Raw genomic sequence first — 144,179 nt, 5'->3', positions numbered from 1 at the left:
AAAACGCACAGCACTGATCAGGTCTGAATTAGGCCTTATGTGCGGTGCCCCCTCCGCACACAGCTAGTTACAGCCCTGATTGAGACGCCAACCGGTAGCTTCACACATCCAAGAAACTGCTTACATACACGCAGCTCTGATTGCAGATCCTTCCATAGTTGACCATCTAAGTAACCAGATTGGTCACACAGAATGGCCGCAGGATCTGAGACACGTCCCGAAAATGGTTGGGCCACACCTGCGTTTTTTTCAGCCAATTTCTGTTACCTCCCCCAGATAGTCCCTGACAGTCACTTTGCAAAGAAATCCTCACTGCGAGTGGCATCACTAAGGTATCTTTGCCCGTGTGCAATGCAACCGTGACAAATGTGCAATCAGCCAATAATTCATCGAACCTGTAAATATCAGCATTGCGTACAGCTCTGTATCAGGCCCTTAAAACATATTCAGATTCCAGACGTGTTGATGGTTATTTACTAAAAAGTTCAAATGTGTAAAATGTGTAGTAACCCATTGTAACTATTCACCAATTAGTTTTCCTTGATCTAATGAAAGTTGTTTATGAACATTTACTTACATAGTGACAGCATATTCCACTGCACTTTAGCTAGAGAATTAACTCCCACTGAGTATTTTTTTAAAACAGGTGCATCTGATTTGTAGGCATGTACAAATAAAGCAAATGTTATTCTGTGAGCCCATACGCATTTGTGCACATGCATGTTTCTGCCTGCATTTACATGGTATGTAGTGGTGAGGGTTTTTTTTAACGCTGCTTGTTCCATTTCAGTGCATACTTGAAAAAATAAGAATTTACTCACCGGTAATTCTATTTCTCGTAGTCCGTAGTGGATGCTGGGTACTCCGTAAGGACCATGGGGAATAGACGGGCTCCACAGGAGACTGGGCACTCTAAAAGAAAGATTAGGTACTATCTGGTGTGCACTGGCTCCTCCCTCTATGCCCCTCCTCCAGACCTCAGTTAGGGAAACTGTGCCCGGAAGAGCTGACACTACAAGGAAAGGATTTGGAATCCAGGGTAAGACTCATACCAGCCACACCAATCACACCGTACAACTCGTGATAACTATACCCAGTTAACAGTATGAATAACAACTGAGCCTCACTGAACAGATGGCTCATAACAATAACCCTTTAGTTAAGCAATAACTATATACAAGTATTGCAGAAAATCCGCACTTGGGACGGGCTCCCAGCATCCACTACGGACTACGAGAAATAGAATTACCGGTGAGTAAATTCTTATTTTCTCTGACGTCCTAGTGGATGCTGGGTACTCCGCAAGGACCATGGGGATTATACCAAAGCTCCCAAACGGGCGGGAGAGTGCGGATGACTCTGCAGCACCGCATGAGCAAACTCAAGGTCCTCCTCAGCCATGGTATCAAACTTGTAGAATTTTTCAAACGTGTTTGACCCCGACCAAGTAGCAGCTCGGCAAAGTTGTAATGCCAAGACCCCTTGGGCAGCCGCCCAAGAAGAGCCCCCTTCCTCGTGGAATGGGCTTTTACTGATTTAGGATGCGGCAGTCCAGCCGCCGAATGTGCAAGTTGAATCGTGCTACAGATCCATCGAGCAATAGTCTGCTTAGAAGCAGGAGCACCCAGCTTGTTGGGTGCATGCAGGATAAACAGCGAGTCAGTATTTCTGACTCTAGCCGTCCTGGAAACATAGATTTTCAGGGCCCGGACTACATCCAGCAACTTGGAGTCCTCCAAGTCCCGAGTAGCCGCAGGCACCACAATAGGTTGGTTCAAATGAAACGCTGATACCACCGTAGGGAGAAATTGCGGACGAATCCTCAATTCTGCCCTGTCCCTATGGAAGATCAGATAAGGGCTTTTACATGACAAAGCCGCCAATTCTGACACACGCCTAGCCGAAGCCAAGGCCAAATATATATATGACCACTTTCCACGTGAGATACTTCAACTCCACGTTCTGAAGTGGCTCAAAGCAATGTGATTTTAGGAAATCCAACACTACGTTGAGATCCCAAGGTGCCACTGGAGGCACAAAAGGGGCTGAATATGCAGCACTCCCTTAACAACGTCTGAACTTCAGGTAGCGTCTTTCCTAGCCTTTAACAGCATAGGAATCACTTCATCTGGAACGCCCTTTTCCGTTAGGATCCGGCGTTCAACCGCCAAGCCATCAAACGCAGCCGCGGTAAGTCTTGGAACAGACAGGGCCCCTGCAGTAACAGGTCCTGTCTGAGAGACAGAGGCCATGGGTCCTCCGAGATCATTTCTTGTAGTTCTGGGTACCAAGTTCTTCTTGGCCAATCCGGAACTACGAGTATAGTTCTTACTCCTCTCTTACTTACTATCCTCAGTACCTTGGGTATGAGAGGAAGAGGAGGGAACACATAAACCGACTGGCACACCCACGGTGTCACTAGTGCGTCCACAGCTATCGCCTGAGGGTCTCTTGACCTGGCGCAATACTTTTTAGCTTTTTGTTGAGGCGGGACGCCATCATGTCCACCTGTGGTCGTTCCCAATGGTTCACAATCTGCGTGAAGACTTCTGGATGAAGTCCCCACTCTCCCGGGTGGAGGTCGTGCCTGCTGAGGAAGTCTGCTTCCTAGTTTTCAACACCCGGAATGAACACTGCTGACAGTGTTAGCACGTGATACTCCGCCCATCGGAGAATCCTTGTGGCTTCTGCCAACGCCATCCTGCTTCTTGTGCCGCCTTGTCGGTTTACATGGGCGACAGCCGTGATGTTGTCTGACTGAATCAGCACCGGCTGGTTTTGAAGCAGGGGTTCTGCTTGCCTTAGGGCATTGTAAATGGCCCTTAGGCCCAGAATATTTATGTGTAGGGAAGTCTCCTGACTCGACCATTGTCCTTGGAAGTTTCTTCCCTGAGTGACTGCTCCCCAACCTCGGAGGCTTGCATCCGTGGTCACCAGGACCCAGTCCTGAATGCCGAATCTGCGGCCCTTGAGAAGATGAGCACTCTGCAGCCACCACAGCAGAGACACCCTGGCCCTCGGGGACAGGGTGATCAGCCGATGCATCTGAAGATGCGATCCTCACTTGTCAAACAGGTCCAACTGAAAGTTCCTTGCAAGGAACCTGCCGAAGGGAATTGCTTCGTAAGAAGTTACCATCTTTTCCAGGACTCGCGTGCAATGATGCACCGACACCTGTTTTGGTTTCAGGAGGTCTCTGACCAAAGATGACAACTCCTTGGCCTTCTCCTCCGGGAGAAACACCTTCTTCTGTTCTGTGTCCAGAAACATGCCCAATATCAGCAGACGCGTCGTAGGAACCAGCTGCGACTTTGGGATATTCAGAATCCAGCCGTGCTGTTGTAGCACTTCCTGAGATAGTGCTACTCCGATCAACGACTGCTCCTTGGACCCCGCCTTTATAAGGAGATCGTCCAAGTACGGGATAATTATAACTCCCTTCTTTCGAAGGAGTATCATCATTTTGGCCATTACCTTGGAACACACCCTCGGTGCCGTGGACAGACCAAACGGCAACGTCTGGAATTGGTAATAGCAGTTCTGTACCACAACCTTGAGGTACTCCTGGTGAGGTAGGTAAATGGGGACATGTAGGTAAGCATCCTTGATGTCCAGTGATACCATGTAATCCCCCTCTTCCAGGCTTGCAATAATCGCCCTGAGCGATTCCATTTTGAACTTGAACTTCCTTATATAAGCGTTCAAGGATTTCAAATTTAGAATGGGTTTCACCGAACCGTCTGGTTTCGGTACCACAAACATAATAAAAGTTCCCCTCCTGTTGAAGGAGGGGAACTTTTATTATCACCTGCTGGAGGTACAGCTTGTGAATTGCCGCCAGTACTACCTCCCTGTCCTGGGGAGTAGCTGGCAAGGCTGATTCGAGGTAACGGCGAGGGGGAGACGTCTCGAACTCCAGCTTGTATCCCTGAGATACCACTTGTAGAACCCAGAGATCCACCTGTGAGCGAACCCACTGGTCGCTGAAGTTCCGGAGACGGGCCCCCACCGCACCTGGCTCCACATGTGGAGCCCCAGCGTCATGCGGTGGACTTAGTGGAAGCAGGGGAGGATTTTTGTTCTTGGGAACTGGCTGTATGGTGCAGCTTTTTCCCTCTACCCCTGCCTCTGGGCAGAAAGGACGCGCCTCTAACCTGCTTGGCTTTCTGAGGCCGAAAGGACTGTACTTGATAATACGGTGCTTTCTTAGGCTGTGAGGGAACCTGAGGTAAAAAAGTCGACTTCCCAGCTGTTGCTGTGGATACGAGGTCCGAAAGACCGTCCCCAAACAATTCCTCACCCTTGTAAGGCAAAATTTCCATGTGCCTTTTAGAATCAGCATCACCCGTCCACTGCCGAGTCCATAATACTCTCCTGGCAGAAATGGATATCGCATTAATTCTAGATGCCAGCCGGCAAATGTCCCTCTGTGCATCTCTCATATATAAGACTACGTCTTTAATATGCTCTATGGTTAGCAATATAGTGTCCCTGTCAAGGGAATCAATGTTATCAGACAGGGAATCAGACCACGCTGCTGCAGCACTGCACATCCATGCTGAAGCAATAGCAGGTCTCAGTATAGTACCTGAGTGTGTATACACAGACTTCAGGATAGCCTCCTGCTTTCTATCTGCAGGCTCTTTTAAGGCGGCCGTATCCTGAGACGGCAGTGCCACCTTTTTTGATAAGCATGTGAGCGCCTTGTCCACCTTAGGGGATGTCTCCCAACGTAACCTATCCGTTGGCGGGAAAGGGTACGCCAGTAGTAACCGTTTAGAAATTACTAGTTTCTTATCTGGTGAACCCCACGCTTCTTCACACAATTCGTTTAACTCATCAGATGGGGGAAAAGTCACTGGCTGCTTTTTCTCCCCAAACATAATACCCTTTTTTGTGGTAACCGGGTTAATGTCAGAAATGTGCAACACATTTTTCATTGCCGTAATCATGCATCGGATGGCCCTAGTGGATTGTATATTTGTCACATCCTCGTCGACACTGGAGTCAGACTCCGTGTCGACATCTGTGTCTGCCATCTGAGGCAGCGGGCGTTTTTGAGCCCCTGACGGCCTCTGAGATGCCTGGGCAGGTGCGGGCTGAGATGCGGCTGTCCCAAAGCTGCGTCATCGAACCTTTTATGTAAGGAGTTGACACTGTCGGTTAATACCTTCCACATATCCATCCACTCAGGTGTCGGCCCCGCAGGGGGCGACATCACACTTATCGGCACCTGCTCCGCCTCCACGTAAGCGTCCTCATCAAACATGTCGACACAGCCGTACCGACACACCGTACACACACACACAGGGAATGCTCTGACTGAGGACAGGACCCCACAAAGTCCTTTGGGGAGACAGAGAGAGAGTATGCCAGCACACACCACAGCGCTATATAAACAGGGATTTACACTAACAAAAGTGAATTTTCTCTATAGCTGCTTAATATACTCAGTTTGCGCCTAAATTTAGTGCCCCCCTCTCTTTTTTACCCTTTGAGCCTGGAAACTGCAGGGGAGAGCCTGGGGAGCTGTCTACCAGCGGAGCTGTGAAGAGAAAATGGCGCCGGTGTGCTGAGGGAGATAGCCCCGCCCCCTTCTCGGCTGACTTCTCCCGCTTTTTTATATACTTTTATGGCGGGGGATTATGCACATATACAGTTTATTAGACTGTATTATGTGCTTTTTGCCATGTAAGGTACTCTAATTGCTGCCCAGGGCGCCCCCCCCCCCCCAGCGCCCTGCACCCATCAGTGACCGGAGTGTGTGGTGTGCATAGGGAGCAATGGCGCACAGCTGCAGTGCTGTGCGCTACCTTAATGAAGACCGAAGTCTTCAGCCGCCGATTTCCTCCGGTTTCTTCCGTCTTCTGGCTCTGCAAGGGGGACGGCGGCGCGGCTCCGGGAACGGACGATCGAGGTCGGGCCCTGTGTTCGATCCCTCTGGAGCTAATGGTGTCCGGTAGCCTAGAAGCACAAGCTAGCTGCAAGCAGGTAGGTTTGCTTCTCTCCCCTAAGTCCCACGTAGCAGTGAGTCTGTTGCCAGCAGATCTCACTGAAAATAAAAAACCTAACAAATACTTTATTTTCTAGAAGCTCAGGAGAGCCCCTAGTGTGCAACCAGCTCGGGCCGGGCACAGATTCTAACTGAGGTCTGGAGGAGGGGCATAGAGGGAGGAGCCAGTTCACACCAGATAGTACCTAATCTTTCTTCAGGCCCGGCGACAGGGGGGGTCAAAGGGGACAACCCTCCCGGGCCCCGAGCTTCAGGGGGGCCCCATCACTTGCTTGGTCTGGTTGGTCTTCGCTTTGTTGCCTTCATTATGCTTGCGGCATGCCTCTCTGCCGCCCCGTCCCTGTCTGACGATCTGCTGCCGCTGAAGAGCCGGGCAGCAGAGCAGCAAACACAGGCTACACTGACTGTGTGAGTCAGGGCTCCTTATAGCAGCTGCCCGCAGCACTACCTCTGTCCAACCCTGCTCCCTACGTGCCTGGATGGCACCCTTACAGCCTGTCATACTGTATACTATGTCAAGGTACTGCCATATTATTCTATATAAATGTGTGTATATGCAAAAAATGTCCCTGGCACTCCGGACTTCCGTTCACCTTGCTCCGGTGCCCTCCCCTCAGATCTCCATCTGTGTATATGGTCCTTGTATGCCGCCCATACAAGGACCATATATATATATATATATATATATATATATATATGTGTGTATATATATATATATATGTATAAATTATAATATATATTTTATATTTTATATATATATATATATACAGTATGTGTGTGTGTGTGTGTGTGTGTGTGTGTGTGTATATAAAACAAATTTACAGCGACTTTGTGCTTTATAAGGGGGGGGGGGGTAGTCAAGGCAGGGTGGGGGCCCCCGGAGAAATTGGTGTACCGGGCCCCAAGATTTCTCTTGCCGGCCCTGTCTTTCTTTTAGAGTGCCCAGTCTCCTGCGGAGCCCGTCTACTCCCCATGGTCCTTACGGAGTACCCAGCATCCACTAGGACGTCAGAGAAAGTCTAATCTTTATGGGAGTGCATTGTGTGTATACCAGCTAGGGGATAACACGCACATCTTAATCGCTGTTGTAAACTGTTGTATATTTTCCGCCTTGATTGTTATGGATCATTCAGTCCTAAGGCCCTCATTCCGAGTTGATCGCACGTAGCAACTTTTTGCTGCTCGTGTGATCAACTTGACGCCACCTATGGGGGAGTGTATATCTGCATAGCAGGGCTGCGATCGCTTGTGCAGCCCTGCTATGCAAAAAAGGTTTCCTGCAAAACAAGACCAGGGTCAGACTTACTTACCCTGTGCGACGGATCCACCGACAAAGGTCCCGGGATTGACGACAGACATCCGCCCTCCAAATGCATGGACACGCCTGTGTTCGAATCTCCACGCCCGGAAAACGGTGAGTAGACGCCCCGGAATGCCTCCCTGCTGTCAATCTTCTTGTGATCGCGCTAGCGATCACTTTCTTCTTTCTTCTGGTTGTTGCCCGGCGACGCCCATCGCCGGGGCAACGATGAGCGTGCGCATTGTGGCCGTCGCGCATGCGCATTTCCGACCCGTTTGCACCACAGCGAAGAACCGCTGCGTGCGAACGGGTCGGAATGACCCCCTAAGACCTATTAATTAAATGAAGTTGTGTGGTATATGTGCAAACTGCATTGAAATGAATGGCCTATAGAAAGGAATGGCCCATAGACACAGTTGGAGTTTGGGTATTGGTGACGGAAGGGCAGTCAGGAGATGCCTTCAAAAAGGGAGGCAGCTGCAAGTGAGGAAGCTGCAAGTGAAAGTAATTAAAACAGATAACTGACAAGTGTTGCCAACAGCGACCCCTACCATGCAGCGTTATCTGCGGTGGCACAACTCGGACACTACTTGTTACAGCCGTGATAGCATCCGCTGGGGAAGTGTAAATTAACACCCCCCACCCACCCCCCAAGCTCCCCCTGTGTACCTGGTGGCTGTCCCCACTGTTAAAATGAAAATCACAGCAAATTTTAAAGGAAAGCTGCAAATGCGTACAACTCAGAATCAGGCCCTATGAGGAGGGATCCTGATCCCCTCGACAGAACCAACCCCCATGACAGTCCATACCCCCGTTAGGGCTTCTTCCATAAATTTTGGCTGGTTTTCCATCCTAATCCATCCCTGCATGTGCAGAACGTGTCTTGCGTCTGAGCAGCCCCATAACTATCAGTTTTGTTTGTAAACCATCGGGTCTATGTACAAATCTGAATTAGGCCCTTAGCTCCCTTAGTATATGTGGATAGATGCCATATGACCCAGGTGCTTTATTTCTCTTAAAAAAATGAAATAATTGTTAGTTCATTAATAAAATGTCACTCTTACTTATGTTAGGCATTGGTTATTTTATATTTGATCATAACTGAATACAAGCTCAGATAAACAAAGAATATTGTTTTCTAATGAACCCTTGCCCTTACTTTTCTTAAGTTACATTTCACTTGCATTGTGCATGTTTGTATTTATTAATATTTATGGTAATTGATATTCTGGTACTTGGAACAGAAATCAAATATCGTTGTAATATAGAACAGGTAAGGCCTTCTAAAATATATAAAACATTTACATTCTCATTACTCATTTATAAAAACTAGAAATAGGAACTCTGGGTAGAACAGTAGATAAAGCACTCTTTACTTGCCATGAAGTTCAACAATACGGAGGCAGAACTACCATTGGTGCGACAGGTGCATTGCACTGGGGCCCCTGAGGACTAAGGGGCCCACTGCTGCACAGACCAGCAATGAGTTATCCCCTGGCCCCCAGATGACCATTTTGAGCAATGTCGGATGAATGGCCCAGGAGAGTAGGGTGGGCCCCACTGACTGAAAGACCTGACCCTTCCCTTAGGTAGGCAGGGCTGACCTTGTGTGTGTCGGACTGATAGAGGAGTCCTGCCACTTAGCAGCACTGATGATCACAGTCACTTACTGCCTCTAATAAACAGACAGCTGTACATAATTTCTGATTCACTGCGGTCTGAATTAAAGACAGCTCACAACCGAAGTAACTGGCACTGTCAGAGTCTGCCTGACAGACGGAGCAGAGGCCACTGTGTTCCTTCCTGCCTCCATCAAAATACAGGCCCCCTGTTCTCCACACCATGTACCACTGTCACCCACTTTCTCTACATGTCACCCACTGCCTCCAGGGGCAAAAGCAGGATTTTCATGGGGGGGTTTCCACACATAGCATACACACATAGCATATACACATAAACACACACACATAGCATGCAAGCATACACATAGCATATACACAGTATACACATACAAGCACACACACAGCATACACACACAAACACACACACACAAAGCATATATACACAAACACACAGTCTATATACACACATAGAGACAAACAGCATACACAAACACACACACATAGCATACACACAAACACAGCATACACACACAAACACACACCGCATACATGCACATTATATACACACAAACACACATATCATATACACAAATATAGCATACATACACAGCATATACACACATAGTATACACACTCAGCATATACACACACAGGATATACACACATAGCATATACACACAAACACACACCTAGCATATACGCACACACACAATGCACACACAAACAACATACATAGCATATACACATAGCATGCACACACTCAGCATATACAAACACACAGCATATACACATAAACACACACATAGCATATACACAAACATAGCATACATACACAGCATATACACACAAACACACACATAGTATACACACACTCAGCATATACACACACATAGCATACACACAAACAGCATACACACACAAACACACACATAGCATATACACACAAACAGCATACACACAGCATATACACACATAAACAGCATACACACAAACACACATAGCATATACACATATTCACATAAACACACACATAGAATACATCCCCCCTAACATCAGAACAGTGAATAATACTACACCCAGATAGCATAATAACTAAGCCCAAGCACCTTGCTGCTCAGCTGCAGAGGACAGTTAAGTTACTGACTCACTCGTCCGTCGACATCCAGCACTGTCCTAAAGCACATGGGAAGTATGCCGGGGAGGAGCTGCACACTGCCTCTGCCCGTGTTTCCGAGCAGGAGGCAGCTGCCAGCAGCCGCAGAGGCCGCACTTTTTAAATTAAATAAACATCGGACAGGTGAGCCGATAAATCAGCGAGCAGGGAGGGGTTTCTAGGTACTCGGAACCCCCCCTGCGAGCGCATGTGTCCTCCACCCTGCCACCCTCTGCCTCCCCTTCTCTTCTGCCTCTGCCTCAACCTGCCCTTCTCTGTCACCAATTGCCATGTTGCATACTGTGATCTTGGGTGGGGGCAGAGGAGAGGGGCCCAAATTAGATTTTTGCACCTGGGCCTACCGCTCACAAGTTTTGCCACTGCAACAATGTATTCAGCATCTCTGGTTTGTTCATATGGGTATAGCCTGGGACGAATATCAGAATAAAAAGGGTTAATCATTCACTCTGGATCTGTGGGATATTGCTGTGCTAGGGGAATGTAAATATCTTCACTTTATATGTAAAATAGAATAAAACTTGCTTTGCACAATTAAGCTTGCATTGCCAAACAACACATTTAGCACAAAGTGCTCTCTCAGTTATACCCAAAACCTGCAAGCTTTTTTTAGACTTCAGTGATAACTATGAAGAGATTTTTTTGTTTCTAAACCGTAACAATCATTGTGTTGTAGTTTTGTTGCTACTGCTTTTTCTGCAGTTTCTTGTAATAATCGGCATTAGTTTGTGTTAGTTGCAGTAACATTTTAGCTACAAATAAAGGGGGTAATTCAGAGTTGATCACAGCAGCAAATTTGTTAGCAGTTGGGAAAAATGATGTGCACTGCAGGGGGGGAGGGGGCAGATATAACGTGCAGAGAGATAAAGGTTTGGGTGGTGGGGTGTGTTCAAACTGAAATCTAAATTGCAGTGTAAAAATAAAGCAGCCAGTATTTACCCTGCACAGAAACAAAATAACCCACCCAAATATAACTCTCTCTGCACATGTTATATCTGCCCCCCCTGCAGTGCACATGGGGGGTAATTCCAAGTTGATCGCAGCAGGAATTTTGTTAGCAGTTGGGCAAAACCATATGCACTGCAGGGGAGGCAGATTTAACATGTGCAGAGAGAGTTAGATTTGGGTTTGGTGTGTTCAATCTGCAATCTAATTTGCAGTGTAAAAATAAAGCAGCTAGTATTTACCCTGCACAGAAATAAAATAACCCACCCAAATCTAACTCTAACTGCACATGTTATATCTGCCTCCCCTGCAGTGCACATGGTTTTGCCCAACTGCTAACAAAATTCCTGCTGCGATCAACTTGGAATTACCCCCATGGTTTTGCCCAACTGCTAACAAATTTGCTGCTGCGATCAACTCTGAATTACCCCCAAAGTCAAGTATTCTGTGGCACATACTTATCACCACTGGCGTTTCTATAATGGGTGCAGTGTGTGCGGTGCACACGGGCCCCTAAGTCCAGAGAGGGCCCCCACTGCACACACTGCACCCATTTTTAAAATACTCACCCCTCCGAAGTCCAGCACCGGCATCCGCAGCGCTGTTAGAACACAGTGAAAATGGCTCAGCGGCCATTTTCACGGAGTTCTGCGCATATGCAGTAGAGAAATCTCAGGGAAAATGGCCTCAGACTCTACAGCGCTCCGGGCAGAGAGGAGGGGGCCCAAATGGAGGAGGCTGAACACAGGCCTCCTCCTCTCTTAAAACGCCCCTGCTTATCACAATCCATATTTTCACCCAAATTCACAATGTTAAAATGAAAATTTTCATGCATATTTACTAAAATGCTAGAAGACATGCTCCAATAAGATCCCGCCCGGGGAAGAGCTGGAAGCATTGTAATAGCATTACGCAATCACACAGCTTCCTGGTTTGGGTCCCCTGACAGCGAATGTGCATACGCAGACAGCACATGCATCACCACGGGCCAAAGGAGAGGTCACCGGAAAAATCTGAGAATTAGTAGTCCATAGGCCTCTATAAGGTAACGCCATCTAAGAGAGAGAACCCTATGGGGCTGACGAAAATGGAGGAACCGTGGCGGATATCTGTGATATCTGCTGCAATCACTTCAGAGTACATCAAGAAGATACTTAATGTTTGCAGGGCCCCCAGAAAATTAATATTTTTCCAGGAAATATCCTGCAAGCATTTCATTATAAATAGGCCCCTAACTATACAAATGGAGATTAACAAAATCTAAAACTCTCCTATGAAATGCTCACTATATTCTCTAAGGCGGATTTAAGGGACAGGCTGCCCTGAGGCACAACATTATTGTCATTCCCCATCCTCCCAAAAAATATGTCTCTTAAGGCCCCCCCATCCACTAGTGCTATATGGCCCTTTTCATCCTATCGTGACAAATTATTGTGACGGATCAGATGCAAAGTGTCACATTGCATGTCATATTCGTGCGATGCGAGGTGCTTTCCCGTGTGCCTCGCTTCTGAGATCTTACCGGCTGACCATAATATTTCTCGCAATCGCACGTAAATTGGTGCACATCTCAGTGCATTTGTACACCTGCGATCCGATTGCATGCGATTGCTCGGAGGAAGTCACTTGACTGGCACCTTGGACACTCCAATACACACGCCCAACAGCAGCAGCGGATCTCTCCAGCTAGTAGCAGTTGCAGTCATCTGGATTCTCTGTGCTATTTTTAACTACAAATCTGATTTCAAGTGAGTACCAGCACCCAGCATCTGCACCAATCACAAACTAGCGGCCATGTTTTGTTTGTAAACACTGTCCACCACTGTTTAAATCACTGTACACTGCCCACCTACACCCATATCCCTCAACATGTGCATCTTGTTTATGTGTCACAGCTTCTCCCAAAGTGTTTTTAAGCTGTTGGTGCCCATCCTCATTACCTACACTCAGGCCCGGCGCTACCCGCTCAGCGAAGGGATGCAGTGCAGGGAGGCGCTGGGACGAAGAGGCGCTCCCCATGCTCTGCATCCCTTCCCTGCTGCGCCGTCCTGGCCCCCCTGCTGCTGCTGTGTCTGTCACTGTATGACAGTCACTGGCAGCGGCTCTTGCAGCATGAAAAGCCTCCTCCCTCCCCTCCCCTGTGTGACAGCGGCTGTGTACGGGACGGAAGGGGGCGGAGCTACACGGGACGGAAGGGGGCGGAGCTACACGGGACGGAAGGGGGCAAAGCTACATGGACCAGGCTGCTGTACTGAGGGAGACTGGCTTAGGTAAGTAGAGGGTGAGAGAGAAGTGTGTGTTTGTATATATGGTGGGTATGTGTGTGTGTATGTATGTGTGTATATGGTGGGTGTGTATGTTTGTGTATACATGTGTGAATTGTGTGTGAGTGAGGTATGTCTGTGTATGCGCATTTTATGGATGCTAGTACTGGGGGGACATTACGTATAATGACGCTACTACTGGGGGGGGGGGCATTACATGTAAGGACGCAACTACTACAGGGGGGGGGGGCATTTTGTAAAACGACGCTACTACTGGGGGGGCCATTACGTATAAGGACGATACTACTACTAGGGGGGAATTACGTATAAGGACGCTTCTACTACTGGGGGTGCATTACGCGTAACGACGCTACTACTACTGTGGGGGCATTACATATAAGAAGGCTTCTACTACTGGGGGTGCATTATGTATAAGGACGCTACTACTACTGGGGGGGCATTATGTATAAGGACGATACTATTACTAGGAGGAAATTATGTTTAAGGACGCTTTTACTACTGGGGGTGCACTAGGTATAAGGACGCTTCTACTACTGGGGGGGCATTACGTATAAGGACGATACCACTACTGGGGGGGCATTACGTATAAGGACGATACCACTACTGGGGGGGCATTACGTATAAGGACGATACCACTACTGGGGGGGCATTACGTATAAGGACGATACCACTACTGGGGGGGCATTACGTATAAGTACGATACCACTACTGGGGGGGCATTACGTATAAGGACGATACCACTACTGGGGGGGCATTACGTATAAGGACGATACCACTACTGGGGGGGCATTGCGTATAAGGACGATACTACTACTGGGGGGGGGCATTATGTATAAAGATGCTTCTACTACTGGGGGTGCACTACGTATAAGGACACTACTACTACTGGGGGGCATTACGTATATGGACAATACTACTACTGGGGGAGAATTACGTATAAGGACGATATTACTACTGGGGGGGCATTACGTATAAGGACGATACTACTACTGGGGGGGAATTACGTACAAGGACGCTTCTACTACTGGGGGTGCACTACTTATTAGGACGCTACTACTACTGGGGGGGGCATTACGCATAAGGACGCGTCTACTACTGGGGGTGCACTACATATAAGGATGCTACTACTACTGGGGGGGCATTATGTATAAGGAGGCTACCACTACTGGGGGGGGGGCATTATGTGTAAGGATGCTACTACTACTGGGGTGCATTACATATAAGGACGCTACTACTGGGTCATTATGTATAAGATAAATAAGATTGTGCTACATTGTGGTGTAATTTTAAATGGGGGTACTATTGTGTGGCCATGCCCCTTACTTGTGAGACCACACTCCTTTTCCCGGCGCGTGCCAAAGGAATATGGGAGGGCGCAAATTTATAGTTTGCAGGGGGGCGCCAAACACCCTAGCACCGGCCCTGCCTACACTGTACCCCCATTGTGTCCCACATTGCTACTGCTGTGCCAAAGTGTTTTTAACCTGTTGGTGCATATTAAAGACATATTGCTTTCAAAACAAACTTTATTTTTAAATATTTTTCAACACTTTCAACATTTTTGAAAAACCATAAAGAACAACATTTCACCATAACCATTAAGTAAACAATAACTAAATATTTTTTTTAACCTTTGTTTTAGATATGTCTCTAGACAAAAATGTCGACTTCATAACTGGATTTATTGAACTTTTCCAGTCGAAAGAATGTCTATGGAAAGTAAAGTCAAGGACTATTCCAACAAGTCCAAACGCCTCGCGGCCAATGAGGAACTGGTTGAATTCTCTAAACCAGAAGTTCCCAATTGCAGTCCTCAAGGCACCCCAACTTCCAGGTTTTAAATGTATCCATGCTTGGCCACAGGTGACTTAATTAGCACCTCAGTCAATTTGATTTAACCATCTGTGCTGAGCCATGGATATACCTAAATTCTGGACTGTTGGGGTGCCTTGAGGACCACGTTTGGGAACCTTTGCTCCAAACCATTCTATACATCAGACGATGTGGACTGGGTTAAAAAGAAATGACAGGACCTCTGCACAGTATTCAAAAAGGAGCACAAAAAGAAGGAGTCGAAGTGGTCAAGGGCAGGCACAGATGAGATATACAAATTAACTTTATGGTATTATAATCTGATGACCTTCCTAATCGACCAAGAACCAACAAGAGGTGGATTCTTCTCCCTCCCATGGCCTGACGCAGCGGAGACTGAAACTGGTGAAGCTTCGCAGGCCACATCTGTAAGTATTTTGTCATTGTCACTTTAATTTTTACATTGCCCCACAGTCCACACAGTCCACCTCACACCACACTCCACTCCATACCACTTTACTTAATTGCCTTCTCCTGCCAGGGGACTGCACCTACGCAATTAAAATAGTCCAGGTACTCCTCACTGACCTGGTTTGCGTGTGCAGTGCCCTTGGAGAGGAGAGGAGGTGCTTGAAGGGAAGACATAGGTGTAGCCTCCTCCAGTGGCTCTGACTCTTCTGGTGCTGCTGCGCCTATTATCCTATGCTGGCTTGCTTTCCTGCACAAATAGTTATGGAGTCACCACCCAGCCTATTTTGTCCACACCGAGGTTGATTGTAGAGAGGAAGATCCAAAACTGGTTAGACAGTCAAAACAGACTGCAGCTAAGACCTTTTTTGCCCACCTGTAGGGCAAGAAAATATAGAATTTGTAAAGAATATAGAATTTGTAAAGAATTTAAGGTCTAGCGCAAACTCTTATTCTGGTTCAAATAACGCAAAAGTTCTCACGTCTCCCAGAATGATGGATGAAAATGTTCAAAATGAAGTCTATGCAGTTCCGAAATAGACAGAAAAGTAAATTTCTCCTCCCTCTGTCCAACTCTCATTCAGGAATTATATCGCAGATATGAAAAAAAAAAAGGAAACGGGGGTCCAATAGTGAAGTATAGTCTTATTAAGAGTAGGATAAAAGTCTGTCAGCGTACCTTAAGCAAAGGTGTATAATACACACCAAATCTCGTTTGTGATGTTGGTGTTTCTGTCTCCCAGAATAATTGAAGAAAAATCTTCAAAGCGAAGTATATGCAGTTTCGAAATAGCCCAATAATTCTCTCATATTCAAACTGTAAGTTTCTCCTCCCTCTGTTCAACTCTCATACGGGAATTATATCTCAAATATGAAAAAAGGAACCGGGGGGAGGGGGGAAATAGCATAATACAGTTTTATTAAAGATAAGATAAAACACAAGTCTGGCAGCGTACCTCAGGCGAAGGTGTGTAATGCACACCAGAGCCTATATTTAGTAATAATCTAAGTTTGTCCGATTTGTGTTTTTTTTTCTAAGTCCCAACACGGGAATTCACTAAGCACAAATCTCGGCAGTGTTTGGGCTATTCGTAATGGTTTTAACGGCAAAGTTCAGAAATACGAATGAATAGACCATCGGTCAAACGCGGCTGTTATTTCATACAACACCGGTATTTACTATTCATTCCTATTTGGGTGTTAGTCTCTGAGTGCTGAATTGCGGTCATATTTTTCTGCGATTCGTTAAAAAAAGCAGCAAAAAAATAGACCTGCTTTTTTCAGGCTGTTTACATGTGTTGCCACTTACAAATCATTGACACCTGAATTAGGATGCCTATAAAAGGATCTTAGGCCCATTTCAAACAACCTACACTCAGAAATGGCTGCAGGACTGTGGACCAGTGATCTTTTGTGTGCTGTGGGATTCCTCAGACTCAGACTTCAGCCTGTAAGTAACCAGGGCCAAGAAACTGAACATGGTCAGCAGGTTGTACAGGTTCCGCGGAGGCTGCGCAGGCCTCGTTTTTTTAGGGGGCGTTTAAACTTGAATGCATTGTCCGATGACAGGGTCATACAGATGTTCCGTCTAGATCGTAATAACATTTTCCGTCTGTATGACCTTGTCAAACTGGGCCTAGACCCTGAGACAGCATGCTCTCGCCCTGTCTCATGCCTGCACAAACTCCTGGCTGTGTTGCACTTTATGGCTACTGGGAGCTTTCAGGCTGTGTCTGGGGATGTCATTGGAATCTCACAGCCCTCATTTTCAAGAATACTAACACAGGTGATGTATACCTAACTACCTCCTCTGTTTTTGGTTGGTTTTAATTACTCTCAGTGGCCAGTTCTGTCCTAAAATCTCATGTTTTATTTTCTATCAAATATACACACAGGTGTTGGCTGTTTTGCAGCCCCACATCGATGCCTCAATCTGCTTCTCTACCCAGGAGTCTCAGTGGCATGCCGTCAGGGTAGATTTCTATGAGCTTGCTGGCATGCCCAACGTGCTGGGAACCATAGATTGCACACACATTCACCTGAGACCACCTAGGGGCAGGCAGCACATCTATACTAATCGTCATCTAGACCACTCCACAAATGTGCAGGTGGTTTGTGATGCAAAACTCAAAATAATGAGTGTTGTTGCTGGTTACCCTGGGGGCTGCCATGACTCCTTCATCCTCAGTCAGTCATCCCTCTTTGATAAGTTTGAGGACAGACAAATGCCAGATGGATGGCTGCTGGGTATGTAATTTGATATGTGTAGGCCTGTGTATACTTTGGCCAAATACAGTGTGTTACTTATGTGTTGCTGTATCTTAACATGAATCACGTTACTATATCTGTCTTTCAGGTGATGGAGGATATGGCTGTTTGTCTTGGCTTCTAACTCCATTGTCCCGACCTGATACCCCTGCTGAACACAATTACAATAATGCACATAAGTCCACGTGGAATGTGATAGAAAGATGTTTTGGTGTGCTGAAATCTAGGTTTCGGTGTCTGGATAAGTCTCATGCCCTTTTGTTGTATAGTCCCTTGAAGGTGACTCAAATTGTGTTCTACTGCTGCTTTCTTCATAACATGTGTTTGCAACAAGATCTGCCACATGTTGATGATGATGATGAGGATGAAGAAAGCAGCCAGCAAGCAGAGGAATTAGAGACATCTGGTGACACTTGGAGTACAGATGTAGGGAGGCAGGTTAGGCAAGACCTCATAAATAGTTATTTTTAAGGTAAGTTTTGTTTGCTTCTTTCATTTGTTGTGTAAGCCTAAATATATGTTGCCCCATTTTTCGTTTAAAAACCATTACTCAGAATGTGTCTGTCTCCTTGAGACATACAAACATACCCTCACTTTATGCAAAACAAATGTAGCATGCGTATTGTGTTTATTTAAAATCTCTAAACAACAGATTATGAGTGACATGCATGAAGTCTGGATAAGAGTTAATAAACTTGTACTGATAATTTCTTAAAAACACACATAATCTACATAGTAATTTATTTATTATTTTACTTTATGAATGTGTGTAACGTCTTAATGTAACACTTCTCCACATATAATATGTTAGCCTTGAGGAATACATGTGTCCCTATGTGTGATGCTCCATCGTATTTAAGGGACACAAACTTAGTATCATCCAAAATAATTTATTTTGTTATGTTTGCTGGAGTTAACTTGCAGATTTGTAAGTCAATACACAGTTTTCAACATATATCCATTATTAGACACATTATTTTTGTACAATCAAAAAATTTTAATTTCTTTGTTTCTGCATCATGTGTAAGAATATGATTACTCATTTTTAACACACACAAACATGGTACAACAATAATGTAATTCATTTTGGGACTGAATTATCTAAATTTTTTGCAAATATATTAGGACCTTTTTAGCCAACTCAGTTGTGTTATTCTTGTAATGTCGTCTAGAGAAGAAATGTAAAAAAGAATTAAAATTCACATTGTAAGTTGTATTGGTCATGGATGAATCTGCATGGCTGCCAATTAGTCTGTCCGCAGGATATGAGAATGATTGGAATCGAGAAAGAGTAATTATTCTAAAAAAATCAAGTGGTCTGGTTTCTGCATGCTAAAGACATTCAGCATGCCTGCCAATTAGTCTGTCTGCAGGATATGAGAATGATTGGAATCAAGAAAGAGTAATTATTCTAAAAAAAATCAAGTGGTCTGGTTTCTGCATGCTAAGATCAATGTGCAGATCAAAGAACTTTTTCCTCCTCCAAAAAAGATGTTAAAGAATAAATGTGTTGCAAAAAATCCTGTTGTTGTTTGTAACAGTTATAATTAATGATGTTGGACAAATTGACAAGGTGCTAAGTGTTATATATATTGTGACAATCCTACACTTACTAACTGTGTTTATTTTCTTCTCTATACAGAAATTGGTGTCTCTATTTGTTATTTTTTTTTTGGGTTGGCTGCTTGGACTGACCTTTGCCTTTACCACTGTCGTGTTGGCGTGCTCTGGTGGAGAGCCTTGGTGGTGAGGACACTGGCGATAGAATAGGAGTAGTCGTACCAGAACTGCTGCTTGGTTGCTGTTGGTGCTGGGATCTGAGTGTTTCATTGAGGTTAGTGAGGGTGGCATTGAGTTCACGTGTTGCAGCATTTTGATTTTCTAAAATTCTGGTGATAGACACATTGATCATTTGATTGTTTTCTAAGATGTTGATGTAGCTTTGCTGTTGTCTGTGCTGTTCTTCCATTATGCGTTGTAAGTTGCCCATGACATGTGTAATGTCTGCACGCATGATTTCCATGGTATTGGCAATTCTGGTGGTTGGTTCATTTTGGCGACTGATATTTCTGCTGATTCTTCTGAGGTGAGATGGTAGGCTTGAAAAAATTTTGGTCTGCCTACGCAGGCAATCTTGATTAGTGGCCTGCTGTGTAGCCCAACTGTCCCAAAACACTTGACCAGGGCCTTGTGCTACTGGTGTTGTTGGGCTGTGTTGTGGTGGTGGTGTGCTTTGCTGTGGTGGTGTACTCACAGGTGCTGGGTGGCTGATTCCTTCGATTACTGGCTGCATTTGTAAAATGATTGTCTCATCCATGTCACTGTGTTGCTGCTGTTACGTCGGGATGCTGGTACCAGTACTAGAATCTGGAATTAAAAACATTTTGGTGTTAGTTAGACATATGTTTGAGAAATTAAAACAAAGCAATAAACATGGAACACATGTATTTAAATGGTGCTTTCAGATATCCAGCATAGCAACATCATCACTCAGAACTTAAATACAGATATATTCCTGTTTGTGGCAAATGTGTCTGGTTACTTCATTCTTAAAGCAAGCACATGAGTTGTATGGTAGATCAGACATACTCCACCATAAAAACACACTTTAAACCATAATGTGTTGCCTTATAGTGTTTAAATCAAAAACATAGTAATGTTTTTGCATGTTGGTGCCAATGTTAGGACAAACACATAAGTGAAATTGAGGGGAAAAAAGCTTACTATTTGCCAAGCTTACACATGTGTTTATGTTGCAGCATATTTCACAAAATCTGCTGCTGTATGGCTGAAGTGGACATACATATCTTTACTGGATGTGGACAAGGCTATTTTGCTCATAATCCATTTGATGTTTTTTTGTTTTCGGTAAGTATAGCAGATTTTGGTGTATTTTGAGTTAATTAGTCTAATTAAATGGATTATTATGAGAAGAGTAATTTTAAAATTCATTACAGTTTCTTACTCACAATCAAGATGAGGGGAGTGTGGTTGGCGTCTTGGAGGTGTGTCCAAAATTTGGAGTGGTGGGACCGAAGAAACTGTAGACAATCTTCGTGGCGGGGTAGACTGCTGTGGTTGTGATTGGACATCAGACCTTGCTTTCTTTTTTGCCACATGTATTATTGTTTGGTGTGGTACAGGATTCCGCCTTCTGCTGCTCAAGACTTCTTTTGATGGACCTAGTATTTAAAGTGTACTTTTGTTATGGCCATTCCTTTACAAACATAACCTATACTACAATGGACACTTTACCTGCTTCCGCAGTGTCATCATCATCAGATGTCATGGGAGTGACTGAAGGCCGACCAGTACTGCTTTTTTTCAACACTGTAAATAATGAAACAAATAAAAGAACTTATTTATTCATGCTATTGTTGAAACATCTACCCATTATGTTTATAAACATTACATCTTTCAAAAATGGATGTTTATTTATGTGGGAATAATTTCGGACCAAAAACATAAAAATTTATAAAAAAAACACACACATTGGCCAATAGCCATATGCACTATTGAAAGTGCAACACAGGAAATAATGTACAGGACACAGACATAGGACACAATTACAAATACATACACTAACAAGCCAAAACACACACATCTTCAATTAAAAATGTTATGTAATTAATGAAAGATGCAATATAGAAAATGCTCTGTGATGTGGTACTACAAACACACATTAGCACAATATATACAGACTCAAACTGAACCAACAAATAGTGGGTTTGTCTTAAACAAGATTACATTCAGTACTAATGAAATTACACATGCCACTTTGCACTACTCCAGCCTCTAACATGTCAACCACTGTTTTTTGAAACATTGCACATGGATAACTGAAATAAAAAACATAGTCCTACTTTCAAACTGTAAAATGTGCAAAAGGAAAACATTATTGCTGGACAATTCAATGACACACCAAATCCAAACTAAACATGGAAAATGTACTGTTAAAAAACCACATGACATACAATAAAGTACTATGTTACATTGGCTTTTGTAGAAAACATTACCCAAAACAATGTCTTTGCTGACGCACACTTGAAGATGGGAGTAATATGCAACGTCACATGACACACATTTAAATAAAAAATTAAGACAGAAGTATGTAATAGAATGTTAAGACAAATACACATGCTCACCATCCTTCCTGGGCCGATCGGAATCACGGACATGAGTTGCAGACACTACTTCAGGAGGTATTAAACTCCATATGGGCTCCTCATAGTCCAGATATCTGGCAATATAGGGCTGTCCACCACCGGTTTTGCGAGCCGACTTCGCCTCCTTGGCCATTTTGGACTTGACACGTCGCTTTATGTCATAGTACCGTTTGCAGCACGTGTCCTCCGTCCGCTTGACCACCCCCTCACTATTTACAGCAGCAACAACTTTCGCCCACAACACCGTCTTCTTCCGTGTTGGCATCTTGGTGGACTCAGGCCCAAATACCTGCTGCTGATATTTCATCAGCTCCCGCACCAATGCCACATTTTCTGCATAACTAAACTTTACATTCCGCCCAGTCTTAGTAGTGGTGCGTGGCTGCGGAGCTGTCTGACTGTCACTATCACTGTCACTTGAGGCTGCTGCAGCAACCTCACCCACCTCCTCCAACTCACTAACCTCACTCTCACTCACCTCCTCCACCTGACCAACCTCCTCCCCCTCACTCACACCCTCCACCTCAGCCACCTCTGAGTCAGACATAATTGTGTGGTTGAACAATTAACACAGAAATTTTTTTTAAGACAAACAACACACTCCTCCACTACCACTGCACAACACACACACACACACACACACACACACACACACACACACACTGACAAGGGACTATAAAGCAAAAAAACTTGGACAAAAAATGAGACAAAACCAAAAAAAACAAGGACTACAAGAATGACAAGACTACTTTCAAACACAGTACTACACTCAGAAATCGCCCAAAAAACTCCTCACCAAACCAACTGCTCACCAACCTCCACAGCACAACCTCCCTCCTCACCACTAACTAAACCCACGAGGTGCGGACGGTTTGGGGCGTATTTATATGGTTGCGCACAGACACTCTTACATCTGAAACACAACCAATCACGAACAGGGATGAAAAACAAAACTAAAAGTTAAAATGCGGCCGTGGTTGGTAAATAACCCTGCCGCGTTTAACATAGAAAAAAACAAGTAAAAACAACAAAAACACGAACGCAAACGACAATGACGGCCGTAAATGGGCCCAAAAAAAACCGACTGCCATCGACATCGGAAAACGTGAAAACCAAAAACTCGACAGCTTCGTAAATTAGCGTATATAGATTCAAAAAGTTGCATGAAAATGCACCCGATAAAAAATGAGTTTAAACACTACACAAACCGACTCAAACACGAATATTAGTAAATAAACCCCCAAGTCTCGTTTGTGGTACAGTATATAGATTTCTCTGGTACCTCACGGGAACAGGAATCCACCATCAGAGTCCAAGGCTGGGTAGTCTGTCAGGTACGTGTTCCTCACCAATGTGTTTCGGCTCCTTGGAGCCTTTATCAAGGTGTACTGGGCTGTTGCATATAAAGTGATATTTATACTACTTCCTGTGACTCCATTGGTGGATCTGTTCCAGGAGGTAACGATCATTTCAAAACGTGTATAAACATTCTGATTTAAATATACATAGTATGACAATAAAACATTATTAAAAATTAGTGTTATATTTCTTCTAAAACTCACATAATGTATTAGTAAGACTACTTCCGGTGTAATCCCAGAAGTGTATTAATATGGCTGTTCGCACTATATTATAGTTTCCTTTGACATACAGGTCTCTGACTTTAGGTCCGTTTTTGCTATACTAAGAATAGAGGGTGACGTATTTCCACCGGAAGTACGTCCAGTGTACTACCGGTTGTGCGTTCCACGGTTCATTTGGAGCGTACATGAGTTTTTGATAGAAACATTGAGTGCCTCGATGGCTGGCTGTTAAATACATTTAAAATGAATATAAAAATACATATATAATGAATATAGTGATGGGTAAAATAACATTTCATTGTCACATTGTAATTATTACCAGAAGGCAGTGCCGTTTCTAGGGGCGGGCGAGCCGTGCAACTGCACGGGGCGCCCGCCGCGGCACTTAGTTACTCCTTCTTGCCTCTCCCGAGCGCTCCTGCTCGGGGGGCGGAGTTTCGCGGAATGACGCGTTGCGTCGTGACGTCACGACGCAAACGCGTCATTCCGCAAAGCCCCGCCCCCCGAGCAGGAGCGCTCGGGAGAGGCGAGAAGGAGAAGCAAGAAGGAGGAGGCGGCCGGCGCGGGACGTGAGGCGGCGGGACCGAAGAGCGGGAAGACGTAAGTATTCTCTCTCTCTCCCCCTTCCTTCTCCTCAGCTTGAAACCTGCCTGCCGCTGCCGCACTGTGTAAAATGGGGGCACCTGCCTATGGGGATACCTGCCTGCCACACTGTGTAATATGGGGGCACCTGCCTATGGGGATACCTGCCTGCCACACTGTGTAATATGGGGGCACCTGCCTATGGGGATACCTGCCTGCCACACTGTGTAATATGGGGGCACCTGCCTATGGGGATACCTGCCTGCCACATTGTGTAATATGGGGGCACCTGCCTGCGTACTGTGTAATATGGGGGAACCTGCCTGCGTACTGTGTAATATGGGGGCACCTGCCTGCGTACTGTGTAATATGGGGGCATCTGCCTGCGTACTGTGTAATATGGGGGCATCTGCCTGCGTACTGTGTAATATGGGGGCACCTACCTGCGTACTGTGTAATATGGGGGCATCTGCCTGCGTACTGTGTAATATGGGGGCATCTGCCTGCGTACTGTGTAATATGGGGGCATCTGCCTGCGTACTGTGTAATATGGGGGCACCTGCCTGCGTACTGTGTAAAATGGGGATATCTGCCTGCCGTGCTGTGTAAAATGGGGATATCTGCCTGCCGTGCTGTGTAAAATGGGGATATCTGCCTGCCGCGCTGTGTAAAATGGGGATACCTGCCTGCTGCACTTTGTAAAATGGGGATACCTGCCTGCGTACTGTGTAAAATGGGGGCACCTGCCTGCGTACTGTGTAAAATGGGGATACCAGCCTTCCGTGCTGTGTAAAATGGGGACACCTGCCTGCCGCGCTGTGTAAAATGGGGACACCTGCCTGCCGCGCTGTGTAATATGGGGACACTTGCCTGCTGTAATGTGTAAAAAGGGGACATTTTTATTTTTTCCGTACTGTGGTGGGTGTGATGATATCAGATGAGGCCATGCCCACTTTAATGAGACCACGCCCATTTTAATCAGGCCACACACCCTTGTCGGGAGCGCGCGCGCCTACGGTGCGCGCATGCTTTTCTTTATATGGCTATATGGGGGGGCACACTTTTTTTTTTTTTTTAGAGCAATAGGGGGGGGGGGGGGCGCATTTTGAAATCTCGCACTGGGAGCCAAATTGTCTAGAAACGGCCCTGCCAGAAGGTCCGGGGATTGTGTTGTGCGTTCCAAATTGCTGGGAACTTCCGGTCGTCTCTTAAGGCACAAATATGACTAAATAGGCATACTGTATAGTCGAATGGCAGGTAGTTGTTTCATTTAATAAAACAAAATTATGAAACATTATGGGCCTGTATATTGAAAACCCAATAATGGAGAAATTTACTAATTTACACATTTTATTTGCACCCAGGAAGTATATCCTATAATGTGTTCCACAATACTTGGAATGCAAAGCACGGGCTGCGCTACCTGGTTTGTGTAAATAGTAAAGTGTAAATAATAGAAATGAAAATGGGTATATATTACAACCTTATAGTTTTAAAATTAGCCTAATTATTACAAAGGGGAGGGAAGTAGAAGTAAAACTAAAACTAAAACTACATTCCTCTAATAGCTATATGAACCACTTTATTTCTAAAAGCTGTGTTTATTCCATGGGGATGGAGTGTTTTCAGATCATATATCTTCTTCATGTCCGTTACTGCCAAATTATTGTCAATAGATTTCTTCCAATGTTTTTCCTCCATTTTAATCCCTAATACATTTTTGATGCCTGTAATTGAGCTACCATGCTTTTCCTTGAAATGTAGGGATAGAGAGTGTTTATCATAATGTTCCTCAAATGCTCTGCCCACCTTTCTTTGAGGGGTCTCGAGGTGCGGCCGATATATTGTTAATTACACTTGCTTTCTATGATATAAACACAGTTGCTACTGTTGCATATAATGAACTGGTCTATTTCATACTCTTGTTCTGTTGACCTTGACTGGTATTTAAGTGTTTCACTTGTTTGCCCCTGATGGTTCTTACACATTAGACAGAGGCCGCATCTATGGAATCCTTTTGCTTTAATTCATCCTTCTCTTTTTGGTGGTATGGTACTTTTACTAACCTGTTTTTGACATTGTTTGCCTTTTTATATATAAATTTTGGTTTCTTCGGAATTATTGAACCTATTACTGGATCTTTGGTTAGCAAATACCAATGTTTGCATATTATTTTTTCAACCTGTTTATATTGACCGTTATATGTAGTTACAAAAGGTAATACAATCTCCTTATCATTTCTTTGTGTTGCTCTTGTATTTCGTGGTGTATTCAATGATGGTTCCAAATAAGATCTGTCTTTGTATACTGGTCATTTCTTCTAATGGATTTCGTAGTTCTTCTTCAGTGTATCCTTTTGCTAGAAATTTCTTTTTCAGGTCTGTTGCTTGCTCTTTGAACACATCTATTTCGGTGCAGTTTCTTCGTATCCTTCTCATTTGTCCCTTAGGAATGTTTTTCAACCACGTCAGATGGTGATTGCTGCTTTTCAAAATGTATGAGTTACTGTCAGTTGGTTTTATATAATTTTAGTTTGCACACAGTTGTTTTTAACATAGACATTAAGATCCAGGAACGTTACTACCTCCTTCCTGATGTTGTATGTCAAGTTAATGTTTGACTCATTCCTGTTTAAATCTGTGCAGAATGTTTCTATATCAACAGTATTGCCCTCCCATATGAATATTATATTGTCGATGAATCAATGCCAAGGTATGATGTTATTTTTAAATTTATTATTGTTCCAAATAGTAAACTCCTCCCAATGTCCCATGAACAGATTTGCGTATGCCGGGGCAAAACGTGTTCCCACAGCTGTCCCTCTTTTTAGAATACACTGTTGTGCCAGAAAAAAATATTTTTTAATATGAATTCGATGCTTTCCAGAATAAGTTTTATCTTGACAGGATCCATATCTGACTTGTCTAGGAAGAATTTCGTAGCTTCAATTCGTTTTGAGTGTTCTATTATCGTATATAGAGTACTGACGTCTGCTATAATTAAAGTGTAGGTATCCTTCCATTCAATCATTCTAAGTCTCTTGAGTATATCGGAGGTGTCCTTAATATATGATTTTAATTTTAATACTTCCGGTTGGAGATGATAATCCACAAAATGTGAAAAATTGGAGGTTAATGACTCTGTCCCCGCCACAATAGGTCTTCCGGGTGGGTCCTTTTGATCCTTATGGATTTTCGGTAGAACATAAAAAACTGGAAATTAAGGATTATCATGAATGATGTACTTAAATTCATTATCTGACAAAGTCCCTTGTTCTTTATATTCACTGAGCACAACCGGAAGTACACTGGATGTACTTCCGGTGGAAATACATCACCCTCTATTCTTAGTATAGTAAAAACAGAACTAAAGTCAGACCTGTATGTCAAGGGACACTATAATATAGTGCGAACGGCCATATTAATACACTTCTGCGATTACAACGAAAGTAGTTTTACTAATACTTTATGTGAGTTTTATAAGAAATGTAACACTCGTTTTTAATAATGTTTTATTGTCATACTATGTATTTTTAAATCAGAATATTTATACACGTTTTGAAATGAATATGTTTGTTATTGCGATCGTTACCTCCTGGAACAGATCCACCAATGGAGTCACAGGAAGTAGTATAAATATCACTTTATATGCAACAGCCCAGTACAACTTGGTAAAGGCTCCAAGGAGCCGAAACGCGTCGGTGAGGAACACTTACCTGACAGACTACCCAGCCTTGGACTCTGATGGTGGATTTCTGTTCCCAGGAGGTACCAGAGAAATCTATATACCACAAACGAGACTTGGTGTGCATTACACACCTTCGCCTGAGGTACGCTGCCAGACTTGTGTTTTATCTTATTTTTAATAAAACTGTATTATGCTATTGCCCCCCCCCCCCCCCTCCCCATTTCCTTTTTTCATATTTGAGATATAATTCCCGTATGAGAGTTGGACAGAGGGAGGAGAAACTTACAGTTTGAATATGAGAGAATTTTTGGGCTATTTCGAAACTGCATATACTTCGCTTTGAAGATTTTTCTTCTATTATTCTGGGAGACAGAAATATCAATATCACAAACGAGATTTGGTGTGTATTATACACCTTAGCTTAAGGTACGCTGCCAGACTTGTGTTTTATCCTACTCTTAATAAGACTGTACTACACTATTGGACCCCCGTTTCCTTTTTTTTCATATCTGAGATATAATTCCTGAATGAGAGTTGGACAGAGGGAGGAGAAATTTACTCTTCTGTCTATTTCGGAACTGCATAGACTTCATTTTGAAGATTTTTGTCCATCATTCTGGGAGACATTAGAACTTTTGCGTTATTTGAACTCCACCCTTACCACAATAAGAGTTTGCACTAGACCTTACATTCTTTACAAAGTATCCCAGAAGCGTTCTCCACAATTTGGGGTGCCCTTGATGGTCTATAATTATAGATCTTCTTCTGCTTAGAGCGCTTTCTTTGTGGATAGGGATTAATTATGTTTTCATGGAGTGCAAATGCCTCATCTGCCACGAAAACAACATTGAGCCCATGCTTTTTTTCTCCTCTAGAAGGCAAGTTCATCTTGTTTGAGATTAGTCTCTCATAAAAGGCAGTATTCTTCAGGGAGCCACCGTCTGTTGCCCGGCCATTCATCCCAACATCAGTGAACAGAAACTCGTAGTTGGCATTGACCACTGTTATCAGAACGATGCTGAAGTACCCGTTGTAATTGTAATACAATGATCCGCTGTCGACAGGTGGGTTAATGCATACGTGTTTCCCATCGATGGCTCCACCGCAATTATGGAAATCCCACCTGGTTTCAAACTCCTGTGCGATGGCTTGCCAGTCTTCAGCACCTGCCGGGAACTAGAAATAAAATTCCTCCCACCCAACTCCAGCATATTTCTATCACCGAATCTCAGCCTGTTCCTCCCACCCAAGCCCAGCCTACACCCCCACCCACCTACCCTAGATCTTTTTTTGGGGCTATGCTGGATGCTGAAGATGACGATTTTGACGAATTTTCAAACTGAGATATATTTTATATTTTTATGTTTAGAATTCTCAATAAATATGGTGCGGTATGGTGCTATATGGTGCTTTGGTTGCAGAGTTTTGGTGTAGGATACACACATGCTGCAAGTGCATAGACCAGGACCATTGATTCTGCACTTTAGAGCATGTGTATATTCTCCTGTTCAAATCTGCAACCAAAACACCATATATCGCTCCCATGTCAGGAATATATATATACTGCACCATATTTATTGGGAATTAGAGGAATTGGCTAAAAACCAGACAGGCCCTGATGCTCAAACACCAGACCATACTGAATCCCCACAGTAATCTCGGGATGCGCAATACTATATTCCAAATTTGTAGGGATTGCTGCAGGGATCCGGTCCGGTGTGGCATTTGGGGCTCCACACATTTCTGGCTTTTACCCAATCCAACAATATTAAACTTTTAAAATTTGTTTTACTGTTATGTAAAGGTGTATTTCTGCTTGTTTACAGCCGTGTTGGCTACACTATAAAGATATGCCATGTTGGCAAAAACTGCAGTGTTTGACTAAAAAATAATGTTTACATTTTTTATTTGAATACTTAAGGCACTCCTTGACTGCACTGGAAATATTTATCTCATGTTTGCCAAAAACTGCACTTTCTGGGTAGAAAAAATTATTTTAAATTTTTGATACTACTTTGGATAAAAGTTTATGCTGCAGGGTACACTGGGCTCCACAAGTCTGGACAATGGGGTGTAGAGTAGGATCTTGATCCGAGGCACCAACAGGCTCAAAGCTTTGACTGTTCCCAGAATGCACAGCGCCGCCTCCTCTATAACCCCGCCTCCCAGCACAGGAGCTCAGTTTGTCAGTTGGTGCTGCAGTAAGCAGGCACTTAACAGAGGGGCTGCTCCAAGCAGCCCTGAGAAAAGCTTTTTAGGAGGTAAAAAGTGAAGACTTCAAGGGCAGCAGCAGGGGTAAATGTCTTCTGACATTCTCTGCTGCAGCTCCAGCTCTCCCCAGCGGCGCTGTACACTCCCGAGCCCTGGTTGCCGCCGCCGGGTACCTACAGCGGAGGCTCCGGTTTACTTCACGTTAGGCACACACGGCTGGGGCTCTCCAGGATCGCGTGGCCACGCTTCGGGAGGTCTTTATCGCGATCCGGCGCGGTCAGTGGGAGGCGGGCCGCGCGCGCTGGCGGTGGACACGGTGGATACAGGCGATCCCACTAGATCACCAGGGCATGGGCGCAGGTCAGGTTTTCTCTTAAAATCGATTTTAATATTGCCCACAGTACCCGGTGGTTTTGCCAGCAAGGGGGATAAGGCTTAGACCTGAAGCCCCTCCCCCAGCCCCAGGGCGCCATTTCCAGCAAGTGTTCCCGCCCTGGAGCTGCATATCTGTCTTTTCCTCACTCCCTTTCAGTCTCTGCGGCGCCATTACTCCTCAGCTCACTGTTCCTGGGACTGCTTGGGCAAATCCTCCTATGTAAAGCCGCCTGGTTGTCAGTGCTGTGACTTTACATGACACTTAAGTATTCTACCTGCCTTTTTAGTCAGTGTTAGTAAGAAAGAGTGCATTTAGTCAGGGGTTTATAGTACAATTACCCTGTGATATACATCCAGTTTCTTACTGTGTAGTGTTATATCTATTGACTATATAGCTGTGTAAGCTAGTCCAGTGCAGTATTATTGTCTGTAATAACCTCTGCATTGTACAGACTGTGACTATTTGTGTGTGCATTGATAGCTGAGTGGTGTCCATCTCGTGTCTTTCACTCAACTTGCTATCCCTATATTCTATAACCTGAGGGGGCTTGGTGCGTCAGGTGTTATTTAATATAGGATTTTCACAAAGATATACTGTATTACGTATTTTTCTCTGTGATTTAGTCACCATATCTCTCCTTTATCTCTGCTAGTGCTGACTACACTGCGCAGGGGTTTGGGTTTAGGGATATAGTGCTGCTAATAACTGTACTGTGTTACCTCATACTGCAAGTTATATCATGTCTGCTTCTGAGGGTAACGGTTCTGGGGCGGAACACACTGCTGATGTTGCTGAAGCCACAGGCATATATGGGGAGAATATAGCAGCTGTTGGCTCTGGTTCTGGGGGCTCCTTGCCCCCCAGTGGGACTGTGGCAACGGAGGCACATACTGACCCTCCGTGGGCCGCTTTTTCCACGCTTCTGCATACGCTAGTTCATAAACTAACACCCCCTATGGGACCCCCAATGCCGGTACAGCCGTATGTGGTCCCTGCAGCTAACCCACCGTGGGCGGACAATTTATCTGCTCAATTAAAGAAGTTGAACCAGTCCCTGACTACTAAAAAGTCTGACCAACGCTCGCCTAAGTCCAAGAGGTCCTCTAAGCGAGCGCTCGTCTCCTCACAATCCACTGCTGTCACTGACACCTCGTCTGATGAAGACAGCACATACACTGACCCCACAGGTTCTGACTCAGATACGGCTGATGGGGAGGGTAGTTCACATGTGGATGTTCCTGATCTTTTGGAGGCTATTAAGTTAATTCTGCAGATTACGGATGATCCAGAGGCATCCGTTCCTCCTAAGAAACCAGATAGATTCAAGCGTCAGAAGGTGATTAAACAAGATTTACCTCACTCTGACCGCCTAGTGGATATACGTCAGGAACCCTGGCAAAGCCCGGGTACGAAGTTTGTGCCTCAAAAGAAGATGCTGGCTCGCTATCCCCTCGCGCCAGAGCTGTCTAAGAATTGGGAAACGCCTCCTCAAGTAGACTCACATGTGGCTAGGATGGTGGTTTCTTCAGCTCTACCTGTCACTACCGTCACGTCTCTAAAAGAGCCTACGGATAAACGTGTCGAGGGTTGTCTAAAAGCGATTTACACCCTCACGGGTGCTGCACAAAGGCCCACTATTGCAGCTACATGGGCGGCAGAGGCTATTGAAGCATGGGCCTTGAAGTTAGAGGCTAAAATCTCCTCTGACCATGCTAGACAATGCTTATCATATATTGTCACAGCTTCTCGCTATATTAAAGAGGCGGCTTCTGATGCCGATATCCTAGCAGCCAAGGCCTCTACTACGTCAGTCCTGGCTCACAGGATATTGTGGCTGAGATCCTGGTCTGTGGATCTGTACCCTGGAGGTACTCCCTTTCAAGGGGGATATTCTGTTTGGGGAGGACTTAAATAAGATAGTGGCTGACTTGGCTACGGCCAAAACTGCCTGTCTGCCTAATACAGCTCCTTCTGTGTCGAAGGCCAAAGGCACGTCCTTTCGCCCCTTTCGTCCTTTAGGTAAAGCAAAAGGTCAGGTGTAGCATAAGCAGGCCCGCACTTCCAAACCTGGTAAGCCGAAGCCCAAAAGAGCCTGGGCTGCCCGTCAGCCAGCAGCCAAGACCGATAAGCCTGCCGCATGACGGGGCGGGCCTCCCCCTGGGAGATCCCAGGGTGGGGGGCCGGCTTCTAGGGTATACCCAGGAATGGTTGAAGACCACTTCAGATGCCTGGGTACGGGAAGTCGTCACTCGAGGTTACCCCAAAGCCTTCAAAAACCGACCCCCTCATCGATTTTGCCAGACAGACGTCCCGTTGGACCAGACAAAGGCAAACACTCTGCATTCGGTGGTACAGACCCTCCTGGATACAGGAGTTGTAGTACAGGTGCCTCTTGCTTAGAGGGGCCGGGGGTACTATTCTCCGCTGTTTCTAGTCCCGAAACCGAATGGGTCCTCCCGGCCCATTCTCAACCTCAAGGCACTGAACAAATTTGTGAAGGTTTCCAAGTTCCGTATGGAAACCCTTCGCTCTATAGTTCTGGCCTTGGAACCTGGGGACTACATGGTCTCCCTGGACATACAGGATGCTTACCTGCATATTCCTATAGCAGTGTCATATCAACAATACCTGAGGTTCGCTATTGGCAACCTCCATTACCAGTTTCAGGCGTTACCTTTTGGTTTAACAACGGCTCCGCGAGTCTTCACCAAAGTTATGGCAGTGATGACGGTGGTACTCCGCCGTCAAGGGGTCAGGATATTGCCGTATCTGGACGACTTGTTAATCCTGGCAAATTCCCAGATCTTCTCCTGCGTCATCTGGATATGACGGTCCGGTTTCTACAAGCCCATGGGTGGCTCATCAACTGGAAGAAATCCTCCCTGGTCCCTGCTCAGAGCATGGTGCATCTGGGAGCGCTGTTGGACACTCACAACCAGAGGTTGTTCTTGTCTCAGGAGAAAGTCCTGAAACTTCAGGACAGGATTCGTTGCTTCCTTTCTCGTCTGCAAGTGTCGATACATTCGGCAATGCAGTTGCTGGGCCTCATAGTGTCAGCATTCGACATGGTGGAGTATGCTCAATTCCATTCTCGCCCCCTCCAGAAGCTGATTCTAGCCAAGTGGGACGGCCTGCCTCACCGGATCAGGTCTCACATGATCTCTTTGACTCCGGAGGTCCGTCTGTCGCTTCTCTGGTGGCTCCTGGACCGACAATTGTGCAGAGGCCGTCCCTTCTGGATATCCAACTGGGTCCTGTTGACGACAGATGCCAGTCTAAAAGGTTGGGGCGCGGTTCTGGAGCAGCACTTCTTGCAGGGTCGGTGGATCAAGGAGGAATCTCTCCTCTCGATCAACATTCTGGAATTGCGGGCGGTCTTCAATGCGTTGAACCTAGCCCAGCATTTGATTCAGAACCGTCCTGTTCAAGTACAGTCGGACAACGCCACCACAGTGGCTTACATAAATCATCAAGGCGGCACTCGAAGCCGTTTGGCAATGAAGGAATCCTCACGGATTCTACGTTGGGCAGAACGCCATCTACCAGCAATATCGGCAATATTCATTCCGGGAGTCCTGAATTGGGAAGCTGACTTTCTCAGTCGTCAGGACGTGCATGCCGGCGAGTGGGGCCTCCATCCAGAAGTGTTTCAACTCCTCTTGGAAAGGTGGGGTCTTCCAGATGTGGATCTGATGGCGTCTCGACACAATCACAAGGTTCCGGTCTTCGGAGCAAGGACAAGGGATCCTCAAGCAGCATTCGTGGATGCGCTGGCAGTGCCGTGGAGGTTACGGCTGCCGTACGTGTTCCCTCTGGTGTCACTCCTGCCCAGGGTAATTCGGAAGTTCAAGCAAGAAAAAGGAAATCTGCTTCTCATAGCTCCTGCGTGGCCCAGACGGCACTGGTTCTCAGACCTGCAAGGCCTATCGTCAGAGCGTCCACTTCTACTTTCACAAAGCCCAGACCTCCTCGTTCAGGGCCCCTGTGTCTACCAGGACCTAGCCCAGCTGTCTTTGACGGCGTGGCTCTTGAAGCTTCCGTCTTAAGAGCTAAGGGTTTTTCTGAAGAGGTCATTAAAACTATGTTGCGGGCCCGGAAACCGGCCTCTGCTCGGATTTGCCATCGGGTCTGGCATTCCTACTTTGTTTGGTGCGCATCTAACCATTATGACGCTTCCAAGTTTAGTACAGCCAAACTTTTGGCTTTTCTACAGCAGGGCCTAGATTTAGGCCTGCGTCTGGCCTCCCTCAAGGTTCCTATTTCTGCCTTGTCGGTGTGGTTTCAGAGAAAAATTGCGACTTTACCTGATGTTCATACTTTCACTCAGGGTGTGTTGCGTATCCAACCTCCCTATGTCCCGCCTGTGGCTCCTTGGGACTTGTCGGTGGTTTTGGAGGCGTTGCAGGAGCCTCCATTTGAACCTCTTGGTTCAAGCTGACCTTAAGTGGCTTTCCCTTAAGGTGGTGTTCTTGCTGGCTATTGCCTCTGCTAGAAGAGTGTCGGATTTGGGTGCCTTGTCTTGTAGTTCCCCATATCTGATTTTTCACCGTGACCGGGCGGTTCTTAGGACTCGTCCCGGATATTGACCTAAGGTGGTTTCTTCGTTCCACCTTATTCAGGAGATTGTGGTTTCAGCTTTTGTTTCTCCTGATTTGTCTCCCAAAGAGCGGTCTTTGGATGTGGTACTGGCTCTCCGTATCTATGTGAAGAGAACTGCTTCTATTCGAAAGTCTGATTCTCCCTTTGTTTTGTTTGGATTTTACAAACGTGGCAGGCCTGCTTTCAAGCAGACCCTGGCCAGGTGGATTAGAATGGTGATTGTGCATGCTTATGTGAAGGCTGGTCTGTCAGCTCCTGTTCACATTACGGCCCATTCTACTCGGTCTGTTGGACCTTCTTGGGCGGCCCAACGTGGTGCGACCCTTGACCAATTGTGCAAGGCGGCTACGTGGTCCTCCGGGAACACGTTCATAAGGTTCTATGCCTTCGATACTGCCGCTTCCCAGGATGCTTCCTTTGGACGCCGGGTTCTTGTGCCCGCTACAGTGCGTCCCCTCCCATAAGGAACTGCTTTAGGACATCCCCATTGTCCAGACTTGTGGAGCCCAGTGTACCCCGCAGCAGAAAACGAGTTTTATGGTAAGAACTTACCGTTGTTAAAACTCTGCGAGGTACACTGGGCTCCACAAGGCGCCCACCCTGACGCACTTAGCTTCTTTGGGTTGATATGGCATTAGCCGCTGACACTTCTCTTGTCGTGAGAGTGTGGTGTATGTGGCTACTAACCGTTGTCGTCTCTTTTCCTGCTACTGCATTGGGCTGGTTAACTAAACTGAGCTCCTGTGCTGGGAGGCGGGGTTATAGAGGAGGCGGCGCTGTGCATTCTGGGAACAGTCAAAGCTTTGAGCCTGTTGGTGCCTCGGATCAAGATCCTACTCTACACCCCATTGTCCAGACTTGTGGAGCCCAGTGTACCTCGCAGAAAGAGTTTTAACAAGGGTAAGTTCTTACCATAAAACTCGTTTTTACTATGTTACTCAACAGGTGTGGTGTGTGGATTCTTAACCTTAAAATACTGGTTCAGTAGCACCTTGACGATGGCCTTGCAAGTGTCAGGTATGATCCGTCCCAAAGTTTGAGCAGAGATGAGGGTCCCAAACTTGAGATCTTCCAGTGACTGGCCGGGTGCCAGATACCTCAGGGTAGCCACCAGTCTCTACTCAGGTGATATGGCTCTCCGCATCTTCATGTCCTGCCTCTGAATAAAGGGAGTCACCAGAACCAGCAACTCCTGGAATGTATCATCATCCATACTCAGGTAGTTGCGATAGTCCTCTGGATTGTTGTCCTTTATTTCAGACTGCAGAGACATGAGACAGAGTGTCCCTCTTCTTCAGCCATTCCTTTGTCCAGCAGGACACCACCCTCTTCCTACTCTGAGCCCCGTCACGTCTCCTCTTTAGAAAGCCATAGGCTACCCATAGGTTATAGTGATAGGGATCCATAGCAGATTAGAATAGAATATAGCACTTTGTTAAGACAAGCAAAACAAAGCAGTGCATGGTAGCAATGTGGAACGCTCGGAAGGTATAAAGCAGCCTCACTAGTCACAGAGCAGATTGTGCAAAGAATTGCAAATGGCTGCTGATTATATATGCTTATTTGCCCATCCCATCAGATAAATCGCATGTGTAAATCACAGGTAAAAAATGTCCTTTGAGATGTATCGCATCAGATGGATTGCAGTACGTTAGATCGTATGCGATAAATCAGATGTAAAAAATACACTCCAGTAGCAACTTGCAATCGCAGGACTCCCGGGAAGCTGCCGGCCAGATTGCAGGAAATTAGGATCCAACTAATTGGTATGATAAATCTCACTAGGGGATGGGGGCTTTTACTGTTACCTTCCTCCATATCTCCCTAATTGACCCTCCATAGCCTTCTCATTACCCCTTTCATAGCTCTCTCTTTGTCTGATACCTCCATATTTCACAGCTCACACTGCTCCTCCACCCCTCACTGCCCCCACAGCTTACACTACCCCATCACACCTTACTGATCCCTCTACCCCAGCTCACTACACCATCACACCCAACTGCCCACATCACACTTCACTGCTCCCCCAACCCTACCCCTTAATGTCCCCCTACTGCTCACGTTACACCTCACTGCTCTCCCCCGCTTACCCTCATACACACTGCCCCCCTTCTGCTCACACTGCACACACGCTTACCTCACATGCAGCAGAGTAGTTCTGTCACTCTGGCAGGTGATCTGCAGCAGCTCTACCTCTCCTTCTGACAGGTGCCCCGCTCAGTCTCGAGTAGCTCTGCCCGCCTGGTCACCCTCACTCTTCTCTCCAGATATAAAAAGAATCAGCCCAGCTGCTCAGATGTGGTGGGTGGCAACCTGCTGTGCCTCCCCCAGGATGTGGCACTCCTAGCTAGACATGTGCCTCATGTTCCTAGTGGAAAATCCATCACTGTACATTATATATTTGGTGGCAAAGTTTACACATTTCACCAGTCAGTGATGACTTTATGTGTTCCCAGTGTTACCACAACCACACCACACAACAGAATAAAGTGACCGTATCTAATCAGCTCTATTCAAAGACTATATAATGCAAAGTAGCATTCTGCAAAAGTGGCACTCAGACACTCTGTCACCAGGATTTCATACCACAACTGTGCTTATCTCTACACAAAGTATGTATAGTGACACTGCAACTGAAACAATTGCCCAGAGTTACTAAAAAAACAATCACAGCAGCAATCACCCTTATACTGTATCTAATGCTGATCACATAATACAATATACAGGTTGAGTATCCCTTATCCAAAATGCTTGGGACCAGAGGTATTTTGGATATGGGATTTTTCCGTATTTTGGAATAATTGCATACCATAATGAGATATCATGGTGATGGGACCTAAGTCTAAGCACAGAATGCATTTATGTTTCATATACACCTTATCCACACAGCCTGAAGGTAATTTTACCCAATATTTTTAATAACTTTGTGTATTAAACAAAGTGTGTCTACATTCACACAATTCATTTATGTTTCATATACACCTTATACACACAGCCTGAAGGTCATGTAATACAATATTTGTAATAATTTTGTGTATTAAACAAAGTTTGTGTACATTGAGCCATCAAAAAACAAAGGTTTCACTATCTCACTCTCACTCACAAAAGTCCGTATTTCGGAATATTCCGTATTTCGGAATATTTGGATATGGGATACTCAACCTGTAGTAGCACAGTTTGAGAGACAAAATTGGTCACATACATAAGTTGTACAGTTGGATGATTATTGCTTTTTGGATCACAATAGGGTGACTATCAAATAGGTGGCGGTTGATAGACAGACAGTTAAAAGATAGACAGTCATTAGGTTGACACCATATGTTCAACAGTCAAAAGTCCGACAACAAAAGTCTGTCAACCAAAAGATTGACAGGGCCAAAATCTCGACACATGTTTTTTAGGGATTTTTCATGCTTTTACAACTTTTTTTTAATTTACTATCCATGTCACAAAATATTACATTTTGTAACCTTGTGGCGAGCAAAGCGAGCCTGCGAGGGTTTGAATTTCAACAAATTAGGGAAAATATTTAAAACAACTTTTTTGTGTTGACCAGGGCCGTAACTAAGGGGGGGCTAGGGGGTCACGCGCCCCGGGCGCTGGAATGTGGGGGCGCTAGGGAGGCTGTTTCTGCAGCCAAAATCTCTGGTTGCCGCGGAGGTGAGGGAGAGAGGACGGAGACAGTAGTCTGGCCGGCGCGGTTGAGCAGAGCCGAGCCTGGGACTGATGAGAGCACACTGGCTGGCGGCTGCAGTCAGTCAGTGACAGTGAATGAGTCACTGTCACTGACGCTGCAGCATTCCGCACTGGACTCTGCAGGCTCCTCTGACAGGGGAGCTTTCACGGAGACAGCACGTCTCCAGCAGCCCTGAGCCCACAGCCCTCCCTCATGCCTGGGAACAGGGGGAGGGACACAACGCAGCAGCGTGGACTGTGAACGAGGGGGAGCTGTGACAGTGAGAGATTTATTATGAGGTATGTTTCTGTACCTGGCAGACAGCTCCCCCTCTATAATGTGTATGTGTTTGTGTGTGTGTCATTGTTCCTCTGGTCCCTATACAGCGTGTGTGTGTGTGTGTGTGTGTGTGTGTGTGTGTGTGTGTGTGTCAGTGTTCCTGTGGTCCCTATACAGTGTGTGTGTGTTAGTGTGTGTCTGATCCCTATACAGTGTGTGTGTGTGTGTGTGCGTGTGTCAGTGTTCCTGTGGTCCCCATACAGTGTGTGTGTGTGTGTGTGTGTGTGTGTGTTGTGTCAGTGTGTATCTGGTCCCTACACATTTTGTGTGTGTCAGTGTACATCTTGTCCCTATACAGTGTGTGTCAGTGTGCGTCTGGTCCCTATACGGTGTGTGTGTGTGTGTGTGTGTGTGTGTGTGTGTGTGTTGTGTGTGTGTGTGTGTGTGTGTGTGTGTCAGTGTGCATCTTGTCCCTATACAGTGTGTCAGTGTGCATCTGGTCCCTATACAGTGTGTGTGTGTGTGTGTGTGTGTGTGTGTGTGTGTGTGTGTGTGTGTGTGTGTGTACATCTGGTCCCTATATATTTTGTGTGTGTGTCAGTGTACATCTGGTCCCTATACTGTGTGTGTGTCAATGTGGTCATATACAATCTGTTTTTGTGTCAGGGTGCCCCTGGTCTGTGTGTGGGTGTCAGAGTTCCCCTGGGACCTGCACCATATGTGTGATAGTGTGCCCCCTATATAATCTATCTAATGTGTATACGCAGCTCCTCTGTGGTGTAACGTGCATAAGCGGCTGTAGTGTGGCAGAGGCTCCTCTGTGGTGTAACGTGTGGGATTTTATATATATATATATATAAAATCAGATGTACCTACCTCATTCTAAAGATAAGGAATATTTGTTTTTAAATACTTTTAAAATATTTTTACTGTAGTTTTTAGTTCATTTAGTGCTTTTTAGTCCAGCTGTGTATTTATTGTTGTCCCATTTTTTATGTATGTTTTTATGCATCTCTATATTAAATCAACTTTATTACTATAGGCGCCTGAAAATATTTATTGATACAGTGGTCGCTATATATCTCTCTCCCCCCGTATCTCACACAATTGTATCTCAGGGTTTACCACCCCTGGTTTAGTGAGGGACCTAGCTGACGCCCCATTACTAGCAATAGGGGAGTATCATTCAGGGCAGCCTGTTCAAATACATATCTGTTATACATCACATGTGGCGCAGTATTAATCTCTATTTTTACATATATATATATATATATATAAAATTGTATTTTAATTATACTTTTTTTTTTTTTTTTTTTACTTTGCGGGGGGGGGCGCAAATTTACTATCTTGCCCCGGGTGAGAGCAACCCTAGTTTCGGCCCTGTGTTGACATTTTGACAATATTAACCTTTTGACTGTCTGACCCTGTCAACCATATGGTGTCGACCTAATGACTGTATATGACTGTATATCTTTTGATTGTCTAAGTTGTATACTACATTCCTGTCAAACCACAAAGAAATTCTTAACCTGGGTACTAGGTTTATTGGTAACAGCAGGTAAAGGGTTAATGCAGGTAATGAATACAGTGGTATTGCAGGGGTTAAAACAATGGTGGTATTACAGTGTGGCAGCGTGGAGCATACAGGGGTTGCTGGGCATTGTAGTGCACCTAGTGCAGAATCAGGCTGCACATTTACTGAAATGGCAGCGTGGTGCTAATGCACTTAAGCGGTGGTGATATAGAGGCTTAGGGTTATATTCAATTGCGGTAGAATTCCAGCGTGAATTCAACCGTTTTTGGATTCGACACAATTCGACAGGCGAAACCCTCCCGCCGGGACCCGAATTCGACATATTCAATAAATAACGGATTCGACAGTCCCGCTGTCGAAAAACGGACCAATTGACAAATAGTGGGTGGCCTGGATTCGACTTCATGGACCTCACAAAAGCGTTCAATAAATTCTGAAAAAAACTGCGTGGGCTCCCCCCTCCTAAGCATAACCAGCCTCGGGCTCTTTGAGCCGGTCCTGGTTGTAAAAATACGGGGAAAAAATTGACTGTGGTTCACCCATATTTAAACAACCAGCACCGGGCTCTGCACCTGGTCCTAGTGCAAAAAATACGGGGGACAAAAGACGTAGGGGTCCCCCATATTTTTTCCACCAGCACCGGGCTCCACTAGTCAGAGAGATAGTGCCACAGCCGGGGGACACTTTTATATAGGTCCCTGCGGCCGTGGCATTAAATCTCCAACTAGTCACCCCTGGCCGGGGGACCCCTTAGATCAAGGGGTCCCCCCTTCCAGCCACCCAAGGGCCAGGGGTGAAGCCCGAGGCTGTCCCCCCCATCCAAGGGCAGCAGATGGAGGGCTGATAGCCTTTTGTGACAAAAAAAAGAATATTTTTTCCCAGCAGAACCACAAGTCCCAGCAAGCCTCCCACGCAAGCTTGTACTTGGAGAACCACATGTACCAGCATGCGGGGGAAGGGAACGGGCCCGCTGGTACCTGTAGTTCTACTACAAAAAAAATACCCCCCAAAAAAACACAACGCACACACCGTGACAGCACAACTTTATTACATACATGCACACCTACATACACACATACTTACCTGTGTTGACACGAAGCAGTCGGTTCTTCAAGTACCAGCTTGCGTGGAGGCTTGCTGGGACTTGTGGTTCTGCTGCAAAAAACAATATTCTTTTTTTTGTCACAAAAGGCTATCAGCCCCATTTAATGTTCTCAGCACACTCCCACCCCAAGCCCTTTCAATGTCCACAGCACTCTCCCCTGTTCCCCAGCCCTTTCAATGTCCTCGGCACTCTCCCCTCTTCCCCAGCCCTTGTAATGTCCTCAGCACTCTCCCCTCTTCCCCAGCCCTTTCAATGTCCTCAGCACACTCCCCTCTTCCCCAGCCCTTTCAATGTCCTCAGCGCTCTCCCCTCTTCTCCAGCCCTTTTAATGTCCTCATCACTCTCCCCTCTTCCCCAGCCCTTTCAATGTCCTCAGCACTTTCCCCTCTTCCCCAGCCTTTTCAATGTCCACAGCACTCTCCTCTCTTCCCCAGCCCTTTCAATGTCCACAGCACTCTCCCCTCTTCCCCAGCCCTTTCAATGTCCTCGGCACTCTCCCCTCTTCCCCAGCCCTTTCAATGTCCTCATCACTCTCCCCTCTTCCCCAGCCCTTTCAATGTCCTCAGCCCTTTCCCCTCTTCCCCAGCCCTTTCAATGTCCACAGCACTCTCCCCTCTTCCCCAGCCCTTTCAATGTCCTCGGCACTCTCCCCTCTTCCCCAGCCCTTTCAATGTCCTCGGCACTCTCCCCTCTTCCCCAGCCCTTTCAATGTCCACTGCACCCTCCTATAATGTTCACAGCACTCTCCACCCCCACCTTTTAATGTCCATGGCACAGCACTCTCCCCCTTTCCGACCCCCAATCCCTCATCTCTCACAGGCACAATATACCCTGTCGGTAGCGCATTTAAACCATACTTACCAACATTACCGGCATTGCTAGGAAGGGGGCAGTGCCACAATTATGAAGTTCAGCACAAATCGTGTTATCGGACCCCCCTGGACTGCCTCTTTTGGATAGTGGCATGGGGGGATGCTAGGAGATGTGGGGGGATGCTAGGAGATGCGGAGTCTGACTGTGGAATGTTGCTCATGCACAGTCATGTTGCCTTCTGTTAGAGACGCAGCGGGTCCTAGTGCCAGCCGTCTCTATCAAAGCAGTACTGCGGTTTGCCATTAAAAAAAAAGAAGACAGAAATAAAAGGAGGAGCAGCAGGGGCCCATGTCCCCCCCCCTTTTCCTTGGATCTGCCTATGAATGCCAGCATACACAGGAAGTCACAGTTAGCTTTCTCCTTCATGTACTAACATTACATGTCCAGACACCCAATAGATTCTGTTTTGGAATATGACAGTTCTTTGGACACACCCTGCTATATAAAACCCATTACTCATGAGCAGTTGTAATAGTGCAGCATGTGCTATCAGTTTTGCTTTATTGGCCAAACCACTGAATTGAATTCCCTACTTTATTATTATTATTATATGGTGCCACAAGGGTTCCGCAGCGCCCAATTACAGAGTACATAAATAATCAAACAGGAAAACAGCAACTTACAGTTGATGACAGTATAGGACAAGTACAGGGTAACTAAACATAGTTACATCAGCAGATGACACTGGAATAAGTATCGTGGCAGAAGACTGCTGGATGTGGTACAGTTGAAGATTATTAAAGTAAGACAAAGGATAAGCACATGAGGGAAGAGGGCCCTGCTCGTGAGAGCTTGCAATCTAAAGGGGAGGGGTAGACAGATGGGTGACACAGATGGGGTACATAGAGAGCGTGGAACAGAGGGTTAGGATGAGATTTGGCTGGGTTTGGTGAAGAAGTGGGTCTTGAGAGCCCGTTTGAAGTTTTGTAGAGAGGTGGAGAGTCTGAGGGGGAGAGGTAGGGAATTCCAGAGAAGTGGTGCAGCATGTGAAAAATCTCGGAGGTAGGAGTGGGAGGAAGTAATCCGTAGGCAAGAGAGTCGTCGTGCATTAGCAGAACGAAGAGGACGGGTGGGAGTATAAAGGGAGATAGGATCAGAGATGTAGGTGGGAGAGGAGTGGGTGAGGGCTTTGTAAGCGAGAAGCTTGAAATGGATTCTGAAAGGGAAGGGGAGCCAGTGAAGGTCTAGTAGTAGAGGAGAGGTAGACGTAGTGCGTTTGGTGAGGAAAATGAGCCAGGCAACAAATAGTTTTTTTTCAATGAAAGCTTTCCTGACATTTACAATAATTCTCCTGGTTTCATAAATTCTGAGTATGATGTGCATTTGCAGCACCATCTTTCATTGTAACTCTTCCCTTTTTGTGAAATATTTTTTACTTCCTCCAAAGCCCAAGCTGTATAGCGACTCATTCCTTCCAGAGAAGCAGTAGGCTAAAAGGCTGGCATGGGGAAAAAGAGCACGTCGCATGGGGGCAAATAGAATAGCCCCCGGTGATTGACCACTGGTAATTGGATACCCCACAGTATTATTATTATTATTAATAATAATAATAACCTTTATTTATATGGCATCGCAAGGGATCCCCAGCACCTAATTACAGAGTACATAAACAAATAAGCAAAACAAGAAAACAGTGACTTCTAGTTTTCAAGACAGTATAGGACAAGTACAGGGTTTATTAACATACAGTAGCAGAATATCGATGGATTTGGTGCCATTGAAGGAAGTATGAAGTAGAAGATGGTTTAAGTAAGAGAAGGAAAAGCACATGAGGGAAGAGGGCCCTGCTTGTGAGAGCGTACATTCTGAAGGGGAGGGGCAGACAGACAGGGGTGACACAGATGGGGTAGACTGTGAGCGTGTGACAGAGAGCTTAGGATGAAAGTTTGCTGAGTTTTGTGAAGAAGTGGGTCTTGAGAACCTGAGGGGAAGAGGTAGAGAATTCCAGAGAAAGGAAGCAGCATGTGCAAAATCTTGGCGTGGGAGGATGTAAATAGGAGAGGAGTGGATTGAGGGCTCTGTAAGTTATAGGCCCTACACACTGGGCGATTTGACTGCAAGATATGAACGATCTCGTTCATTAATGAACGAGATACCGTTCATATCGTGCAGTGTGGAGGCACCAGCAATGATGCGCGGCCCCGCGCTCGTTCATCGCTGGTGCCCCGTCGGCTGTGCATGCAGGCCATATTTGCCTGCAGTTCTATGAAGTCGTGTGACGGGGGGAGTGAAGTAACTTCACTCCCCCCGTCACTGCCCCCCCGCCGCCGGGTCGCCCGACGGCCGTATACGCCGTCGGGCAGCTCGGCGGCGGATCTTTAAATGTGTGGGGCCCATTAGTGTGAGAAGATTGAATTGTATTCTGAAGGGGGAGGGGAGCCAGTGAAGGGCTTGTAAGTGAGGATAGGTGGATGTAGTATGTTTGGTGAGGAAGATGAGCTGGGCAGGAGCATTGATGATAGAGTGGAATGGAGAGAGACGTTTGTCAATGATGTCAGATAGGAGAAGATTGCAGTAGTCAGTGCTGAAAACCTCGCAGCACAAGTGAAAAAAAAAAGGTAGTCATCCGTCTTGTGGTCTCTGCAGTGGTCACCGTCTCCCCTCCATCTTTGCACTGGGGAAGGGGCTGCTGGGAGGCTCTGAGGTTGCTGAGAGGCTCAAGGGCTGCTGGGAGATGTAGTTCTCCCAGCCATTGTCTCCAGGGAAATGCACTACACGGTCACACACACTCACTCATTCATACACACTTACACATATTCACAGACCAGAGCCAGGTCTTCTGCAGCAGCAGTAATTATGTAGGGGGTGTCAGTGTTTGCATGTGTGTATGAGTGCCTGTGAGTATGTGTAACACACACACACACAAACAAACACTCACACCCATTACATAATTACTGCTGCTGCAGGAAACCCAGCTCTGGTCACTGGATGCAGAAAACACAGCTTTGTAAGGTGAGAAATTACAGACTAATTAAGCTAATTGGAAACTTACAGTTGCTTAATTAGTCCTCAGGAAGGGGTGCCACCAGTGTGCCAGAGCAATTAACGATTTTAGGAAAAATCAGACTTGCTCTGGAGGTGCGAGAAAAAGATGCAGTGAGTTCTATAGAAAGCATTGCGTCTCATTTTAAGTCCTGTATTTGAATAGCAAATCCCTGCACCGTGGTTTTTTTATTTCCCACTGTCAATTGAATTCCCCACAAGATCCTTATTTTCAAAGTGTTTGTTGAGACGTTTGCCTATCTTGGTGAGCTATGATCATATTTACATAAGAAGCAGGTAGAGTATATCCATTTTTTTTTTAACCTTTACACTTACAGTACCATACCTCCCAGCATGACCCTCTCCAGGAGGGATGGAATGCTCTGTTTCTGGACTTCCCTCTTAATATATGATTGCCATCACCTGTGCTGAAACACCTTTATTATCCATTAACCTGTTCCAAACAGGTGCCAGTAATAATAAATTAAGAAGAAAGTCCTTAAGCAGAGCATTGTGTCCCTCCTGGAGAGGGTCATGTTGGGAGGTATGCAGTACAAGCATGTTTGTGTTATCTCTTTCTCTAACAAAACTTTGTTCATCTTATGGTTGCATGCTCTGGCTGATTGCATACAGGGATATCTGCAATTTACAATAATGATCTATTTTTCTGACAGGTTGTATCATTTAAGAAGAAAAAAAGATTTCAGCGCCTAGAGCAGGCATTCCCAACCACGGTCCTCAAGGCACACCCACAGTGCAGGTTTTAGTGATATCCAGCCTTTAGCACAGGTGAAAGCTCAGTTATTTTGATTTAACCATCTGTGCTGCAGCCTGGATATCACTAAAACCTGCACTGTTGGTGTGCCTTGAGGACCGTGGTTGAGAATGCCTGGCCTAGAGACACTGTGAACTTTAGAATAATAAAATGAAAATAATCTCTTGTTCATACAGTATTTATGTGAATTATAAAAATAGGAAAACAAGAAAATCCCTCAAGATCCAGTATACATGCCTCCTATCTGCCGCCGTCAAAAAACAGGGCGAAACTCAACCCTGAATAGAGATCCACTTAACACATAAAAATGAGAGCGCTCTGACTGGAGATAAATATAAAAATATTATTTTTACTGATTAGACAATATATTATTATTATCTTTTATTTATATGGCGCCACAAGGGATCCGCCGCGCTCATTACACAGTACATAATCAAATGAGCAAACAAGAAAACAGCACTTACAGTTCAAGACAATATAGGACAGGTATAGAAAACCCGGGGTTAGGTGCCATCAAAGGGCGTATGGAATATAAGATTGTGTAAGTAAGAAAAGGAAAGGCACATGAGGAAAGAAGGCCCTGCTCTTGCGAGCTTACAATCTAAAAGGTGAGGTGCTAACAGACTGGGGTGACAGAGAAGGGGTAGACAGTGAGCATAGACAAGAGGGTTAGGAGGAGAGTTGGCTGGGTTTGGTGAAGAAGTGGGTCTTGAGAGCCCATTTGAAGTTTTGTATAGAGGTGGAGAGTCAGATGGGGAGAGGTAGAGAATTCCAGAGATAGGGAGCGCATAAGCAAAATCTTGTAGGTAGGAGGTAATAAGTGGGCAGGAGAGACAGCGTGCCCAGATTACATTGAAATGCAATTTTTGATAAATGGGCCCCCAAATTTTTTTTATAACACCAGTGATAACCCTAGGTGGATAACCTGTTTAACAAGCACTGAGGCAGTATTGCCTTTTCTCGTAACATTTTCCTCTTGAAATAAAGCATATCATTTAATTCAGTACTGTTTAAATATGTTTTTATTTGTGCCAAGCATCAGTTCTGCTTACTCCACTTGAACTCCTATTTTGAAGTTTATAAGTTAATTATCTCTTCAACCAGGTAATTTGCTCCTAGATAGAAAGGGGTTGGCATTCACGTTCAAATCTCTAGGCCACATTTGGCATTGTCCACCAATGGTAAATAAATATAGTACTCCGTTTTTAAGTTTGTGGCGAAAGAGAACCTGTTCCAGCCTTCGTAAATTTAAAAAAGGACCCATAGTTGGCGGGCAAACACAGTTTATAATCAATAGTGTGGTACCCCAGCTATGTAGAGTGCCATTGTGCCCACACGGACCCCCGCCCAGATGGAGTTTACATGCGGTACCAGAGAGAGGCTGGCTCTTGCTGGCTAGTGTGACATTTGGAGTAGTTGGGCAGGAATCTTAGAGAAATGCCAGTGGCTGGCAGTAAGGAGAAGTGCTGCACTATTTACCCGGTCCTGACTACTATTCCCGATGACCGGAGGGGAGAGTGGCAGACAGAGAGCAGCTGTGTGTCTTGCTCCAGTGAGCAGCTTCTGACAGGCGCTGAATGGGGGCAGAGCAGCAACAAGGATACCTTTGCACTGTGGCTGGAGGGCGGTGACATACAGTAAGAAAGAAGGTTGTTCCTATCCAGACAGGGTTCCCGGAGTCTGCAGCCGGAGAGACGGAATGGGAGGTGGCCCCAGCTTGGAGTGGCAGCCAAGGGTGGGGGGGGGGAATGGGTGAGCAAGCAGCAGCACTGATCATGCTGTAAATCCCAAATTACTGCAACACTCACATCATCAGGGGAATTAGAGCAGAGCTTCTCCAAATGCTAGTTCATGACACTCCAGCAGCTTCATCACACCTTTATTTAAATCATCTGATTACTACGTATAGTAATGGGAGCATATTGATTATTGGAGATAGTGACACTTTAGCTCCCTGCGAAGTGACCCTGAGTAGCTAGTTCACCTAGAGGCAGGCAACCTCTTTTTACTGACGGAAAGTTACAAGTTCTAGTGCACTGGGGCAAGAGGAAACAGGACTAAGTAATCCAGTTTGAAAATACTACTATCTTGGAAAACAAGCGTAAGTCAGCGAAAGTAGCCAGAAACCTTCCACCGGTTATTGTCAATGATTTTACTAAGCCAACACTAATTAGGAATTACCTATAAATACATTTCATGAAAGGTTATTGCTGCTGCAAAGCCTCGTCTGGATAGACAGAACCAGCTGTATTTGATATTCTTAATTCCCCATTTATTTCATTCAGTTCACACTTCTTACCGTACACAGGAAATAGACCTAAAGATGAGCGCACTCAGTATATAACCGAGAGTAGTGATACGGGTCTCCAACTGTTGAATTACTTAAATATAATGTTTTTTTGCTTTGCAACTTAGTGTGTTACATTGTTAAATATTGAAATGTACTTTTCTGTTTTGTAGATGTGCATGCTCTGTTTATAGTTATTATCAAATGTGAAACTTTTTCTTGAGTTCACAGCTCATTGAAGTGATCCAGTTAAATAAATTCATGCAACGAAATTGTAAAGTTAATGTCTGCGAGTAGTCTACCTTGAATTGCATTGTGTTGTTAAGTGACATTGATATTTATATTCCTGTAAGGCTTCCATGATACTTAAGGCCAGTACTCACTGGCCGATGGCAGAGAGATGTGTGCTGAGCGAACCGCTCAGCACACATCTCTCCCGGCGCTCAGCACAGCGCGATCTGTGCTAAGCGTGCGGGGGGAGATGGGGGGGCCGCTCACTTCACCCAGCGGGTGAAGTGAGCGACCCGCTAGATTGGCCTGCATGCAGGCCAATCTAGCAGCAGCGATAGCGATGCGCGGGGCTGCGCATCGCTATCGCTAAGGGGGCTACACACGGAGCGATCGTGCTTAAAATCTAAGCAATCTAGTCAGATTGCTTAGATTTTAAGCAGCGATCGCTCCGTGAGTACCCCCCTTTACCCTGGTGGGTATCACAATAGATCTGCCACAGTCTTAACAAACTACCAGTCCTTTACATTCTGCACAATATCTGGACATTCCTCTGCCTTAGAAGGCACCTGTAAAAGAAAAAATAAGTTAGTTTATTTTGTTTTAAAATGGAAATATAACTAACAAATGTTTAAAAATAACTTTTCAGCTTTCTGTTTTAACAGAAGAGGAATGCTCTTTTCAAGCGATGCCCACCCCCAATTGATCCTCCAGTTCCAAGCCCCTTCATCAATCTTCCAGCTCCAATCCAGCATTAACTCTTCTCAGTGTCAAGGTGGCAGAAGTTCACACAGAAGAGTCAGAAGAAGATTCTACGAGGGAGGACAGAGTGATGATGTTACTGACCACCGCTAACCAACTTTTGATTAGATCTATGGACGAGTATGATGGACTTAAAATAAGTGTTGCAGCCAAATTCAGGAACCTGAACCTACTGTACACTTCGGGGTTGAAGCTGAGTGGCAAATTAATGAAGTGCTGTATAAGGCTAATATTGGGGTGGTTGATAGACACAATAATCTGTCATATGCCTTCAAGGCCTCAACCACAAACTTTGCACCCAACTATTTTGCAACACAGAATATCATGCCTAATGAATATGGCCATAGCTCCTAGGGCCCTCATTTTTTAATAGCCCATCACCAGTGGAAAACGTTTCTCCTTAATAATCGTTACATTATCATTACATTATCATTACATTATCAGGAATTAGAAATTGTTTGGAAATAGTTTCATTATGTTGGTTTCAAATACGCTTCATGTCATGAACCTATAAATGTTGTTGCATTCTCTGTATTTCTTTCCAAATATATATTTTATAACATTTCTCATTTGTCTGACTAGTTTACTTAATATGTACCTTTGAATATTTCCTGTTAAGCACTTGATGGCTTCAAAGGTCTCTGGTATGATGTGAACCAATGTTTCTACTGAAATGACTGTAGCCAACTTGAGTTCTTTCAAACATCTCCCGTTTGCCAAATAAATCAAAGTTGTCACCAGTCTTCTCACTGCAGGAATGGTTCTTCTTAAACGCCAAGTACTTCCTGTGTACTCCTGTTACTCAGACCACTATGTAAATATGTTTCTTACCCCTGTGAATGGAAAATAATTGCTGAGATTGCGGACATGTAATTGTTTGGTTAGAAAGATAAATCTGACAGTGTATGGCAATGATATTAGATGGTTCGAGCATGTCAGATAAATGGTCAGATGGTGAGTTTGATGTAACAGTGTATGACCAGCATTTTCCTAATTTACTAACAGCTGAAATGCATGCACTTTTATATGAAAGTGTGTTTAGTAACATATAGAAATGGAACTTGTTAAAGCTTAAAAATAAATAAATACAGCTGTGAATAAAAGGGAACTTTTTCATATACATCTTGTTTGGAACACAACCAAAGAAAACATGAAGCATGCTTGTGGATTATGAAATGACTTCTGACCAACTGGTGAAAAAAGGCACACTTAGTTTCACACAACTGAAGTTCTGTCTTGATCTGGAAAATGTTTGTATACATCAAGGACACAGACATTAAGGTTTTTGGGTCAGATCCAAATTACCCACAAGCCAATCAACACTCTCCACTCATGTGAAGGGAGCAATGTCAGAAGCAATAATGCCAGGAACAGTTACTTGTCGCCCACACTGTTACACTGAGCTGACTGCTCGGTATCACTCTCTATAGTATCAAACAGGGCTGTATGGTTCACATCCCATATGAGACACTCAACCATATGTCAAAGTTGTCACCAGTCTTCTCACTGCAGGAATGGTTCTTCTTAAACGCCAAGTACTTCCTGTGTACTCCTGTTACTCAGACCACTTTTTGTATAGGTTGTACCACGCACTGCAGGTGCACAGAACTTCCATGGTGGATGTTTAGTCTGTGTTATCCTGCCGCACACAACTCTAAGGTCATGTTTTTTTCCTGTATCACATATGCTTCCTTGAAATTCCCCTTCTCACATATGCCTTCAACCTTCTCCAATTATCATATACGACAATAGAAGGTGGCAGGGCCATAAGCAGGGGTGTGCGAGTAGTGTCGTCACATAGGGCCCTGGGGCCAGAGGCAGAACTATCATTGGTGCAGTGGGTGCATTGCACCAGGGCCCCTGGGGGGCCCAGACCAGCAATCAGATTTTCCCTGGGCCATGGCACGTTCATTTTGAGCAAAGTCAGATGTCTGGCTCAGCAAAGGGAGCAGGGTGAGCCCCACTGCCTGAGAAACCTGCCCCTTACCTCAGGGAGGCCAGGTTGAACTTGTGTATGTGCAGCCACATCAGTTTGCCATGTGAGACGGACTGATAGGGGAGTCCTGCTGCTGTCAGTTCTGATGATCGCAGATGCGTACTGCCTCTATTTCACAGACCTGTGAATTCTTCCTGAGTCACAGCTGTCTGTGAATTAGAGGCAACTCATGGCCGGTGTAATTGGTGCTGTCAGAGCCTGCTTGACTGAGTGCTGAACTGAGGAAAGCACAGGGGATGGGGCCCCCTCTCACAGACAGGGCAGTGGCCACTGTGTTCCCACTGTTGGAAATGAATTGTGTGCAGGTGTCACAGTGCAGGTGAACAGCCCAGTTACTTAACCAGTGGTGTTAACATATTGATAGATATCAGGTACAGGCATACCCACTGTTACATGTACACTAATTATGGAGCGGAGCTGGAGAGGATTGGGGTGTCATATAGCTCACCAGATGGTGAGTGTATACTGCAAACTGCTAGCTGTGTAGAAATGCTGGAACAGCTTTATGGCAGGTGTTAACCAGGTCTTTCATAGGAGCTAAGTAGGAGACTTCTGTCTTCCACCATGTTACTACACTTTCTTATATAATAAAGAAATAAGATGGCCTCTGCACATTCTCAATAGTGATCTTGGTGGCCATCTTGTGGGGCATGAGGCCTCCCTGGGGGACAGGAAGTCTGTGCACTAGCACACTCTTCTTTCAACACCCACCTCCACCAAGGTACATCCTTCCTGTACTCCACACAGCACAGGACTGTGTGTAGGACTGTGTGATTGTACTCCTGTCACCCACTGCCTCTCCGTGTTACCTCTCCTTGTCACTCTGTGCCTCTCTCTGCCAGCCACTGATCTCCCTGTCATCCTCTGCCTCTCCCTGTCACCCACTGGCATGTAGCATATTGTATGGGTCTGAGGATGGGGGCCCAAAGTATATATTTGCAGGTGAGCCCACCACTCATAAGTTCCGCTACTGCCTTGGGTGGCACCATTGTTGCCCCATGGCTCCTCCATGTGGCTTTCAGGGTGACTGGAATGGCACAATGCAGCCAGTAGTGCTACTGTAGAGTTTACCAAAGTATTCAAGGAACTGCAGAGCTCTACTATCCAGGGGCAGAGGCCCCGCACACTAGACATGACATCATTATGCCACAGGTTTAGGGGGTGGGGGCAGTACAGGGCACACTGCCATCCTGTTACATAGCTGGAAGGGGAAGATACTGTAAATGTTATCATTGCCACCAACAAACACATTTAAACTCATTTAATCTTAATGTACAAGTCCTGGACATGTTAAACATAGGAAAGACTGGCATCTAAGGAAAGTTAAAGAACACAACAGAAAGAATCTCTTATTTATTTATTTATTTATTTATTATTTATTTATATGTGAGGTATAAGGATCTATTATACCCCTTTTCCACTGCCTAAAAAAACCAGGTAATTCTCGTGTCTACCCAGGACGCAGCTCAGTGGAAACGGCTTCAGGGAAAAAATACTGGTAAAAACACATTTTACATTTGCCTCCCAGAAAGTTCTTGTATTAGATGTCTTAAATAAGGATTGAATAATTGCGAACACAGATAATTATTAGTGAATATAGAATGACTCAACAAAATATATCCAACCATCTATGGGGTAAATTTACTAAGATTCGTATTTTCCCGTTTCAGGTCAAAGTTCAATCACGAATGACATCGACAGTGTAAAATTGCAACTTTTTGAATTGATTACGTCTAATTTACTAAGCTGCCGTATTTAGCCTTTTCGGGTTTTCCGATGTCGATGTCATTCGTTTTTTTTTTCTGTTTTTTACGGCAGTGATTAGCAAAACACTGCCGACTATTTTACAATGAATCTCGGCCGGATCTGTGTGATCCGTGCTGGGGTTCATTTTTTTTTTTTTTTATAAATTAAACACTGTAAAATCAAAATTGCGTGGGGTCCCCCCTCCTAAGCATAACCAGCCTCGGGCTCTTTGAGCCGATCCTGGTTGCAGAAATATAGTGTAAAAATTGACAGGGGTTCCCCCATATTTAAGCAACCAGCATCGGGCTCTGCGCCTGGTCCTGGTTCCAAAAATACGGGGGACAAAAAGAGTAGGGGTCCCCCGTATTTTTAAAACCAGCACCGGGCTCCACTAGCTGGACAGATAATGCCACAGCCGGGGGTCACTTTTATATAGTGCCCTGCGGCCGTGGCATCAAATATCCAACTAGTCACCCCTGGCCGGGGTACCCTGGGGGAGTGGGGACCCCTTCAATCAAGGGGGTCCCCCCCCCAGCCACCCAAGGGCCAGGGGTGAAGCCCGAGGCTGCCCCCCCCCCATCCAATGGGCTGCGGATGGGGGGGGCTGATAGCCTTTTGTGATAATGAAAAGATATTGTTTTTAGTAGCAGTACTACAAGGCCCAGCAAGCCTCCCCCGCATGCTGGTACTTGGAGAACCACAAGTACCAGCATGCGGCGGAAAAACGGGCCCGCTGGTACCTGTAGTACTACTACTAAAAAAATACCCAAAAAAAGACAAGACACACACACCGTGAAAGTAAAGATTTATTACATACATGCACACAAACATACATACATACTTACCTTATGTTCACACGAGGGTCTGTCCTCTTCTCCAGTAGAATCCAAGGGGTACCTGTTGAATAAATTCTACTCACCAGATCCCGGGTCCCAGGGTCCTCAGGGCAACCATTTGTAATCCAGGTACTTGAATAAAATAACAAAACGGAAAGCCGAGCCACGAACTGAAAGGGGCCCCATGTTTTCACATGGGACTCCTTTCCCCGAATGCCAGAAACCCACTCTGACTGATGTCTAAGTGGGTTTCTTCAGCCAATCAGGGAGCGCTACGTTGTAGCACCCTCCTGATCGGCTGTGTGCTCCTGTACTGTCTGACAGGCGGCACACGGCAGTGTTACAATGTAGCGCCTATGCGCTCCATTGTAACCAATGGTGGGAACTTTCTGCCCTGCGGTTGACCTAAAGTGACGTCACCGCTGAGCAGAAAGTTCCCACCATTGGTTACAATGGAGCGCATAGGCGCTACATTGTAACACTGCCGTGTGCCGCCTGTCAGACAGTACAGGAGCACACAGCCGATCAGGAGGGTGCTACAACGTAGCGCTCCCTGATTGGCTGAAGAAACCCACTTTGACATCAGTCAGAGTGGGTTTCTGGCATTCGGGGAAAGGAGTCCCATGTGAAAACATGGGGGCCCTTTCAGTTCGTGGCTCGGCTCTCCGTTTTGTTATTTTATTCAAGTACCTGGATTACAAATGGTTGCCCCGAGGACCCTGGGACCCGGGATCTGGTGAGTAGAATTTATTCAACAGGTACCCCTTGGATTCTACTGGAGAAGAGGACAGACCCTCGTGTGAACATAAGGTAAGTATGTATGTATGTTTGTGTGCATGTATGTAATAAATCTTTACTTTCACGGTGTGTGTGTCTTGTGTTTATTTGGGTATTTTTTTAGTAATAGTACTACAGGTACCAGCGGGCCCGTTTTTCCGCCGCATGCTGGTACTTGTGGTTCTCCAAGTACCAGCATGCGGGGGAGGCTTGCTGGGACTTGTAGTACTGCTACTAAAAACAATATCTTTTCATTTACAACAAAGGCTATCAGCCCCCCCATCCGCAGCCCATTGGATGGGGGGGGGGGCAGCCTCGGGCTTCACCCCTGGCCCTTGGGTGGCTGGGGGGGGGGACCCCTTGATTGAAGGGGTCCCCACTCCCCCAGGGTACCCCGGCCAGGGGTGACTAGTTGGATTTTTGATGCCACGGCCGCAGGGCACTATATAAAAGTGACCCCCGGCTGTGGCATTATCTGTCCAGCTAGTGGAGCCCGGTGCTGGTTTTAAAAATACGGGGGACCCCTACTCTTTTTGTCCCCCGTATTTTTGGAACCAGGACCAGGCGCAGAGCCCGATGCTGGTTGCTTAAATATGGGGGAACCCCTGTCATTTTTTTCCCCATATTTCTGCAACCAGGATCGGCTCAAAGAGCCCGAGGCTGGTTATGCTTAGGAGGGGGGACCCCACGCAATTTTTTTTTAGAAAATAATCACTTTCCCACCCCTTCCCACTGATATACATGCACGGATCTCATGGATCCGTGCATGCCTATACAATCACGGTAAAAAAAAGCAGGTCTGTTTTTTTTAAGCACTTTTTTACGAGTTGTAATTTTTCACGGCAGTGTTTGGTTTTCTTTTGCTTTGCACTTCTTAGTAAATTACCGAGATTCATAGTTAAACAGCCGCGTTTTGACCGATGGTGTATTCATTCGTAATTTTTTTGTTGGACTTCCAAAAAATTACGAATGCCCTCATCACTGCCGTGATTATTACTTAGTAAATTACCGAGATGACACTTTGATGAAAAAACGGCATCTCGGTCAAAATCGGGACCTTAGTAAATTTACCCCTATGTGAGTAACCTCGCAGCTTCATGCATATGGTCACGCTACCCACTGTTTCTAGTTTCTGTCACATTCATCATCATTGGTACTGGCATTTGCACCCATCCCATGCTAGATGTGTCAGAGGTAGGCGTGCCTCATGCCTCATATAAAAGAAAACTAGAAAAAAATGCTACTTATCAGCTATTTTAAAAACAATATATAAATTACACAATTAAAAACACCGGCCAGTATTATAGCACATAAATTTCACCAAACATTATAATTCAGCCTTGAAAACAGATATATAATTTAATATGTCCCCTGAAGAGTCCATGCACAGGAAAGTGTAGACTTAGGGGGTCCTTCTGACCCGATAGCACACTGCAGTTTTTTTGCAGCGTAGCGATCTGGTCAGAACCGCGCATGCACCGGCGCCGCATGGCCACCCGTCGCTGTGCGACGATCGCCTCTGCCTGATTGACAGGCAGAGGCGGTCGATGGGCGGGAGGGGGCGAAACTTGCTCAGCCGCTGAGATCACTTCAGCATGTCCGGGACAGGAATTGACGTCAGGAACCCTCCCAGCGAACGCATGGACACGCCTGCGTTTTTCCAAACACTCCCAGCAAACGGTCAGTTGCCACCCATATATGCCCTCTTCCTGTCAATCTCCTTGCGATCGGCTGTGCAAATGGATTCTTCGCTAAATCCATCGCACAACAACAATCCGCTTTGTTCCCATACGACACGCCTGCGCATTGCGGTGCATTCGCATGCACAGTTCTGACCATATCGTAGCGCAGCAAAAAAAAACCTAGCATGTGTTCAGGTCAGAATGACCCCCCATGTGCACTGCAGGGGGGACAGATATAACATGTAGAGAGAGTTAGATTTGGGTGGGGTGTGTTCAAACTGAAATCTTAATTGCAGTGTTAAAATAAAGCAGCCAGTATTTACCCTGCACAGAAACAATATAACCCACCCAAATCTAACTCTCTCTGCACATGCTATATCTGCCCCCCCCTTTCAGTGCGCAGTTCAGACCCGATCGCACCGCTGCAAAAAAAGCTAGTGTGCGATCGGGTCTGAATGACCCCCATGGTTTTGCCAATTTGCTAACAAATTTGCTGCTGCGATCAGATCTGAATTAGGCCCTTAATTAGTGGAATAGAGTTCAATTTGTTAGTATAAGTTTTAGGATATTATAGGTTTTAAAAAGCTCAGTTTAAGAATTTATATGTTGTATGAAAAAAAAACACGCAACATATCATTATATTTGAAACACTGTACCTTATTACAGATGTGCCCTGATACCATACCTGCCAAACTGTCCCGATTTTTACCGGACAGCGGGGGTAATTCCAAGTTGATCGCAGCAGGATTTTTGTTAGCAATTGGGCAAAACCCTGGCCCACATTCCGAGTTGTTCGCTCGCAAGCTGCTTTTAGCAGCATTGCACACGCTAAGCCGCCGCCCTCTGGGAGTGAATCTTAGCTTAGCAAAATTGCGAACGAAAGATTCTCAAAATTGCGAATAGAAATTTCTTAGCAGTTTCTGAGTAGCTCGGGACTTACTCTGCCACTGCGATCAGTTCAGTCAGTTTTGTTCCTGGTTTGACGTCACAAACACACCCAGCGTTCGCCCAGACACTCCCCCGTTTCTCCAGCCACTCCCGCGTTTTTCCCAGAAACGGCAGCGTTTTTTCACACACTCCCATAAAACGGCCAGTTTCCGCCCAGAAACACCCACTTCCTGTCAATCATATTACGATCACCAGAACGAAGAAAAAACCTCGTAATGCCGTGAGTAAAATACCAAACTTCTTAGCAAATTTACTTGGCGCAGTCGCAGTGCGAACATTGCGCATGCGCAATTAGCGGAAAATTGCTGCGATGCGAAGAAAATTACCGAGCGAACAACTCGGAATGAGGGCCCCTGTGCACTGCAGGGGAGGCAGATTAAACATGTGCAGAGAGAGTTAGATTTGGGTGGGGTGTGTTCAATCTGCAATCTAATTTGCAGTGTAAAAATAAAGCAGCCAGTATTTACCCTGCACAGAAATAAAATAACCCACCCAAATATAACTCTTTCTGCACATGTTATATCTGCCTCCCCTGCAGTGCACATGGTTTTGCCCAATTGCTATCAAAAATCCTGCTACGATCAACTTGGAATTACCCCCAGCTACTTTATTGGGGAGAATAGCCGATGTGTGCATGCGCCTATGTCTATTCACGGGAGACAGAGGGACTGGGCTGGGGCGTTTTAAGAGAGTAGAGGGCCCGCGTGCAGCCTCCATTGCTTTCCCCCTCCTCTCCGGCAGTGAGAAGTCTCTGGCATTATGCGCCTTATTCCTGGGGACATCTCCCGTGCACATGTGCAAATCACTCAGAAATTGCTGCGGTGGTGATCTGTGTCTGCAGTGCAGGGCCGCCACCGCTGGACTCCGGAGGCGTAAGTATAATATATGGGTGTGGGGTGTGTGCGGTGAGGGCCCCCCTGAACCCTGAGGCTTGCGTGCACTACACACCTTGCAACCATTATTAACTGTGCATGCGTATGCACCTCAATGCGCATGCACAGCATGGACAGCAACGAAGGACATAGCTGGTCTGTGACGGGATGGTGCGAAAAATCCACTTGCACGGGCGGTCACAAGGTGATTGACACGAGGAGGCCATTTATGGATGGTAACTGACCGTTTACTGGGAATGTCCAGAAAAACGCAGGTGTTTCCAAGCGTTTTCAGGGAGGGTGTCTGACGTCAACTCCGGCCTACATCAGCCTGATGTGATCACACTGTCGGAGTAAGTCCTGGGCTGCGCAGAGACTGCACAAAGTGAATTTTAGCAGCTCAGCGTACACATACAAATGCACACTTGCAAGGCGAATTTACACTCCCCCTGGAGGTGGCAACTATCTGAACGCAGGACAGCAAATTTAGCAGCCCAGTGATCAGATCTGAATGACCCACTAGGCCCATTGCCTCTATTATATTAGCGATTTCAACATTCCAATTGATATCCACACAAAATGCCCTCCCTTTAAACTCCTTAACCTCACATATTTGCTTGGTCTCTCCCAGTTGACCTCCTCGCCCTTCCATGTGTATGAGAGCTTACTGGATCTGGTCTTCACTCACCATTGTGATATTTCTGATTTCTCCAACTCCCCATTTCCCCTCTCTTACCACCATTTACTCTCTTTTTACTTATCTCTCTCTGCTTCTTCATCTCTACCTTCTAAGGCTACCATCACTAAGTGTAACATTGAGGCTATCAACAACACTATCCTATCCTCTCTGCTCTACTCACTTCTCTCTTCTATTCTCTCTCATGCCCTCAACAAGCTACTTCCCCATACAATGTGGTAAATGGAGTGCATTCACAGGAGGGAAATGTTACCAGTGGAGTACCCCAGGGATCTGTACTTGGACCAGTGCTTTTCAATATCTTTATTGGTGACATTGCAAATGGGATTAAAGGGAAAGTATGCCTTTTTGCAGATGACACAAAGGTATGCAACAGGGTAGACACACCAGGTGGGGTAAAACAAATGATTGAGGATCTAGGTAGACTAGAGGAATGGTCAAGAGTCTGGCAATTACAGTTTAATGCCAAAAAATGCAAAATCATGCACTTGGGTCTCAAAAATCCTAAAGCTAAATACAGTATTAATGGCACTATACTGGAAACTACTGAGGAGGAAAGGGATCTAGGAGTCACTATTTCAGATGACTTAAAGGCAGGTAAGCAATGTAACAAGGCAATGAGGAAGGCTAGTCAGATGCTTGGCTGCATTGGGAGAGGAATCAGCAGCAGAAAGAAAGAAGTAATAATGCCACTGTATAGGTCATTGGTACGGCCTCATCTAGAATACTGTATTCAGTTCTGGAGGCCATATCTTCAAAAGGATATTAATACATTAGAAACTGTACAAAGGAGGGCAACTAAAATGGTGCATGGCCTACATCACAAAACATACCCAGAAAGACTAAGAAATCTCAATATGTATAGTTTGGAGCAGAGAAGAGAAAGGGGGGACATGATAGAAACTTTCAAATATATGAAGGGTTTTAACAAAGTCCAGGAGGGAAACATTCTCCAAATGAAGAGAAGCAATAGGACACGAGGACATGCACTGAGACTGGAGGGGGGGAGGTTCAGGGGAAATTTGCGGAAAAATTATTTCACAGAAAGGGTAGTGGACAAGTGGAATAGCCTCCCATCAGAGGTGGTAGAGGCTAAGACAGTAGAGCAATTTAAACATGCATGGGATAGACATAAGGATATCCTTACAAAGAAATAAGGAACAAATAAGGTTAGTGATAAAAAAAAAATAATATATAAAAAAAAAAAAGGGGCAGACTAGATGGGCCAAGTGGTTCTTATCTGCCGACAAATTCTATGTTTCTATGTTTCTATGTTACTTTTGCTCTAGACTCTGTCGCTTCTTCGACCACATTTCACCCTCGCAGATCAACACATCAACCCTGGCACACCAAATGTACCAGATATCTGCAAAAATGCTCATGAACTGCTGAGCAACAGTGGAGGAAATCACGCTCTAAAGCAGACTTAGTCCTTTTCAAAATTATGCTCCCAGGTTCAGTGTTGCCCTTTCCCTCGCTACTTCATGAACTTCATCTCATCACAGTGTTTTTTTGAACCCCCGGCACTACTGTCAACTCCCTCATCAGCCCACCTCAACTCATACTTGCCGCCTTTTTGGCTGCTCTCTCCGGGAGAGAGCAGCCAGGTCGGCTCAGCAGGGGGGCGGTCTGCGACGTGCCGTGCAGAGGGGGGTAGGCCAGAGGCGGAACGGCGGCATGGTGGAGGCGGGATGGGGATGCGGGATCGCGTCATGTAAGCCACGCCCCCACTGTGTAATGCCGCTATTACTGGCATTATACAGCAGGGGGCATGGCTATGATGACGTGATTCAACAAGAATCGCATCATCGCCTGCCCGGACCGCCCACTTTACTCGCTAAGTGGGTGGCCGGGCAGTGGGGGACCCCTGAAATCGGGAGACTTGCCTGCTCTTCCAGGGGGCCGGGAGGGTCACCTGATTTTCGGGAGCCTCCCGGCCATTCCGGGAGAGTAGGCAAGTATGCCTCAACTTCCATCCTCACTCCCTGCTCTTGACTTTGCCACTTACTTCACATCCAAAATTGACTCCATATGTCAGACAACACATCTCTCCAGACTATCAGCAACCATCCACCTCCTTTCCCTTACCAACCTTCCACATCCCTCTTACCAGCTCTGACATTTTTCTCCCATGTATCTGGTGAGGAATCATGACCCTCATGCATTTCTCCCCTCCTCCACCTCCCCACTTGACCTTATCCCCCTGACTCCTTCACTACCTCTTTCCTGCCTGTTCTCATCTTGCCCACCTCCTCAAATCTCTCTCATCAGGCACTGTCTCCTCTACCTTCAAGCATGCACTAGTCTCCCCTAATCTTAAAAAACCTACCCCTTATCAACACACTCTCTTTAACTACCAATCCACCAATCGCCTCTCTTTTGCCTCCAAACTTCTTGAGAGTATTGTCTACAAACACCTTACTACATTTCTTTCCTCCCGCTCCAATGACACTGCCCTCACAAAAGTCTGCAATGATCACCTTTCTGCTATATCCAAGGGCCAAATATGCTCTGTTTATTGTCTTTGACCTCTCTGCTGCCTTTGATACTGTGGACGACCCTCTCCTTCTGAAAATCCTTCACTCCCTTGGTCTGCATGATACTGACCTCCCCTGGGTATCCTCTTCCCTTTCTGACTGTTACTTCTATGTCTCTTCTCATGACTCCACCTCCACCCTACTTCCACTAACTGTAGGTATCACCCAAGGTTCTGTTCTTGGTCATCTCCTTTTTTCTCTCTATGGGCCTAATTTAGACCTGCTTGCTCCTCTGCAAATTTGCAGAGGTTTGCGATCAGATAGTCGCCATCCAGATAGAGTGAATACCCACCCCATGCAAGTCTGCGTATGGCTTGAGAAAATGTGTGTGAACGCTGGTCAGCTGCAAATCTGTTTGCAACTCACTCACCATCGTATGATTTTTCCAGTCTGTGCAGCATGTGCGTAGCCTAGGTCCTACTCCTACAGTGTGATAGCAACAAGATATTCGGGGGCAGGAGCTGATGTCACACACCCTCCCTGAAAATACTTGGAAACCTCTGCCTTTTTCCTGACACTCCCAGAAAGTGGCCCGTTACCACCCCCAAATGTCCGCTTCCTGTCAATCCACTTGCGTACGCTTAGCGATCAAATAGTCGCTGGATTCTTTTGCAGTTTGCTCTCGCGCGTGCACATTAGGATCCTAACGCATGCGCAGTCGATCGATAAACGTCCGCCTTGCAAAATCACACAACAGCGATCAGGTCTGAATATGGCCCAATATGTCTTCTTTAGGTGAGCTAATTCGCTCGCGGATGTCGGGGGTGGAGCTATGCTCTGTGTCCCGGCACCTCATTAAAACAATATGACTTACAATATCATCTCTATACTCTATACTTACATTAACCTTTCCTCCCCTGACCTCTCCACCACTCTCCTCACTTTTATCTACAACTGTCTCTCTGCTATCACTTCTTGATGTCCCAGCGCTTTCTTAAACTTAACATGTCTAAAATTGAGCTGATCATCTTCCCACCCTCCTGCACAACCTTACCTTCCACAATTTCATTATCTATTGATGGCACTACTATCTCCTGTACACTGTCTTGGAGTAATCCTTGACTCATCCTTCTCCTTCAAACCACACATTCAGTACCTCTCACTAGCCTGCTGTTTTCATCTCAAAAATATTTCCAGGATCAGACCCTGTCTCACACAGGATGCCATTAATACCCTTATCCACTCACTGGTCATCTCCAGGCTGGACTACTGTAATTTTATATCTGGCATCCCTGACAAATACCTCTCTCCAATCTATCCTGCAGCCCAGCTCATCTTCTTCACCAAACATACTACGTCCACCTCCCCTCTCTTAGAAGCCCTTCACTGGCTCCCCTTCTGCCTTCAGAATTCAATTCAACGTACGCATTTATGTTCTTAGTCACAAGCTAGGGCAAAGGTTGGCAGAAACTTTCCACTGGAAGAAAGCTGATCATTATCGTACTTTAAGGGAGCCATTTACAGATTTATAATTATAAGCCTAAAAGCAATACAGATATTTGATTTTTTTCTTCATCACTTACAAAGCCCTCATCCACTCCTCTCCCATTTACATCTCTGACCTTATTTCTCCTTCATCCACTAGGGGCCACTGGAGCGTAGTTACAATGGGGAAATAGTAGGCAGTAAATGGGAGCTGGCACTTTAAAATGTTCACACTGTGGCTAGCTCCTCCCCTACTATCTCCCCTCCAAGCCAGTCTTAGTTAGTGCCCGATGTGAGCTGGTTCACTTGGGTTTAGCTGAAGAAATTTTTTTTTTTTCTTTATTATTTTATTTTTCTTTCTTACACTCACAGACTGGCAGCTCTGCCACTGCCAGTCTGCACCGTGGGAGCTGCCGGCGGGGTCCCATCGCAGCTGCGTGCGGCTCGGGATGGGCCCCGGCTGAGGGAGACACTGAGCTCTCCTGAGTTGGCGGACACCGCTGCGTGCGGCGCGTGTCGCGGCCACTCCATCCAGCAGAAGATTCCGGCAGCATGGCAGCGGTGAGTATAAAGGGCCGGACACCGCTGCGTGCGGCGTGTGTCGGGGCCGCTACACCAGGAGACACCGCTGCGTGCGGCGCGTGTCGGGGCCGCTCTGTCGAGCAGTGTAACACCGCTAAGTGCGGAGTGTATCGGGAAGGACAGCGGTGAGTACAATCTCTCCCCTCTCCCCCCCCCCCCCTCCTTCCATGATTCATTATGTTACACTGTCTGTTTTCATATTTGTATATGTGGCCCCCTATACCGGAGCGTATAAAGGGCGCATTTGGGGTTTTAGATGGGAGCTTCAGCCCGCTCTGTAAGCGGGCTCAGCGATCTCCACTCCCCGGCCGCAGTATACAAGCAGGTTATGCAGAGCTTATTTTTACACATAAAAAAGTTTGAATTGGGCGCCAATAGTGGAGGGGGCGGAGCTAACTCCCGCTCCGTTCGGCGCTAAGCACTCTCTGCTCCCCGGCCGCAGCATACAGGCGGCCGGGGAGATACAGTCGCTTCCCGCTTCATGTGCAGCGGGTTTCATTTTTGAAATTGGCGCCGGAGCGAGGGGGGGGGGCGGAGCTAACTCCCGCGCTGTAGGCTCACTCCGTCCCCCGGCCGCGGCAGCTGCAGCAGCGTGTACAAGTCCCCGGCCGCTACAGCAGCGCGTACTCCGGCCTCTCCAGCACTTCCGCTCCACGGCCGCTCCAGTACCTCCGCTCCCCGGCCGCTCCAGTACCTCCGCTCCCCGGTCGCTCCAGCACATTTAAAAGGTGAGGCTGACATTCCCGCTTGCTCAGCGGGCTCCCGGCGGCGGCTCCCAGCGCTCATGGTCACAGAGGGGGATTTTAGCTTTCTGTGCAGGGAGATAAGATATTGTGTATATCTCACTTTGGCAGCCATTCCTTCCTGCATGAGAGCCCTCTGCCCGGCATTCCATACAAAAGGCTGTAGATCAGGGAGCCTGCTATATAACAGGAGCTGGGGATCAGCTCATTAAGGATTTAAATCTAGTGTGCAATAACAGTTTTTCACACAGTATTTATCTACCCTGTTGGGTGTTTGTTTGTGTATATAGATATTTGTATGTGTGCGGGTGTATGTATATATGTGTATATATATATATTTAGATATATATGCATACAATGCCAGATATAGGGGGTAAAACAAACCACTTCCGCAATGTTTTATAACGACAAAATGCCCCGCCTTGCCACATAACACTTTCCCCCATCTCCTCTCGCAGGCTGGCCACCATTTTCAAAAGCCAGCGGAACCTCCGAAAACATCTGGTGCACCTTAATTAGCGATACGCTACATACAGGGCGGGGTGTTGCCTACCCTTTGTTATTCCTTGGTGTCACTGGGTACTAATGCTATTGGCAATTTGGGGACTGTGTGTATATATATATATATATATATAAAACAGTGTGACTCAGCACACTAATCCCCTAAACACCCAATCACAGAGGCCTGGGTTCAAGTACCACAACAGATACTTTTAGCGTTGCGGCTCAGTACGCTAGTAGCGGGTATCTCAACAGGGGGACAGGGGTTTTGAATCCCAACAGAGCACAGATAGCTCAGTCAGTAGAACAGCGCAGCGCTACGGGTTCACTAGAAGGTTTATATGGAATTGTGTAGGTCTCTACACATTATAGTGCAGACCTTACATAGTGCTGTGTTTATTTAACCCACCTTTTCTCCTTTCGTTTGTCTCACCTGGGATAGTCAAAGAATTCCCTCTTAGGTGTGAAGTATGCGGTGGAGCCATCTGCTTAGCCCTCCACGCACCTGCAGGACACTCCTGTTGGAACAGCTCAGATTACGCAGGTAATGTCACTGTTAACCAGAGACCTTGTACGTCATTTCACCTCTCCAGGTTTCTAAAAGAACCTTGCTAGCCTCACAGATTACCAGTGGAAAGGCCCCTCGGGGAGGAGGCGAGAGATGCCCAGGATACAGTGGATGTCTGTTTTCGGTGCAATCTCAACCAGTGTCTCAGAATATCCAGGTGCATTATACAGCAGTTTGTCTGATACTGCAGGTAAAGAAGGCGGACACGTCAGATACATCAGGGTTCGGCGCAGATGACGAAATGGTCCAGTTTCGGATGAGCTGGACAGGCTCCGGTAGGCGGCTTGCAGACACCCGCATACACAATTTCAGGTATAAAACAATGTTTGTTTTCCTATCTTTTCCCCGCAGAAGGAGGAAAATGGTATCAGAACCTCTCCAAGGTTTACCCTCGATGTATCACCGGTCCAACAAGCTGCCGTTTTCCTGAGGCAACATTGCTCAGGTATCCACACATATACGGCAGCAGGGTTCTACCTTGTCCGGAGCAGGTAGGTTGTGGACCAATTGTCCTCTAGGTTACAGAGGAAACTGATATTTTGGTACAGGTCAGAATCACGATTCTGCTTTATCTTCTTTGGAGGTCTCCACGTCTGCAGACTCGGAACCTGCATTTTCGCTTGGGCTGTCTTAACCAGACGACCTCTGGGGCTGCAACAGTGACAGGTGAACATGAAATCCTACGGGGCAGATGGTTCAGGGGAAGGAACTATCTGCAGGATTTCTTGAACCATTGGAGGTAAGTCCACTTTTCTTTCTCCTACTGCTGCCCCAGCTTCAGGACAGACCTTTACCGGTTTTTCATCTAGATCTTTCCGTGCCTTTCAAGCTTTCGACTCCACACACGATATCTATGTCACCAGGGTGACAGGCTGAAGCAGCGGTTCAACATCCTCGGTCCAGTCCGAGTTTAGGTCATCCTATACACTCACTACAGGTCAAACCTTCCTACCAGCTGGAGGGTCCCAGGGTAGGCACATGTCGGTGGTCCTACGGGGAGTACTGAGAAGGATTGGGCAGTTACAGACTAGATTTTGCTGTACAACCTTTTCAGGAATCAAGAGAGTCATACTGCAGGTGGCACTCCATATGTTTTTAACCGAAAAGGATGTTGATCCCTGTTTCTCAGATATCCTTTGAATCGGAACAGTACTCAGGCCTTTGTTTTCTGTTCACGTTCCGAAGCCAGTTGACTAGGCCAGGCCTATTCTGGCCTTACAATCCTTTCAGTCTGTGATTGCTAGTTTTGAACAAGAAAGGGGGTTTTACGTGTCCCTTGTCTTCAGGGATGCCTGTTTACTGATTTCCGTTGGACGGGCTTTTCTCAGAGTCGCATTACAGGATTCTCATTTTCGCTGTCAGTCCTTTCCTTTCGGTCTCTCTTCCGCTCCCACAGGGTTCAGGAAGATCACACAATAACTCTTTTTCAAGGACAGTAGGTGACGTTGGTTCCCTAATGGGACAATCTACTGCTACTATCCCACTCTGTACATTAGGTGGCTTCGGAATATCCGGAGGTTCCAGGAGCTTCTGGTTCGACACAGATCCTATCTATGCTCCTCGTAGACGTTTCTCAACACGGTTCGTCAGAGGATTTTTCCTTCCTCGGCACCAGGTACTCTATTCCTTCAATCAAGTTGCAACGCAATGAGTGGTCGCCTACATTTCTCTCTGAGCGGAGGACAACAATCTTCTTTCCCGGTCAGACTCCCGGGTGAGGGAACATTCCCCGGAGTTTTGTCAGCCGGTCCGCTGTGGGCGGAGATTTCGGATCGACCTCAGGGCGTTCTGACTGACTCTTTAACCCTTTACTACTCTCGGACGTGAGCTCTGGCGGCAGTAGCCGAGGAGGCTCTCAGGGCTCCGGGGAGTTTTCTGGTTACTCTATCCTGCCTCCTTTTCTATTTCTACCTCATGTTCGGTAACACATGAGGGAATTGTGTGCTAGTCCTCTCGGTGGCGCTGGTTGGGCCACGCATGACTTGAAGATACAGATACACCTGTTGTCAGTAGAGGAGCCTGGGCTCCTACCTCGACTGGACTGTCTACTTCAACAGGGTCCTTTTTCTTTGTTCAATCTTACACTTGTTTCGTTTAAACGGGTGACTGTTCACGAGACCTCAGAAGGGACGAGTTCCCTAGTTCGGTTAGGCCTACTGGGCACCGATTTCAGAAGTCTGTTACCTCTTCTCGCTTTTGCCACTTTTGGAAAACTTTATGGGACATAATAAGGATAAAAGGGGTTTTTCCCCTTCTTTCAGTTACCATTCATCTGTGGTTTCTCTGGGAGATTTGACTCCGCTGCGCTTCAGACCACAATGACCGGAATTTTAGCTCTCTGCCTTTTTCGGTTTTCTTCCAAAAGAGATTAGTCTAGCGACCGTAGGTTCGGCCTCTTTTTCAGGGAGTACTCTATTGGCAACTCCCCCGGCTGAGCTTCGGCCTCAGCAGTCGTTTCTTCCAGAGGGGATATCCATTTTTCAGATAAATCTGACACTAGTGTTTTTTTCGGTCCTCTTTGAAGGCTTGTCAGGGCTCGCCGACTCTCTCTACAGAGGTCTTCGGCTATTCGACAAAGTGTTTTTCTTCTTTGTCTCTGTATGATGCTCCCGTGCTAAATAGCCGGGGTCCCAGCGTACGCTGGGCCGTTGGATACATCTGACCATCAGACAGTCTTCTTGCCAGTTGCTAGGGAGCCTCCGTTTTCCTTTTCAGCGCACTTTACGCGCGTTGTAAGACCTTCGTGGGCGGCTGCCCGTGAGGTCTCCATGAATACTTTGTCGGGCGGCTACTTGGTCAGACCGACATTCGTTTTGTCAAATTCTACAAGTTTGACACTTTTGCGGCCTCTGCATCACAGTTTGGCCGAGCAGTTTTTACAGGACTCTCAGCGCTCTCCCACCCGTTTTTGGGAGCTCTGGGACGTCCCCATTGTAACTACGCTCCAGTGGCCCCTAGTGGATGAAGGAGAAATCAGGATTTTGGTACTTACCGATAAATCCCTTTCTCCGATTCCACAGGGGCCACTGGACGCCCGCCCAGCGCTGTTTCTCCTTGTTTTTTGCTTAAAGGTTTGCAGATCACCATATGACTGCTTGTTGAGTTCAGGCTAGCCTGGTTTTTGTCAGGTTCTGTTCCAGGTTTAGTTTGGATTATCCTGGTTTACAGGGCGTCATTAACCTCCTCTACCTTAAGGTTTGTTTATTCCATCTCTCATCGGGCACAGTTTTACGTAGACTGGCTTGGAGGGGAGATAGTAGGGGAGGAGCTAGCCACAGTGTGAAAATTTTAAAGTGCCAGCTCCCATTTACTGCCTACTATTTCCCCATTGTAACTACGCTCCAGTGGCCCCTGTGGAATCGGAGAAAGGGATTTATCGGTAAGTACCAAAATCCTGATTTCCCTTTACACTCCTGACCGTTATCTATGCTCCGCTAATGCACGTTGCCTCTCCTTGTTTACGGATTACCTCCTCCCACTCCAACCTCCACGATTTTGCACATGTTGCTCTCTTCGTTTGGAATTCTCTACCTCTCCCCCTCAGACTCTGAACCTCTCTCCAGAACAGGCTCTCAAGACCCACTTTTTGACCAAACCCAGCAAACTCTGAGCCTAAGCCCTCTGTCCCACGATCACAGTCTACTCTCATCTGTGTCACCACTGTGTCACGATCCGGGTATCTGGACGCCATTACTTACCCTTCAGATGCCTCCTAAGGCGGGCTCAGCGTTCCAGGACCGGATTCCGCTGTTCCTGAGTTTCCACATGCAGAGTGGTCCTTTCATCAGCCGCGGCCTCCGCTGTGCCCGCGTGGTTAAATGTGCATCTATCAGCCTGGCGTCTCCTGTCTCCGGTGGCCGGCGCCGCCATTACTGTTTCCCAGACCACATGGATTACAAACCAAACTTCCCTCCAAGTGTCTGCATGGGCGCAGCCATCTTGGATTCTGTCATCTGATCATTTCCACCAATCTGCTGTCTGTGTTGTTGATTTGCATAATTGCCTAGCCAACCCCTTCCTTGCTGCAGGTATAAGTAAGCTGTACCTGAGCAAGGAAGAAGTCAGTGCTTTGGTTGTCAAACCTAGTTCCTGTTTGTCTCTCTTCTATGATTGTCTTCCAGGTTCCAGCTCCTGTCTCAAGACTTCCACCATAGAGACCCGCACCAGCATTCCACCTGCGGTGTAGCCTGACTCTCCAATCCATTGTGGATTCATCTGTTTCCAGCTACAACACTACCTGCTTCCAGCCTCAGCTTCCAGCAGAGTACAGCTTCCCTTAAAGGGCCGGTGTCCTTTCTACACTTTACCACTCTCCACCGGAATTATTATTTCTCCGCTCTCAAGTTCTACATTTCAGTTCACATTTCATCGCTCCCAAAGTTCATTATTTAACTGGTTCCAGCCAGTATCCACTCCGTGCTAACAACAGTCTGGTTCCAGCCAGTATCCACAGCAGCTGTTTTACCTTCAGCAACCCAGCTCTTCCTGGAACACCAGCTGGTACAATCCTGGGTTATCTCCATTACTACAGCCGGGCCTGGTAAGGACTTTCCATCTAGAAGATCATAAGAACTATCTCACACTACCAGTGCCCTGTGGCTCCTGCCATGCTGTAGTACTCAGGAACTGTATTTATTCTTTGCTGACTTTTACGTTTTCTTTTATTGCTGCTGTGATGCGGAGTTGTCATAATAAACATCATTGACTTTTATCCAAGTTGTCGTGGTCACGCCTTCGGGCAGTTATTATTCATGTTACTTACATATCCAGGGGTCTGATACAACCTCCCAGGTTCTGGTACATCTCAGCCCCTACAACTGAGGCTGCCTCCCGTCAGCTCAGGCCCTCAGTTGTGACAGTAAGCACTGACCTAATGAATCCAGCCGGAGACCAGGATCAAGCGGCCAGGCCGATGCAAGAACTGGCAGCCCGACTAGAACATCAGGAGGCTGCACAGGGCCACATCATCCGCTGTCTCCAGGATCTCTCTACTCGGCTGGATGGGATTCAGACAACTCTCCGTGGATCAGGCGCGTCTGGTGCGTCAACCACAGTGACTCCAGCTATAACCCCACCCACCTTACCCATTTCTGCTCCACGTCTTCATCTTCCAACGCCAGCAAAATTTGACGGATCTCCAAGATTCTGCAGGGGATTTCTCAACCAGTGTGAGATTCAGTTTGAGCTACAACCTGGCAATTTTCCCAGTGACCGTACAAAAATTGCCTACATTATTTCTCTTCTCAGTGGCTCAGCCCTTGATTGGGCATCACCGTTATGGGAGAGGTCCGACACCCTGCTATCTTCTTACACTGCATTTGTGTCAACATTCAGGCGCATCTTCGACGAGCCAGGCCGGGTAACTTCAGCTTCGTCTGAGATTCTCCGTTTACGCCAGGAATCACGTACTGTAGGACAATATCTTATACAGTTCCAGATCCTGGCATCCGAACTGGCATGGAACGACGAGGCCCTGTATGCTGCATTCTGGCATGGTTTATCCGAGCGTATTAAAGATGAGTTAGCTACCAGAGACTTACCCTCCAAGTTAGATGAGCTAATCTCACTTTGTACGAAAGTTGACTTACGTTTCAGAGAGAGAGCAACTGAGCGTGGAAGATCATCTGCTCCAAAATCTTCTACTCCTCCTCCTCGCCAACTGTCACCAACTACAGATGAACCCATGCAAATTGGCCATTCCCGTTTAACTCCTGCTGAGCGCCGAAGACGTCTCTCCGAGTTTCTCTGTCTGTATTGTGCAGCTCCGTCTCACACCATTAATGCCTGTCCCAAACGTCCGGGAAACTCCAAATCCTAGCTCGCCAAGGAGAGGGCCGGCTAGGAGTAATGATCTCCTCTCCATCTCCTCAAGATTGTAACCTCCCAGTCTCGCTTCAAGTTGCTCAACGTTATCAGAACGTCATTGCCCTCCTGGATTCCGGAGCAGCTGGGAACTTTATTACTGAAGCCTATGTTAAACGGTGGTCCCTACCCACCGAGAGACTTCCTTCGTCCTTTCCCTTAACTGCTGTGGATGGCAGTAAAATTTTTGATACAGTTATTTCTCTAAGGACTCTACCAGTTCGTCTGAGAGTGGGAGTTCTTCATTCCGAACTTATTTCATTTTTAGTGATTCCAAGAGCCACACATCCTGTGGTCCTGGGCCTTCCATGGCTCCGTCTTCACAATCCTACAATTGATTGGACGACTACGCAAATCCTGGCATGGGGTTCCTCCTGTACTAAGACATGTTTGTTTAAAGTGTTGCCTGTCTGTTCTTCCTCCCCCAGGTCGTCTGATGTTCCACCTCCTCCATATCAAGATTTCACGGATGTGTTCAGTAAAGCTTCTGCTGATATCCTTCCTCCTCATAGAGAATGGGACTGCCCGATTGATCTCGTTCCAGGGAAGGTTCCACCTCGAGGCCGAACTTATCCGTTGTCTCTCCCCGAGACACATTCTATGGAGGAATACATTAAAGAGAACCTAGCAAAGGGGTTCATTCGACCTTCTTCTTCTCCAGCCGGCGCAGGCTTCTTTTTTGTAAAGAAGAAAGATGGTGGTCTGCGGCCGTGCATCGACTACAGAGGTTTGAACGACATTACCATCAAGAACCGCTATCCTTTACCCCTGATTACTGAGCTCTTTGACAGAGTTAGCGGAGCTACCATCTTTACAAAGCTGGACCTGAGAGGTGCATACAATCTCATCCGGATCCGTGAGGGTGACGAGTGGAAGACCGCATTTAACACCCGTGACGGACATTATGAGTACCTCGTCATGCCCTTCGGATTGAGCAATGCTCCAGCTGTCTTCCAGCATTTCGTCAATGAGATCTTCAGAGACATTCTATACCGTCATGTCGTGGTCTATCTAGATGATATCCTCATTTTTGCCAACGATTTAGAGGAACATCGTTTCTGGGTAAAGGAGGTTCTGTCCCGTCTCCGTGTCAATCATCTCTACTGCAAATTAGAGAAATGCGTCTTTGAAGTCAAGTCCATTCCGTTTCTAGGGTACATTGTGTCCGGTTCCGGACTAGAGATGGATCCTGAGAAACTACAAGCAATCCAGAATTGGCCGGTACCCTTAACCCTCAAAGGGGTCCAGAGGTTCTTAGGGTTCGCCAATTATTACCGAAAGTTTATACGAGACTTTTCCACCATTGTGGCGCCTATTACTGCTTTCACCAAGAAGGGTGCTAACCCGTCCAAGTGGTCTGAAGAAGCCATGCAAGCTTTTCATCTTTTAAAACAGAGGTTCATCTCTGCACCTGTCCTGAAACAGCCTGACATCGACTCTCCTTTCATCTTAGAGGTGGATGCCTCCTCCGTTGGAGTAGGAGCGGTGTTATCTCAGAGGGCTAAAGATGGTCATTTACATCCTTGCAGTTTCTTCTCACGGAAGTTCTCCCCAGCGGAGCGCAACTATGCCATTGGCGACCAGGAGTTGCTAGCCATCAAGCTCGCTCTAGAGGAGTGGAGATATCTGTTGGAGGGAGCTTCTCATTCAATCACCATCCTTACAGACCACAAGAACCTTCTATATCTAAAAGGCGCACAATGTCTCAACCCTCGTCAGGCCAGATGGGCACTTTTCTTTTCCAGGTTCGACTTTAAACTCCAGTTCTGTCCGGGCTCTCAGAATCGCAAGGCCGATGCCCTTTCCCGCTCATGGGAGCAAGAAAATGAGTCAGAGTCTTCAGACAAGCATCCTATTATAAATCCGTTGGCATTCTCCACGGTAGGGATGGACTCTACGCCCCCATCAGGGAAAAGTTTTGTGAAGCCGACACTAAGGAAGAAGCTCATGCATTGGGCCCATGCTTCCCGTTTTGCCGGACATACAGGTATCCAAAAAACCCTGGAGTTTATCTCTAGGTCCTATTGGTGGCCAACTCTGAAAAAGGACGTTTTGGAGTTTATTGCATCTTGCCCAAAGTGTGCTCAACATAAAGTATCCCGCCAGTCGCCTGCGGGGCAACTGGTTCCACTATCTGTTCCCCGTCGACCATGGACCCATTTGTCGATGGATTTTATTACAGATTTGCCCATGTGCAACAAGTTCAATACCATCTGGGTGGTAGTTGACCGGTTCACCAAGATGGCACACTTCATTCCTCTCACCGGTCTTCCGTCAGCTTCCAAGTTGGCTCAAGTATTCATACAAGAGATCTTCCGACTCCACGGTCTTCCAGAAGAAATTATCTCAGATCGAGGAGTTCAATTCACAGCCAAATTCTGGCGAAGTTTATGTCAAGTCCTCCAAGTCAAGTTAAAGTTTTCCACGGCTTACCATCCTCAGACCAATGGTCAAACTGAGAGGGTGAATCAGGACTTGGAGGCCTTCCTCCGCATCTATGTGTCCTCCTCTCAAGATGACTGGGTTCAATTACTTCCCTGGGCCGAGTTCTGTCATAACAACCAGTATCATTCTTCATCTTCCTCAACACCATTCTTCACCAACTTTGGATTCCACCCTAAAGTCCCTGAGTTCCAACCGCTTCCAGCAACTTCTGTTCCCGCAGTGGATATCACCTTGCATCAGTTTGCCAATATCTGGAAGAGCGTACGATCAGCTCTGCTCAAGGCATCGTTCAGGTACAAGAAGTTTGCGGATAAGAAGCGTCGAGCAGTTCCCGCTCTCAAGGTGGGTGATCGGGTATGGTTATCCACGAAGAATTTGAGGTTAAGAGTTCCCAGTATGAAGTTTGCACCTCGCTACATCGGTCCTTTTAAAATTGATCAAGTCATCAATCCTGTTGCTTACAGACTCCAGTTACCTCCCTTCTTAAAAATACCCAGGACATTCCATGTTTCCCTGTTGAAACCGCTAATCTTGAATCGGTTTCATTCCTCACTTCCACCAACTCCGAAAGTCCAAACTCAACGAGGCGTTGAGTATGAAGTGGCCAAGATCCTGGACTCACGTCACCGTTACGGTCAACTTCAGTATCTCATTGACTGGAAGGGCTATGGTCCTGAAGAACGCTCTTGGACCAATGCCTCTGATGTCCATGCTCCTGCCTTGGTCCGAAATTTCCACGCAAAGTTTCCTTTAAAGCCTAAGAAGTGTCCTGGGGCCACTCCTAAAGGGGGGGGTGCTGTCACGATCCGGGTATCTGGACGCCATTACTTACCCTTCAGATGCCTCCTAAGGCGGGCTCAGCGTTCCAGGACCGGATTCCGCTGTTCCTGAGTTTCCACATGCAGAGTGGTCCTTTCATCAGCCGCGGCCTCCGCTGTGCCCGCGTGGTTAAATGTGCATCTATCAGCCTGGCGTCTCCTGTCTCCGGTGGCCGGCGCCGCCATTACTGTTTCCCAGACCACATGGATTACAAACCAAACTTCCCTCCAAGTGTCTGCATGGGCGCAGCCATCTTGGATTCTGTCATCTGATCATTTCCACCAATCTGCTGTCTGTGTTGTTGATTTGCATAATTGCCTAGCCAACCCCTTCCTTGCTGCAGGTATAAGTAAGCTGTACCTGAGCAAGGAAGACGTCAGTGCTTTGGTTGTCAAACCTAGTTCCTGTTTGTCTCTCTTCTATGATTGTCTTCCAGGTTCCAGCTCCTGTCTCAAGACTTCCACCATAGAGACCCGCACCAGCATTCCACCTGCGGTGTAGCCTGACTCTCCAATCCATTGTGGATTCATCTGTTTCCAGCTACAACACTACCTGCTTCCAGCCTCAGCTTCCAGCAGAGTACAGCTTCCCTTAAAGGGCCGGTGTCCTTTCTACACTTTACCACTCTCCACCGGAATTATTATTTCTCCGCTCTCAAGTTCTACATTTCAGTTCACATTTCATCGCTCCCAAAGTTCATTATTTAACTGGTTCCAGCCAGTATCCACTCCGTGCTAACAACAGTCTGGTTCCAGCCAGTATCCACAGCAGCTGTTTTACCTTCAGCAACCCAGCTCTTCCTGGAACACCAGCTGGTACAATCCTGGGTTATCTCCATTACTACAGCCGGGCCTGGTAAGGACTTTCCATCTAGAAGATCATAAGAACTATCTCACACTACCAGTGCCCTGTGGCTCCTGCCATGCTGTAGTACTCAGGAACTGTATTTATTCTTTGCTGACTTTTACGTTTTCTTTTATTGCTGCTGTGATGCGGAGTTGTCATAATAAACATCATTGACTTTTATCCAAGTTGTCGTGGTCACGCCTTCGGGCAGTTATTATTCATGTTACTTACATATCCAGGGGTCTGATACAACCTCCCAGGTTCTGGTACATCTCAGCCCCTACAACTGAGGCTGCCTCCCGTCAGCTCAGGCCCTCAGTTGTGACACACTGTCTGTCTGCCCCTCATCTATAGACTGTAAGCTCTCATGAGCAGGGCCCTCTTCCCTCATGTGTTTTTCCTTCTCTTACTTAAACTACCTTGTGCTTCATACTCCCGTCGACGGCACCAAATCCCTTGATTTTCTGCCACCCTGATATTTATTTCAGTGTCGTCTGCTGATGCAGATATGTTAATTAACCATGTACTTGTCCTATATTTTCTTGACCTATAAGTCATTGTTTTCTTGTTTCGTTTATTTATGTACTTTGTATACTTGGGCGCTGCGGATCCCTTGTGGTGTATTCACTTTATTTTAGGACCCATGTTGGTTTCACCTCTATGGGTAATGGGCAGCAGCTTTCCGCTGAAAAGTAAAAAACAGAGTGGACATTTATTATTAATATCCTCCTTTGTTAATATGTTGCCACAAGGAGTCTGCAGTGCCTTACAAAGTACATAACAAAGTACATAAATACCAACACCATGAACAAAACAAGAAATAAGTGACGTATAGTACAAAACATTGCAAAACATGGAAACTGTATGGTTTGAAAACATTGCTGCATCAGTGGGAGATCCGGTCAGGGTCCCAGCAATCAGAATACTGATGCTGGAATCACAACACTACTTGGAATGTCGACACTAACATCCAAATAAGGGTCACCAGTCCGGTGCCGGAGTCCCAACCGTCGGGATCCCAAACAAGCTGCTGGAGGTTTAGGCTGCGGGGGCAGGGTTAGGGTTAGGCTGCAGCCTGAGGGGGTTAGGGTTAGGCTGCAGCCTGAGGAGGTTAGGTTTAGGCTGCGGGGAGGGAGGATAGGTTTAGGCACCCCCAGGCTTAGTAAGGCTGCGGCCTGAGGGGGTTAGGTTTAGGCTACGTAGAGGCTTTTTTTGGCTTAGGCACCACTGGGGAGTGTTAGGGTTGGTCTGTGGGGGAAGGGGGGGGGGGGTGTTAAGTTTAAGCTGCTAGAAGGGAGGGCTACAGTTGGGGGTTGGGGGGCCAGTGGGGGAAGCTAAATATACTTGCCTTTCTCTGTTAGGATGCTGATCATTGGGATGCTGTCATCGGTATTCTGACCCATTAGTGGCCATAATACCCAAATAAGCAACAGGGAAGCAGAACACAGAGGTAGGTGTCATTGTAGGTGTCATTGTAGGCAGTGGGGAGGAGATGATGGTATAAGTGGGGGAAGAAAAAGCACATCAGGACAAAGGGCCCTGCTCGTGAGAGCTTACAGTAACAGCATCTTGTGAACTTTGAGACATAATTATTCATACCCTTACTTTGAATTTAACTATGGTCCAGATAACACTTTTGCTGTATGAGGTAATTGTTAGGCTGCAATTCAGTATTATTTGCTGAAAAAAAGTAATTATTCTGAAAGATTATCATAGAAGACCTAACGATTAAAGACTCCATTGTAATCCTGTGTAGTTTATGATAACACAGTTGTAGAGTAACTCACTGTAATAAAAAAATGTTTCTTTTGCAATTTTTTGATATCACATTTCATTACAAACAACTGTATCCCTCACTTGTGCATTGTCTGCAAATGATACATTATGTATTTATATGTCTCTATTTAACTTCCTGAACTCTTGTTATTTTACTGTTATCTTGTTCTATCCAGTAAGCAGGTCTCTTTCTATCTTTTTGAACTCTGCAATTAAGTGGCTGCTAAACTTTCTGTTACAGGATATCTATAGGGAAATCTTACCATTATTTTTACTATAGTCCTACTTTTTCATAATACAACTTTCATCATTTATACTTCACTTATGTGCATTATCTGGCACATTATATTGTAATGACATAAACTTTTTTTATCACGCAGAATACAACAGTCTCTACAACAGATAATATGTAAGCAAAGTCGGCGCTGCCATTAGGCAGCTTTAGGCAACTGCCTAGGAGTGCAGCCCCTGTGGGGACGCCATTGGTTTTCCCTACAACCTAAATGAAGGATGTCTCTGAAAAAGACATCCTTCATTTACATTAAATTGGCTGCAGCTGTGGATCTTACCAGCTACAGCTGCTGAGAGGCTCGCACTCTGCTCCTGCTTCCTGGTCTGGGGCAGACTGATCACAGCACTGACAGTCACCTGGCTGATACAGGGGGTCATTCCGAGTTGTTCGCTCGCAAGCGGATTTTAGCAGATTTGCTCATGCTAAGCCGCCGCCTACTGGGAGTGAATCTTAGCATCTTAAAATTGCGAACGATGTATTCGCAATATTGCGATTACACACCTCGTAGCAGTTTCTGAGTAGCTCCAGACTTACTCGGCATCTGCGATCATTTCACTGCTTGTCGTTCCTGGTTTGACGTCACAAACACACCCAGCGTTCGCCCAGACACTCCTCCGTTTCTCCGGCCACTCCTGCGTTTTTTCCGGAAACGGTAGCGTTTTTTCCCACACGCCCATAAAACGGCCTGTTTCCGCCCAGTAACACCCATTTCCTGTCAATCACATTACGATCGCCAGAACGATGAAAAAGCCGTGAGTAAAAATCCTAACTGCATAGCAAATTTACTTGGCGCAGTCGCAGTGCGGACATTGCGCATGCGCATTAAGCGGAAAATCGCTGCGATGCGAAAAAAATTACAGAGCGAACAACTCGGAATGACCCCCATAGTACAGTATGTCATGTGCTGTAATGAGGCACGTGACATACTGTACTGTACAGGGGCGCCAGAATGATTTCACACGGGGGGGCAAGTTAGAATTTCATTTTGGCGCCCTTGCTGCGGTGCCGGTCTCCTCTCCTTCTACCCTCCCCTCCGCCCCCTGTCAGTGCGGGGGAGCGCTGACTTCTACATCCCCGTGGACGGCTTCAACTTTCGCAGGGTGCGGTATCCCCTCTTCTGTACTAGCCAGCTGTCTCTTCACTTGTGATGCATTACTGGGAGCAGGTGTGGCATTCCAGGGCCTCAGCCACGCCTCCCAGTAATGCATCATCAGTGAAGAGGTAGCCAGCTAGTACAGAAGGGACACCGCACCCTGCCTGCGGCAGCACACTACTTTTAAAGTAGAAACCGCTCACGGGGATGCTCCCCCACACCAGCGCCTCCATCATATTTGGGGGGTCAAGCTGCCTCCTTGCCCCCCCCTTGTTCCGACACCTCTGGAACTGTATCAGCCCAACTGGCTCCAACTTATATTTTAAGAAATCTTCAAATAAGTAGGACAATCCAACCACAGGCACTTTGAGAGAGGAGGGGCCAGTGTGCATTCTCCGATCGGGCCCCCTTCCCTCCGGTGGTGCAGTAGACTCTGACATTGTGCCCGAACCTAGTGCATGCGCAGGTCTCCGGGAACATGGTACCTGGGCTGCATTCCTGGGGGACATCTCTTCTTGGCAAATCAACGGAAAATAGCCATGAGTGATTCTTGCCGCTCTGCAGCAAGCGTCGTGCTGACAGAGAAGTGAGTATAGTTAAATGGGTGTAGAGCAGAGGCGTTGGAACTGGGGGGGCAAGGGGGCAGCTCGCCCCTCCCCTCCCAAAATATGAGAGGCGCCGCTGCCGATCTACAGGAGGAGCGATGTGCGGTCAACTGAAAGACCGCACATCACAACCTCCGTGCAGGGACAGAGCAGCAGCGGCAGGATGCGCCTGTGTGCAGACCCTCCTCGACCCAGTTCAATGGGGCTGGCCGCCGCCCACTCCCCCCCTTACCAGGGCTGGTTCACGGCCCTAGAGAAGTGCCGGGATTCGCGGGTGATAAGGGGGCATGGCCTAATGCCGAGAAGTGTCCGCCTTTGATTTCAGACCTGTGGCTGGGGACTTGGTTGTGTCTGTCAGGTAAGAGTCTCTCCCGCCCGCTCCCACTCCCTCTCTCTCCCCCGCTGGCAAGTGCAGGATTCCATATATGTACATCATATAAAAAAAAAAAAAAAATATATATATATATATATATTTTTTTTTTTTTTTACAGTGCTCAAAGTGGGCAGAACTGACTGAAGTAGATCCAAGCCACCGCATCCACATGTCACAGACCTCTCTTGAACTGGCAGCCAATCAAGATCAGCCGTGCAGCCGCTCCTGACTGGCTGACAGTCCGTGGCAGATTTTAAATAGTAGTGGCGGTCATAGGAAAAGCACCAAAGGTCGCTGACCACAGCCGCCTCCTCTCTTGCACCGTCGCCGCCCTCTGCCTCCTCCGCTGCATCACCGCCGCCCTCCGTCTCCTCTGCACCTCCGCCAACTCCCATAGCCTCCTTCGCATCATCTCCAACGCCCACAGCCTCCACCGCCACACGCCGACCACAGCCTCCTCATCCACCGCACCGCAGACCACAGCCTCCTCCGCATCGCCGCTGCTCAATAGGTAATTTTACTCTGCTGCGTTCCTCTCTTCCTTTGTCCCTGTGGTCACTCTCCCAAACCATCTCTCCCTGTCCCTCTGTCACTCTCCTTGTCCCTCTGTCACTCTCCCTGTCCCTATGTCCCGCTCCCTCTGTCACTCTCCCTGACCCTCTGTCACTCTCCCTGTCCCTCTCCCGGATGGTATGTAGGTTCCCGGCTGTTGGAATCCCAGCGCACAGTATACCAGCACTGGAATCCCAAAACCTTTTCTCCCTCTTGGGGGTCCATGACCCCCCTGGAGGGAGAATAGATAGCGTAGCGCGTCACCGTGCCCGCAAGGGGCTCATTTGCACTCGCCCAGCTGTCGGTATGCCGGCGGTCGGCATTCCGGCGCTGGTATGCTGGCCACCAGGAGCCCGGCCACCGGCATACAATACTACACCCCCCTCGCCCTGTACCTACGTCCCTGCTGCCAATCTCCCTGAATTGTGTCTCATTCTGTGGGGCATAATGTGAATTTTGGCTCATTCTGTATGCTATAATGTAAATTTCGGCTCATTCTGTGTGGTATAATGTGAATTTCGGCTCACACTGTGTACTATAATGTGAAGTTCTGCTATTTCTGTGTGGTATAATGTGAATTTCGGCTCATTCTGTGTGCTATAATGTAAATTTCGGCTCATTCTGTGTAGTGTAATGTGAATTTCGGCTCATACTGTGTGCTATAATGTGAATTTCGGCTCATACCATGTGCTATAATGTGAATTTCGGTTCATACCACGTGGTGTAATGCGAATTTCGGCTCATACCATGTGCTATAATGTGAATTTCGGAACATACTGTGTGCTATAATGTGAATTTCGGCTCATACCGTGTGCTATAATGTGAATTTCCGCTCATTCTGTGTGCTATAATGTGAATTTCCGCTCATACTGTGTGCTGTAATGTGAATTTCGGCTCATACCGTGTGCTACAGTATAATGTGAATTTCGGCTCATACTGTGTGCTATAATGTGAATTTCAGCTCATACTGTGTGCTACAATGTGAATTTCGGCTCATACCATGTGCTATAATGTGAATTTCCACTCATTCTGCGTGGTATAATGTGAATTTCGGCTCATACTAATGCCTCATATTATATATACACTGCTCAAATAAATAAAGGGAACACTAAAATAACACATCCTAGATCTGAATGATTGAAATATTCCTATTAAATACTTTGTTCTTTACATAGTTGAATGTGCTGACAACAAAATCACACAAAATTTATCAATGGAAATCAAATTTATTAACCCATGGAGGTCTGGATTTGGAGTCACCCTAAAAATTAAAGTGGAAAAACACACTACAGGCTGACCCAACTTTGATGTAATGTCCTTAAAACAAGTCAAAATGAGGCTCAGTAGTGTGTGTGGCCTCCACGTGCCTGTATGACCTCCCTACAACACCTGGGCATGCTCCTGATGAGGTGGCGGATGGTCTCCTGAGGGATCTCCTCCCAGACCTGGACTAAAGCATCCGCCAACTCCTGGACAGTCTGTGGTGCAACGTGGCAGTGGTGGATGGAGCGAGACATGATGTCCCAGATGTGCTCAATTGAATTCAGATCTGGGGAACGGGCGGGCCAGTCCATAGCATCAATGCCTTCGTCTTGCAGGAACTGCTGACACACTCCAGCCACATGAGGTCTAGCATTGTCTTGCATTAGGAGGAACCCAGGGCCAACCGCACCAGCATATGGTCTCACAAGGGATCTGAGGATCTCATCTCGGTACCTAATGGCAGTCAGGCTACCTCTGGCGAGCACATGGAGGGCTGTGCGGCCCCCCAAAGAAATGCCACCCCACACCATTACTGACCCACTGCCAAACCGGTCATGCTGGAGGATGTTGCAGGCAGCAGAACGTTCTCCTTGGCGTCTCCAGACTCTGTCACGTCTGTCACGTGTTCAGTGAGAACCTGCTTTCATCTGTGAAGAGCACAGGGCGCCAGTGGCGAATTTGCCAATCTTGGTGTTCTCTGGCAAATGCCAAACGTCCTGCACGGTGTTGGGCTGTAAGCATAACCCCCACCTGTGGACGACGGGCCCTCATACCATCCTCATAGAGTCTGTTTCTGATCGTTTGAGTAGACACATGCACATTTGTGGCTTGCTGGAGGTCATTTTGCAGGGCTCTGGCAGTGCTCCTCCTGTTCCTCCTTGCACAAAGGCGCAGGTAGCGGTCCTGCTGCTGGATTGTTGCCCTCCTACGGCCTCATCCACATCTCCTGATGTACTGGCCTGTCTCCTGGTAGCGCCTCCATGCTCTGGACACTACGCTGACAGACACAGCAAACCTTCTTGCCACAGCTCGCATTGATGTGCCATCCTGGATGAGCTGCACTACCTGAGCCACTTGTGTGGGTTGTAGGGAGGTCATGCAGGCATGTGGAGGCCACACACACTACTGAGCCTCATTTTGACTTGTTTTAAGGAAATTACATCAAAGTTGGATCAGCCTGTAGTGTGTTTTTCCACTTTAATTTTGAGGGTGACTCCAAATCCAGACCTCCATGGGTTAATAAATTTGATTTCCATTGATAATTTTTGTGTGATTTTGTTGTCAGCACATTCAACTATGTAAAGAACAATGTATTTAATAGGAATATTTCATTCATTCAGATCTAGGAAGTGTTAGTTTAGTGTTCCCTTTATTTTTTTGAGCAGTGTATATATATATATATATATATATATATATATATCTATATAAATATAATGTCCAAGAAGACAGATGGCACTTAGAGACTTAAATTTTTAAATGCAAAAGGATGTATTGAGATCGACGTTTAGGGGTGCAACCCCCTTTCTCAGGATCACATCACAGCATAAGCATACATAACAATGATACAGAAAAACTTACCCACTAAATACCCCACCGCTGTGCGCTTGAGAGGCTCCCGCCGGCACCCGCGTCCTCGTGCACGTCCGCCGTTCTCAGACACACTTCCGGTCCAGGCGTTCCACCCGATGCCGGAAGTCAGCCCTGCGTTTCACCCGTTTCCATAGTAACACTACTGTCTACGGGCAGCGCAGTGCTTCCATTGCCCATATGGTGGCGAATCAGAGTGGTTCCAAGCTTCTGACAGCATGCTCAGGGATCGCGTTAGTGACGGTGGAAGCTCCATAACCAAATCTACGTGATAAAATTAAAAACAATTTAAAAATGAACGAAGTGTTTAAATATAAACTTGATCTATAAACATACTCATCCACCTGACCTCTAAATAGCAGAGAGCATATACGGTTCACAATATACCAGGGCTGTATTATAAAAATTCTATCAATGAAAAGATCTTACTATATTGATAGCATAATACTACACAATGCCTGCAATTAATAGTTAGGAAATAGTAGTTAGATTAGAGAGTTCCAATTGATTTTCTCATTCAGACCATACGGTTGCACCGTGTTCATCCTGAAAATCCAGCTAGTTTCCAAATTCAACAATTTCCTGGATCTATCGCCACCTCTGATTGATTCCTTCACATGATCAATGATAAAGTATCTTTAAGATGATAAGCTGTGGCCATGTAGTTTAAAATGTCTCGCCACCGGTTGTTCAACTTCCTTGCCCGAAAGGGCCGATTTAATGGCGGATCGATGAAGTGCCATCCGCTCGCGAAACTTCCTGATGGTCTGACCCATATAATATAAGCCACATGGGCATACTATGATATACACGACATGTGTAGTGGTACAGGTCAACACATGTCTGATACTGTATAATCGCTCATTGTGGGGATGTTTAAAAGTCTTAGTACTAATCATGAATTTACAAGTTTCGCATTGTACGCAACCTGGTGCCTTTGAATACACATTAGGAATCTTAGGGGTGTTCATCCCTGTGATATCAGTGTGGACCAAAAAGTCTCGTAAATTGCGTCCACGTCGAAAAGCCGCCACCGGCCTGATGTCTCTCAGGGACGGCAAGTCCTTATCCGACTTGACAATGGGCCACAAAGCTTGGGAAGCACGTCGAATAATAGGGCTAGCTGTGGTAAAGTGACTTGACCATGGTAGAATTTTTTTACTGTCCTTAGCTTTAGGGCAGAGTAATTGCTCACGTCATAATTGTAGCACTTTGTGTTTAGATCGAAGCAACTCATTCCTATCATAACCCCTTTGTTGGAATTTATTAATCAGGGCATCCAGACACTGAGGCACCATGTTCGGGTCGCTGGTTATTCTTGCCACCCTCACCATCTGGGAGAATGGCAGTCCCTTTTTCAGGGCTGCTGGATGATGACTAGACGCTGCCAAAATGGTGTTTCTGTCAGTAGGCTTATAGTAAATTTCTGTAGACAGAACACCATCCTTAACTCGAACCATCATGTCTAGGAACTGGGAAAATTCCTCACTGTATGTATATGTAAATTTGATGGAGTTATTGAGTACATTGATAGAAGTCATCAGTTCCTCAAATTGACATGCGCCTCCAGACCATAGTACAAACACGTCATCTATGTAACGTGTATATAATAATATATGTTGTGAAATATTCTCATCTGCAAAGAACAGCTTCTCTTCCTGTGCAAACCTATATATATATTCGCGTATGACGGAGCGACTGAAGACCCCATGGCGCAGCCCTGTTCTTGGCGATAGAATTTCCCATCATATAGAAAGAAGTTTTGATGTAGAGTCAGGGATAATAATTGAAGAAACAGGTCTTGATCAAACACTGTAGATGATAAATAGTCACTCAGAAATTGCTCCATCGCAATAAGCCCTGCATCGTGAGGTGCATAGCAGTGTATTCGGCGGCAACTCCTTAAAATTCCTTTAGGACACTACGAGTTTCCTGAATCTATTATCTCATTTTAAGGAGTTGCCGCCGAATACACTGCTATGCTGTTTGGATGTATGCAGTCTTTATACATCCATACCTCACGATGCAGGGCTTATTGCGATGGAGCAATTTCTGAGTGAATATTTATGGGGATGGCGATACGCCTCTTCCTCCCTGTTGGCTCCGCCCCCAGGGGCGCCAAAATGAGGATCTATCTTCCCCCCTCCCCCCCCCCAACCTATAAATGTTCTGACTCCCCTGGTGTAGAGTGTGTGGTGTATGGGTACAGGGTGTGCGGTGTGTACGCATACTGTAACATCCGGGGAAGGGCTGATACGAGCATTAGCGTATAGTTACAGACATATAGCTGTACACCAGGGGAAGGGCTGATACGAGCATTAGCGTATAGTTACAGACATACAGCTGTACACCAGGGGAAGGGCTGATATGAGCATTAGCGTATAGTTACAGACATATAGCTGTACACCAGGGGAAGGGCTGATACGAGCATTAGCGTATAGTTACAGACATACAGCTGTACACCAGGGGAAGGGCTGATACGAGCATTAGCGCATAGTTACAGACATACAGCTGTACACCAGGGGAAGGGCCGATACGAGCATTAGCGTATAGTTACAGACACACAGCTGTACACCAGGGGAAGGGCTGATACGAGCATTAGCGTATAGTTACAGACACACAGCTGTACACCAGGGGAAGGGTTGATACGAGCATTAGCATATAGTCATAGGCACACAGCTGTGCACCAGGGGAAGGGCTGATACAAGCATTAGCGTATAGTTACAGACATACAGCTGTACACCAGGGGGAGGGCTGATACGAGCATTAGCATATAGTTACAGACATACAGCTGTACACCAGGGGGAGGGCTGATACGAGCATTAGCGTATAGTTACAGACATACAGCTGTACACCAGGGGAAGGGCTGATACGAGCATTAGCGTATAGTTACAGACACACAGCTGTACACCAGGGGAAGGGCTGATACGAGCATTAGCGTATAGTCACAGACACATAGCTGTACAGCAGGGGAAGGGTTGATACGAGCATTAGCGTATAGTCACAGACACACAGCTGTGCACCAGGTGAAGGGCTGATACGAGCATTAGCATATAGTCACAGACACACAGCTGTGCACCAGGTGAAGGGCTGATAAGATCATTAGCATATAGTCACAGACACACAGCTGTGCAGGGGAAGGGCTGATACAAGCATTTGCATATAGTCACAGACACGCAGCTGTGCACCAGGGGAAGGGCTGATACGAGCATTAGTGTACAGTTACAGATATACAGCTGTACACCAGGGGAAGGGCTGATACGAGCATTAGAGTACAGTTACAGATATACAGCTGTACACCAGGGGAAGGGCTGATACGAGCATTAGCATATAGTCACAGGCACACAGCTGTGCACCAGGGGAAGGGCTGATACAAGCATTAGCATATAGTCACAGGCACACAGCTGTGCACCAGGGGAAGGGCTGATACGAGCATTAGCGTATAGTTACTGACATTCAGCTGTACACCAGGGGAAGGGCTGATACAAGCATTAGCATATGGTTACAGACATACAGCTGTACACCAGGGGAAGGGCTGATACGAGCATTAGCGTATAGTTACAGACACACAGCTGTACACCAGGGGAAGGGCTGATACGAGCATTAGCATATAGTTACAGACATTCAGCTGTGCACCAGGGGAAGGGCTGATACAAGCATTAGCATATAGTCACAGGCACACAGCTGTGCACCAGGGGAAGGGCTGAAACAAGCATTAGCATATAGTCACAGGCACACAGCTGTGCACCAAGGAAAGGGCTGATACGAGCATTAGCATATAGTCACAGACACACAGCTGTGCAGGGGAAGGGCTGATACAATCATTTGCATATAGTCACAGACACGCAGCTGTGCACCAGGGGAAGGGCTGATACGAGCATTAGCGTACAGTTACAGATATACAGCTGTACACCAGGGGAAGCGCTGATACGAGCATTAGAGTACAGTTACAGATATACAGCTGTACACCAGGGGAAGGGCTGATACGAGCATTAGCGTACAGTTACAGATATACAGCTGTACACCAGGGGAAGGGCTGATACGAGCATTAGCGTACAGATATACAGCTGTGCACCAGGGGAAGGGCTGATACGAGCATTAGCGTATAGTTACAGACATACAGCTGTACACCAGGGGAAGGGCTGATACGAGCATTAGCGTACAGTTACAGATATACAGCTGTACACCAGGGGAAGGGCTGATACGAGCATTAGCGTACAGTTACAGATATACAGCTGTGCACGAGGGGAAGGGCTGATACGAGCATTAGCGTACAGTTACAGATATACAGCTGTGCACCAGGGGAAGGGCTGATACGAGCATTAGCGTACAGTTACAGATATACAGCTGTACACCAGGGGAAGGGCTGATACAAGCATTAGCGTACAGTTACAGATATACAGCTGTGCACCAGGGGAAGGGCTGATACGAGCATTAGCGTACAGTTACAGATATACAGCTGTACACCAGGGGAAGGGCTGATACGAGCATTAGCGTACAGATATACAGCTGTGCACCAGGGGAAGGGCTGATACGAGCATTAGCATACAGTTACAGATATACAGCTGTACACCAGGCGAAGGGCTGATATGAGCATTAGCGTACAGTTACAGATATACAGCTGAGCACCAAGGGAAGGGCTGATACGAGCATTAGCGTACAGTTACAGATATACAGCTGTGCACAAGGGGAAGGGCTGATACGAGCATTAGCGTACAGTTACAGATATACAGCTGTGCACCAGGGGAAGGGCTGATACAAGCATTAGCGTACGAGCATTAGCGTACAGTTACAGATATACAGCTGTGCACCAGGGGAAGGGCTGATACGAGCATTAGCGTACAGTTACAGACACACAGCTGTGCACCAGGGGAAGGGCTGATACGAGCATTAGCGTACAGTTACAGATATACAGCTGTGCACCAGGGGAAGGGCTGATACGAGCATTAGCGTACAGTTACAGATATACAGCTGTACACCAGGGGAAGGGCTGATACGAGCATTAGCGTACAGTTACAGATATACAGCTGTACACCAGGGAAAGGGCTGATACGAGCATTTGCGTACAGATATACAGCTGTGCACCAGGGGAAGGGCTGATACGAGCATTAGAGTACAGTTACAGATATACAGCTGTACACCAGGCGAAGGGCTGATATGAGCATTAGCGTACAGTTACAGATATACAGCTGAGCACCAAGGGAAGGGCTGATACGAGCATTAGCGTACAGTTACAGATATACAGCTGTGCACAAGGGGAAGGGCTGATACGAGCATTAGCGTACAGTTACAGATATACAGCTGTGCACCAGGGGAAGGGCTGATACGAGCATTAGCGTACGAGCATTAGCGTACAGTTACAGATATACAGCTGTGCACCAGGGGAAGGGCTGATACGAGCATTAGCGTACAGTTACAGACACACAGCTGTGCACCAGGGGAAGGGCTGATACGAGCATTAGCGTACAGTTACAGATATACAGCTGTGCACCAGGGGAAGGGCTGATACGAGCATTAGCGTACAGTTACAGATATACAGCTGTACACCAGGGGAAGGGCTGATACGAGCATTAGCGTACAGTTACAGATATACAGCTGTACACCAGGGAAAGGGCTGATACGAGCATTAGCGTACAGTTACAGATATACAGCTGTACACCAGGGGAAGGGCTGATACGAGCATTAGCATACAGTTACAGATATACAGCTGTACACCAGGGGAAGGGCTGATACGAGCATTAGCGTACAGTTACAGATATACAGGTGTACACCAGGGGAAGGGCTGATACGAGCATTAGCGTACAGTTACAGCTATACAGCTGTGCACCAGGGGAAGGGCTGATACGAGCATTAGCGTACAGTTACAGATATACAGCTGTACACCAGGGGAAGGGCTGATACGAGCATTAGCGTACAGTTACAGATATACAGCTGTACACCAGGGGAAGGGCTGATACGAGCATTAGCGTACTGTTACAGATATACAGCTGTACACCAGGGGAAGGGCTGATACGAGCATTAGCGTACAGTTACAGATATACAGCTGTACACCAGGGGAAGGGCTGATACGAGCATTAGCGTACAGTTACAGATATACAGCTGTGCACCAGGGGAAGGGCTGATACGAGCATTAGCGTATAGTCACAGAAGCAACTACAGCAAAAGACACTAAAGCCACAGCAGCATGACTCAGCCCCATTATGTGCTTACCGGCACACTGCTGACCTTATAAGAACCAATAATTTGTTTTAGTGCAAGGGTGACTTACAATGATGACTATTATAAACTGTGTGCTAAACCATTGTTCACATGTTGTACCCTTATTAGTAAAAAAAACAAAAAAAAAAAACACTCTCTATGGCTCCATTACTGCATGGTATAATTTAATACAGATTTTACACCAAATAGAAGTGTTACTAGATGAACTTTTATAAGTAGTTATTCATTTCGGCAAGGTGTATGTGTACAACATGCACTGAGTTATCTTTACTTTTTGCCTGCAGCCTTTTTCCCCCTTCAGAAGAATCCCAGGGGTATTCTGGTGTCTGACAGAAAACACCATTGCCTTTGACCTTAGCTGCCCTTGACAATGCTGATATTCCTGTCTATACTGTCATCAGATAATTACTACAATGTTCTTAAAAATAGGACTACTACGAGGGGCTGTTTGAGGACAGGGCTTTGGAATACTTTATGATTAATGTCTTAGCGATAATATTTCAGAAAAATCAGGAAGGACATTCCTCTCACTGAGCGAGTCATTTAGATGAAAGATTCTGTTTTATTTCTAATGTAGTCAGCTAGTTCTGTTATTACATTACAGGAAGATAAGCAGCTTTACAGGTCTCTGTGAGGAGGATGAATACTGTAGTTATATAAAAAAGCGCTAAATCTGTAAGCAATCATTTTTATTATCATTATATCATATACTTTACATTTTTCTTTGAATATATAAACTACATTATATTTTATATTATAACATAGTATAAACTGACACATGCGGGGGGATGTAAATGTGTCGATCTCGGACGTTTTTTTAAAGCGGCAATTACTTACAAGGCAAGACCATACCTTGTAAGTCAGGCATGTCCAAACTGCGGCCCTCCAGCTGTTGAGAAACTACACATCCCAGCATGCCCTGACACAGTTTTGCTGTCAGAGAATGCTAAAACTGTGTCAGGGCATGCTGGGATGTGTAGTTTCTCATATATATTGGTAGATGCTCAATTAGCTTAGTGATATCATTCAGGTGCTCGAAAGGGAGGGGTATTTCTAAGCAAGAACAAAAGGGCATTTGTTTCCCCCAGCACCCTGAATGATAACCGTAACCAGATATAAATTCCACATGATAATAGAATTCAGAGATCTTCGTTACACATATTTGCGCAAATGTGTGAATAAGCCCCAAAGCTGCATCAAGGCGTCTCTGTATATTTGGGGTCCCTAGCGCTTTATCTAGGTGCAGGGTGTGGCACCCCAAAACACCAGCATAAGCCAGAAAGCCCAGCGTAGCATACCAGCGAAAAAACTATAGTGTTAATAAATTAGTATTTAGGAAGCCGAAGCTATAGAGAAAGTGATACAAAATTGAAATGCAATTAAAATAGAGAAATAGTGTTAAAAAATTAATAAGTGAAAACTGGTAATAGAATGTAAGAGTATGCCACACTAAGGCCATCCAGCTCAGCCAGTCCAGAGGCACCACACCTCACACCTCCATTACCCCAATCTGGGTCTAAGATTAACCAGCAAGGAGCCACATGATAATGGCTCCTTACTACAATATGTCTAAGCTAAGAGCTACCTACCTTGGAGCAGCCCCATAATGCTCCATGTGGCATGTCAGGGCCTGCACCTCCTCCTAATGCAGGAACCTCTCTGCCTCTCACAACAAACATATATATTGGTAGATGCTCAATTAGCTTAGTGATATCATACAGGTGCTCGAAAGGGAGGGGTATTTTTAAGCAAGAAAAAAAGGCAATTGGTTTCCCCCAGCACCCTGAATGATAACCGTAACCAGATATAAATTCCACATGATAATAGAATTCAGAGACCTTCGTTACACATATTTGCGCAAATTTGCGCATGTGTAGTTTCTCAACAGCTGGAGGGCTGCAGTTTGGACATGCCTGATGTAAGTGATTGCCTCTTTAAAAAAACGTCATAGATTGGTCGGCATCCCGCACCTTCGGCGATCTCTGACTTCATTACATCCCACCCATAGGACCTGATTCTGAGTCACATGCAGCTGAGTCTGTGTCTGCATCTTTTCCCGGTCGCACCGCTAAACAAATAAAAAGTCATATTTTATGGAAGTGCCAACATATTGTTTCATTTTCAATATCTTTTTTTCATTTTGAACATACAAATGTATGTTGGTACAGTACTACTATTATTTTTATACATCTGTATATTTCTTATATATTTGTAAAAATGACATCAAGTGTCCTCCCTCCACAGTATCTCTTCTATTCACACTTCTGGTCAGTGAGCTGCTGACACAGTTATTAGGAAGTGCAGGTCAGTGGTGTCACACTGTGCTTCCGCCTGCATTAAGTCAGTCAGGACCATAATGACATGCATATGGAGAGGGCGGAGTCTACAGGAAGGGCGGCAGCAGGAGAACTTTATCTCTGCCTCCGGTAAAATTGTATCTCAGATAAGGCTCTCACATGGTCTTCTAGGCATTGTTATTTACTCAATGATGATCGTGATTCAATAGTTTTCTTAGGTGGCAACTATTAATGGGTGCCTGACGGAGAAATTCATTGCCATAAAAAAAAATATTGAATCACCCCCAAGGAGTAATGTGCAGAATAAATGTAAACTAAAACTCACAACAAATCACCCCCCCCTGATCCTCTACTTTCTCTACTATACATTTTGCTGGTGTACCCATGGCCACACCTACAGAAGGTACAAGACCCAGGATGCATTATGGCAGTATCTATATACAACCTGTGGGATGGATAACCATGTGCCTACCTGGAGAACCCTTTGGATGTGTCTGATGCCTAGCTTCCTATTCTTTACAGTGCATGTGATGTAATGACATACATGCATGGGGGCCAGGTGCTGTTGGGCTGATGAATTGTCATGGTACAGCACTTTTCTGTATTGGCATTAAAACTGTATGCTACTTTGAATAACATAAGCTAAGGTTTATTGCACAGCTCACAGATACTTTGACTACAAAGCACAATACTTAGAGTCCCTCCTAGAACAGACATATTTTTTTATAGGCAGCTGTCTGTCCAAAATTTTATGCATCAAAATAAAACTTTTCCTGCTGAATGCAGGACAGTTGGGACATATGGGAAATATGGGAAAAGTGCTGTACAAATATGCAACCAATGGAACTGCCACATGAGATGTGCCCAAATGGGATCCGGTCAGGATCACGGTGTCGGGATCCCAAACAATGCTTGCACTGGCCACCGGATAGGCAAGCTGTGTGGGGGTTAGGGTTAGGCACTCCTGGGAATGGTTAGGGTTAGTCTGCAGGAAAGGTAGGGTTAGGTTTAGGCTGTGGGGAGGGTGGAGGGTTAGGGTTTGACACCACCGGGGTGGTTTGGGTTAGGCTGTGGAGTGGGGGCCGGTTAGGTTTAGGCTGCGGGGATGGGGGGTTAGGGTTCAGGGTTAGCCATCTAAATTAGCCAGTGTCAGTATTTTAAGCATCGGGATGCCGCTGTCGGTATTTTGACGGCTGGCATCCCAACCAGCGGGATCACAATACCAATGTGCCCAGGCAGCCTGCTTACTAGTTTGCGCTAGTCCGCCCGTGTACGTAGAAAACCTGTGTGACTTCATGTGGAAGCCTGCCCCACCCACTGTTTTTCCATTTCCTGCTGTCATCAGTATTATATTGACTTGCACCCAGCATGATGTGGGTACAAATATCCATCTGAACCAGGTCTCCCATCCCTATCTACGTGCTCCAATTTAGCATGATAGTCAGTCTACATGCCCATGACACTCCAGTGACACTCCTACAAGTGAGTGACAGTCAGTGAGCATTTGTGTGTGGTACAGGAGAGTGGTGACTTAAATGCAGATGTGTCGTGACAATTTCAGGGGCGTGTCACAGCTTGTGACTGCAATCCCATATGCAGCAACCATGGCTCCAGCGTCTTACTTCCTGCAGCCATCATGCGCTACCATAAGGTTACTTCGAAGGTTATGGACCAATGTGCATCTGATTTCTGTGCCTTGGTACATAGGCAGCGGATCAGAGAGTGGGCGCATCAATACAAATACCACCCGGCTGCGACATTTGCATATTTTTGCACAGCTGCTGCGTACTGAATTGCAGCTGCAGCGGCGGCATCTGCGTACATTTCTGAATCAGCCCTATGAGCGTTTCTGTCTCTATTGCTGTATTATTTTAGGAAATCTGTTTTGCTTGCAATTTTCTGTATAATTATATTTATTCAATGAGCATTATAATATTTTGTCCTATCAAACTACATTAATAATTGTCTCTTTGTATTCTTAAAGAATTCATGTGCCAGAAAGCTTTTTGTCTAATAACACGGCATTCCTGCATTGGATTACAGTAACTCTGATAGAGGAGCCTGTGATTTCAGTCTGGGATCAGTAATGGAATAACTAAAGACTTCCTTACAGTGTGAGCTCTGGAATTTCTTAATGGTGAGAGAAAGTTGTGGTTATTAGTTAGTGTGAGATATAATTTGGAGTATTTTATTCATGTTCAAGCAAACAATGGTTTTGTTTCCATTGGTGTAAATAATGTACCATCTGTGAACACCGGGTAGCAGAACAATGAATACAATTGAATTCAGATAATTTTATTATCACAAATTATATAATCAGGCGCAAAAATACCTATAAAAAGGGAATCAGATTTTGGCCAATATTATGATGGAGAAATGTGGGACTCGATTTGTATGGCGATTTCAAAATGCTCAATTAGCGTGGCCATCCGAGAAAACTCTTATAAAGTTTATACAAGATGGTATCCGGTGCCGGAACTTTTCCATCGTATACCCTACCTCTACTATTTTATGCTGGACTACAGGGAATGTTTTACCATATTTGGTGGACCTGCCCTGTAATCACCCATTTCTGGAAGTTAGTTGGCTCCCTTCTTTCACGGCTTATGGCTTTCACTACTCCCATTGCCCCCGTCAATTTGCTTCTCTGTACCCTCATAGCACATATCTCCAAAGATTTTAATAAGCTGACCCTCCACATTTCCGGTGCAGCTCACTACCAAATAGCCCACAATTGGAAAAACCCCATGGCTTCCAGCCATACAGAACTGCTGAATAGAATTCGGTTTATAGCTAAAATGGATTATATATCACAAGCCTTTAAAACAACACAGTAAAAAAAATCCATTCCGTTTGGCTCCCCTGGTATTCCCACTATAATACCCCCCTTCCGGGTCTCCTCTAATCTTCACCTATTTAGTGTCCAATTTTGACATTTGTTATTCACGACTCGCTGCTGGGCTTCCCTTTTCGCTCCCCCCCCCCTTTCTCCGTGCTTTTCCCCCTTGCCATCCATTACTTCTCATACTTGAACTCTTATCTTCCTGACTCACTCTTCTATTTCTACATGTTGAATTGTTTATGAGAACAAGGAATCTGTTATTTCTAAAGTTGTATAATTTTATTTGTTTCATTCTGATTCAGCCTCTGTTGATTTTATTTTTATTTGCATGTGGACCTACTATATTGGAGTTTGATGCTTACCGTATTTCTGTCAATTTTATATCCACGTTTATTCAATAAAATATATGATAAAAAAAATTATAAATTATAAGGCATTCTACTAATTAAAATCCCAATGATCACTATTGATAATCTGATTAGAGAAATCTGAGCAAATCGAGCAAATACATATTTGTTGTGCGTTATACAGTGTGTTCATCTAACGTTGACTGTATCCCGACAGTTTAATGTATCCCGAAATTTAACTGCATCCCGAAATTTATTGTGTCCTGAAAGTTTACTGTATACTGAAAGTGTAAACTTTCGGGATACACTAAACTTTCGTATATAGTGCTTAGAACTAACTCATTATTTCAACTAACTTTAGGACAAGGGCTCTGCTGCAATTTACAATCCAAAGGAAAAAGCATGCGCCCCCCACTCAATGTTTTTTCAATGGGAAAAGGAATCATGACTTTGGCAAGTTATTCCTCAGCAACCTAACCACTTATCAAAATTCTGCGACCTTATTGCACATCTCCATCACACATTCTAAAGAATGACACCTGAACCATCAAAATCGGTTTTGTCATTGCGGAGTAGTTAAGGGCCCTACACATATAAAGATCCGCCGCCGAGCTGCCCAACGGAGGATATGGACGACGGGCGACCCGGCGGCGGGGGGGGGGGGTTGGCAGTGACGGGGGGAGTGAAGTTACTTCACTCCCCTTGTCACATGGCTCCATAGAACTGCAGGCAAATATGGACGAGATCGTTCATATTGGCCTGCATGCACAGCCGACGGGGGGACCAGCGATGAATGAGCGCAGGGCCGCGCATCGTTCATCACTGGTGCATCCACACTGCACGATATGAACGTTATCTCGTTCATTAATGAACGAGATCGTTCATATCTTGCAGTCAAATCGCCCAGTGTGTAGGGCCTATCACTCTCACAAAAATAGTTTAGATAATTATATCTATATATCTATATATGGAGATGTGAATTAAAAAAATGACTGGATCTCTTCTTAAAGATTCAAATAAAATACAATAGAAGGATTGTACTTAAGGATTGACATAAAATACAATAGAAAGTTTCAAATGAAGCTTTACTTTAGCATAAAGTTTACACCCATATGTGATGCAATATAAAAATTATGCAACTAAGACATAAGCAAACAGTTGTTCATTATAAATACAGTATGTGCATTTTATGAGTAGCATTAATTACTACTGCATCCCACTACTTTTACTGTAAAGAAATTAAGTAACAATTACTGTACATTGTAATATTTATTTAAAAAGTTGTTATATCATTACCATGATCCTATCATACTAGAAATCTTGTGTAATTCTGTTCAAATTCATCTCCCCTCATATTATAGATTTATATGTCAGTTCAGGATGCTACCTATTCCAATTTCTCTCAAACTGGTATAACTAGTTTGCACATTGTTAATAAGCTTGGAAGATTTAAATCATCTGTTCTTTAATTATCATTATGTATTGTTCTGCAATGTCACTTTCCATTACCATGTTTTATCCATCTTGTTTTATCTGCTAATGTTTTAAAATAGTGGTTCTCAAAAAGCTCAAGTTTTCCAGGTCACGCAGCAGGTGCACAGATGTATCCATTGCTCACTGACACATTTTAAAAGATCCACAGGTTGAGCTAATTATTTCACTTGTGGTTCTGTGAGGAGACCTGGAAAACATGCACTGTGTGGGGTCTTAAGGGCCAAGTTTGAGAACCTATATTTAAAAAAACGACAACATATTTTGGAAGAAAAAACGCACACACACATTATTTACACTTGAACTCTAGGCTGCATAGGGAGGGGAGATGATACATATCTGCTAGAAACATTTCTAAATTCCTATAGAGCAGTGGTTCTCAAACTCGGTCCTCAGGACTCCACACAGTGCATGTTTTGCAGGTAACCCATTAGGTGCACAGGTGTATTAATTACTCACCTACACATTTTAAAAGGTCTACAGGTGGAGCTAATTATGTCACTTGTGATTCTGTGAGGAGACCTGCAAAACATGCACCGTGTGGGGTCCTGAGGACCGAGTTTGAGAACCTGTGCTATAGAGGTTTCCAACATGAGGAACTTTATAGATAACCTTCATTAAAATAGGTGTCTAGAGATTTACATAAAGGTTCATTAGAGTTGTCTCACTTGAAGAACTAATTAAGAAAATTCAATTTGTTACTAGGATACTGTATTTTGTATTTGAACTACTTTGCTATATAAATAGGAGAGACCATTCATTAAAAACTCGACACCCCTGAAGAAGTCATTACTGATGAAACAATGAAAATATTATTGTTGCCTTAAAATGAATTTTACTGACCAATGTCAAAGCTGGTCGCTCGATGACATCATTGTACATAAAAAAACATCTATTGATGAATTATATATTATGTGTGAATTGTTTTAATTATGTTTTATTGAAATTAAATTGTTTCATAAATTTTCATCTATACTTTGGATTATTTGGTTTGTTGCCCTCAGAGATATAGTTTAAGGCAGTGATCTCCAACCCGTAGCTCGCCGTAGTATTTTCGGTAGCTCACAGAGCGCACAGGCTTGGGCAGTCACTGGCACTCCTCCTCTCTTCGTTTTTTAATATGGTGCTGGTCATCAGCCAATCAGAGCTCGTGGACCGGCAGTGGCAGCACCTGATTAGCTGCCGGACCGTGAGTTTTGATTGGCTCACTTACCAGCACCATATTTTAAATACCCGCCGCCGCAGGAGACTGTCACCCTCACCGTAGCCGCTCTCCGGACTTCACAGGAGAGGCGCGCGCTGCGCTCTCCTCCCCTTCCGTCCCTCATACAGGATGAGCAGCACCGGCAGCAGTAGAAGAAGCCAGCAAGGGTTAGCACTGTGTGGGGAACTATATCGGACACTGCGGGGGGGCTTTATTTGTGTATCTGGCACTGCTGGGAGGCATTATTTGAATATCTAGCACTGCTGAGGGGCATTTTTTGTGCATCTGGCACTGCTGAGGGGCATTATTTGTGTATCTGGCACTACACGGGGGGGCATTACTTGTAGTTGTGAGGTCACACCCACTTTTGTGAGGCCACACCCACTTTCACAAGAACGCACGCGCATTGGGGGGGAGGGGGGAGCTCCTTCAGAGGTTTTATTTTCCGAAAGTTGCTCACACCCCAATTAAGGTTAGGGACCACTGGTTTAAGGAATAATAAATACACTCACATCATGTTTTATGGTACATTTGTATTACAATTCCATTTACTGGAGAGAGGTGTCTCATATAAATACCAAGGTGCTCCCCCAAAAAACAACCACAAATTTGCCCATCAGCCATAACATAATAACCAGTGACAGGTGAAGTGCCCATGCTGACCCCTGTCCACAGCTAAAAGCGCTTACAATGAGCACGTGAGCATCAGAACTGAACCATGAAGCAATGGAAGAAGGCGGCCTGGTCTGCGCTTACAATGAGCACGTGAGCATCAGAACTGGACCATGAAGCAATGGAAGAAGGCGGCCTGGTCTGATGAATCGCATTGTCTTTTACATCATGTGGTCGGACGGGTCATGTGCGTTGTTTACCTGGGGAAAAAATGGCACCAAGATGCACTATAGGACATAGATAATCCAGCAGAGGTATTATGATGCACTGAGCAATGTCCTGCTGGGAAGCATTGGTTCCTGGCATTTATGTGGATGTTAATTTGACATGTCCAAACTACATAAACAGTACTTCAGACCAAGTACATGTTATCAGAGGTGTTCTTAGCAGATCATATCTTCTCTTACATACTTTGTCAGTAGGCACACAATGGGGAGCTCTTTGTTTAACTATTTATTATAAACATACAGACATGACATGTTTACAGGAACAGCATTACTACATCTGCATCTTCTTCTAGAAGAGTACTCAAACAACAATGTATATTTCTGAATCAGAGTGTCGACACACCAACAACACTTCATAACAGCACCACCTGCTGTGCCTCCAGTGTAATGATTCTAACATTATTAAGTCTCAGTCTGTTGCAATATCTCAATAGTACACCCCTTCATGCCACACTTCTAAAGTTATATAGGAATGGTTTGAGGAACATGACAAAGAGTTCTAGATATTGACTTAGCCTCCAAACTTCCCAGATCTCAATCCGATAGAGCATTTGTGGGTTGTGCTGGAAAAACAAGTCAGAGTCATGGAGGTTCCAGCTCGCAACTTAAATAAATAATTTCTCATAAGAGTTTATGGTTAGTGTATGTGGTTTTCATTGGTGCCTGTGAAAATTGTTTGTACTTATGTCCCTGTTAAAGCTTATGACTTTTAATACCTTTGTCAAAGTCAGAAAAATATCACGCTGCACACTGCCATATATGCACCTCATGCGTGTGCCCGCTGCACGTGCATGAGCCCTCCCGTGCGTGCGTATACTCGCGGTCGCGTGCACTCGCGGACGCGCGGTATGCGCATTTACGGTAGAGTTTGTGTTTGTCTAGCGGGCGACTCAATCGTAACATATTTTATTCATATAATGTATTTTGTAGATTATGGTCCCTTTGATAGAATCTGAAAGTTTAGTTAATGTAGTATGTTCGGGGACAAAGAGATCCCTCTTTGTTTGATACGAAGGGTCAGACAGGGGTTACACAGTGGTGTTTAGTATCCATCGGAAGAGAATATAATTAGCAATATTCCGGTGTTGGTTTGAAGCGGATTAATCGCTCGTGCGTATAGTTATGGACATAAGAAGTTTATGGACATTTACTATATTTGCACTTTATTACCCATGCGGCGGGAAACCCAGTTTCCCACCCACCTGAGCAGTTAGGAATAGTCACAGCCCACCTGTATGAACCAACCTATGACCTTTTGTTATAATGCGAAGACGAATTCCTGTGTCCAATGAACAATAAGAATGTAGGGACCATTGTACTGTATTGTGTGTAGTGTATAAAAGGACAAGCCGATCTGGGCCAGCTCACTACTCTCTTCAACGGTTCTCATTGCTGATAATCGGGAGCTGGATATCCAGAAAGGCGCTTGCGATTGTTTCCCCTGGTGCGTAAGTTCTCTGCAACCATATTGTCTCTTATTTTTATGTTATAAGCCATTCTCTCTCTCCTTCCCCCTTAAATGTAATTGTATCTTTATTGTATTTTATGTGTAGTGATTCGGTTAGGTATTTTATGTTATCTTGGTAGTGTATAACTTGTATTGTATTATTCTTTTGCAATTGAACGTTCATTCATTTCCATAAAAGGCGTTAGATCCTTAGACCGGTATTTGAGTGTTTATTATATTGCTAAGGGGTTCTCAGAGCGTAAGAATCGCTCATACAGCTTTTAAACTAACAAGGTTACACTGTGTTGCATTTACACCTTATCACTGCACAAGGGTTTACAGTATAAGTACATTGTTTATGGTATAGTTATAAAGGTTTAACTCTGTGAGCATCAGCGCCGCTTGTGATCTCCTCGTGGTCTCGAGCGTCCGCTACGCTGATAGCGTTTCATTACGTTAGTCGGCAGCCTATAGCGTGCTTGCCTTTACGCTCTAAGCCGTGAGCGAACGTGCCGCTCGTGCATCTCGTCCACGGCTAAGCGTTCGTTACGCTACGTGCGTACTCTTATGGTATTCCATACGCCAATTGCGTACTGTGTTCTTTAACCTTTTAGAGTGTTTTATACAAGGTATAGAATAGGCATTGTCAATTGGGGACTCGCCCGCTCTTCACATATCTGCACTAGGTAATTCCAGCAGACATTATCGGTCAGCAAAAGGCGGGAGGTAATATTCCTCGTAGTGCTGACCAGATAAGCGTCTGCTTCGCTTAGTAAGGAGTGCTGAAGGAATCCGGAACCAAAAGGTAGGAACAGTACGTTATTGTCTTTTAAAACCTGTTTAGTTTCTGTTTTGCGAACGTAAGCAATAAGCATACACATCTGTATTTCTTGTTTAGTATTGTTTTCGTGCCTCATTCTCCTGATTGCCACATACTAGTGATAAACGTGTTGAGACATTTGTTGTTATTAATAGTTAAAAGTAATATTTAAGGGAATAATTGTAAAAGGCACGCACACAATCTCGCCTAGAATACAAGGGAGATTTGAGTGGTGGTCAGTGAAGGATTACTGTTAAAGATCATTCACATTGATAAACGTGTAGTGTGTAACTGTGGACGTACTTGGTCTGTGTACACGTGTCCTTACAAGGGCAGGGCGTACGCAGCAAGGGTCGACGCACGGAGCGTGTATTACGCAACGGAGCATACGGATACGCCCACATGATACAAACCGCACGATAGTATTGTTTAGTAAGCGATAAGGAAATAACGCGAAAATAACACAAATCTATTTCAAATCCAAAAGTTTAAAAGGTAAAAGAAAAAGACTTTCTCTGTTGCAGTTCTTCTGTGTTAGGCTAATACCGAATGAAAGGATTTCTGCGCAGAAATAAAAATTAAAGTGTACATGTGGTAAGAGTGTGTGTATATATAAGATTTATCTTTTATTACGGAAGTGGGAACCATAGGCCAGTAGAAAGAGATACACCAGCGAGAGTGATATCGTGGGGTGGCTTGGAAGGCGTCCCTTGTTAGACTCGACACATTAATGAGCAGTAGAGTCTGCTGTACATAACAGACCAGGAGGTCACAGACCAGGAGGTCACGGACCAGGAGGTCACAGAACAAGAGGTTCAGGTACAGCAGACTAGAAGTAGAGAAGCACAACCGAAGAGGGGTTGGTGCAAGACCCATATAGGCCAAAGAAGCTCATCGCTGAAGGAATTCGCAGCAGAAATTTTCGATTCCACTGATCGTTCCGCACATAAGATTAGTTGCTTGTGTGCAGATACGATTGTACCGCATGTGATTGTGTGCATTAGCGTGTCTTGAATTCATAAGAACGCTACTTGCACATTGTTAACGTGATTTGTGTAATTTTTTTTATTTTAAGGGAAGTAGCCTGATCACTCGGGGACATTCCAACAACCGATACTTGCTGGGGACTGGAAGGTCCAACACGCCCCAGTAAATAAAGGTTCATAGGGGCCCTAGGTTGGGTACGGAACCTCTGGGAACTTTGGTCGCCGTATTGGCCAGCGTGGGCGGAGTTAAGTGGGCGGACCTCATTGCAAACCCCCACCGCAGCCTTACCCCGGACATTTCGGTTTTCTGTGAGGGTTGCCGGAGACCCTGATTGGAAGTCAGAGGTAGTGAAAGCAACGCCTGCAGAGATGGGGGCCGCTTGTTCAGGTAAGGGGCGATCAACCCTGGTTCAGGTTGATTTGAAACCAATCAATCAGGTCGGCAAGGTCATGTGTGAGAAATCAGACCAAGATGGTCATCACACAGAAATATTATGCAATGAATGGGAAAGGATGACTGTGCATGACGGGGAAAAGTTTCCCCGAATAGGTAGTTTTAATCCAGAAGTATTACAGAATTTAAGGAGAAGAGTGTGCCTGATTAAATCTGCAAAAAGGCGTATTAGACATTATGATGATTTAAAATTGTGGCAACAGGAAAGTGAAATGCAAAGAAATTTAACTTACATATCTGACTTTCATCTTGGGAAGAGAGACATGGCAATGGAGAGGATTATGGTTGCAGAGAATGGCGCAATGGTGTACGATAAAAATGCACTTAGCAACTGTATTATAGATGATAAGACTAATTGTAATAAACGTAACGATGATAATTGTAATACTGTTAAATGTACAACTATTAACCCATGCAAGTCACACCCCATGTCAAACTTCCCTCAGGACTACAAGCAAGAAAGTGAGCCCAGCAGGGTGTCGGTACCTCTTCCAGAAGCCATCACACAAGACATCCAGGTGGACGTGACCAATTCGGTAAAGGCAGTAATCAAACCCCCTAACGGAGGGTCAGGTGAGGTCGTGTCCACAGGTACGTACGGTGTTATATATCACGCACAAACAAATGTACCTCATATTGTAGAACCAACACAAGGTGATGTAATTGAATTTAGTCCTGTCAGGGTGATCACAGTCCCCAATGGGAAGACTGACGATCAGGGAACCATTCCCGTCAAGGACAGTGCAATGCGCCGTCCCTGGTCCCGGACAGAATTGAGATCAATCATGTCTGAATTCCCTGATCCCAGGGAAGATTTAGTTACATGTCAGAGATTTATTAAAGAACTAGGAAACTCCACAGAACCCACCAACAAAGATTGGCGGACAGTGCTGAGGGCATGTTTGCCCTCCAGTGTTGACCCTACGAAATTTATTGCTGATTGTAAATTAAACACAGAGGTACCTCGTACGGAGGAACACAATCAGGAATGTATTAAGCAGATCAACCGACAGTTAGGAGTATATTTCCCTGCCGTTGTCAAGTGGAATGAAATTTTCTCCATAAGACAAAACGAAGGGGAAAGTACTTCTAATTATTTCCATCGGGCATTGCAGGACATGACTAGGTATACCGGTATAGCAAACATTAAAACAAATGTGAAGCATAGAGAAGTAGCGGTTAAAGTATTAATGAATGGTTTAAAGGAGGTGTTGAGAACAAGGGTACAGACCACCAACCCAAACTGGAGAAATATCTCGGTGGCTGCACTAAGAAAGTCCGCTGTTGGGCATGAGCAAAACATCAGCAAGCACAGGGAAACACAGAGACGTAAGGAGCCTCAGATCCCTGTGGGTAAGTCCAAGGTGATAAGGTGCTATAATTGCCAGAAGGAAGGCCATTATGCAAGAGATTGTAGATCAAGAAATTTACAGAAGGTATATAAACCCCCTAGACAACAACATAACCATGGTATCCAAGGAGTCAGGGAAGTACAGGGAAAGCGGTTGATGGTGATGAGCATCCAAGCGTTTGAGGAGGCATCAAATCAACCAAAACCCCAGGCCATTGGCACATGGAGGAAATCAAGGATTTGTCATCGTTGTAAAAGAGAAGGGCATTATGCCAGCAACTGCAACAGCCCACATAAAGTCAGACCCCCTAGACATGAATATGAGCAAAGTTATGACACACCAAATTATACTCAGGGATCATATAGGGAGAATTTTGGGCCGCACCTGTAACATGCAGTCAGGAAAGGTGATCATTAGGACTGATGGTAAGCCTGAGGTTATTGTTAACAAATTGGGAGGTCATTCCTTGAGGACACAGGAATGACCGGGTAAAATTTGTAATGTATCTGTGAAATGTTTTCTTTTTCCCCATCTCTGACGGTTATCGGTAGGACTCAAACATTACATAGCTACTTGGTCTTCGCAGAAGTCTACCAAACCCCAGCATGACCTACCCGCATCAATGTATCCTGGCCAGATACAAAGGGTGGAGTATGGAGGTGCTGGTGGGAGGGACTGAGCAAGGATACCATTGGACATGTAGATATGACAGCCTGATGATGAACGGCAGATCTGAAAATGTTTGAAAATTTTTTTTTTTCCTGTTGTTGTTTATTGTTGGTTTATGTAATATATATGTATATGAATTGTTCTCTCTCTCTCTTTTTTTTTTTTTTTTTTCCTCTCTTCTCACTCATGTTTTCATGTTTTAAAGATGGTATGTCACACATCAGTTAGACAAATGGTGATGCAAGATTTATTCTCCTTAAAGAAAGATCGCTGGTTTGGAAGAAATATTGTATCACCGGAGTGTTCGGTTGGAAGACTGAGAGACAGCACCTTTGAGATGACAGCAGAACAAGAAGAACAACAAGACTAGAGAACTAATTATCGTAACAAGTTTCTCTCCCCCTCAAACTGTTTTCCTGTACCCCCATTACAAATTTCTCCTTTTCTCCTCCTGTAAGATGGACTTGCCCCAAGAGACTGTGATATGGATTTTCCTGTTGACCATGATGTTGACCAGAACAGTCTGTTTCGGTGAGAGTACCAGTGAGGTCGAGAAAGGATCCAGAAGGGTTTCTGATGACTAAGACGGAGGTGTAAATTTCCAATAGCAACACAATCACCGAGCAAAGGCGAGTACCGGAAACGATCCAGCAGCCATGTTATTTATAGACATTGTGAAGGATTGTTAGCTGAAGAGAAATGTATCTGTAGACTCTGTGATAACTTAGTTGAGGATGGGTGTATCAAGAAATGTCAGTCCAGTTTTAACATTAACATGGACCGGCATCCATTGAGTGACTATCATTCCTTAGTGGGTAAAGTGTTAAATCAGACAGATTGTTGGGTATGCTCTCAAGTACCTCAAGGCCATAGCAAATCAGGATTAGTACCATTCCCTTTAACTATAGGGGAGGTACTTGAGCTAAGTGGTGGGAGGCCGGTGGACAGGAGGTTTAATATCTCCAGTCCTCCTAGTTTGAAGCTCCACCAATATCATGTGGATAGATCCCTAGTATGTTTTAACATTTCCAATCCCCGAAAGCCGGGAAATTGGGAAGTGTCATGGAATAACCAAACCATGACCTTTTCATACAGAGCCGATAGAATGCCTACAGATACAGAACTTATACGCCACATAGCCGGTAGTGGAAAATATTTCCGATATAGGTATACCCTAGGAAGTAGGATCATGAGAGTTGGAGAGGTATCACCAGGATACTGTGCACATATCGTACAAACTGATACGTGTACTAAACAGATGGGAGAATTAGGGTTAGGAGATTTCATATGGAAACTGTGTAATATGGTAATGTCCTACTCCGTCCCATATGTTCTCCCCGATGATGCATACTTCATATGCGGGAGGAAGGCGTATAAGTGGCTTGCCCCAAACTCAGAAGGGTTATGTTATATTGGAAAAGTACTGCCTGAGGTAATGACCGTATCCCACACTAAAATGAAGGATATTCACCGCAGTGCCCAAGCTCCTTATACTCACACTCATTACGAACACATCGTTAAACGGCACCTAATAGAAAGAACAGAGCATCCGGCCTCTGACCTGATCAATGAATCCACCGGGATTCAATTCCTAATCGCGTTAGATATCACTCGTACCGCCAGAGGAGTGATAAATTATAAATATATATCTGCGCTTGCAAATTTATTAGACAATATCACTGAAATGTATGATGACACATTCAGGTATACTGGAAGGGAGCTCCAAGCTTATAAAACAGAACTGGTTCAGCATAGGATGATTCTCAATTATCTCACAGCTGTGACAGGCGGGTATTGTGTTACCCTAGCGACTCAGTATGGAATAAAGTGCTGCACATATATTACAAACAGCACCGAGGACCCGGTCGAGGTCATAGACAAAAAGATGGATGACATTTTGCAATCAAAATGGGAGTTCCGAAGGAAACACAATCTCACCCTTGCCGCTGTGGGTAATGAGCTGACCAGTTGGGTGTCATGGTTGAACCCACGAAATTGGTTCTCTGGTTTAGGAGAATGGACTCAAGGAATTATCATGGATGTAGGGAAATTTCTTTTGTGTATTCTGGGTGTCATCATATTGGTCGGTCTGATATTTAGATGCGTTCGGGTTTTAACAAAGTGTAAACGTAGCACCCGAGTGATGAGTTTAAGAAGTGAAGATACTGTAATAACAACGACTGATTTGGTTTATGACCCAACGATAGAGACAATGTTGTGATGAAAATGTGATTCCACGGTCCGTTTCTTTCACCCGTTTCTCCTTTGTTTTTCTCCAAGGTACAAAGACATCCGCTTGGAAGAAGAATTTGACAACCTCTTTTATACAGACTACTGATGGACTATGCCATAGACCCCCCATATCCCTAGTGCTTTAAATTTTACGCTAGCCCAACACTTTTTTTGTAAGTCTATGGACATTGAAAAAGCTTTTTGCACACCGTTTATAGCAAAAGCATCGGGAGACTACAGTCAACATGTACATCGAGACAAGACAAGACAAGACACAAGACAAGACCTCAATCGGCAAATGTATATTAAACTCACATAGTTTATCACTGCATTTACCATAATTGTTCTTTATCTTCATCTCTACAACCTCCAGGTAATAACACACATAGTCGATAGGGAATATAGGCACAGATATCAGCACTCACATATTCCCCCATTCATGTATCATCAACTAAAATGTGCTCCCCCATTTTGTCGCAACCAAAAGCCGAAAAGAGCTCGGTAAAGTTTGACAGCCCATCCACAGACCCGTACCACGGGATAAGAAGGAATTCAAATGTATACTTCGCAATACCTCGAAGCTTGATTTAAAACACGTACGGCACGATGATACATGACCCCCCAAACATGGATTCATACACACATGCTTCTGCTATCTCACTAGGTCATACCCTTTTCCTTCCTTCTCCTCTCCTCCCCTACCCAATCATAGAAATGTATTATACATGACATATATTTTTCTCTTTTTGAACTGTTTTAGGAAGTGGCAGTTATTGGTGACTGCCAAAGGGTGGACTGTCAAAGTCAGAAAAATATCACGCTGCACACTGCCATATATGCACCTCATGCGTGTGCCCGCTGCACGTGCATGAGCCCTCCCGTGCGTGCGTATACTCGTGGTCGCGTGCACTCGCGGACGCGCGGTATGCGCATTTACGGTAGAGTTTGTGTTCATCTAGCGGGCGACTCAATCGTAACATATTTTATTCATATAATGTATTTTGTAGATTATGGTCCCTGTGATAGAATCTGAAAGTTTAGTTAATGTAGTATGTTCGGGGACAAAGAGATCCCTCTTTGTTTGATACGAAGGGTCAGACAGGGGTTACACAGTGGTGTTTAGTATCCATCGGAAGAGAATATAATTAGCAATATTCCGGTGTTGGTTTGAAGCGGATTAATCGCTCGTGCGTATAGTTATGGACATAAGAAGTTTATGGACATTTACTATATTTGCACTTTATTACCCATGCGGCGGGAAACCCAGTTTCCCACCCACCTGAGCAGTTAGGAATAGTCACAGCCCACCTGTATGAACCAACCTATGACCTTTTGTTATAATGCGAAGACGAATTCCTGTGTCCAATGGACAATAAGAATGTAGGGACCATTGTACTGTATTGTGTGTAGTGTATAAAAGGACAAGCCGATCTGGGCCAGCTCACTACTCTCTTCAACGGTTCTCATTGCTGATAATCGGGAGCTGGATATCCAGAAAGGCGCTTGCGATTGTTTCCCCTGGTGCGTAAGTTCTCTGCAACCATATTGTCTCTTATTTTTATGTTATAAGCCATTCTCTCTCTCCTTCCCCCTTAAATGTAATTGTATCTTTATTGTATTTTATGTGTAGTGATTCGGTTAGGTATTTTATGTTATCTTGGTAGTGTACAACTTGTATTGTATTATTCTTTTGCAATTGAACGTTCATTCATTTCCTTAAAAGGCGTTAGACCCTTAGACCGGTATTTGAGTGTTTATTATATTGCTAAGGGGTTCTCAGAGCGTAAGAATCGCTCATACAGCTTTTAAACTAACAAGGTTACACTGTGTTGCATTTACACCTTATCACTGCACAAGGGTTTACAGTATAAGTACATTGTTTATGGTATAGTTATAAAGGTTTAACTCTGTGAGCGTCAGCGCCGCTTGTGATCTCCTCGTGGTCTCGAGCGTCCGCTACGCTGATAGCGTATCATTGCGTTAGTCGGCAGCCTATAGCGTGCTTGCCTTTACGCTCTAAGCCGTGAGCGAACGTGCCGCTCGTGCGTCTCGTCCACGGCTAAGCGTTCGTTACGCTACGTGCGTACTCTTACGGTATTCCATACGCCAATTGCGTACTGTGTTCTTTAACCTTTTAGAGTGTTTTATACAAGGTATAGAATAGGCATTGTCACCTTGTTGCCAGGAGCTCCACAATGAAGGTGCTTGTAAGCACCAAAATAACCACTGGGCTGCCTACTACATATTATTGGTAGCATGAAAAAAAAGCCTCCTTATCCATGACTTTATGGTAGATAAGGATCAAACTTTTATTTGGGCACATTTTTGTGACAGATGATGGTTTACATATGCTACTTTTTGTCTGGAGACAATTTTTTTTACTGCATTTAATGGTGTGCTGGCTCATATGAATTTTGTTAGACACAGATTAATATTAATATATAAATTAACTTCTGAGTGTTGAGGTTATTTTAATTCTAAAAATAAATATAAGGTAACTACATCCATTGGTAACTGCCCCAATCATATTTTTACTAATTAAGGGACTAATTCAGATCTTTTTGCAGCAGCAAATTTGTTATCGAATGGGCAAAACCATGTGCACTGCAGGGGGGGGGGGGGGGGGGGGGCAGATATTAAATGTGCAGAGGGAGTTAGATTTGGGTGTGGTGTGTACAAACTTAAATCTAAATTGCAGTGTAAAAATAAATCAGGCAGTATTTACCCTGCCCAGAAACAAAATAACCCACCCAAATCTAGCTTTCTCTGCACATGTTATATCTGCCACACCTGCAGTGCACATGGTTTTGCCCATTAGCTAATAAATTTGCTGCTGCGATCAGATCTGAATTAGGCACTAAATCTGATAAACAGAAATTCGTTTAGTGCTATTTGAAGTAAATTTACTAAAGTATAAGGTTTTTTTGAAGTGGAGATGTTGTCCATAGCAACCCATCAGATTTTACTTATCATTCATCTGCCACCTTCTAGAAGATAATAGCTAGAATCTGATTAGTTGCTATGAGCAACATCTCCACTTCTAAAAAAAAACCTCACACTTTAGTAAATATACTCCTTAGACTACATCTAAAACCTCATTGTGAGTGTACTGTAGGTGGCAAATTGCTGTGTGTCATACATGTGCTTATAAAGCAGAAAAGTATTACAGTACGCCACCTTGCAGTGCATTTCGTGGGTATGTTTTCTTCCTCAGGCTTGTATGTGAGGTGAGTATGTCCGATTCCAAAGGCTGTGTGCGGAAGTGGACACACTTGTGAAACGTGTTGCACAGTGGCTCCCTCCACAGCAAGAGATTCAACAGACCAGAAGTAGAGAAGACCTGCCAGAGGGTTGGTACAGCGTGATGTGGATAGGACAGTAGTGACCCAGCATATGCTTGCCCATAGTACTAGTATTCATAACGATCACTTTAGAGATCAATTATCTTGCATCATGTACTATGACATAGAAACTTCTCTACTACATATGTATATATATATATATATCAGTCATGTTTTTTAAATGGGAGATAAAGTGAGTTGTTTGCTGGTGTCTGCTAATATTGGAATGTGGACAATGGTATTTTGTATGTCTGCTTTACATTCCTGGAAAGTGGTGATGAGGGCGTTAGTGATTTATACTGCTGAAAATGTGATACCGTCACTGATGAAAAAAGTTCAAAAGATGATTGTTCTGTATTAAAAAGGAACCACTACAGAGTGTAACACCTTTCCTGGACAGGGTTTCAGACACTGCCAGCAGAAGAAAATGAAAGTATTGTATTACAGGTTGAGTATCCCATATCCAAATATTCCGAAATACAGAATTTTTTGAGTGAGACTGAGATCATGAAAACTTTGTTTTCTGATGGCTCAATGTACACAAACTTTGTTTAATTCACAAAGTTATTAAAAATATTGCATTAAATGACCTTCAGGCTGTGTGTATAAGGTGTATATGAAACATAAATGCATTCTGTGCTTAGATTTAGGTCCCATCACCATGATATCTCATTATGGTATGCAATTATTCCAAAATACGGAAAAATCCGATATGCAAAATACCTCTGGTCCCAAGCATTTCAGATAAGGGAGACTCAACCTGTAGTAATATATATATTTCCATTTATATTCTGTGAGCAATGTATGATTACAACAGGGGATGACCGTTATACAGAAAGATACTCTCTTTGTACAAATAGCTCCCAACACTATAATTCATGAAATCTATGGAAAGGTGCTGGACTGCTGTGCGTGGTTAAATGAAGAACAAGCCAGAGTAAAGTAGCACATGTTAAGTAGTAACAACACACTAAGGTTTTTTTTCAGGTTTGTTAGCAAACTACAAAAGCACACTAATGGGCAAAACCATGTGCACTGCAGGGGAGGCAGATATTACATGTGCAGAGAGATTTAGATTTGGGTGGGTTATTTTGTTTCTGTGCATGATAAATATTGGCTGCTTTATTTTTACACTGCAATTTAGATTTCAGTTTGAACACACCCCACCCAAATCTAGCTGTCTCTGCACAGGTTACATCTGCCCCACCTGCAATGCAACATGGTTTTGCCCAGTTGCTTACTTTTTTGGTTTGCTAACAAACCTGAATTATCCCCTAAGTACACTAACATAAATTATTATTATTATTATTATCATCATCATTACTGATTTGAAGACCCACACAAACATGAAAATCAATGGTAGGGAGGGCTAAGTCTATTTGAAAAAATGGAGCCAAAAGTAACAAGTGTGGGTAAGGATGGCGATTGATTAAAGTGTGAGTTGCCTTCCAGGGTTCTGACTCAAAATCAATCCCTGTATTTGTAAATGTAACTGTATTTAAGGTAGGGTCGATTCTTCAGGGTGAAAAGTCCCTTTAGCGCCCCCCTTAAAAAAATAATCTATACACTTATTGTATGTACTAAATAAAATACACCTTTCCTATATAGTAGTTTCTCTGCAAAGGGGAACCCCTACAGAAATTGATCCTCCCTGCGCAGACGGTGTCTTCAGTCAGTAATTAATATTCACATAGGAGATCACATGGTCTCGAAGATACGATTTTGTGTAAGAATATAACCAATGTCATCATCATACAACAGAGGTTCAACCATACTCGTGTCTCCTGTGTCTCTCCAGCCTCCAGCCCTAGCTTTTCAGCCTCCTGTCTCATCACTCCAGCCTCCTGTCTTTACAGCTTCATGCCCCGTGTCACTCCAGCCTTCTATCCCCATCAATCTAGCCTCCTGCCCCATCTACAGCATCCTGTCCCCTGTCACTCCAGTCTCCTGTCCCTCCAACCTCTTGACCTGTCACTTCTACCTCTTGCCACTCAATTCTCCGGCGTCACTGCAAAAGCCAAACTCCTAAATATAATGTGTTTTGGCTAATGTGATTGTGTCTCTATTATACTTTTAAATACATTTGGCTATTTGTCATAACTAGTAAAGTATCTGCTTGATTTAGACCTCTATTAGCATACCCTCCAACTGTACCTTTTTGGCCGGCACAGTACTGGTTTTTTATGGTCTGTACCAGCCAAAAAGGGCTTTGTACCCATTTTTGACTCACTAAATCTCCATTGAAAGTATAGGAAAGGGGACATGGCCACACCCCCTTTTCCCATGGCCATCCCCCTTTTCCTAATTTGTATCAGTTTTTGAGTGTAAAATGTTGGAGGGTATGTATTAGTATATAAAAACTGTCCTATTTACGTAATTTTATCATTACTATGATTGTAATCTAACACTTTTTAATAGCATTACCTCCTTTTTGATAAGTCAGCCCCCCCCCCCCTCAAAAAATCTCAGCTGAAAATTGGTTCTCATCCCAGCCCACCATAATTCTCACATGGCAGCTTCAAACCCAACCCTGCCCCCCCCCCAGTTTTCCCATGGAAGCCTGACGCTTCTATCACCCTTCCCCCCGCCCCCGTATTGCGGTTCTGTAGTAACCTGAAACACTCCCCTTCCCTACACTTTGAGTGGCTGTGTCAGGACATCAAAATCTGTGCTCCATCAAAATCTATGCATTGCCTGTGGGCGGGAGGGGACAATGCCAGGGCTCCTCGGCAGTCAGCCAACCCACCCCAATTTACCTTTTTTTAGTCAGCATGATGCTCCTCTTCTTACACTTCTTTTCAGCAGCGTGACATAGAGCAAGATGCAACAGTGAGCTGTGCCTGGAGGTCGCGCATTGGTGGAGAGCCGCTGGATCCTAGTGCTGGGCGGATATTGCCTGTCAGACTCAGTACACACAGAGGGAGTGCTGGGGTGACAGCTGCTATAGCCCTGCTAACTGGCCCCTTGAACTGTCCCTGAGAGAATTAGTTCTGCTGGTGTGGTAGCGGTTGGATGTAGAACCCATAAGGCCTGTTTTCATCACCAAATATAGAATGAGGCAGATATTTCATATAACATTTTGCTCATCTGGAAAGACATTGCCTCGTCTCATGCAGCCACACCTTTCACTACATAATCACACAAAGGGAGAGGTCACTGCCTCCCACATAATCAGCATATTCACCTTGATTGCACTGCTGTGACTTGAAGATGATCTACATGGCAGTCATTGTTCTATTGCCAACCTCAATACTGATGCTTAATAGGTGAGCAGCAGATTGATATAATCAGGTGCTTGGACCCTACTCTAATACACCTTAGAAAGCAGGATGAAGCTGCCCTATAAATTCTACAAACTATTTAGTATGTAGAAAGACCTAAGATCTCAGGACTACGCATGTAAACAATTATGTGTATATTAACTTAACTACACCATATTTATTTGAATATATTCATCAGTCACTGTAAATGTTTACTGGTCTTTTGTATATTGATCACCAGATGATTAGGCAAAGCACTGCATACTGGACTCCAGTCATAAGGAAATGGTCTCTACCTTATATGAAGGCTATCAGATGACGGAGCTATGTAATGTACACAACTCCGTGTCATACAGCTATAAACTAGAATTATACACTTCTCATTAGATGATGGTTTTCTCTTTAATCTCTCTCTCTCGCTATATATATATATATATATATATATATATTACCAGATAATCCTGCTGTACATTTTAGAGTGTTCCCCAGGACGGAGATGTGCATGGTGTATCGGTGGCAATGGGGCTCATTGGTCACCAGAGTAGACTCTGCATTAAACAACGTTCAGAAAATGTGACTCTGAATTGTCTGTTTTATATAGTCATGTGCAATTTAAAATTCCATACATTGATGGTTCATACATTTGTTTTTTATGAAGGGTTTTTTCCTTTCTTTTTTTTGTGGTGGGGTACATGAATCTTGTTTTATTGAGGTGTTCTCATTGTTCCTGTTTATAGATTGCCTGGCCCCATGCTTTCCGGTCTTCTATACGTGTCTCTTATCCTATGTAATACCATGGGCCTTGGTATGTCACTAGCTTGTTTGTTTTGACTTCCAGCTAATCTAGTGAAAATAGTCATGTCACTCTAAGCATTCCTCTGAAACAATAGTGAAACTATTTGTTGTGTGTTTGTCCGTTTGTTAAAAATATGATGACATAAGTAAAGGTGTATTATACTTGTCCTGTATTAGTAATCTTTGAATAAATATTTATAAAGGTGCAGTAATACCACAGAATGACCTAGTGCACAAATGTTCCTGCTGGTGTATTCATTTAATATAGTCATACCTTTAAGAATGATATAAGTCAGTGGCTAAAAAAAGTTATGTACTTAGAGGGGTTTTCCCCACATATGAAGAGAACACACCTCTCTCCAGTTGTACTAAAAGCAAGGGAAACGGACATTGGGAATCATAGATAGTCATAGGTATCACTGATCTTTATTGCACACAGTAAAAATAAACTTGGCTTTTGCAGTATTACCAGTGGCAGACTGAGCATTTGAAGTGGCAATGGAAAATATTCTGAAAATGGCATCATATTGTGCATGTGGTAAGATTCCCAGTATCTGAGGTCGGATGAGCAATGTACAGTTGAAACGCAATGCACTCTGTCATAGTTGGTACCTTCAGAGCACTGTTTTGCTACCATGCGTGGTTATTGCTGTAGACAGTGCACACAGTTCCATTGTCAAAGGCAGATCAGCATGAAGTTGGATTTACATTCCTATTCCGGTTTCAGCAATAGCATAAATTCCCCATGATAAGAGTATTAAGACATGTATCACAATAACAATATATATTGTGATAAATATCCAATGAACATCTATATGTCTACTGACGTCTGCACAACACAGAGCCATTTGTGACACCTGCACAATATAAAGTGCCTTCATGTGACCCAATTACAATGCAAAGAGCTTTCCTGTGACCTTGGTACAAGACATATGGCCAGATGCATAATCGTTTGGAAAGTGATAAAATGGAGAGTGAAAAAGTACCACCAAAACAGCTCCTAACTGCCATTTTTCAAACACAGCCTGTGACATGGTAGTTAGGACCTGATTGGCTGCCACTTTTTCACTCTCCATTTTATCACCTTCCAAGCGATGATGCATCTAGCCCACAGAATCTTCCAGTGTCCCCTATGCAATGCAGAGAGCCTTCAAGCGTTCCTGCACATTACAGATAACCTTGTTCTTATCACTGCAGAGTGTAATGCCCTGCTCCTCACCCCATCCATGCAGCTGGTTAGAGTCTCTGGACTCTCGGATCTGCAGCCTTACACAAAAGTGCATCACTGTGGGAGTGTGGGAAGGAGATACGTCACGATCTTATAGGCAAGTGGCATGGCCACACAATAGTACCCCCAATTCAAATCATGTCCAATTCAAATTCCCTTATTAACATTATACCACACAGCAGTGTTTCTTTACACATTACAACAACCTGTAGTAATGCTCCTTAAATGTTACACCACACAGTAGTAATGTCCCTTGCATCGTACTCCCACAGTAGTAGTGCGCCTTGCATGTTATGCCACACAGTAGTAGTACCCCTTACAATACACAGTTGTAGTGCCCCTTACATGTGAAACCACACAGTAGTAGTGACCTATACACATTAGTTCACACAGTACTAGTGCCCCTTGCACATTAAGCTGACAGTAGTAGTGCCCCTTATGTGTTAAGCCCAAAGTAATAGTGCCCCTTACACATTATAGGATATATTCAATAACTGTCGGAAGCTGCCGTCTTGTCGGAAAGACGGCAGCTTCCGTCAGTTTTAGGTCGGAAGGGGTTCCGACCTATTCATTACGGCCCTATTTTTTCCAACAAGTCGGGAGACCCGACTTGTCGGAGTGCTGTCAGAATTCACGCTGATCGGTGGCTGCATTGTCGGAAACTGGGCCAAACCCGACAGGTTTTAGCCCCGTTTCCGACAATCTCAATCAGACTTTAAAAAAAAAAAGTCGGATTGAGATATGCGATCTGAGAGGAGACGGGGGAGCAGCGGGGAGAACAGGGACCCAGCGGCAGTGTCCACCTGGCTCCAGCAAGTGACATCCTGCTTGCTGGAGCCAGGTGGACACTGCCGTGAGCCTCCACTGCTGCAGCCGCTGCTCCCCGTCTCCTCCGCCGTCCGATCCAACTCCTCCGCTCCTCCCCCCCGGCGCCGCAGACATCACCTCACCTCCAGCGTCGCATCCCGCTTCCCCCTCAGCTCCGGAGCCCGCTCCCTCCCTCACCCCCAGCGCCGCGGACAGCTCCCTCTGCTGTCAGCGCACCCGCCGCGCTGACAGCAGCAGCAGGACACGGGAGCGGCTAAATCCGACAGTCGGATTTGGCTGCTCTTTTGAATAGGGGTTGTCGGGTCCATTCCGACAACTGCATGTCGGAATGGACCCGACTTTTATTGAATATACCCCTATGTCACACAGTAGTAGTGCCCCTTACACATTATGACACAGTGTAGTGGTGCCCCTTGCACCATGTGGCCATAGTAGTAGTGACCCTTGCACATTATGCAACACAGTAGTAGTGCTCCTTGCACCTTATTCCACACAGTAGTAGTGACCTTTACACATTATGCCCACAGTAGTAGTTCCCCTTGCACATTATGCCCAGGGTAGTAGTGACCCTCTTACATTATGCCACTTAGTAGTATTAATAGTGCCTCACCCCTCACCCCCAGCCTCCATCCATGCAGCACTCACCTGGTTTGAGTCTCTGGACTCTCAACTCTGCCAGGTTACACCGCTGCTTACTAAGTGCATCACAGAACGAGTGTGGAGAGAAGTACAGGCAAAAGCCAGGAGGAGTCTGTGGCAGAGGCCAGTGAGTAATGCTGCTCACTGTGCTCATGCAGGACTTCACTGAAGAAGCGGGATGGACTGCTACTAATACAGATAGCAGTGGATTCTTGACAAGTAGAAATTGTGGTGGTGGACAGTTCCATCCTCAGAGCATCCTTCGCTCTGTGTGGTGGTCCTGCCGCACCGCCCTAGAGCCATTTGTGACACCTGCACAATTGTTACAATTCACCTGCCTCTAATGTTTGGCAGGTGAATTACAAGAAGAGGTTTACCACTTGAGATACAGGCAGATGCAGAGTGGCACAGAAATGGTTAACCAGACTTGACTGTGGAATACTGTATTAATTTGAGCAAGGTGTAGCAGAATTTTAAGTTTTGCAGACTATGGACTTTCCCTTTAAGACTTTAACACTGATTATGGACAGCAGATGAGTAGTTACACAGCTATGAGCCAAGGCTTGAATTCAGGACCAGAATGTATCACAATCACAGTTGCAGGTAATGAACGTCCACAGATGTAAGGGAATACCAAGTACTTTATTGTAGCAGTGATATAATAATGGCCCTCATTCCGAGTTGTTCGCTCGCAAGCTGCTTTTAGCAGCTTTGCACACGCTAAGCCGCCGCCTACTGGGAGTGAATCTAAGCTTCTCAAAATTGCGAACGAAAGATTCGCAATATTGCGAAAAGACTTCTCTGTGCAGTTTCTGAGTAGCTCGAGACTTACTCTGCCAGTGCGATCAGTTCAGTGCTTGTCGTTCCTGGTTTGACGTCACAAACACACCCAGCGTTCGTCCAGACACTCCTCTGTTTCTCCGGCCACTCCCGCGTTTTTCCCAGAAACGGTAGCGTTTTTTCACACACTCCCATAAAACGACCAGTTTCCGCCCAGAAACACCCACTTCCTGTCAATCACATTACGATCACCAGAACGAAGAAAAAACCTCGTAATGCCGTGAGTAAAATACCTAACTGCATAGCAAATTTACTTGGCACAGTCTCAGTGCAGACATTGCGCATGCGCATTAGCAACTAATCGCTCCGTTGCGACAAAAAAAACGAGCGAACAACTCGGAATGAGGGCCAATGTATGGCAAAGAAATCACAGTAACAATCCAAGGTACAATATGAGCAGAGAGTAAATGGTTATCCAGAATGAGACTTGCAGCAGAATAACGAAATAGTTGAACAAGAATCCACAGTAATATAATCCACAGAATTTAGATTGCAGGATTTGCACAATAAATCAGAAAAGGATGCAGCATAGAGGAAGTCCACAGATAGGTAATGAATGCTTGGAGAATCCACAGGGCACAGTGAAAGTCCATAATACTTAGCTGAGGTCGTCCTGGAACACAAACTGACAAGAACAGGAGTTGCTGGATAACATGAACTAGCAGACCAGGTTTCTCAACATGAACTGGAGCTAGGACTAAGACAGACAATGCAGATAGTTCAGGCAGGAAAATAGTAGAATATCACCGGTATGGGAGAACTCAGCTAGCTGGTTTTTAACAGCCACACTAACCAATGAACAAGGCCAGGTTGGGAGTGTTAACTCTAATTACAAATCCTGTGCACCTGCTGAGCTGCATGTACACAGAGCCAAAGGAACAGAAAACAGATGGATCAGCTGACACCAGGTACATACTGAACAGAATCATAACAGTACCCCCCCTCCCCCCCCCTTCAGGGTGGACTCCGGACACCTGAACAGGACTAAGGGAAACAAAAAGTCTTAGAGATAAATCATAAATTCAAAATCTCCGACGATGCTTCTTCTTACGGGACCATTTTGGTTTTACCACTGGAAGCATAAAGACATTGTCATAGCTTACAGGCGACTCCAGTAACAGAGCTTCTTCAGCTACTGAGTCATTATCTGAATTAGAGTCAACGTCACAAGGCAAAACCACAGCTTTCTTAGCAGGAGATAAAAATTTGACAGACTGAGCAGATTATGTGTTCTAATGACAAGAATTTTCAGAAGACCAATTGTATGGAGAGGAGAATGACATACAGACAGAAGTTATGTACTTGGTTTGTTGTTTTGGAGAAGATTTAGGAAGGCTGCAGTGTTTGTGAGATGGAAAGTCATTCATGCGCTGGTTCCTCAAAGGTGATCCGACTTCAGTAATAGATGGTTCTTTCGTACACAAGGCAGGCAGGACTCCCAGAGCACAGGTTCTCAAACTCGGTCATCAGGACCCCACACGGTGCATGTTTTGCAGGTCTCCTCAGAATCGGATGTGAAATAATTAGCTCCACCTGTGGACCTTTTAAAATGTGTCAGTGAGTAACTAATTCACCTGTGCACCTGCTGGGTTACCTGCAAAACATGCACTGTGTGGGGTCCTGAGGACCGAGTTTGAGAACCTGTGTCCCAGAGAATTCAGAAAAATCTATTTCAGGACCACTAAATCTTTTAATAACAGCATTACTGAAGGCTTTCAAGTCTTGAAGAACAGGATCGTTGGAAGAGATGAGTGGTTTAAGCCATTCCAGAGCCTCCCCTTTGAAGGCCATGCCCAAGAACAGAATTGTCTCAGCATCAGAGAAAAGGCATGGACCCAATTCCTGAGCTTGAAGCAACAGATCTTGAAATTGCTCCAACCTTCCATTAAAGGTAATAGGGTCCAGATCTTGGTTAGGATCAACAGATTTGAGAGTCTTTAGATGGACCAACAGATTGGACTTTCTTTTCAGGCTTCACAGAAGGAAGACCTTTCTTAGGACTTACAGGACAAGAAGCCCCTACTTGGGACTGACGAAACTTGAGGTTCTTCCCAGGAACTGGTATGGCAGGAAATTTCTCCTTAGGATCAGCAAGACATGAAGACTCATTAACTGGAACAGTTAGATTATCTTTACAGATGGAACAGACTGACATTGACTGGAAATAGATAAAACAGAATCTGAATCTTTAGATAGCTTTGAGCAGTCTGATTTTGGGGTGAATCTTTGTTGTACCACTTTAATGAAGGCAGGAAGATCAGCGAGCAATGGATCTTTGGACTTCATGAAGGGCTCGGCCCAGTCCAAAGCTTCCCCTCTGAAGGATCTGAGGAAATAGTTAACTGCATTGGCAGGAGTGATGCTGCTTGACGAATCTGATTTGATGTATATGAGATACTGACGAGCCAGGGCACGGAATTGAGCAAGATCTCCTTCGAAGACAATATTCCCTGGAGTATTAAAGTGGAGATATTTCTTGGAACTGGAACTAACAGATGCGACATGATAGTGTTTGGAGGCATTTTGGATACAGTCTGAGAAAGCTGTGTTCCCACTGGAAATCAACTCTGAGGCACAATGTTTAACACTAGAACTTGAATCAGACACCCTTTCTAGGGCTGCAGGATCAGATGCCCCACCAGGGACTTCATAACTGGACACAAAAACTGGAACCCATCCTGGGACTTTAGGGTTTGATGACCCTTTTGGTGACAGGCCATCAACTACCCTTTCTGGAATCTTGACAGGCAGAACCCCCTCCTGGGGCTGGACAGGCAGAACCCCCTCCTGGGGCTGGACAGGCCTTGGCACGACTTCTGGCATGGCAGACACCTCACGGACCTCTGGCAAGGACGACTTGGATGACTGAGTGACCCTGAAAGACAAGACAACATTTGGACTGACCATTGACACGGCAGTCCTCACTTGCCCGATGGAAGGGAAAACAGCATCCTCATGCCGTGAGGCAAGGGCAGACGGGTCCTCATGCCATGAGGCAAGGGCATATGGGACCCCTCCTCGGGCTTTGGCACATGAGTCCCTTCCTGGGGCACAGCCACTCGATACCCCTCCTGGGGCACAGGCGGTGAACACCACACTGCTGATGAGACTTAATCATCTCCTGCTGGTTCCCAAATTTAAGTTCTAAGCCTCTCCTCACAAGACTCCAATTGTAAATAACAGTTTTCTTTTGGGCAACCTTATTGGGAGTAATAGGGTCTGGAAGAACATAGAGTGGTTTATCAGCTTGAACCCTGGAATGCTGAAGTTTATCACTATTTCTGGACTCGCATAATGAACAGTCTTTAATCAGGTGTTCAACACTCCCACAATAGAGACAGAGACCATTCTCCATATGCCGCTGGCGTTCGGCTTCAGAGAGCCTCGGTCGCAGGTAACTCCGAAATCTCCCTTCACTCCAATCTGACGAGGACATTTCAGTAGTGTGGGAGCAAGAGTCTGTAGCATACTTGCCTACCTGACCCTCTCCATGAGGGAGAAAATGCTCTGTTCCTGGACTTTCCTGGTACTGTATGATTGCCATCACCTGTGGTGAAACACCTTTCTTATCAATTACCTAGCTCACCACAGGTGATGGCAATCATACATTACCAGGAAAGTCCAGGAACAGAGCATTTTCTCCCTCATGGAGAGGGTCAGGTAGGCAAGTATGGTCTGTAGTCACGTTGGTCTCAGAAACTTGAGTGTAAGCTTTGAAAATGTCCAGAACACTCCCCAAAATTTCTGGTATCAATTGAGTTATACCAGTAAAAAAAGTGTTTGTAACTGCTCAATTTTCACGAACAATATACTCAGTCGCTCAGGATTCACTCCACCGTGGGACTGAGGAGGACCTGGAACAGTTGCAAGAAAATGTACTAACAAAAATTGTCCTCACCAGGCGGATTATGGCAAGGATTAACTGCATCCAGGACACTTTGAGAGGTTGGAATACTCTGCTGCAGCAAATCCACATGAGAAGACATTCCTAAAAAGGCCTGTAACAGCAGTGTCTGTATACTCTCAAAGTTCTGCAGCTTGCTCAGAAGACCCGACCTGGATCTGCGACATGAGTCTGACCGGCTGAGATCTGGACTGGACTTGACACGACAGGGTCCATTCTGAGCATACTACTCCAGTAGTGTGTTTTTTTGGGCCGGTGATAATGTTACAATTCACCTGCCTCTAATGTTTGGCAGGTGAATTATAAGAAGAGGTTTACCACTGGAGATACAGGCAGATGCAGAGTGGCACAGAAATGGTTAACCAGACTTGACTGTGGAATACTGTATTAATTTGGAGCGAGGTGTAGCAGAATTTTAAGTTTTGCAGACTGTGGACTTTCACTTTAAGACAGGAATGTGCAGCACCATACTTTAACACTGATTATGGACCGTAGATGAGTAGTTACACAGCTATGAGCCAAGGCTTGAATTCAGGACCAGAATGTATCACAATCACAGTTGCAGGTAATGAATGTCCACAGATGTAAGGGAATACCAAGTACTTTATTCATACCTCCCAACATGACCCTCTCCAGGAGGGACACAATGCTCTGCTTCTGGACTTTTTTCTTAATTTGTGATTGGCAGCACCTGTTTTAAACAGGTAAATGAATAAAGAAAGGTGTTTCAGAACAGGTGATGGCAATCATAAATTAATTGGCAGCACCTCTTTTAAACAGGTAAATGAATAAAGAAAGGTGTTTCAGAACAGGTGATGGCAATCATAAATTAAGAGGGAAGTCCAGGAGCAAAGCATTCTGTCCCTCCTGGAGAGGGTCATGTTGGGAGGTATGCTTTATTGTAGCAGTGATATAATAATGTACGGCAAAGAAATCACAGTAACAATCCAAGGTACAATATGAGCAGAGAGTAAATTGTTATCCAGAATGAGACTTGCAGCAGAATAATGAAATAGTTGAACAAGAATCCACAGTAATATAATCCACAGAATTTAGATTGCAGGATTTGCACAATAAATCAGAAAAGGATGCAGCATAGAGGAAGTCCACAGTAGTATGTAAAATAAGATTTTACTCACCGGTAAATCTATTTCTCGTAGTCCGTAGTGGATGCTGGGACTCCGTAAGGACCATGGGGAATAGCGGCTCCGCAGGAGACTGGGCACAACTAAAGAAAGCTTTAGGACTACCTGGTGTGCACTGGCTCCTCCCACTATGACCCTCCTCCAGACCTCAGTTAGGATACTGTGCCCGGAAGAGCTGACACAATAAGGGAGGATTTTGAATCCCGGGTAAGACTCATACCAGCCACACCAATCACACCGTATAACTCGTGATACTATACCCAGTTAACAGTATGAAACAGAACTGAGCCTCTCAACAGATGGCTCAACAATAACCCTTTAGTTAACAATAACTATATACAAGTATTGCAGACAATCCGCACTTGGGATGGGCGCCCAGCATCCACTACGGACTACGAGAAATAGATTTACCGGTGAGTAAAATCTTATTTTCCCTGACGTCCTAAGTGGATGCTGGGACTCCGTAAGGACCATGGGGATTATACCAAAGCTCCCAAACGGGCGGGAGAGTGCGGATGACTCTGCAGCACCGAATGAGAGAACTCCAGGTCCTCCTCAGCCAGGGTATCAAATTTGTAGAATTTTGCAAAAGTGTTAGACCCTGACCAAGTAGCAGCTCGGCAAAGTTGTAAAGCCGAGACCCCTCGGGCAGCCGCCCAAGAAGAGCCCACCTTCCTGGTGGAATGGGCTTTCACAGATTTAGGATGCGGAAGTCCAGCCGTAGAATGCGCAAGCTGAATTGTGCTACAGATCCAGCGAGCAATAGTCTGCTTCGAAGCAGGAGCACCCATCTTGTTGGGTGCATACAGGATCAATAGCGAGTCAGTTTTCCTGACTCCAGCCATCCTGGAAACATATATTTTCAAGGCCCTGACTACGTCCAGTAACTTGGAATCCTCCAAGTCCCTAGTAGCCGCAGGCACCACAATAGGTTGGTTCACATGAAAATCTGATACCACCTTAGGGAGAAACTGGGGACGAGTCCTCAATTCTGCCCTATCCATATGGAAGATCAGATAAGGGCTTTTACAAGACAAAGCCGCCAATTCTGACACCCGCCTGGCCGAAGCCAAGGCCAATAGCATAACCACTTTCCACGTGAGATATTTTAAATCCACGGTTTTGAGTGGCTCAAACCAATGTGACTTTAGGAACTCCAACACCACGTTGAGATCCCAAGGTGCCACTGGAGGCACAAAAGGGGGCTGAATATGCAGCCCTCCCTTAACAAATGTTTGAACTTCAGGCAGTGAAGCCAGTTCTTTCTGGAAGAAAATCGACAGAGCCGAAATCTGTACCTTAATGGAACCCAATTTTAGGCCCATAGTCACCCCTGACTGTAGGAAGTGTAGAAAACGGCCTAGCTGAAATTTCTCCGTTGGGGCCTTCCTGGCCTCACACCACGCAACATATTTCCGCCATATGCGGTGATAATGGTTCGCGGTCACTTCTTTCCTAGCTTTAATCAGCGTAGGAATGACTTCCTCCGGAATGCCCTTTTCCTTTAGGATCCGGCGTTCAACCGCCATGCCGTCAAACGCAGCCGCGGTAAGTCTTGGAACAGACAGGACCCCTGCATCAGCAGGTCCTGTCTGAGCGGCAGAGGCCATGGGTCCTCTGAGATCATTTCTTGAAGTTCCGGGTACCAAGCTCTTCTTGGCCAATCCGGAACAATGAGTATAGTTCTTACTCCTCTTTTTCTTATTATCCTCAGTACCTTGGGTATGAGAGGAAGAGGAGGGAACACATAAACCGACTGGTACACCCACGGTGTCACTAGAGCGTCCACAGCTATTGCTTGAGGGTCTCTTGACCTGGCGCAATATCTTTCTAGCTTCTTGTTGAGGTGGGACGCCATCATGTCGACCTGTGGCCGTTCCCAACGGTTTACTATCAGCTGGAAGACTTCTGGATGAAGTCCCCACTCTCCCGGGTGGAGGTCGTGCCTGCTGAGGAAGTCTGCTTCCCAGTTGTCCACTCCCGGAATGAATACTGCTGACAGTGCTAGCACGTGATTCTCCGCCCATCGGAGAATCCTTGTGGCTTCTGCCATTGCCATCCTGCTTCTTGTGCCGCCCTGACGGTTCACGTGGGCGACTGCCGTGATGTTGTCTGACTGGATCAGCACCGGCTGGTTTTGAAGCAGGGGTCTTGCCTGACTTAGGGCATTGTAAATGTCCCTCAGTTCCAGAATATTTATGTGCAGGGAAGTTTCCTGGCTTGACCATAGTCCTTGGAAGTTTCTTCCCTGTGTGACTGCTCCCCAGCCTCGAAGGCTGGCATCCGTGGTCACCAGGACCCAGTCCTGTATGCCGAATCTGCGGCCCTCTTGAAGATGAGCACTCTGCAGCCACCACAGCAGAGACACCCTGGTCCTTGGAGACAGGGTTATCAGCCGATGCATCTGAAGATGCGATCCGGACCACTTGTCCAACAGGTCCCACTGAAAAGTTCTTGCATGGAACCTGCCGAATGGGATTGCTTCGTAGGAAGCTACCATTTTTCCCAGGACTCACGTGCAATGATGCACCGATACCTGTTTTGGTTTTAGGAGGCCTCTAACTAGAGATGACAGCTCCTTGGCTTTCTCCTCCGGGAGAAACACTTTTTTCTGGTCTGTGTCTAGAACCATCCCTAGGAACAGTAGACACGTAGGGATCAGCTGCGATTTTGGAATATTCAGAATCCAACCGTGCTGTTGTAGCACCTCCTGAGATAGTGCTACCCCGACCAACAACTGCTCCCTTGATCTCGCCTTTATCAGGAGATCGTCCAAGTACGGGATAATTAAAACTCCCTTTTTTCGAAGGAGTATCATCATTTCGGCCATTACCTTGGTAAAAACCCTCGGTGCCGTGGACAGGCCGAACGGCAACGTCTTGAATTGATAATGACAATCCTGTACCACAAATCTGAGGTACTCCTGGTGAGGATGGTAAATAGGGACATGCAGGTAAGCATCCTTGATGTCCAGTGATACCATGTAATCCCCCTCGTCCAGGCTTGCAATAACCGCCCTGAGCGATTCCATCTTGAACTTGAATTTTTTTATGTATGTGTTCAAGGATTTCAAATTTAAAATGGGTCTCACCGAACCGTCCGGTTTCGGTACCACAAACATTGTGGAATAGTAACCCCGTCCTTGTTGGAGGAGGGGCACCTTGACTATCACCTGCTGGGAATACAGCTTGTGAATTGCCTCTAGCACAGCCTCCCTGCCTGAGGGAGTTGTTGGCAAGGCAGACTTGAGGAAACGGCGGGGGGGGGGGGGACGTCTCGAATTCCAGCTTGTACCCCTGAGATACCACCTGAAGGATCCAGGGATCTACTCGTGAGCGAGCCCACTGATTGCTGAAGTTTTTGAGACGGGCCCCCACCGTACCTGGCTCCGCCTGTTGAGCCCCAGCGTCATGCGGCGGACTTGGAGGAAGCGGGGGAGGACTTTTGCTCCTGGGAACTGGCTGTATGCTGCAGCTTTTTCCCCCTACCTCTGCCTCTGGGCAGAAAGGACGCGCCTTTTCCCCGCTTGCCCTTTTGGGGACAAAAGGACTGTACCTGATAATACGGTGCTTTCTTTGGTTGTGAGGGGTCATGTGGTAAAAATGCTGACTTCCCAGCTGTTGCTGTGGAAACTAGGTCTGAGAGACCATCCCCGAACAACTCCTCACCCTCATAAGGCAAAACTTCCATGTGCCTTTTAGAATCTGCATCACCTGTCCACTGCCGAGTCCATAACCCTCTCCTGGCAGAAATGGACAGTGCACTTATTTTAGATGCCAGCCGGCAAATATCCCTCTGTGCATCTCTCATGTATAAGACTGCGTCTTTAATATGCTCTATGGTTAGCAATATAGTGTCCCTGTCTAGGGTATCAATATTTTCTGACAGGGAATCTGACCACGCAGCTGCAGCACTGCACATCCATGCTGAAGCAATAGCTGGTCTCAGTATAATACCTGTGTGTGTATATACAGACTTCAGGATAGCCTCCTGCTTTCTATCAGCAGGTTCCTTTAGGGCGGCCGTATCCGGAGACGGTAGTGCCACCTTCTTTGATAAGCGTGTAAGCGCTTTATCCACCCTAGGGGGTGTTTCCCAACGTGACCTATCCTCTGGCGGGAAAGGGTACGTCATTAGTAACCTTTTAGAGATTACCAGTTTCTTATCGGGGGAAGCCCACGCTACATCACACACTTCATTTAACTCCTCAGATGGGGGAAAAACCACTGGTAGCTTTTTCTCCCCAAACATAATACCCTTTTTTGTGGTACCCTGGGTAACATCAGAAATGTGCAACACATTTTTCATTGCCTCAATCATGTAACGAGTGGCCCTATTGGACATTACATTTGTCTCATCATCGTCGACACTGGTATCAGTATCCGTGTCGACATCTGTGTCTGCCATCTGAGGTAGCGGGCGTTTTAGAGCCCCTGATGGCCTTTGAGACGCCTGGGCAGGCACGAGCTGAGAAGCCGGCTGTCCCATATTTGTCGTCAATTTTTTTATGTAAGGAGTTGACACTTTCACGTAATTCCTTCCACAAGTCCATCCACTCAGGTGTCTGCCCCGCAGGGGGTGACATCACATTTATCGGCATCTGCTCCGCCTCCACATAAGCCTCCTCATCAAACATGTCGACACAGCCGTACCGACACACCGCACACACACAGGGAATGCTCTGACTGAGGACAGGACCCCACAAAGCCCTTTGGGGAGACAGAGAGAGAGTATGCCAGCACACACCAGAGCGCTATATAACACAGGGATCCCACTATAAATGAGTGTTTTTTCCCCTTATAGCTGCTTATATTATATATATTGCGCCTAAATTTAGTGGCCCCCCCTCTCTTTTTTACCCTTTTGTAGCTTGACACTGCAGGGGAGAGCCAGGGAGCGTCCTTCCAGCGGAGCTGTGAGGGAAAAATGGCGTTCTTTCTAGAAGCTCAGGAGAGCCCCTAGTGTGCATCCAGCTCAGCCGGGCACAAGATTCTAACTGAGGTCTGGAGGAGGGTCATAGTGGGAGGAGCCAGTGCACACCAGGTAGTCCTAAAGCTTTCTTTAGTTGTGCCCAGTCTCCTGCGGAGCCGCTATTCCCCATGGTCCTTACGGAGTCCCAGCATCCACTTAGGACGTCAGAGAAAAATAGGTAATGAATGCTTAGAGAATCCACAGGGCACAGTGAAAGTCCATAATACTTAGCTGAGGTCATCCTGGAACACAAACTGACAAGAACAGGAGTTGTTGGATAACATGAACTGGCAGACCAGGTTTCTTGGCATGTACTGGAGCTAGGACTAAGACATCAGACAATGCAGATAGTTCAGGCAGGAAAATAGTAAAATATCCCCGGTATGGGAGAACTCAGCTAGCTAGTTTTTAATAGCCACACTAAACAATGAACAAGGCCAGGCTGGGAGTGTTAACTCTAATTACAAACCCTGTGCACCTGCTGAGCTGCATGTACACAGAGCCAAAGGAACAGAAAACACAGATGGATCAGCTGACACCAGGTACATACTGAACAGAATCATAACAACAACATAAAGTGCCTTCATGTGACCCATTTACAATGCAAAGAGCTTTCCTGTGACCTCGGTACAAGACATAGAATCTTCCAGTGTCCCCTATGTAATGCAAAGAGCCTTCAAGCGTTCCTGCACATTACAGATAACCTTGTTCTAATCACTGCAGAGTGTAATGCCCTCTCCTCACCCCATCCATGCAGCTAGTTATAGTCTCTGGACTCTTGGATCTGCAGCCATACACAGCTCCTCACAAAGTGCATCACTGTGGGAGTGTGGGAAGGATATACATCATGACCTTATAGGCAAGTGGCATGGCCACACAATAGTACCCCCAATTCAAATCATGTCCAATTCAAATTCCCTTATTAACATTATACCACACAGTAGTGTTCCTTTACACATTACAACAACCTGTAGTAGTGTCCTTTACGTTACACCACACAGTAGTAGTGCCCCTTGCATCGTACTCCCACAGTAGTACATTATACCACATAGTAGTAGTGCCACTTGCACATTATGCTATAAAGTAGTAGTGCCCCTTGCATGTTATGCCACACAGTAGTAGTAGTACCCCTTACACATTATGCCACACAGTATTAATGCCCCTTACACATTACAAGACACAGCTGTAGTGCCCCTTACATGTGAAACCACACAGTAGTAGTGACCTATACACATTATGCCACACAGCACTAGTGCCCCTTGCACATTATGCCGACAGTAGTAGTGCCCCTTATGTGTTAAGCCCAAAGTAATAGTGCCCCTTACTAGAGATGAGCGGGTTCGGTTTCTTTGAATCCGAACCCGCACGAACTTCACTTTTTTTTCCACGGGTCCGAGCGACTCGGATCTTCCCGCCTTGCTCGGTTAACCCGAGCGCGCCCGAACGTCATCATGACGCTGTCGGATTCTCGCGAGGCTCGGATTCTATCGCGAGACTCGGATTCTATATAAGGAGCCGCGCGTCGCCGCCATTTTCACTCGTGCATTGAGATTGATAGGGAGAGGACGTGTCTGGCGTCCTCTCCATTAGAATAGAGATAGATAGATTAGATAGAGAGAGATTGTGCAGAGTCGCAGACAGAGTTAGTTTACCACAGTCAGTGACCAGTGCAGTTGCTAGTTAACTTTTATTTAATATAATATATCCGTTCACTTCTCTCTGCTATATCCGTTCTCTGCCTGAAAAAAAAAAACGATACACAGCACAGTCAGTCACACAGTGTGACTCAGTCTGTGTGCACTCAGCTCAGCCCAGTGTGCTGCACAGTCATCAATGTATAAATTAAAAGCTTATAATTAATTGTGGGGGAGACTGGGGAGCACTGCAGGTTGTTAGCAGGAGCCAGGAGTACAATTATATTAATTAACAGTGCACACTTTTGCTGCAGGAGTGGTGACCAGTGCCTGACCACCAGTATAGTATTGTTGTATACTACTAATATCTCTTTAAATATCAACCAGTCTATATTAGCAGCAGACACAGTACAGTGCGGTAGTTCACGGCTGTGGCTACCTCTGTGTCGGCACACGGCAGGCAGTCCGTCCGACCAGAATTGTATTATTTATTATTATATACCTACCACCTAACCGTGGTTTTTTTTTCATTCTTTATACCGTCATAGTGTCATCCTAATTGTTACGAGTATACTACTATCTCTTTATCAACCAGTGTACAGTGCGGTAGTTCACGGCTGTGGCTACCTCTGTGTCGGCACACGGCAGGCAGTCCGTCCGACCAGAATTGTATTATTTATTATTATATACCTACCACCTAACCGTGGTTTTTTTTTCATTCTTTATACCGTCATAGTGTCATCCTAATTGTTACGAGTATACTACTATCTCTTTATCAACCAGTGTACAGTGCGGTAGTTCACGGCTGTGGCTACCTCTGTGTCGGCACACGGCAGGCAGTCCGTCCGACCAGAATTGTATTATTTATTATTATATACCTACCACCTAACCGTGGTTTTTTTTTCATTCTTTATACCGTCATAGTGTCATCCTAATTGTTACGAGTATACTACTATCTCTTTATCAACCAGTGTACAGTGCGGTAGTTCACGGCTGTGGCTACCTCTGTGTCGGCACACGGCAGGCAGTCCGTCCGACCAGAATTGTATTATTTATTATTATATACCTACCACCTAACCGTGGTTTTTTTTTCATTCTTTATACCGTCATAGTGTCATCCTAATTGTTACGAGTATACTACTATCTCTTTATCAACCAGTGTACAGTGCGGTAGTTCACGGCTGTGGCTACCTCTGTGTCGGCACACGGCAGGCAGTCCGTCCGACCAGAATTGTATTATTTATTATTATATACCTACCACCTAACCGTGGTTTTTTTTTCATTCTTTATACCGTCATAGTGTCATCCTAATTGTTACGAGTATACTACTATCTCTTTATCAACCAGTGTACAGTGCGGTAGTTCACGGCTGTGGCTACCTCTGTGTCGGCAGTCGGCAGGCAGTCCGTCCATCCATAATTGTATTATTATTATAATATATACCACCTAACCGTGGTTTTTTTTTCATTCTTTATACCGTCATAGTGTCATACTAGTTGTTACGAGTATACTACTATCTCTTTATCAACCAGTGTACAGTGCGGTAGTTCACGGCTGTGGCTACCTCTGTGTCGGCAGTCGGCAGGCAGTCCGTCCATCCATAATTGTATTATTATTATAATATATACCACCTAACTGTGGTTTTTTTTGCATTCTTTATACCGTCGTCATAGTGTCATACTAGTTGTTACGAGTATACTACTATCTCTTTATCAACCAGTGTACAGTGCGGTAGTTCACGGCTGTGGCTACCTCTGTGTCGGCAGTCGGCAGGCAGTCCGTCCATCCATAATTGTATTATTATTATAATATATACCACCTAACCGTGGTTTTTTTTTCATTCTTTATACCGTCGTCATAGTGTCATACTAGTTGTTACGAGTATACTACTATCTCTTTATCAACCAGTGTACAGTGCGGTAGTTCACGGCTGTGGCTACCTCTGTGTCGGCAGTCGGCAGGCAGTCCGTCCATCCATAATTGTATTATTATTATAATATATACCACCTAACCGTGGTTTTTTTTTCATTCTTTATACCGTCGTCATAGTGTCATACTAGTTGTTACGAGTATACTACTATCTCTTTATCAACCAGTGTACAGTGCGGTAGTTCACGGCTGTGGCTACCTCTGTGTCGGCAGTCGGCAGGCAGTCCGTCCATCCATAATTGTATTATTATTATAATATATACCACCTAACCGTGGTTTTTTTTTCATTCTTTATACCGTCGTCATAGTGTCATACTAGTTGTTACGAGTATACTACTATCTCTTTATCAACCAGTGTACAGTGCGGTAGTTCACGGCTGTGGCTACCTCTGTGTCGGCAGTCGGCAGGCAGTCCGTCCATCCATAATTGTATTATTATTATAATATATACCACCTAACCGTGGTTTTTTTATACCACCTAACCGTGGCAGTCCGTCCATAATTGTATACTAGTATCCAATCCATCCATCTCCATTGTTTACCTGAGGTGCCTTTTAGTTCTGCCTATAAAATATGGAGAACAAAAAAGTTGAGGTTCCAAAATTAGGGAAAGATCAAGATCCACTTCCACCTCGTGCTGAAGCTGCTGCCACTAGTCATGGCCGAGACGATGAAATGCCAGCAACGTCGTCTGCCAAGGCCGATGCCCAATGTCATAGTACAGAGCATGTCAAATCCAAAACACCAAATATCAGTAAAAAGCCTCTTTTTTTCTTTGCGTCATGTGCTGTTTGGGGAGGGTTTTTTGGAAGGGACATCCTGCGTGACACTGCAGTGCCACTCCTAGATGGGCCCGGTGTTTGTGTCGGCCACTAGGGTCGCTTATCTTACTCACACAGCGACCTCGGTGCAAATTTTAGGACTAAAAATAATATTGTGAGGTGTGATGTGTTCAGAATAGGCTGAAAATGAGTGTAAATTATGTTTTTTGAGGTTAATAATACTTTGGGATCAAAATTACCCCCAAATTCTATGATTTAAGCTGTTTTTTAGGGTTTTTTTTAAAAAAACACCCGAATCCAAAACACACCCGAATCCGACAAAAAAAATTCGGTGAGGTTTTGCCAAAACGCGGTCGAACCCAAAACACGGCCGCGGAACCGAACCCAAAACCAAAACACAAAACCCGAAAAATTTCCGGCGCTCATCTCTACCCCTTACACGTTATGTCACACAGTAGTAGTGCCCCTTACATGTTATGCCCACAGTATTCATGCCCCTTACACATTATGAGTGTAGTGGTGCCCCTTGCACTTTATGGCCATAGTAGTAGTGACTCTTGCACATTATGCCACACAGTAGTAGTGCTCCTTGCACCTTATTCCACACAGTAGTAGTGACCTTTACACATTATGCCCACAGTAGTAGTTCCCCTTGCACATTGTGCCCAGTGTACTAGTGACCCTTTTACATTATGCCACTTAGTAGTATTAATAGTGCCTCGCCCCTCACCCCCAACCTCCATCCATGCAGCACTCACCTGGTTAGAGCCTCTGTACTCTCAACTCTGCCAGATTACACAGCTCCTTACTAAGTGCATCACAGAACGAGTGTGGAGAGAAGTACAGACGAGAGCCAGGGGGAGTCTGTGGCAGAGGCCAGTGAGTAAGGCTGCTCACTGTGCTCATGCAGGACTTCACTGAAAAAGCCGGATGGACTGCTACTAATACAGATAGCAGTGGATGCCTGACAAGTAGAAATTGTGGTGGTGGACAGTTCCATCCTCAGAGCATCCTTCGCTCTGTGTGGTGGTCCTGCCGCACCGCCCTAGTTACGGATCAAATAACAATAACTTAATAGCTCTTTCCCTCATTTAAATACTAGCACCAGCCCTCACCACATCAGTAAATGAATATCCCCCCCCCCCCCCCACCCAACACACCAGTCACAATACATTAAAGTATCTACCACACTTACCTTCTTACATCCAGACTCTTGAGCTGTATACTGTATGAGGCAGGGGTGTGGATTAGAAGGTTGACAGTATATAGTCAATAGGTTGACACCACATGGTCGACAGTGTCAAAAGGTCAATAGGGGCAAAAGCTTGAGTTAAATGGTTGACATGAATTTAGGTTGACAGGGTCAGAAGGTTGATATTAAAATGATCACCACTGGAAAGGCTGACACATTGTTGTTGTTTTTTTAACCCTAACCCTCCCCCTTGATGTCTAACCTTAACCCTCACCCGGTGCCTCACCTTAACCATCCCCTTCTGCAGCCTTACCCTAACCCTCCGCCAAGTGTCTAACACAGCCTAATCCTAACCATCCTCCAAATTCCTAACCCTCAATCTGACCCTAATCCTAACCCTTAACCCAAAAAATCATGAAAAATCACGAAAAAAAAGTCAACCTTTTCTGTGCCGACCATACGCATGTTGACCTTTCAAACCTGTCAACCTTTTCACCCTTTTTGGGGGAACTACTTGGTTTTAATGATGTATCCTGTTACCTCTTAGTATACTATGTTAGTGGAGAAAGTGAGCTGTAATCATCACACTATCAAAAAAAATTCCCCTTTGGACATTTTAAATGAGTATTGAAGATAATGGTTGTTAGTACATTAAAATATAACTTTTAGTATGCCGATTAGAATATATGAACAAAACAAGAATAAGAAAATATAACTGTTTCAAAAAGGGAAAAATCCTTGATAGACAGAAGTAGGCTACCATACTGTACTTCACAGGGCATTATCATACCGATGATTTTTTCTCCCCTTTTTAAAACAATTCTCATCGCAACCCCATAGACACTAGCACAGTGTGTCCAAACTTTCTTGAATCACGGCACCCTATATTTCATGATTTTTCATCATTGTTTTCCAGACAACCCTATGATAAAAGCTTCTTATTCACAACTTCAGAAACACTTATTAAATTAAGTAATTTGTGCTTGCATGTCATCCTTAGGTTGTTATACAGTGATGGACAGGATTGCACTTTTGTTTGCCAACACATTTTATGATTGGCAGTCACCATCACTGAATTTGCCTATCACGCTAACCGTAAATAATTTGATTTAATCCTGGATAACCAACCCAAGGCACCACTGTGGGTGCCTCATGGCACCCCAGGGTGCCACCCAATTTGGGATCACTGCACTAGAGTTTATTTTTTTGTCAGAAACCAATTAACATAGCAGTAAGTTTTTGGATTGTGGAAAGAAACAAGAGTGTTTTGAGTAAACTCACACAAATAGGAGGAGAACATACAAACTCCCCACATATATAGCTCTGGTTGGAATTGAACCCATGAGCTTGGTGATGTAAGGTATCAATGCTAATCACTGTACCCTGTGGGAGGGGGGGGGGGTAGAGACCATATTCATTATACTGAGACCACTGGGCTGAGAAATAAATCTTGTTAATTATCATGACCCTGACACCCCAAGGTGGTTAAGAAGAGGCCCAGTAGTAACAGTGGTTACTGTGAAGCCTCCAGGTCCCAGAGTCTCTCTGACCATTACGCATGGATCAGACCCCCGATCTTCCAGCGTTGCAGTACATACTATTAACCGAACTCTAATCCCTACCACTCTTCCTAATCCTAATAACCTTGTTGTGTCTAAACCAAATGCAGCCCCCTCTGCAGCCTAATCCTACTGTCAACTTGTTGATACATTGCCTGTCGACATTTTAACAATGTCTACATCTTATTGTTGTGGCATTATGAATGTCAGTATTGTTGTTGTCAACATTTTTACTACATCGCATATATGGTGGCCAATCCCGGGATCGGCGGGATCCCGGGATTTAGGGTAAAAAATGGCCGGGATTGGAAGCTCCAATCCCGGGGATCGAGGGATCAGCGTTGAGCATCCACAGGACACTCAGACGCTGCCCGGCTTCCTCCTTCCGGGTCCCCAGCGCAGCGTGAGAGGTCACGCTGCGCTGTCAGCCGCTGCTGGGAGCCGCCAGCAGCGTTCAAAGGATGTTCCCCTCCCGCCCGCCTCCGGTATATGGTGAGTTATATGTGCGGGGCGGGTGTGGTGGGTTTGGGCGAGGGGGCGGCCACCTAGCTAAAAGTCAATCCGGGTATCCCGGGAATCTTGAGATTGGCCATTTTTTAATCCCAATATCCGGGATTGAAAAAATGGCCCGGGATTGGCTTCCCTAATCGCATAGCATCTGGGAAAGGAAGGTATGCTGCTTTTGTGCCCAAACCGCCCTAGAGGCACCAGTCATGCTCCATCTCGCCCTTGAGGTGGTTTGCACTGTAGCACGGTGATGCTACTCTAGTGGTCTCCCTGTTACAATGGAAATCAGCCAATGCTATCTAGCACAAGTTGATGTTTAGGTGGGAGCCCGCAGCCAATTTTGAATGTATTTATTAATTTATTTGTTACCAATAGGCAGTGGTTTTTCTATGGAAAAAAAGTATGGGGAACCCAGAAAATGGTACTGGTAATCACCTGAAGTTACAAGTAAATGTAAGATTTATAATAGCTTCCATACTATGGACAACTTTGCAAAGGCTTATTTTTAGTAATTTCCTAAATGATTTCACTGATTTCTTCCTGTTTCCAGAACTAGTAGTAAGAATTAAAAATTATATCATTGAGTACAATCAGATTAATTAGCACTGATAGGGAAATTAGACAGCAAGCTGTAATGGGAGTGTGGCTGATGTTTGCAGTATTACTCTGGCTGCACAGTGCAGAATGCTGCCACTATAAACATCTGCTCTCTAATAAAGAATGCGCTCCATGGACATATAGGGGGACATTTACTAAGCAGTGATAAGAGCAGAGAAGTGAACCAGTGGAGAAGTTGCCCATGGCAACCAATCAGCACTGAAGAAACATCTTTAATTAGCATACTATAAAATTATACAGAGCTGCTGATTGGTTGATGGGGCAACTTCTCCACTGGCTCACTTCTCCACTCTTATCACTGCTTAGTAAATGTCCCCTATATTATACTAAGCATGTATAAAAATAAAAACAAACAATACAATCTTGTTTTTGTTGTTGTTATTATACAGTCAATCATTTTAGAGCAAACCCACTATAACTATATTACACAATAGTTATATTATAGTTTGTCATAAATTAATGTATCTGTATTAACAAGTAAAAAGTACTGTATTGGAAATTATTTTATGGTACATTATTCAATGTCTCATAACCAGCATCAGCGACATTATGCCACTATCTCGATCAAACCTACTGATATGTAATAAATCACTCCCTTGTCTGTAAATACACTATACAAATAGGTTTTGTCACTGTATCCAAAGGACTATTCCCACAGGGACACTTCCTCATTGGCAGAGACTTAACCAAGGTTGCTCAGCTAATAAGATTGTGCCTGTACTGCCTGCCAATATGAAAAATACAGTCCTAGCTCTTAGCTCAAAGAGGATCAAGTAACTTTTGGCCTTGCTAAAACGAAACATAAACTCTGGAGTAAGCTGAATACAGAAATACAAACGTGCTTGCAATAAACAATGACATGTATAACCTTTGTAGTGTGTTTAAGAGAGGATTAAGAAATGTATCATGATTAAAACTATACAGTTTACATCATAAGTAGTAAAAAGTCTTCATAGTAATCAGCTTCATCCCAAACTAAAAAATGAGTACAGAACTGCAGAGTCCTTTTCTTGAGGATCTCCATTTACAAATCTGTAGTAAAGCATGCAGTTACTCTACTTTTAAAGTGACTTTATAATACTGTAATTAATAATAATTTTACTTACATAGCACTTTTCTCCAGTTGGACTCAGAATTGCTTTGCAAGCATCAAAAACATTGTATCCATGAAAGGTAACAGGGGAGGCAGCCATTTTAGGCCCACTGGGTGGACTAGGCAATGCCTAGAAGACATTACACAAAATGGTGAAGTCAGTGGCGTTTCTTGCGGCAAACGAGCCGTGCTGAATCTGGCCCTGTGCTCGGGAGATCTCCCTGCATCTGTTCTTCTGTTCTGCTTTCAACTGGCTGCAATAAATGACCTTGTTGAAATATTGGGAGGTCATAGTTTAATATAATGATACGTAAAATATTTCCAGGGTTTTATATATATATATATATATATATATATATATATATATATAAATAAATATAAAATGATGCAAACAGTAATAGTGCAAACCTTAGACCTCTGTGTGTATATGGTACAGAAGCCCCTAATATTCCTCATTTGTAGTGCTTCTTTTGTGTGGTGGTACTCAGGGGTAGACAGTAGCACCACCTTTTTTGGTCTCATTTTTCATTTTTATGACTAGTTCCAGAAACAGGAAGAAATCAGTGAAATGATATGAGAGATGAATAAAATAAGCTTTTGTACACTTATCCAGACTACAGTAATAAAGGGCTAGATTTATCAAAACCTGGAGAGAGGTAAAATGGATAGAGATAAAGTACCAACCAATCAGCTTCTGGCACTTTACATCAAGCTGTAATTAAAAAAATGGCAGTTATCAGCTGATTGGTTGGCATTTTCTCTTTCCACTTTATTTATCTCCAGGCTGTGATAAATCTAGTTCAAAATCACTGTGGCATAATCCCCATCGAATGCAGCCACATATTAAGGTGCCATACTAGAGTATTTATCTCGAGAACAATGCATCAAAAGGTAAGAAATTGGAACCAACTGGTCCCAATGATGCCATATCATATTTGCCTACCCTCCCGAAAGTCGAAAATAGACTCACAATTTTTTGTCCAGTCCCGTGCACCCATGGAAGAGTGGGCAGAATGCCTGCATTGCTTTAGCTTCCTAGTGAAGAGGGCAGAATGAGGAGATCATACAGGTAATTGTGGTGCCGTATGGAGGGGGCAGGGCTAAATTATTTGAATTTGCGTAATGTATCCCCACCCCATACCTGCAGACCCACAAATCACATAATTTTTGGGGCCTCGTGATGTGCAGCCTGGCCTCGTCCCCCACAGTAGCAGGCAGCATCTCCCCTCTGGGTTTCTCCCGGATAGGAGATTTTTAATGTAGGCTAGTATGTCCCATACCCACTTGCAATTCTACTCCTATTCTGGACTGTTTTAGCAGCATTGTGGTTTTCAAAATGCCATAATACTCCCGAATGCAAGTGGCTCTCTTTGACTTGCCAAATGGCTGTAAACCATCAAGTTAACAACAACAGGTCATACACGTTTTTAATTAATAATGGGGAGATTTTATAAAAGCGGAACCTGCTAAAGTTATAGTAAAATATTTTGAAGCAGGGTTGATTAAGATAGTCTGCATACGGGCCGCTCCTCTCTCATGGTGCAGTTGTGAATAGTAGACTCTGGCATTGTGTGAAGGTGCCATATTCCTGGTGATTTGTCTAATGTGCACACTCAGATCTCTGGGAAAATGGCCACAGCACCATTTTCCTGATGACTTTTGCAGTGTGGGCATAGGACTCCATAGAGGTGAGTATAATATATGGGTACAGAGTGTGTGGAGTGGGCACACCTGTTATAGATATGCCACTATTAGTTTATAGCATTGTAAAATTAGCACTGTAATAAAAAATTTGCTCTAACAGTTGATTGCAATTTTATTAATGACTGTTATAAAAAAAAAAAAAGTACATCTTTCAGGTAAAAATTAGTTTAAATAATTGGTGTTTTTTGTAAATAATTAAAAAGTCAGTTTCACAAGAGTACATACAACTCAGTTTTTATTTCAAGTATTATTTGTATTTATTTTTATTTTTTGTGTGGAATTGTTAAAAAAACTGTAGAAAAGTTGCCATTCAATGATGGTTAGTTTATTCAATTTCCCAGATCTATATTACAGAACTGGCAGATGCTTATACATATGGGTAGACAAAAGGACACATTGATCAGTGGAGGGACAAGATACAGTAAGTGTGGCTAAATGAGGACTGTATACACATAACAGCAATAACATATAGTACAAATGGGTTTTTAGCCATTGTTGGAGGTAAGTGAATGTACTGTATAGTGCAACTGTTGCCAATGTCATCATAGAGCAGATAGATTGGTTCCATCTATGCTTCTTGCACCCTCATTTGTTCGTCAGGAGGCTTGCCACCTAGCAACAGCTGGTGGGTTAGGTGCAAGCCTCCCGATGAGACGCTGGGAAGATATAGTGAAAGAAAAACTTTCACTTACCTTCTCACAGCCTGGGGGGAACGGGACAGAGCCAGGGGTCACGCAGCGCACAGGTCTGTGCGCTGCGTGACCCGTGCATGGAGGCGTGAGCACGCGTGCACCGCCGGACACGTGCGCGCACACCTATAAGGTGCTAGGCCCCACCCACAGAGTTCAGATTTTACCTCCGCACTGCACCATGGAGGACACAGTGTCTGTGTCAGCCACAGACATTTTGATAGTGTCCCCACAGCGCAGCAAAAGGGACAGGCAGCCTTCTAGGCAGAACAAAGCTGTCAACACTACTTCCTCAGATGAGGACATGATTTTCAAAAGAAGAAGAATTATTAACCCTGCCAGGTCGGAAGACAGCAGGGACACCTCTGAGGAGGGGAAGTCAGTCAGAATGCTGAAACTCCTTCTCCTGCATATTCTCACAGAGTGGTGAGAAAGTGCACAAGTAAAAAGAAACATACTGACCATGTTTCTTCTAGAGATGCCTGTTCAGGAAAAAACATCTCTTTCCCAGGTATTGCCAGCAGTCGGAATACCTCTATGGTCCATAGCAGACCCCCCTCTCCTGCCCACAGCCGGCATACAGTACATTCCCTGTCTCTGACCGGCAATCTGCGCAAGACCACGCTCATAAGGGGACTAGTCATAGCCATACAACCCCCCTTTCCCACTCATCTAGGGAAACTGGTTACCCCCCCCCAGTAGATTGGGAGTCAGAGGAGGTAACCAGGACTAGCACATCCTCTAGCAGAGGCGAATATAGTGACTTGCAGCTGGCCCGTGTAGCCTTAGTGGGCAGAATGCCACCATGTAACATATATTCATCTCACTGGGCTCTGAGTGAGTGCTCTCAAGTATACAATTTTGCCAAGTTAGCCTTTAGAATGACACTTATTAAGGAGGATGATATGGTTCTCCGTACCTACACCAGCATCCCACTGGCGGCCCTGTTTGCCCCAGACATTGATCCGGCTTTAACTTCACTCATGGGGGGAAAAGGTCCAGAGTGACACTATTGATAAATTCAGTTTAAAGTCTCAGACGCTGCCGTTCCTTTATTATTTGTCCTCGACAAGGCAGAAAAAGAAGTCGTTTCAGGGGGCTCCCTAGATTCCCTGGTAGCTTCCAAGATAGCCCTTTTAAAAGCTATTAGTAGAGCTACCCTAATAATTGGTCAGACATTTGATTTAAAATCAAATTCACGTAGAACTCGCTGGCTAGCTAATGCAGGGCTATCCAATCTAGCTCCCAGACCAGTAGATGTTCCTAACCTGATAGATTCTGACCTTTTCGGCCCCGATTTTTATATATGAAGTCCAAGTCCGCTATAAAGCTAGCACAGCCTTCCTGACGGTCCTTTCATGAGGACGGTCGTCCTGTGGGAGCCAGCAGTTCGACCCGAGACCACAGAGGCGCCCCCAGAGCTCTCAGAGGAGGCCCACCCCGGGCATGGACCGCGAGAGGGACGGGGTCCGGCAGCACATACGCCCCCAGGAAAGACAGAGGATATGGTAAGTCACCTAACTCTACAACCTCCGCCTTGTCTTTCCCAGGCAATAGTCTCCTGGAGGCAGATCACCACAGACAGGTGGTTGCTAAAAATTGTGGAAAAAGGTCTATCCCTACCCCTTTTCCATTTTTCACACTAAATATTTCCATGTTCCAAAAACGCCAGTCAGTTATTAGATGGGGTCCTATCCCTTGCCCTGCAGCTAGGCGGAATAGAGTTGGCAGATACTTCCATAAAGGGCTGGGTCAGTCACCTTTTACCTGTAAGGAAACAGGACGGTTCATACAGACAGGTCTCAAACGTCAAATCTCTCAACCAACATATAAAACCTCATTCTTTCCGTATAGAGGGCTTACCAGACATACCTTTTCTGCTAACAAATAATGATTTTTGTATCAAGATAGACCTCAAAGAAGCCTTTAATACACTTCAAATACATCCAAATCACAGGAGACTTCTGAGGTTCCTGTGGAAGGATGTCCTCTATCAGTGGACTGTCATGGTCTTCGGTCTTTCCAACGCCCCTTGTACATTCACAAACCTTAGGAAGGCAGTGATCTCTCACCTCCGCCAGAAAGGGATCCGCTGTATAATCTACCTAGACGACCTGTTAGTGGTCCACTCAAACCAAGAAACCCTTTTGCTTCACAAAGAGTTCATTCTTTCTGTCCTCCAGAACCTAGGGTTTACTATAAACTTTGACAAGTTCAAGTTAACACCTTCCCAGTCAATAGTTTTTCTGGGTTTCTTGAAAGATACCCCTTCTTTATCGATAGCAGTTCCCCCAAACAAGTGGAAGGACATTCAAGACTTTGTATCTCGAACTCTCGAGCACCGTTTCTCGCTGAGAGACTTGGCCAGAGTTATAGGAAAAATGAGATCCTTAGATCCAGGATTTCTTCACGCTCTCCTTGTCTGCAGACACTCTCAGATCCTTCTTTCAGCTCTCCTTCGTCCGGGATGGACTTGGTCAGACAAAATCCTCTTAACCCCAATAGTTCTTAAAGAAATTTGCAGCTGGATGGACTTTCCACTGCCATCTCCCAGGCCTCTTCTTTCTCTTCCACCAGACATGATCATCACATCAGATGCGTCCCTTTCGGGTTGGGGAGCATTAACAAGAGACCAAGCAGTAAGGGCAAGATGGTCTGCTCAAGACTCAACAGTGCACATCAATCTCTTAGAGTTGAAGGCTGCCAGGTTAACACTCTCCTCTCTAGTTCCCCCGAACTCCCAGGACACCTCAGTCCTCCTCTGCCTAGACAACAGAACTGCTGTATCTTACCTCAACAGAATGGGAGGCACTCAATCCCTTTTTCTCTGCCAAGAGGCAACAGACATCTGGAACTGGGCGGTAGAATGTTCCATTCTCCTGTCCACAACATATGTCCCAGGATAGCTAAACAAGTTAGCTGATTCCTTATCCAGGAAGAAAATAATGCTGGATCGGGCATCTCTGAGACTGGAAGTTTTTCTCGACAAAACCTTTGGTCACCCACAGGTGGACCTGTTTGCAACTCCATCGAACACTCAGGTCCCAACCTTTGTGTCCAAGATCTGGACTCAAGGGGCTCTCCACATGGATGCAATGTCCTTTCCATGGACAAATCTGATTCTACCATATGCTTTTCCTCCTGCAGCCATGTTACTGAAGGTACTCCACAAGATCAAGACAGAGTATCTCAGCCCGTCTTGGTTTATCCCATCTGGCTTTCCCGAGTTTGTTTCCCCTTGATCAATCCCCTCTGCAAGGGACCCAAGCTTCCCCTGGGCATGTCCAAGGATTGCTTCCAAGGGACTCCCGACATTCTGCAGGAACTTCCCCATTGCATGTGGATAGCGACATTACTCGGTTGCTGACCACCACAAACCTCCCGGCCTTTTCAATAGCCTTGATAAATGCTTCTCTTAGACCCAGAACAAAATCCAGATACCAGTCTATCAGAAATGAGTTTATGTCTTGGCAGGCTTCTCAGAACCCGCCTTTAGGTTCTTTTTCAGAACCTAACTTAGTGCTAGACTTTCTGGCTGCTAAGTTTGAGTCAGGACTGGCTTCCGCCACCATACGGTCGTATGGCTTGGCCCTAGCTCTTCTAATTCCAGGCCTCACAGAAAGCAAGCTGTACCTTAGATTACTCAAAGGTATTTTCTTATCTAGGCCACCATGCCCACAATACTCTTCCACGTGGGACATTAATCCTTTTATAAACTACTTAGCCACAATCCCTTCAGATGCCATCATTTCCAATCTTTCAAGAAAACTGGCTTCATTGCTAACTCTGGCTTTCGCAGCTAGAGGAGCTGAGCTTTCCTTAATAGACACATCTGAACCGTGGATGACGACTACTCCAATGGGTTAACATATAGTCCTAAAAGGGCACACAAAGACCAGCTCCATTCAAACCCCTTTGGTGGAGTTTGATCTAGTCAAAGACCAGCTAGACACGGATCTTTGTATAGTCGAGTGCTTATCTGCTTACCTCACAAAAACAGCTCCATGGAGAAATGACATTTGTAGCCTTTTTATCACATGCCGGAAGCCCTTTCATCCGGCCAGACCCTCTACAATCAGGGGTAGGATAGTTTCTGCCATGCACAGCTCAGGGATAGACACCTCCATCTTCAAAGGACACTCTATCCGCAGTGCCGCCGTCACTTCAGCAGTGGCTAGAGGCTTAACATTACAATCCATAATGCAGGCCGCACGTTGGTCGTCCACTCGTACCTTCGCATTATTGGAGACCTTCTGATACGCAAAGGATAGAATTTCTTACAGCAACCACCAGGTGTGTGGTAGTCTACCCACCAGCTGTTGATAGGTGGCAAGCCTCCCGACAAACAAACACTAGTTTGCAGGAATCTATGACCTGCAAACTCTCTTTGTTCTAGGGAATAGGATTGCCACCTAGCAACAGCTCCCACCCTATACCTTGCTAGGTTTGTTGGTTGTAATCTCTAACAACAGTCGTTAATTATGTCTGTTCTCTCCTTGGTTTCAGAGACTCCAAAAGGTCAGAAGAAACAGCCACAGACGCTACCTAAGGATCAAAAACAGCTCTACAAGTACCCTTAATGGGCTCCGCAAGTTTGCAGGAGTTTAGATTATGTGCTAGTTTCAAAGCAACATAACAGTTCTTCCTTCTGCCATTTCCAGTTTTTCTCTTATCACCTGTATTACTGTTGAGATTTTCTAGGAAACACATTTGTTTCTGCATCTATATTGTCTCCTGTGTCCTTTGTTACTAGGTTATAGGAGATAGAGTGATCTTACCCTTCTAAATTTCTCTCTTGTTTTAGTTGGGATTGCCATCTGTAAGCTTCCATAAAATCTGAACTCTGGGGCGGGGCCTAGTGCCTTATAGGTGCGCGCGCACATGCCCGGCGGTGCGCATGCGTGCACTGACCTGTGCGCTGCCGCGACCCGCAACTCTGTCTCGCTCCCCCCAGGCTGTGAGAAGGTAAGTGAAAGTGTTTCTTTCACTATAGCTTCCCAGCATCTCGTCGGGATGTTTGCACCTAATCCACCAGCTGTTGCTTGGTGGCAATCCTATTCCCTAGAACAAAGAGAGTTTGCAGGTCTTAGATTCCTGTAAACTAGTGTTTTCCTGGTACAGAGAGCTTGCTACCTGTGTGACTGGATCACGACAGCATGCACCGTGTCCAGGTAACAAAAGCCCTGGGGGCAGAGATTCCCATTTGCTCTAGAAAAGCATGAATACAGTATATAATGAAAAATTACTCCT

This window comes from Pseudophryne corroboree, chromosome 2 (assembly GCF_028390025.1).
Source record: "Pseudophryne corroboree isolate aPseCor3 chromosome 2, aPseCor3.hap2, whole genome shotgun sequence".
Taxonomy (NCBI): Eukaryota; Metazoa; Chordata; class Amphibia; order Anura; family Myobatrachidae; genus Pseudophryne; species Pseudophryne corroboree.
Note: the sequence above shows the minus strand (reverse complement) of the source record.